Here is a 135,944-nt window from a genome sequence, read left to right as displayed (position 1 = left end):
CATCATGCACCACCACCACCCTCAGTGGGGAGAAACAGGCCCAGGACACAGAGAAAACCCATCCCAGTGGGGCAGGCGGATGCCCCTGAATCACTGCCCAGCTCTGCCCCTCCAGAAGATGGGAAGCAGCCATGCTCTGCTCTCCCAGCAACTCACCCTCAGGAAAGAGCTTCGCTTCCATGGGGTCGAGGTCGAGGTCACTTCCACCGGAGTCCTGGGAGTTGGGGCTGTGGGACATCACGGGCCCTGGGGGGCAGAGGGACAGGGCTCGGGTTGTGGCTCTTTGCTTCCTGCTGGCTCAGCCAGCTATGGAGCCACACTTGGTGCTCGCTCAGCTCTGTGTGAGCAAAGGGAGCTCTCAGCCAGGTAAAAGTCTACGATTCTGTGAAAGCACTGACCTGAGAGGTCGGAGCTGCCTGGGGACGTGGCTCCAGGCAAGCAGGTGAAGTCTGTGGCGAGGAAAGGGTTCGTGGGCTTCAGGTCCTCCAGGGAGTCCTTGGCACAGGGATTGTTCAGCTCTGGAGGGGACAGAGGGGTGAAGAAGAGTGTGAGCCCTTCCTGCACGGTTTGTGGCTCTGGGGGAAAAGCCCTTGGCCCCATTCGTACCCAGCTGGCTGCTGTCCAGGAAGGTCTCTTGGGAATTCGCATCCTCTTTCTCCAGCAGCTCGATGATCCAGCTCAGCTCATCTGAGGCTGCGGGGTTCCAGGGAGCCAGGATTAGTGATGCTCATTCAGCACGGTGGGGAGCAGAGCCCAACCCTGTCCAGACCTTTCTCTGTGCCCCCTTCCTTGGGCTGGCACGGGGGTTTTGGCCTCACCCTGTGAGCTGCCAGGCCTGGGGACCAAGGGGACATGGGGACACTCACCGATCTCGTGCAGGCGGTCGTACAGCTCGTCCCCCAGCGGCCCAAAGATGAGGCGCATCTGCTCCCGGGTGCAGTGGCAGAGCGCGTGCCCGTCCATGTTGCAGCAGGAGAAGTCGATGGAGCTGGCATCGTACTTGTTCTTCTCCACGTGGTAGCTGATCCACTCCAGCACCTGCACCTTGGTCCAGAAGTACGGGAGCTCACTGAACCATTCCGGCTTGTCTGCAAGGGATAGAGAACGGGGCTCAGTGTAGGGCTGGGCAGCAAGCAGCTGGGCACCTGGTCCTACAGGCATCGTGCAGTGCAAAGTGTGTGTTATATGGGGCTGAAATCACACCTTGTGCCAGCTCAGAGACCCTCCAGACAAAGCGCTCCTGGGGAAACTGAGGCACACTGAAAGCTTTGACATGCCCCAGTGGGACTGTGTCCTCGCAATGCTCTTCCAGCACTGCCCCATTTGTGCCCTCTGTGCTGGGCACCCCACCACCATCGCACCCCACCGCCGCTGTGCCCCATCCCACCTGAGCCCTCTGCCAGGGGCTGGCTGCTGGAGAGGCTCAGCCCCACACTGCCGTCCTCCCCAGGGCACCCCAGCACGTCCAGGGGCAGCTGCACCTCCTCGGGCTGGTACATGGCGCTGATGTAGTTGGAGAAGATGTTGCTGATCTCACAAGATGCCGCCATCAAGCTCTGTGATAAGAGGTGACAGTGAACCCCGGCACCGGGGACACAAACCCACAGCACCTGCTGTAACCCCACGATCTCTGTGCCTCCATCCGTCACTGCTGCTGCTGAGCCCCCCCCCAGCACCACATTCATCACTGCAGTGGGGCTGAGCCGGAGTATCCCCTCACCAAAGCCCCTTCCCCAGCGCCTAGCCCAGCTCGCAGCATGGGGACAGCAAGCAGCTGGCCCCACTGCCAGTCACACCGGGCCACCAATGCTCCCCAGCCCCACAGGTGCCCCACAGCAGGGCCATCCTCCGAGGTGGTACAAGAAGCAAATCCCATCCGCTGCAGGGCTGCGAGGCCACAGTGGAAGAGCTGCATCCTGCTGGTCGCCGGGAGCCCATCGCCTCGCTGCTCCCAAAAGGCAGCGATGGGAAAACCAGCGTACAGCCAGAAAGCACGAGGACGTCCCAGCACACACGGAGGGAGCAAAGCACATCCCCACCGGGGAGGAAAACCCTGGGTACCTTCTGCGATGGCAATCCCTGGGCAGGGGCTAATCCAGAGAGCAGCGAGCGAGCCCTGCCCGCCGCCACGCACGGCTGCGCCAATGGGCAGATCCTGCCCTGCCTTCTCCTCTTTTATAGCACGCGTGGCGTAACGCGATCTGGAGGCCGGAGGGGAATTCCAGCCCTGAAACGTTCATGCTCCCCGATCCAGGTGATTTGCATAATATGAACCACCGGCCCCAGCCCAGCGCTGCTTTGCCGGGAAATCTGGGTTGGCCAGTTTAATCATTGTCAGAGCCCTGGACGGCGGTGCCCAGAGTTTCACCCACATCGGCTTCGCGGGTGTTGCTCTTGGCTGCCACTCACGGTTGTTTGCTCACAGCAGCGGGTGAACCTCCGTCCTGCTGCCAAGAAACGTGCCCAGGAGGGACACACCAACTGCACATCCCACCCGGGGGCAATGCCTGGGAAATGTGTCCCCCCGCCCTGCAGCACCCCCGTGGGAACACCCACTGGTGACCACCAGAGCAGGCTGTCTGCACGGGAACAGAGTGCAGGGCTGGCAGCCGAGCATCACTGCTCTCCGTGCCATCATGGGTCCCTTTTTCCCCAGGGATACCTGGGATGAGTGGTACAGCTGTCCCAGCCCATTTGTTGTCATCTCACAAGCACACATTGCACACAGGGCACGGCTGAGGGATGTGTGTGGGGAATCACCTTCTGTCCATCCTTCTGGCAGCTGTATTCGGGACCCAGGCTGGACGTGTTCCTGCTGGGTTTAGTCCTGCGCTAGAAGTTGGGATCCGTCCCCTTGGCCCTGCCCAGGCCTGGCACCCATCCTCCCGGAGCTGTGCCCTGCCACGGGTGGGTGCTGGGACCAGGGGGACAGCAGCAGGGCTCGCTTCCAGCCGGTGTGCTACACGATGGCAACAGAGTGGTGTAAATCCGAGTGCCCTCCTCCAGCCCAACGAGGGCAGGCGGCTGTGTCACGTCACCCTGCCCTGCTGTGCCATGCCACGGCCCCGGGCAGCAGGGCCAGCGTGCGACCCAGGAGGCACAGGGCCATAGGAGCTGAGCACCTGCCCCAGCTTCATTCCTGCAGGCACAGTCACGAGTGCCGGGCGCTGGCAGTCCCCTTTGTTTCCCAGGCACAGCGTCCTGCTGCCTGGCAGCGGGCCCGGCATCGTGGCACCGATGGAACCTGAGCTGCAGCACTGATGGGCACAGAGCAGCCCGGCCCTGGGCCAGCCTGCTCCAAATCCCTGCTGCAAACGTTCTGAGCCCCAGCCCTGCTCTTCCCTCTATTCCTCCTTGCCTCGAGTGTTCACAAAGCCGTGGTTGGGGTCAGACGGGGCACCCCGCAGCGGGGACGCTGCTCGGAGAGGTCGTGCTCAGGGTGTCAGCCCGGCCTTGGTGTCACGCAGGGCTGACAAAGAAGTGGCCGCGACTTTGGGGTGAGCTGCTGTCACGGCTCGGGGGGCCCAGAACGGGTCGGGTTGGGACGGAGGGACCTCACATCTCCGCTAAGGGCTCCGCCGCCGCCCGCTGTCCCCGCACCGCGGCCGGCGCTGCCGCCTGGTGGCTGTCCCCGCTTTGCTCGCCGTGCCGTGCAGCCCTTACCGGCTCTGCTGCCTCCCCGGGATGCGGGGAGCAGCACCCGAGCACCCACAGCACCCACAGCACCCACATCCCCGCACATCCCAGAGCCACGGGGCCGTCCCCGCGGTCCCTGAGGACCCGGATCCCACACCGAGACAGCGCGCGCAGCTCAGCTGTGCTCTTCCCCACAGCAGCCATCACTGCTTCATCTCTTCCTTTCAGTACTCTTTATTTGTGATGAGGAGAGGAACAAACACATCCATTGGGAAACCAACCAACCAACCAACCACGTACGTCGTGACACTGAAATAAGTTACACTATTTACAGGAACACACCGAGGTATAAAATATTTGTACACACCTCTTGCAGACCCAGACTGCAGCGCTGGGCTGCGAGACCCAGCAGAGGAAAAAAGCCTTCACAGACACGAGCTGTCCTCTGCAGAGCAGCTCCGAGCACAGCCGGGCCGATGGATGGAGCAGGCACTGCAGGACGCGGAGCAGGGAGCAGAGCTGGGAATGGGGACAAAGGAACGTGTAGGGAGACGGTTTGCTGGGGGCAAGGCGTGGGGGGAGCGGGACTGTGCTGGGGGGTCCCTCCCAGAACGAGTGGGAGCACCGCAGGGTGTGATGGGACCCCTGGGGGCCGGGAGGGTGATGCTGACTGCGGATGGAGCAAAGCAGAGGTGCTCACTGCTGCGAGGCAAGGGGACAAGGGACAAGTGCTCTGCGGGATCGTACCTGGACCCCAGCCCACGTGGGATGGGAGGACACCGGGGGGTGGGCTGCAGAGAGACCAAAGCAGCTGTGCTTGGAGGTGCTGGGGAGGAACAACGTACCCTTGTGCTTCTCACAGCCAAACGGGGGCAGCCCTACAGCAATGCTTTTTGTGCCAGGAGAGATGCAGCTCTCTGGGTGGGCTCACAGTGGTTTGGGGGCCCAAAAATTTGGGCTCCTGAGTCAACTCCATCCCTTCTGTGCAAAGCTCAGCTCCAGGCAGTGCTGTGCCCTCAGCAGAGCTCGGTGCTGGCCCCTGTGTGCTGGGAGGAGGAGATCCAGGAGCACGAGGCAGAGCCCAGGAACGAGACCTTCCCCAGCTCTCAGTGAGGGAAGTTGCTCCTGGACAGCAGCTCTCATCCCCATGCTTGGCACAAACGAAGGCACCGAGGGAGAAGCAAAATGAGGTGCAGAGAGGCTCAGAGACCACAAAAAAGCAGTGCAAGTCCTGAGCCCCAAGGGAGCACCCAGCACAGTGCAAAAGGACGGACCTCACCTGCACCCCAGCCCTTCACCTTCACCCTCTGTATCCAAAGCCCCCAGCCCCAGCTGGGGCCTGCAGGCACTGTGCTCCGGGACCTGGAACTGGTGGCAAAACGGGCAAGTGCAGCCCCAGGGCCCCCTGGTGCCTGCCCACAGCCAGCAGCAAGGGAAGGAGCTGAAGGACCAGAGGCCGAGGGGTCACACTCACGGGACTGCAGGTGGGGAGGGACCTTGTGCTTTAGCATTGGGGGACCTGCCCCCCCAGCTGACAGCACGGCTCAGAGCTGCCCCCCACAGCCCCCTGTGCTGGGGAGCAGGGCAGAGCCCCGTGCCAGCCTCCAACCCCAGGAGGGGATAACCTCCAGGGCTGTCCTAGTCATGTTCAGTGCCTGGGACAGGATCAGGATTGAACTACATTTTGGGGACGAAAACTCAAACAGCACGCACAAGATGCAGTTTATCTCAGATAAACTGAGGTTGCCTCCACCTCAGGCAGAGGCTGTTACAGCACCAGCTGCTGCCACCACATCACAGCGGGCTCAGGGACACAGGGACGAGGACCAGCCCACCCCAACAGCTCCGAATGGCACTGCCCAGACACGAAGAGCTTCTCTGCACCCACAGCAGATATCTGTGGGAGCAGGGGTGGGAACGCAGGCTGAGCTCAGCCCTACAGAGGGACCTTCCGTCCTTCAAAGGAACCCCACCTCCAGGCCGCACCCCAACACACCCCGCAGCACAACCGCAGAGCCCTGCCCCGAGCATCCCCCAGCATCGGGAGGAAAACCTCAGCGCTGGGAAGCAGCGGGGGCTCAGAAACACAGCAACAGCAATGGCCAAAGGAATACAAACGAACAGAAAGCCCTCAAGCTTCCCAGCCCATCCCCCAAATGAAATCAATAACAGCACCCAGCTTGCACCATGAGGTAGCTAAACAAAACCAACACCCCCCCACCCCCCCCCAAAAAAAAAAAGTCACTCTCCCACATGGGAAATACCAACCCATCCAAGTACTTTGACACCGATGCCTATGGTACACCAGGCTACATCACACCAACGCAGACATGCACATCCCAAAGGAAAAGTGATGAGTGATGAGCAGGGAAGGTCCATCTGGAACAGGCTGAGACAGCAGCACTGCCCACAGCTCCTGGGGCTGTGTGCCATGGGGCAGCTGTGGGGCCCCGTGCCTTTCTGCTCACCCCCATCCCCGCAGTGCACACAGCACAGGGCCCAGCTGTGACCCAGCAGCAGTCACGGTCCTGTCCTGGGCAGGGTGGCTCACGCCATCGTGTCCTCTGCCAGGGTGTACCCACAGCATTTTCTCTTTTTTTTTCCCCAGAACGATAAAAGAAAGACTCCATCAGGTCAGTAGAGATGCTCCTGTTTCAAGGTGTGCAGAAATTCCCACCTGCAGTGGTTTGAATGAGGGCTGGTGACAAAAAAGCCAGGGCTGCAGAAAGCAGAGGGAAACTGGTCTGTGCTTTGCGGGGCACATCCTGGAGCTCCTCCAGGATCCTGGTTTAGCACCAGAGGGATCACACAGAGAAATCCTTAGGTCCGAGTTCAAATGCTGTTTCTTCAGTGACAAAAGTGAAGTGAGAGTGCACAAGAAGAGAACACCACTCCCAGGGTCAACGCAGCCATTCCCCCATGAGCCCAGCGTGGGGCAGGGCAGGACGGAGCCGGGGATGCTCCAAGGGACCACAGGAGAGGTAGAAGAAAGTTCCAGTGTGAGACCAGGGCCTCGTCGGCCCCTTGACCAGAGAAAAGCGAGCAGGACAGCTGGAGAGGCTGTGTCCTCAGCAATACGCTCCTGGGCTGAGCCTTCAGCCTTCTGAAGGGCTCCAGCTGTGCAAGTCCATTCTCTGTAGGATTGTCCTTCAGGTGTGTGGCCATGGGGGAAGTCGTGCAGCACCAGTGTGCAACCCCGCCCTCACCCATCTGCACCCATAGCTGAGGGCAAGAATGCCCTTCCCCATGTGCCCAACCCCACTGCAGAGCAAAGTGGGCACACGGGGAAGAGCAGAGGGTCAGCAGAGTGTGCAGCTGGGATTCAGAGATGGCTGCAGGGACGTGCAGCAGGTCGGGCTGGAAGCAGAGCAGAGCAGCTCAGGGTGAGCCAGGTCAGATGCACCGCTCCAGCTGCTGGAGCCAGGAGTGCTGAGGTGAGAATGAACAGAAGATCCTTCTGCAGATCCACCGCAGTGCAGAGGAATCCCACAAGTAATGTCTCCAAAGAAAAAAAACAACCCGACCTCTGGTCCCAGCCAGAAGACTTCAAATAGCCTTGAGACTGTGGAACGGAGGAGGACTCCTGCAGGAACCAGCCCTGGAGGCAGCGGGGACACAGCAGCGCGTCCAGGCAGGGGCTGCATGAAGCCACAGTGGCAGGAGGAACCCGGGTGTCTCTGAGAAGGAGCCAGGGAGCTCGCGTGGACTCCGGGCCCTGGCAGACCCGGCAGGCAGCACAGCAGGGTGGCTGAGCAGAGGGGTGAAGTCTTTTCTGGTCACTGGAAAACCACTGAGGAACTGCAGTGGGAGGGAAGGTGGAGCTGACGGTGCCTCATAGAGCCGCCCCTTCCCGGGATCTGTCAGTGCTCAAAGATGGGATGAGACGGATCTCATCCACCCTGTCGGGTCAGGCACAAAACTTCCCATCCCTGGGCTGAGCACCCATAGATGATGGGGTTTTGGAAGCAAGGCAGACGTAGCTCAGCCTTCACCCTCCTGCCACGCGTTCCCGTCGTTGTGCAGTTCCTAGTTGGAGGCAGTGGGCAACCTCCTCCCACTCCAGAGCTTCACTGTCAGGTCGCTGAGAAACAAAAGCGAGAGGGACGGCGTCAGCCAGAGCTCTGCTGACACATGAGCACCACGAGCAGAAGCACTGCCCACCCCCAGCCCATGGCAGCATGCAGCCCACAGGGCTCCCAGGCTCTGTCTGGGGAGCAGTGGGCCCTATGGGGCTCAGCCTCCAGCTCGCCCCACGGGCAGCAACAGAGGACAAAGGCAAGTGGTGACCTGCAGGACGCCCACAGCCCTTGCACGGGCTCTGCCTAGAGCTCAAAGCGGTGGTGTTGCAGAGAACTCGGTCTCCTTGGGGCATGGGTTGGTTGGCAGGGGGCTGCCGACTCCTGCCCCACCATCCATGCTGGGGTGAGGGCAGAGCACGGCTGCCACAGGAGGTGCGGGCACTGGGCAAGAGGGAGAAAAAAATAAAGAAACAAAACAAAACAAAACGACGCGGGGGCACGGCCGGGCCAAAGGGGCAGATCACCTCTGGGAAGGATTTATCAAGTGGGGAAAAACGCAAAAGAGTTTCATACCGTTAAGAAGCAGCTCAGACCAGAGAGGAAGAACGAAACAGAGAGAAGAGCAAAAGCAAGCAACAGCAAGAAAGACAGAGGGAGAAAGAGATGGAGGGAGAGAAAGGGAAAGAAAAGACAGAAGAGTGCATGTGCGAGAGTCAGAAAGAGCAGGAGGGTCAAGGCAGACTAGTAGCACGGCCCTTTATGGCAAGGACGCGTCGTGGAAGGCAAGGGGTGAGCCCAGGCACGTAATTCCATAACTTTACCCGGCAGTCACTGTGGCACAGATGGGAGGTGGGGAGGAGGAGAGTCAGAGAGAGACAGAAAAAGGAAGGGAGAAAAGGGACATGGTGGAAAAGAGGACATCAGAGTCTTGCTGCCAAATCGCTCCCTGCCCCGCTCAGTGCAAACCCACCCAGGCCCAGCGATGACAGGTCAGCGTCAGCCCAGGGGTCTCCCACCTCCCGGGGGCTCTGGGGAGCACTGAGCTGGAGGCCCACCTGGAGGCAGTGAAGATGTGCTTGGAGTTGGTGCAGATGGCGTTGATGGGGCTGTCGTGCCCCTTGATCTCCCCAACCGGGGTGAAGTTATCCACATTCCAGACTTTGATCACGCCTCCTCGGCAGGCACTCAGCACCATGGGGCGGCCAGGGATGAAGGCCAGGGCACAGACCCAGTCCTTGTGCGCATTTGGGATTTGCTGTAGGTGTGGGGGTAGAGCAGAGACCACAATCAGCCTCACGCATGCACGCGCAGCTTCAGGGCTTCAGATCACTGCTACTGCCCCGGAGCTGATGCGAAGCACCGAGCCAGACGCAACACTTAGGGCTTGAATGCTGTTTTCAGAGAGTAACGCAGCAACAGATGCTGCAAGCCTATGTCCCAGGGGAACTGGCAGTGCTGGGTGCCCTTCAGTATGCATCTAGAGACATCCAGAGGCACTTGGCACATGCACTACTGGATTCCCAGGAGCTGGTTGCCCTCCCAGGTGAGTCCCGGGCAGCACTGCCCCCAGGTCCCTCAGCCTTCCCCTAAACCCATGGCAGCAATGCTGCTCCACCCCACGCTCCCCTGGGGAGCCCACGTTACCCCACATGCTCCCCTCCTGACCTGGATAAGTTCCTGCTGCTCCAGATCCCACTTTTTAATGCCGTTGTCCCTGGAGCCGCTGAAGAGGACATCTCCTTGGATGGCCAGGCACTCGATGCCATCATAGTGAGGGGGCTCAAAGTTGTGCGTGGGGCCAACATTGCCCACCACACCCTCAGCAATCTCAAACACCTGGGGGGAAGACAGCAGGTGAGAGACCCCAGATGGCTCTGGACATAGAGGTCAGCCCTTCTCAAAGAGCTTGGCCACCTCCCTCCACTTCCAAGGCTCAGAGCACTGAGCACACAGAAAGCAGAGAGATTGGGTTCTGTTTGAACGGTGCTGCTCTAGTGGGTGGGTGCAGCGAGCTGTGTGTACCTGCTGTGCTCAAAGAGTTTGCACCACGGCTGAACACCGCTCTCCTGGGTTCCAGGTTCACATCTCAGGCACTTACTCCTTACATCTGCACTTTGCAATGGATCTATCACTTAATTCTACAAATGCCTAACATCTTCCTGCAGTCATGGAGAGCTCTGCTGCCACTGTTGCTCAAGGATGTCACAGAAGGGAAATCCCATTTGTCTGAGATGCCATCAGAACTCATGGCTGCCTTCCTCGTTTCTCCTGATGATGATTCCCTCCTGCCTTCTGCATGACTTGCACTCGAGCACCAGGCTGTGCTGGATGTATGTTCCAGTTGGATGGCAGCGTCTAACGCTAACATCCTACAGTGCCTGTGTCTAGCACTAGAACAAACCCTCTTTCTTCTTCCACAAGGGAGCATTTCAGGGCTGGAACACAGGGCACAGAATGCCAGAGAGGGGAGTAAGTGTTGGCAGTTTTGGGGACTGAGGTCTGCCACACATCCTGCCACCAGGGAGAGATGTGCCACCAGAGAGCCCTATTCTGCCCCATTTTACTCACTGTGAGCTTTCACACGTCTTCACAAGCCAAGCCACCCTCCCCACCTCGCATTTGCCCACAAATGAAATAAAAGGTAACATATGCAGAACTGGGAAAACCAGAAATCTGGGCAAGGGGGAGAGAAGAGGTCACAGGGAAGAGGGGGATGACATCTGGGCTCTACCCAGCAGCCTGAGGAGAATACCTTGACATAGTGATCCTTGGAGCCCGTCACCACCAGGTCATGGTTGCTCGCTGTCTGGTTTACGGTGAGACACATCACGGGCCCGATGTGGCCACTCAGCTTCCCAACAGGCTGCAGCCTGCAACCAGTGCCATGGGTCAGCCAGCCCCTTCCAGCAGCACCGCTCTTCCAGGGCCCCCTCCCAGCACAAACCCCACTGCCCTCAGGCACCCCACACCTGAGGAAGGTCCCTGCAGGGCCACCACCATCAGGAACAACCAGTTTCATAGTGGTGCCGAGGGATGAAGGCAGCTTTGAGGCCCGACAACAGCCAGCTGCCAAGCCCAGACTTCTTCCCTCTCCTCACAGATGAAACCCACATCTCGAGTAGCCCCATTGCTGCTTAACATCCCTTGGGTCCTAAAACAGGGACCTGAAAAGCCATACAGAACGGTTCTGAAAGCCCTCCTTCCAGGCAGCCTCCACAGCTAAGAAGATTTTCCCTTTCCCCAGGGGAGCCCTTTCAGATGGACACTGTCCACACAGGGTCAGCAAGCTGTCCTGCCTGCCCCCGTGCTGCCCCTCACCTGCTCAGCTCCCAGATGCGGACGGAGTTCCCAGTGGCAGCGTACAGCGTGGTGCCAGTGGGGTTGAGAGCGATCTGGTTGATCTGGTGCTCCCCCTGCACGCTGGTCACGGTGCGGGTGGTAGTCCCAGCACACGCATCCCCAGAGATCACCTGGCCAGAAGATCTAGAGGAGGGAGGGAGGGAGGAAAGGATGATCAGAGACCAGGCCAGAGCTTCCGAGGCCGCACTGAGGAACCCAGAGGGGCTGTTGGCTCTCAGCTGCTCCCACACTGCATTTGCTGCCAACTGGTGCTAAAGCAGTTGGGCTTTGTTTCCAGCCTGTGGGACCCCAGAAGTTTCTGAGACCAACTTCTGCAAAGCCAGAGATGCCCACAGTGCCCAGGGTCCCCCCCAGCCACTCTTCTTCCCACTACGTACGTGAGGGTGCGGATGCACCGGGCTGAGTCCCGGATGTCCCACACTTTGATGTACGACGTGGACACGGTGAACACCAGCCCCGTGTGGCTGCAGTACTTGATGGAAACTACGTTGTTTGGGTGACCCTTGAGGGAAGCGATTTCCTGACCTGTCACCAGGTTCCACATCTTACAGCTCCGGTCTGTAGGAAGAATATACCTGAGAGCATCGGGCTGGAGAGTTCCTCCACGGCAGGGAGGCATCCACCCCTTCCCAAGCAGTGCCTCCCACCACCCACAGCTCCTTTCCAAGGGAACAGAGCCAGCCTGCTCCAGCACCGGGACATCAGGCGGACAGGAGAGCAACCCAGGAGCCACCCCCGTGGTGCCCACTAATTCCCCATGCCAACCTGCTCTCATAGCACATGAAAACCCACCAACCCCCACATCTTCTCTGTGCACCACGTACCTTTGGAGCCAGTGAAAAGCAGTTCATCGGTGGCATCCAGGCAGAGCACAGGCTTGGTGTGTCCTTCTGCCACGGAGACGCACTGCAGCGGGGCTGTCCGGGCGTTCTTGGTGCCACCCACTGGATTAATGATACCCCTTGCATGGGAAAGAAAGAACAAGCGTGGTGGGGTAGGCGTGGGGAAAGGCACAGCACTGCGTGGTCCTAGGGGCACGGGAAAGCACGAGGTGCCTCACCCTGAGCATCCTGCACTGCCAGTAGGGCAATGGAGCCTGAACTCAGGCACATCTGAGCAAATATCTTCATGGAAAACCTGGGAATCTCCCCACGAGCAGCCCGTGCCTCATGCCTCTGCCCCGGTGTCACAGACTGTGAGACACTGTGGTCGTGGTCTCTGCTGCTGCTGAGCCACTCGAGCCTGGCCAGCACTGACCTGAACCAGGAGACCCAGCTCATCGGGCTTCAGCTCAGTTCAGGACAAACTGCACTGTCTCCATCCTGAAGCTCTGCCAGGAACAAATGCTTCCTCATCCTCACATCCCAGCAGTTCCTTTGAGCCTGCCAGCCTGTGGCTGGTAACGAATTGGACTCCTTTTAAGACCATAGGGATGACAGAGGGCAGCAGTGGCATTTGTACCCTCTCCCACTGTTGGTTGAGGGCAGGAGAGGATCTATCCCCACCAAAAGGCACATGTGGCTCAGCCCTCTGGGCACAGCGTCTGCCAATCACCTCCACATCAGAGTGCTCAGGGCACTGAGGTCCAACAGCCCCAATGCTGCAGTCCTGATATACGTGGCCATCAGCAGCCCTTCCCTGCTGACATCCCAAAGCACTGCCTGGGGCTCTGAGCTATGCTAAATCTTCTCTTATGAGTAGGGAAAATGAGGCACGAGGCGGGAGAAGGGCAGGCCCGGGGCCACATAAGGTTTGCATTAGTCAGGAGGATGAATGTCAGCTCGTTAATTTGGGTTTGGAAGTCGCACGCATGCGATCTCTTTCTCAATTAGCAGCCGCGCTCACAAATTAAACACTGACCCCTAGCGTTCCTACTGGTCCCGAGGTGGCACTGAGTCCAAACGGAAATCCCAGCTCCCCAGGGCGAGATGTTATCAGAGCAAACAGCTCAAGGTGACAAAGCACACAGTCTGTGCCAGATCTCCAGTGGGAGCTCAGGGCACGGCACCCATCTGCAGAGGATCGATGCTCCTAAAGGGCAGGGAGGTTGTCCTGGCACTGGGGACCCTCTCTGCTGCACTGGGTCAAGCACCTTCACCCCCAGGCCGAGCTACACACAGTGGTGACTTGATTTCTGGGGCAAAGAGCTCTGCCCACCCCAAACCCAACACTGCAGAGATACAGCCAAGCACGGGGAACACCTGCACACATTTCCCTGGAAGATGTTGCAGGAAGAACACACTGACAGTGCCCAGTGTTGCTCACCCCAGCATCACAGTCCTGCTGGAGAGCCAGGGGATGGGACAGGACATGCTGACAAGAGCCCACCAGGGATGGCACGGAGCATGCTGCCTCTGCAAACTGGCCCATGTCCACAGAAAAGCCCAGCTCATGCTTCCAGGGGCTGAGCAGAGCAGGAACGGTTCAAACTCACAACCGAGGGGACACTGTTGGTGGCATGCCAAGAGGGGACAGCACACGCAAGCTGGGAGATGGGCAAAGCAGCAAGGCACAGGTGGAGCATGCAGGGACGAGGGAGAGCAACCTCGTGAGACAGAGAAAAGAAGAGGAAGGGATAATAAATAGAAAGTTGTCTATACCTCAGCACCTCCGAGACAGAGGAATCGCTGTCATCAGACCTAGGGGCAGAAAATTAGCAGGATTATGGGAGAGAAAACCCAGACTAGAAGAGGCAGCAGAGGAGTCAGAGGTGGAGGATTGTTATTGCATCCAAGCCAGTGTAGGACATGGAGAAAGAGGAGAGGAGAGAGGGAAAAAGAGAAGCACACTCAGAGAACCAGAGGAAAGGGCAGAGGAGCAGGAAGGTACGTGAGGGTCAGACAGCAGATCTCCGTCAGGACACGTCCACACTGCCTGCAATGCTCCCACACGAGGACGGCTGCCCCGTGTGCTGCTGGAGCTGCCTTTGTGGGTTGGTGCCAGTCCTCTGGTTCCTGCAAACCCCCACCCTGCCTAACTCCATCCTGCTTCACGGCATTCTCCTGTGGTCCAGGCCTGGCAATGCAAGGCTTAGCCAAAGCCCAGGACTGCGAGCAGCCAGCTCAGAGGGGACACAGCAGACAGGACAAGGCATGAGCCCAGCAGGGCCCCTGCACAGCATCTAGCTGCTGTTGTAGAGGAGCACTAAGGAATAATGGTGCCAGGAGGGTGGCTGGGAACAACCCAGGTGCTGCACTCTGACACCCCTCTGCGGGACTCGATAGGTTTCTGCTGTTACTGCACAGGTGCCCCTCGCTCAGACCCTCCACCCCAACTCACTTGTCCAAGGCAGACCCCTGGCTCTGGTTGCTCGTGAGACGAGAGAAGACATTGCGGTCATTGCGCGGGCGCGTGGGTGGGGACGAGGGAGGTGTGAAGCCAACATCTGGAGGCCTGAGCCAGGAAGGATGAGAGGAACACGGCTTGGGAGCTACTCACCTGGCAGCCGCCGAACCCAGGCCGCCCAGCCTCCCCCTGCCCACGCTGCCAGGCTCACCTCGCAGGCTGCCCACGGTCATAGGATTTCCTCCTCGTGAGAGGCGACGTGTCTGAGACACGAGATTGTCTGGGACTTAAAAAAGAAACAGAGCACAGTGGATGCCTGCCCTCCTCCACCCAGAGACCTCAGTGCTGAACCCCCATGCCCTCCCCCAGCAGAGCAAATGGGGAAGGCGGGTTGCCTGGTGTCACAATCATGAGATCAGAGGATCATCCTCTGAGCACAGAAACCTTTGGCAACCCATGAAGGCTGATAAGCAAGGGCAGCAATAGGGCCCCTCGCACTGCCCCTTTTTCCCCTCCTCTTGGACCACTCTTCTCTCCACCCACACAGGGTGCCAACATAAACCTCATCATTCTCCAAAGCCTGCTCAAGAAACCCACCACTAATGGCTGCAGGTTAACCTGGATGCATGGCAGAATTTGGCTCATCCTCATTACTTTGCCCCTCCACATCCAGGGCACAGTGTCCCACCCAGGGAACCTCCCAGTGCCCAGTGAGCCATCTCCCTTTGCTCACAAAGTGCTTCCTCGCGTGGGCAGGCTGACAGTGCGTGACACCTTCTCCTTGTAATAAGGGTCTCGGATTGAGAAGCTGATCCCATCTTCTTTGATCTCCATGAGGGATGCCAAGGACTTGGTGATGTTCTTGGTGGACATGTCCAGCGTGGGTCCTAGACATTCAGCTGACACCGCCTTCATCTGCCCCGAGAGCTTGGGCTCTCCCTAGAGCAGGACACATGGCTCAGGCATGGGCAGAACAGGAGAAGTGGCACAGCCAGAGAGCTGCAGGATGAGCAGCTCGAGCTCTCTGGCCATGAGAAGTTCACTTCTCCCTGCATCATGCTGGGATGCCCACCACAGCACCAGAGAGCAACCCCAGAACGAAGCCTCAGAGCATTGCTAAACATGTCCCTCCACCCTTCTCCAACAACCCTATAACAGGGCCACAAAACGGCCAACTCACCTTGAACTTGAAGTCATCCTGGCTCGCTGAGCCCTTCATGCTGAAAGACTGAGAGACGCTGCAAGGAGAAGGTGGCAGAGCTGGATCTTCAGCACTGAACTCCTTTCACAGACTGCTACCAGTCCCTCGGGCTCCCTAGGTCACTCTCTGCACCCCAGCACCCTTTCTCCAAAGGACGATCAAGTCTGTTTGTGTCTAAGAGATGTCCGTGCTCCCCCCCAAGGGCTAGGCACCACGAGAAAGCGCAGATGGTGCCTTTTTCTTCAATATCTTCCTGGCAGCTCCCGCAGGTGGCATCCCGCCCCATCTCCAGCCACCGCTCGCTCGTGCACGGCATGCAGGCTGCTCACCTCCCATCCGAGGCCAAGCTGAATTCCGACACCTCCTCGTCTGTGCTGGTGTAGCCATTCTCTGCACACAAGAGAGAAGGCACATCAGCAGCGTGAAGGGAACCAAGCCCCCACCAGAGCACACAGCACTGGAGCTGAAGGCACGCTCCGGGCAGCTGTGGGGTGGCAGGTCTTCTTCTGCACCCTCCATGCAGCCCAAGGAGATGCTGATGCCAATGGTGGCACGTCCTGGTGCTTCCCGAGCACCCAGCACGGAAGGGCCAGCTCTACCCCACGGGGAAGAGGTGGAGGCCATACCCAGTGCAAGGAAGGGCGGTTTGGGCTCTGGCCCACCTTGCTGGACGTTGTGGATCAGCGCCTGGAGCTCGGGGTGCGACTCGGCCTTCTCCCGCAGGGCGTCCAGGATGAGGTGGTTCTGCGAGGAGCCGGTCACATCCGTCTGCCTCAGCCGTCCCTCCAGGAGGCGGATCTGGGCCTCCTTCTGTGCCACCTGCAGGCCCTGGCGGACGGAAGGGCACAGCAGCCTCAGCCGGGCACCGCGGGCTCCCCACCTCGGCAGCCCACGGGGGGGAAACCCCCACGCGCAGACGACGCAGAAGCAGCACCTTGTCGATGGATGCCTTCAGAAAGTTGTCCAGCAGGAGCCGGGCTTCAGCCAGGGAGCAGGAGCTAATCACCACCGAGGTGTCCGTGGAGTCCAGCTCCTCCTGGAAGGTGGAAGGAATTGGATGAGGCTGGGGGGCACGGGAACTGGGCAGGGCCGGGGGAGCGGGCACTGCAGCCAGCACAGATGCTCAGGGCTGGGGCTGCTCCACCACTGCCCCACTGTCACACGGCTGGTGGCACAACCACTGTCCCAGGGGCACAGCCCAGCTGAGGAGAGCAGAAAACCTCCTGACAACAGAGGGGGCAAGGAGCCGTGCATCTCCACATTGAGCCTGGTGTCAGAACCAGACACCAAAACATGTGGGGTTTGTGCTGACAGGCCCAGCTTTCTCCCCAGCCAGTTTCCAGTACAGGCCCCAGAAAAGCTTGCACAGACACCAGTGACGTGGGGAGCATGCGGCTTTCCCACAGCTCAGGAAGCACTGGGATGCCTGTGTTCCCTCCCAGGGATGCTCCTATCTCCCTGCCCACCTTGGTCTCCTCAATCTGCATGATGGTGGCCTGGCAGTCAGAGATGCTGTCGTTGATGTAGTCGATGTTGGCTCCCAGCACCTCAATCTCCTCGTTCAGCTCCTGCAGCCCCTTCTGCTCCTTAGGGCTCTCTGCCTGCAGTTTTGCCCTCTTGCCCAGCAGGGCCTCCTGCAGCAGTGCAAGCTCCTCTCGTTTCTGGGGGGAGAAGGGAGAAGGATTGGCACTGTGCCGGCATGGCCACCCCCTACCCCATGCCCACCACCCTCACCTTGATGAGCCTCTCCATGTCAGCCTCCAGGTTGACAATGGTCATCCTCTGCATCACGATATCAAAGATGCGCCGCTCCAGCGACTGCCACTTGAGGCGGGCAGCTTTACTGAAGGTCTGGCTCGATCCCTTCTTGGGGAACTTCTTCCTACAGCCCGAGGAGAGCAGAGGCACATGGGCACCCTCAGTGTCTGGGAAGCTGTGCTTTACCCAAAACGATGCCCAAGTGCTGGCTGCATCGGAGGAGTCCGTCTCGCTTTTGGATTACCCACCTCTGCCGTCACCCCTCCCTGCTCCAACAGCTCGCTCCTTGCAGAGCACTCTGAGCACAGCCTGTCCCCGTGCTGTTTATCTCCAGCCAAACACAGAAAGAAGAGCTGGCCTCCAGCCTCTGCCTCCAGCCAAAAGGCAGACCCACGAGCCCTGGGATTCCCCACCACTCCTTCACTCAGCCCCGCGGTGCCACCGCTGCCCTGACCTGACTGGCCGAGCCCCATTGGCAGAAGGGGAGGGGTCTCCCAGGAAGTTATTGATTTTCCTGTTCCACTGGCGCACGATGCTGGAGACGGAGCGGGCGCCGGACTCTGGCTCGGAGGAGGTGGTGCTGGCTGAGACCTCTGCACCAGAGTCCAGCATGGCTGGCTTCTGGCTCGTCCTGCCTGCAGCGCGGTCTGACATGGGCTTGGCGAGACGGCGCAGCGCTGAGACCTGCTCAGAAGACAGGCCGAGGGTGCTGCCATCAGACAGCTGTCCCCGAACAAACCCATCACCAACTTCAGCTCCCCAAGGGGCCGAGAGCAGAGCTCTGGGGACCCAAAGCCCTGGGGCCATTGCACAGCCCTGCAGACAGCATATGGTGCAACCACCTCCCACCTGGTTACTCTCACCCATGAATACCCTCCCACCCTTTTGGGAGACCCACGCCTAGTGGGCACTGCCAAGCGATTTGGTGTCTCTGAGCCACTGCTTGGGATCCCCCTCGGGGCTGAGGGCTGCTTGAATGTGGTCCCCCCTCACCTCCTGAGTTTTCCTCCGCAGCACAATTTCCTGCTGCCGCTTCTGAGACTCCAGAGCCCGGATCTGAAACTGCATAGGAAAGACAGACCATGGGATCCTGCTGGGGAGAGAAAAGCTGCCCAGACACCCTAACAATGGCAGCAGCACCAGCATTTCCACCACCAAAGACTAAAGCACTGGCACGAGTATCGCTTGTGATTTAACAGTGAGGAATCTTCCAGCCTCAAGGCTGCTTTTGATGGCCCTGTCCCCCTGAACACGGTGGGGAGCTCACAGAATCACACAACCACACTGCCAGACTCAGGAAGCCCACGGGAACGTGCTCTCATCGGGGATTTGCAGACCCTGGAGAGACCATGGGTGCAGCAGAGACTTGAGCTTCACAGCCTGATGTGAGAGCACCTTGGAGTGCCAGAGCAGGACAAATGCCCACCCCTGGCACGAGGTCGGGCAGCAGCAGCAGGGCAGGCCGGATTCTCACCTCCTGCCGGCGCTGCTCCTTCTTGAGCTGCGCTATCTCCCGGTTCCTCTTTGTCTCCGCCAGCCGTCTCCGCTGCTGCTCCTCTCGCATCTGCTTCATCAGCGCAACCTGCAGAGGAAAGGTGTCATGCCTGCGTGAGCACCTGGTGATCCCAGCAGCCAGGACATCCATCCACCACGCAGGCATCCTGCATTCACCAGCAGGAGCAGAAAACAGCTTCTTCCTCGAGTGGAGCAGAAAGCCAGGCCTGGCCAAGCCAGTCTCAGCCCTGCTGCTGATCCCAAGGGTTGCCCTTCCCACCCTGGGTACCTTTGCTTTCTTCATCTCAGCCACCTCTGCCTGCAGCTTCCTCAGCTCCCTCTCGTAGCGGGACTGGTTCTTGAGCAGGCGAGCGTGCTCCTTCTGGGCTGCCTGGAGCTTCTGCAGGTCCCTGTTCATCTCCTTCAGTCGTTTCTCATAATCTGCCTTGATCTTGTTGGCTTTCTCCTCTGTGTAGCACTCCATGGTGCCTGCAGGAGTATGGAGAGAGTTTGTAAGGGTCACTGTTCCTGTTTTGCCGGAGCCCTCTGTCATGCTGCTCAGGCCGGGCTCTGTCTGGGGCACCCAGTGGGATGACAAATCAGGACTCAGCAGAAAACAGGGACAGTGGGTTACACCAGTTGTTGGGCTCAAAGGAGTTGTGGACCTGGACCTACAGCCAAGTACAGCCTGCATGGCTGACGCTGGGCTTAGAGATCAGCTACACCTTGGGTCTCTCCATCTCCCACTCCCACAGCAATACGAGCACAGCCTTGGGATCCCAGCTGCTCCAGCAGAGCAGGGTGGATGGCAAAGCCTGCAGCTGCATGCAGGGGATGGATGTGCCAGCCCTTAGCCAGGTGGGCAGGAGGAGAACAGGGACCCAACGCTGCCGGGATGGGACCCCGTGGGTGAGGTGGCTCTCACTGAGGTTCTGCAGCACCCGGTCCCGCTCCAGCTGCGTGTCCCGGATCTTGTTCTGCAGCAGGATCAGCTTCTCCTCATACTGGTGCTTGAGCGTTTGCAGGCGCCGCTGGCTGTTCTCCAGCTCATCGATCAGCTTCTGCTTGATCTCTATCTCACAAGTCAAATCTGCAAGGTCAGCCTGGAAATTCACGGCTGGAGGCCAGAGAGGACAGTCAGGCCAGGAGATATGGGGACAGCATAGCTGCCATGGCCCCACTGAGCCACGGTGCAAGGAACTCTCCCTTCTCAGGACTGGAGCCCAGTCCAGCAAATGCTCCCCCATACTCTGGGCTCTGCACTTTACCCTTCTCCTCTGCATCTGAGTCTGAGTCCACCAGGCTCTCTTCACTGCCTGAGTCCTCGTCTTCATCCTCACGTCCATCCTCTTCCTCACAGCCACTCTCATCCTGGTCCTCCTCCTCCTCCTCCTAAAAGACAAGCGCCGTACCTCAACTTGCAGCATGGCTTTGCCCTTCTCTCTGCGGTCTCTCCCCTGCTCCAAAGCTGAGCTCATCCCAACCAGCTGCGGCCCTGCAGTGTGACTCAGCCTCAGGATGCCCATGGGCTGAAGCATCATACCTCTTCTGCTTCATTCTCATCCGTCTCCTCCCCGTTGTCCTGCTGCAGCTTTGGCCGCTTCTTAAATGCTTCCTTTTCTGGGCTGGAGGAGACAGTGGGGTGTAGGTGAGTCCTAGACTCAGAATGAGCCCTGCAGGGACCTGCCAGCCTCCTGCTCTTGGATTCTATGGGGAAAGCAACCTCCAGATATTTGGTGGGTGAAAAGACAATCAAGGCAGTGCCAGGAGAGGAACACATGCCCAGGCTTTGTCTGGGTGCTCTGGTTTTAGCAAGGATAGGGGGAAAAGTGAGATATCCAGCCCCCAGAGGACAAAGAGGGGCTCGTGTGTGGCACCCTCCTTCCCAGCATCACACAGCCTTCACCTTTTCCTCCGCTGCCTCCTCTCTTTCTTCTTCAGGCGCTCCAGGTCCTGCTTGGCACGCCGCAGGACGTCAGAGGCCTCAGTTTCCACGGGGCCAGCAGGGCTGCCCAGCCCAGGAGCTGGGGATGAGCCCACGGAGAACTGGGGACGGGCAGAGAGGCGCGAGAGGCTGCGGCGCAGGGACTCGTTCATGGATTCGCTCTCCAGGAGCTTTGTCCTGGGGAGCAGAGGCAAGAAGTGGTCCGTGAGGAGACACATCACTGCCCCTTGCAGAGTGGATGTGGTCTGAATTTAGGGTGGTGTGAAGTGGGGACAGTCACCACAAAGCCATGCTCAGACACCTTGGACTGGAGGGCCAGGTTGCTGCAGAGGAGTATACTGGGGTCACGTGAGGCAGAGCTGGACCCATATCTGTGGGTCAGCAGCCCCTGGGGGACAGCAGGGACTCCCACCAGGACCTCCCCATCCATCAGTAGCCACGCAAACACTGATGCTGGCACCCACCAGCCCAAAGAACCCAACAGACCTCACGCCTGGCTCACCTCAGCTCTTCAATCTCTCGGATGTAGTTCTGGATGAGGGCACCGATGGCCTCGTTACTGTCACCTGCAGAAGCAGAGGCTTAGGGGGCTCAAGGTATGACACCCACAGCGTTCAGCGCCTGTCCCTACCGCACAGGGTGGGTCAGCCCAACGCGTGTGTGCCCAGCCTCACCTGCCTTGGCCAGCATCAGGTTGGCCTCCTGGCTCATGAGCTGGGTGACCCTGTTGTTGATGGAGTCGATCGCCTCCTGCATGGCCTTCACCCGCATGCGCAGCGCGCTGTTCTCCTTCTGCAGCATGGCGTTCTCACGGAACAGGTCGCTGTAGCCCTCCGAGCCGTCCTCCCCTATGACCCGCTTGCCCTGTGGGACACAAGGGCAGGTGCTGAGCATGGGGCACTGCCAGGACACAGAGCCCCACCACTCCCTCTCTGAGGGCAACCCCGGCCTCCAAAGCAGGGGAATGAAAAACCGAAGGACCAGGAAAGCATGAACTCAACAGGCAGAGTCAGAGATACTGCAAGGCTTCTCTCTGCCCTAGCATCCCTGAGGTCTGTGACTGACGGGGCAGGAGCTGAACCCCTGCTCTGAGTCTCCTAAGCTTGATCCACCACTCCAATCTTCCACCCCATCGGAGCACTGGGCAGATGGCAGCTTAGCAGTTGGCAATGGCAAAGTGCCATCCTCACAGTGTCTTAGCTTCACTCACACCATCCCACCGTGATCAAAACACTCATCCCAGAGTGAAGCTCAGCTGGCCAGGCCACAGGACACCCTCCATAGGGGAAAGGGCCTCGCAACACAGCCAGAGATGACCACATGATCCACGGGAGGGAGAATCACGGAGGGAGGGTCCTGCTTGCTAAAACTGCCCCAACCCAAACACAAGAAGGGTTCCTGCTCCCAGCTCCACTCCACCTCCGCTGGGCACTCACTGCCTTGTACTCCATCAGCTCCATCTGCAGACGGGCGATCTCAGCCCGCAGGGCGCTGATCTGCTGACTTGTCTTGTCCTGGTTCACCACCACCTTGTTCTTGATGTTGCGAGCCCGGTTGGCATACTTGAGAGTGTTCAGGGTCTCCATGAAGTCGCGGTCAGATGGGCTCACGCAGGCGATCATGATGGTTTGGCTATGGAGGGTGAAGGGGGGTTCCCCCACTCAGCACACAGGACTCAGCTCAAGCCCTGTGCCTCGACAACCCATTCTATGGTTTATAACTGAGGCATAAACTGGGTTCGGTCCCTCCCAGTGACAGAGTGCCATCGGGAAAGGGCTCTACAGAAACGTGTCCTCACAGCAGGCAGAGGATTCTGGCTGTCATGCCATCACCAAATGCTGCATCCCAGATCTGAAAGAGCTCCAGAGTATTCATCACCATCTAACCCCATTGGAGCTGCCTCACTGCAGCTGGGACTCGTGAGTAACCAAGGTATTCACATCTGCAATGCCATGATGCCTGTCAGGAGGCGTCCACCTCACAGCAGGCAGCCCACGTGTCATCTGAGTCCTAAAACAGCTCCTGCACACTCCATATCCCCTCAGCCTAGGCAGGCTCCCCGTACCTGTTGCCACCAAGGGAATCCTGCAGCAGGCGGGTGAGCTTGGAGTCACGGTAGGGCACGTGCACAGCTTTCTTGCTCTGGTCTCCGAGGGCACTGATGACGTTCCCCAGCGCCAGCTGCCAACACAAAGGAAAGTCCCTGTCCTTCTAAGCTCAAATTAGCAGCCCTCAATCTTCTGGAGATTTCCACACTTGCGCTGCATCCCTCCTCCCCATGGTCCTGCCCTCAGCAGTAAAGCCATGCCTTCACCATAATCTTCCCTACAGGTCCTGGCATGTAACCCACAGCAACTCCAGCTGCACGGAGCAGCTCCAGGCAGGACCCAAAGGAACCCAGGTCCCCAGGCAGCCCCTGCCTTCCCCCTGCTGCCCCTCACACGCCCATGGCCGTACCAGCCCACAGTTGATGGAGATGCCTTCCTTCGCTCTCTCGCCAGTAGCGCCCGTTCTCTTCAGCCTCTCCGAGCCAGCCAGGTCCACAAAGTGAAACTTGGCAGTGAGGGTCTCGTACTCGGTGGGGGGCTGGGCCCCATCTGGGAGGCCAGTCACCTCCCCATTCACCTGCAGCCAGGCACACACAGAGGGGTCACTGCCGCAGACCCAGCAGGAGCCCCCTGAGCCCAAGGCTGAGCACTGACCCTCAGCACACAGCCCCCCACCATCAGGTGAGAGGAGCCCAGCAGCAACCTGCTGCGGGCCACCCCATCCCTGGGACAGGGCTGCTTTGGTGAATATCTTAGCTCCCAATAAAAGCTCATATTCTCTATGACTGCAGAAAAACAAGATGAAACCCTGCCTCTCTGTGAGACTTCAGACCCTCCCCCCTTCCCAGGGAACCCACACAGAGCCAGGAAGAGCTCAGCTAGGAAGCAGGAGGGGAGGGGCAGTCCCCTTCATCTCACCAGCTCTGGGCGGGCACACACTCTCATCTGGCACAGATGAATGGTGAAGATGGCATGGGACCGGGAGCTCTGCACGTTCATCTGCGTGCTGGCAGTGGTACGGGACAGAGCGCCCTGCTTCAGGCACTGGATGAGCTGCAGTGACACACAGCAGAGAAAGAAAACCTTTAAGTGCCCTTTTAAAGAGTCAGGACAGCGTCTCCTGGCAGCCCTGATCACTCCACACTGGGGCTGTCCTGTCCTGCTGTCCACATAGCAAATCTCTGGCTTCAATCCCCCTTCTGCACTCACTGATGCTGCCCCCACCTCATCCTGTGAGCTGATGAGCCGTGACGTGACCCCCGTGGTGTAGATGCTCCCGCTGGCATCCTCGTGGATTTTGATGTTGGATTTGCGGTGACGCGCGTCTGGGTCACGGGTGCTGTCAAACAGGTCCAGGATCTCTTCATTGTAGAGCTGCACGGGGCAAAAACGCACTTGAGTAACAGAGAACAGGAGGCTGCTACAGCCTGGCACGGCGGGACTGGTGGGAGCAGTCCTGGGAGCTGGGATGCACGTGTCTGCACATATGTGCACAGCAAAGAGTGACCACAGTGCGCTCGTGGACGTGGGAAGGATGCAGAGAGCGTCTGCATGTGTACAACAGGTGATGCTCAGGTGAGCTCTGATCTGTGTGCAGGGTACACGTGCAGAGGAAAACACTCATGAAGGATGGGGTGGAAAGCTTTTCAGACACCTGACTGGCAGATGGCACAGCTCAGAGCAATCCCGTTCCCTCTGCCTGGCACAGCACAACCACGAGCAGCTTCAGAACGTGCCAAGGAAACCCTCCTGCCATCCTTGCTAGGAGAGCTGTGCAGAGAACACAGGCCACGCTGCCACCCCCGACCCATCACCACTCACCTCCAGGAACTGGGCGCTGACTTTGAACTCGGGTGCTGCCACCCCTTGACTCTGTGCCGCCCGCTTGCGCTCCTCAATGCCGCTGAAGAGGTGCCCGATGGCCCTCGGGATGATGCCTTGCTCATCCTCAGAGATGTTCATGTCAAAGCCAGTGCCCATGGTGTATGTCTTTCCTGCACCAGTCTGCAAAGGGGGAGCTGGCTGGGTCCCACACCTGCCCGTACCACCCCACGCACCTCTGCTGGACCCCCAGCACCCAGCACACTGCCTCCCACGGTCACGCCCCAGCCCTGCCACCCCTTCCCCCCCTGCTCCAGCTGCCACCCAACCCTGAGACAACTCCGACCCCTCCGCACCCAGCGGCGTTATCTCCCTGCCTGCTCCTCACTTCTGCGATGCAGACTCAGGAAAGCCCCAAGCCCAGGACAGAGCAGAGCGGGCACCTGGCCGTACGCCAGCACGGTGGCATTGTAGCCCTCGAAGCAGCCTTCAATCAGCTTGCCCACGCACGTCGTGTAGATCTGCTCCTGCCACGTGTCCAAGTCAAAGACAAAGTCATAGGTGAAGGCTTTGTCCTTCCCCAGCAGCACTTGGGGCTCGCCGGGTGTCACGGAGGTGCAGATGTGACATCCCTCGATTTTCTCTTTGGACAGCTGGGGTCGGATCCTGCAGGAGGAGGAACGCACTGAGAGCGGCCTCAGACCACCCCACTGCCCAGCCCTGGGGATGCGCTCTGTGTTGGGACTGCAGCTGCTCCAGGCTGAGGCCCAACGCTGCCACTGCACGAAGCAAACAGCACAGAGTGCAGGCAGGAGGGGGTAACAGCCCGCACACTGCACAAAGCTCCCCTTGCACCAACCCACGCCGACAGCAGCTCATTTGCTGCGGTGGCCCCAGCCGGGCAGCGCGCTCTGAAGCAGCCCGGACTGCCAGGGCACACCCGCCCAGGAGGCAGCGAGATCAAAGTGCGTTTACACAAAGCCTGAAATGCAAAACGCACAACGCGACCGTGTGAAGCACAGCAGCGGGCGGGCCGGGGCTGCGGGCCCTGCACACGGAGCCGGGACAGCCCCGGGAGCGCCGGCAGCCACGATGCCCCCATCCGACGGCTCTGGAGCACCGAAGGAGCCGCGCGGACGCGGATCTGCACACGTCGGGGCCGCGCGGCTCCGGGTTTTGGGGACACGACGGCTGCGGGAAGCGGCGGGGTGCCCCGGGGAGCCGTGAAGAAAGGGATCGCAAAGCCAAACGCTCCGGCAAACAGCTCTCATTAGAGCTTAATGACTGCACATCTCCCCTCCCTTGGCGCTTCATAAACACAGCTATTAATTCCTCCGAAGCCGCACGGTTGGCGGCCACCGAGCGGAGGCAGCGCAGGTCGGGGCTCCCACGCCTCGCTGGGGGGACCACCGCCCCCTGCCCCCCCGGGATGCTGCACAGCAGACGCGTGGGAGCAGCTCTCTCCGTGTCGGCGGGGATATTTCGCACGGCAGACACAATAGAAAGCAGCTTCTGATGTGCTCAGCCCGAGACTCCCGCAGCCTTCCCAGGGTCCCACCCTCCCGCAGGAAAATGAACCCCAGCTTTAATCACTTTCTGACCAACTTCGCGCTCCCCCTCCCCAGACACGCAGAGCAGCTCCTGGGGAACAGACACAACAGCAAACGGGAACCGCTTATTTTTGGAAGATTCTTCCTCTCAAGAAAAATGAGGGCACGGTTTTCTGCAAAAGACTTTTTTTTTCCCTTCCGTCCCCAGAAGGCGGTGTAATATTCGCACGTGGGTTCGGAGGCACTGCAGCTGCACTGCGTGCACCTTCCACAGCACTTCTGGGGACCACAGCTGTGGGACCTGCAGGGGTTCGAGGGGGTCCCAGGTGTCAGTGCTGACCACTCCTTTGGAGAAGAAACTGTTCCTGATATCCAACCTGAGCCTCCCCAGTGCAACTTAAGGCCACTTGGGTACAGGGTGGGAGCTGCTGCAGACAGGGTGCAAATGTCAGCCCTCCCATCATGAGAGCAGTAGAAAAGGAGCCAGGGGAGGGGGGGGGGCTCTTCCAATTCAAATGATCCTGTGGTTCTCTCCCCTCCTGTCCCAGGAGGAACCATGCCAAGCACCAGGCCACGCAGGAGGGTGCTCACATCACATCAGCCTCCCCTTCTCTGGGCCAAACCAATGCACTTCAGCCACCCCTCACACATCTTGCTGCCCCTCCTGCACTTGGGCTGGGGCAAGGGACCCAGCAGGACCCTGCCTGCCCCGGCACCAGCACACAAACCCCGCAGCAGCAGCAGCCTCCGTGCCAGGCAGGGCCCACAGCCGAGCAGGGGACACAAAGAGGCACAGCATCTCTCTCCTCCCCTTTCCTGCCATGCTGGCAGGCTGTGAAAGCACTCATCTCCATGGCTCGGCTGCCAGGGCGACCGAGCATCCGAGAGGAAGCAGCGGAGCGGGGCTGCGCCCGCAGGGGCAGGGAGCACAGGGGCACACAAAGGCTGGGCTGTTGGGGCCAGGCTGGCAGCCAAGTGCCCACTGGGCACCACGGGGAGGCAGATCCCACAGGCAGCCCTCGGGGTCCCTCCTGCCTTGGGGTAGAGCCCACAGGGGGAACCCAGCAGCTCTGGCCTCGCCACCAACAGAATGGGCTTTTGGAGGGGTACAGCCCTCATCCCCGTGGCAGGGCTTCACCTGCAGCTTGGCCAGGAAAAGGGGCTGCACCATCTGGGACACCTCACACAGCCCCCAAAGCACAGGAAGGTTCAATTTGAGTGAAGTGGATGGCTGCAGTCACATCCTCACCAGCAGACTGTGGCTCCCAAAGCATCAATTCAGTATGGCCTGGTCCCATGGGGTCCTAACGAGGACAAGACCCCATCCCCACTCCACTGAGTCCTGGGAGAACGCTTGCTGCCCAGAGGCGGCTGTTGGCACACAGGTTGCTCTGGACCCAAATCAAGACAAAGTTAAGCATTTAATTACCGCAGCAGGGAAGCAGCTCAGCAATCAGAGAAAATTGAATAAGGCTCCCCTGGGATTGCCAGGTCTGGTCAGAAAACACTCAGATTAAGAGATATAGCAAGGCATTTCCCAGTAGGAGCAAGCACAGCATGGGAAGGGCTCAGCCTTCCTCCACAGCTGCGTGTGGCTGCACCAAGGACACAGCAGGGCTGGCTGCCAGGACCCACAGCCCTGCAGTGCCAAGGAGTCGATGGAGATCCACTGGACACAGCTCAGCAACAGGGACCTGCCACCACACTATATCCATCCCCAAAGTGACCCCAACAAAGACCCTCTGCTTGCCACAAGCATGGGGGTGCTGGCTGTGCCCAGCTCCATGGGGCAATCCCCACTGCTGTGAGCCCCAGAGGACCCTGGGCCCCCTAATCCTCAGGCTTAGGGAAACCTTTCAATCAGGCCCTGGCAGCCACCATGTGCTGCTCATTAGCTCTGGCAGGAGCACACCGGCCCTGAGCTGCACCATCTGCTCAGGACCAGGACCTGCAGTGGAACAGGGACACTGCCTGCACAGGAACCCCACACCTGGGGGACCCCAACCCAAGGCCACAGGAAAGGGCTGGGGAAGCCTGGGGGAAGAAGGGATTGAGCTTTACCCAGAGCATCACCTGGAGGGCATCAGGAGTGGGCCAGGTTTGCAAAGTCCCTGCACTCCTCCCCTGCCCCATAAGCTGATGAGCAGCAGCTGGTGATCCCATCAGCCCCACAGTGCACCTGGGAAGAAGGGGTGGTAATGCCACACGGACTCTGCAAACAGCAGACTCGGGACGGTCCCTCACAGAGGGATGCAGCTGGCGGAGCCTGGCAGCAGTTCCCCTGCAATCCAGCACATCCCAAACCTGCCGGCTGTTTAACCCCACACAGCGGGGACTGTTTTGACAGCAATGGGGAGGAAACACCCCCCTGGGACTCGGGGCAGTGGGAAGGGCACAAAAGACGAGGCTGGCTCCTCAATTAGCACGGGCTCGGTGGGAGTATCGCCTTCCCCCTGTGAGACCGGCAGCCGCGGTCCCGACGGCGTGGTTTGGAGCTTCGGCTGCTGGGATTTGCTCTCCTTTGGAGCTTTGTCTCCCGCAATTTGCTCTGCCCGCTCCCAGTTTCGCTCCTGGCGCAGGAATGCCGCAGCCGGTCCTGCCCTACGGCTTAGGGAGCCCCAAGTTCCTGGTACTCCGGGGCATTAAGGATTTAAATCCCCGCTGATGGGCACTGGGTGCAGGCACTAAAAGCTTCTTACAGCCGCTTTGCCCGGGGCAATGCTGCAGGCACCGCCGCCTCTGCACTGCACCGCACAGCAGAGCCTCGCTCCCCCCACACCAGCAATGTTTCCATCTCCTTTCTAACATTTCCGCTGTAAAAGCCAGCAAGCGTGCGCCTGATTGAAGCCAGGCGCAGAAAAAACCCTCTCGCCCACACACCTGGGCCCTGCATTTCCCCCAGGACAGAGCCTGAGGCTGAGCCGGGGGGAGGCGAAGGATGGGGAAGATGGTTCGGGGTCCCTGTGCCAGTGATGCTTATGGGTCTTGGGGTGCAGCTATGGGTCAGTGCCATTCACCAGGGAGCACTGCAGTGCCTACAGAAAGGGAATCCCACGGTAACCCCTGGAGCCAGGCACATCCCCTGCTTTCTCTCACCTCCACCTCTGCCCAAACGTCATAAGCTCACCCTACACAGCCCTGTGAGAGCTGAGCAACACTGATCTAACACCGCTCAGACCTGGAGGTGACACAGGATCACGAGAAAACTGTGTCCTATGGGTCACCCCAGGGGGTCATGTCAGCACAGTATAGCTTCGGTTGGAAGGAAAACTGAAACAACACACAGGTCCAACCCCTGCCACGAGCAGACACCTTCCATAGGTGGTCTGGCAATCACACAGCACCATGATGACAGTGAGTGCCGTGTCCCTCCCTGAGCCATCACCCTTGGGCAGCACCCACAGCTCAGAGTGATGACACCTCCCCACACCCACATCCAAAACTATCCTGAAATAGAGCTGGTCCCAGGGGCTTCATGTGTGAGAAACCAACCCAGCAAGCAGAGGAGCCCCAGCCACGCAGCAGCAGGATGCTTTACAGCCCGGTTCCCACGGGGCTGAGGCCCTCCAGGCCATGCTGCGATGGCTGCAGGAACATCCCATCACTGCTCCCAGGGAGACGGGATCAGTTCCCAGGACAGGAGGCAGCCAGGACTCGTGGTGCTGTGCAGGGGCACGCAGCATCTCAGCGGGAGTGTTTATGAGAGCAGCGGAGCGCTGGAGGTTGCAGGGTTTAAATAAACTTGAAACCCGACTCAACTTCCTTCCCCAATTTCACAAGCTCTGCTTCCTGAGTGGCTGCTGCCGGCCGGGCACACTCGGGTGCTGCGCTCCCCCCAATCAATGCTGCCCTGGGGGTCTGGGGGAGCATTTCTGCAGCCACCCTCTCTCCCCAGCCCTCTGTCCCTGAACACTCTCCAGGTTTACACACCCCAAGCCCTTCCTGACACAGCAAAGCCACACACCGTGGGGAGCAGGGCTCTGTCTGCCCACCAGCCCCAGAACACAGCTCTCTGCAGCCACTGGAGTTGCTTGCAAGCCCACACACCCAGCAGAGCAGTACCCCCAGCCCCCGGGTAACCAATGTGCTCCAGGATGGAGCAGGAGCTGCAGAGCGAGCTGCAGCACTCACTGTGAAGGTCACCAGCAGAAGGAAGCAGACGCTGTGCCTCCCCCGGTCTCCAAGTGAGCACCCAAAGCACGAGGGGCCCTGGGATCCCTGCACGGCCCCCGAATGTGGCACAGAGCACTTGGCTCAGCCCCTCCCGCTCCAGGCAGCCCCGAGGCACCCGCAAAGCAATGCATCGCACTGCTGGCAAAGGGAAGGCAGCCCTGCCTGCAGCCACCAGCTCGCCGCGAGGCCAGCAGCAGCCACTGGGCCTGCGTCCCTCCGTGCTGACGGCAGCGCTGCAGCAGCCACCAGCCATCTCACTGCAGGCACACAGGAAGCGTGAACACACCCCCCCGTGCCCTAAATAACCCCCCCCAGCATCCAGCTCTGCGGGACCCCAGTGCCTGCTGGGGATCTCAGAGGGGGAACAGAAGAGATTTAAGCCGCAACATCTCCCTGCCTCCTCGTGCCAGGGCAGGACAACAGCAGGAACCAGGGATCACCAGGGACAGGGCGGCTCTGGAGACACCAGAGTTGGGTCCCGGTGGCTGCAGCTCCTCCTGACGGCAGTGGGACCGTGCACATCACCCATGTAACCCCAGCAGCACACAGCACCTTCCTCCAAAATCCCAGCACCCACCATCATCCCCTTTCCCCACATCGGTGAGCCCACCTCGATCCCACCAACAGCAGTGATAGAGCACAGCTGCACCTTCACGTTATTGCAAAGGGACAAAAGAGAGATTCTGTCCCCATTCTGCCACACCCCAAAGGTATTAATCCTCCTCATCACTACCCCATCCCAGGAGCTGGGACTGCAGGGATTGCATGGCAGGTGGGGGTCTGGGGGCTCCTGCAGCTCCGCTGCTCCTGGGAGGGTGCCACACAAAGAGAAACCTCGCTGTGCTGGGGAGGGGACCCAGCTCCAGGCCCCCGGGGCTGCTCTGACACAAAAGCAGTGGGGCGAGAGGCTGTTTCTCGCCAGCCCCCGACCTGCCTGCTGCCTGCTTTGTCTCGCAGCATCCTCACTCTCAGCCCTCCTTTGTCTTCACCTCTGCTACGACATCGCCTCAGCCTCCCGGTGCCCAGCATGGCACCAAATGAGGATTGCTTCCCCAAGGAAAGGGTGGGGGAGGGACGGATCCTTCCCTTCTCACCCCAGCCCTCACCATGGTCATCCCAACCCCACCACAATACCGCAGGGGGAAGGCTGTGTATTTGCAACATCTCCTCCTCGTGATCCCCTCCTCGTGCACAGGACAGCCCGGACCCCGTGGCACACGAGGGCTAAAGGGATGAGGTGGGAACAGACCAACCAAAGCAGCCCCACAGCCACCATCCCTGACAGCACTGCTCCATCTCCCCAAGAAAGGGAATGGGCCCCGGGCCTTTGTTACAAAGCTCCATCCTGAGAAAATCACAGATGGAGGATGGGAAGAGTCCGTCCAGCAGGAAATCTCCACCCGCAGCCGCCAGCATTGCTCAGACCCCGGGTCAGTGTCCCGGCACGGACACCCCGTCCTGTCACCACGCAGGCACCACAGGAACCCCCACACGACAAGGATGCTGTCACCTCCCCACCACTCCCCAACCTCCGAGGCCGCAGCCCAGCTCCGTTCTCAGCCCCGTGAACAGAGGGGTGCAGAAAAGCCCTATGCCCTTTGCAGGGCAGCGGTGCTGGGAGGTGCCCGTGTGCACATACACCCACCCACCATTTCCCCTTCATCACTGACACTGCACCCAAAGCATCTTTTGTGCTCTTGCTCTACCCAGGGCAGCAAATCCTCCTTCAAGGACCAACACAGTCCCACCACAGCACCCCATGGTGCCACTGTGCCCACACCCATAGCAGGAACACAGCACCCTCTGTCCCCACACAGCTACCCCATCCCGCAGCCCCACGATGGGAAGCAATGAAACGGCAGCTGGACGGGGAAGGGCCCATCGTCCCCTTGCCCCGCACAGGGCTCGGTGCACCCAGGGCAACCAAAGGGCGAAGGGGAGGAACCCACACGTCCGGCCCACGCCACGCGGGATGGCAGCTCTGGGTCCGTCCCCGCCTTCCTCACTTGATGGGCTCTTGAACCCTTTTGCCGGGGGCGTGGGGGCTCCTTCCTCCTCTCCCAACAGAGAAGCAAAGAGAAGAGCACCGGGCTGCAGGACCCCAGCGGCAGCGCTCAGAATGCACTCAGCCTGGTCCAGTGCTAACAAAGAGCCCCCCACTTTCATCCCGCCTCCATCCCCCACCGTGCGGGTGTGCAGAAGGTTTGGGATGTGCCCGCTGCCCACACAACAGCTCAGGGCCCCAGCCCAGAGCCCCCCCCCCCAATTAGGTGCTGCCGGCAGCTCCTTTATTTAGGTGCAGGAGCCGTAAGGCGCATTGTTCCCAGCTCAGAGGCGGCACAAAGGACACGGAGATGCTGCATAGTCCCCCCCCACCCCCACACACACACGTTGCGGGGGACCCCCTCCTCAATGTGCCTTTGACTCCACCGAGGGGAGGGGGTCCAACTCCGCTGCATGGAGACGGCCCGAGGGGTCCCCCCGCACCGCGGGGTTCAGTGATGGAGCCCATGGAGTTTTGCGGGGTTGGAGCGGCCCCATGGCAGTACGGAGCGGGACCGGGGGGGCAGCGGGCACAGCTCGGGGGTCCCGGCGCAGAGGTGATGGGCACGGAGTCCCCAGGGCTGCACCGAGCTCCCTCCTCCCCCCGGAGGCCGCACCCGCCCCGGGACCCCCGAGCCCCGCAGCCCCGCGCTCACCTCACCGCCACCTTCACGCAGCTGTCCGGGGCCGCCATGCCCCCACCGCCCCGCACCGCGGCCACCGCTGCCCGAAAGCATCCGCGTCTGCAGGAGGAGGAGGGAGGGGAGGAAGGAGGGAGGGAGAGAGGAGGGAGAGAGGAGGGAGGGAGGGAGAGAGGAGGAGGAGGAGGAGGAGTAAAGGGGGAGGAGGGGGCGGCCCCAGGTGCCGCGGGGCGGGTCGGGCGCTGCCGCTGGGGTCGCTCCCGCAGTGGGGGCTCCGCCGCTCCTCGGCTGCAGAGAGCGGGGCCGGGGCGGGCGGGGTCGGGGGGCGGGGTCAAAATTGGGGCGTGGCCATACGGGATCCGCCCACGGGCAGCGCGGCCACGAGGCCGCCGAGAGCGGAGGTGTTGCGGGGGTGCGCGGTCCCGTGCGGATGCGCGTTCACACGCACACACAGACGGCCGTCGGTCCGTGCTGCCCTCTGCCGGGTCAGCGGCCCCGCTCCGGGCTGTGCCGGGCTGCACTGGGGTGTACCGGACTGCTTCGGGGTGTGCAGGGCTGCAGCAAGCCTCCGGCCTCGAAAAGGGACGCACAGCGTCCTGCACCTCGCCCGTAAACCATCCCTGTCCACCTCGTAGTCATGGGAGCACATCCTCCATATCCACTGAGCAGAGCAAATGCCCCACGGCACTCAGGGGGTGCCCGGGGGGGTCGAGGGGAGGTCCTGACCTGGGTCAGCACTGCGTCCCCCCCACAGGCACAGCCCTTGCTGCAGATGGAGCTCAGTAACAGCCATCTCCCTTTTAATAAGTTAACAAAACGCCCTGCTGGAGAGCAGACGTACTTTGTTGATTCAGTTCTTCTGGGACCAATCATTTTGCTGCGTTTTGATAGATATTGGGCAAGGAAGAGCCCAGCAGTGTTGGGTTTGGATGCGCTGGATGCTCTCTGAAGTGAGCACCCTGCCAAAAGATGACCCCGGGGGACAGGGCTGCCCCAGCATTGGGCAGACACGTTCCTCCTGGGGCACTGAAGTCCATAAAACTGAGCTCTCAGGCAGACCCCCTCCCACAGAGCAATGTCCCAAGTGGCAAAGTCCCCAGCCCCAGGCAGATCTGCTCCCAGCCATGCTCCTCCCATGGTGCCCATGTCCTCCCACAGGTCAAGTTGGGCTGCAAGCAGAAGGAACAGGGACAGAGGGACATGAGGGCCAAACAACCACTGCCCCCCCTCCCAAGCCCACTAACCACGTCCCTAATCAGTGCCAGCTCTTCTTGAATGTGGTCTTCCCTTTGCAGCCCCCTCCCCAGGTTGGGCTCAGGCAGGCAGCAGCCTGCAGCCAGGAGAGCAAAGGAAGGAGGGGACAAGGGGAACCCACAGAGTCACACAGCAGGGACACTTTAATGATCCATCCAGCTCCTGCAAGCCCCTTCTGTCCCAGCACCACCCTGTCCTGTCACCAGCATCCTGCAGACCCAGTCCGGAAAGCCTCCTGTGGGCAGAGCCCACCAGCCCCACAGGCAAAGATGAGAAGTGCAGCATTGCTCTGTTATCCCCCATAACGGGGTCGTACCCGTGGGGCTGCATGGCAGGCAGCTCACAGGCGGGCAGCAGAGCTGGTGTGATGGGATGTGGCCAAGCTGAGCCCTGGGGTGCTGACTGCTGATGCAGCCAAAGTGTCCTGGGGGGCAGAGCTGGTTTCTGTGTCCTGCGGTGCTTCTCTTCCCTTTAGCAATTCCACAGCTGCTTTCTCCACTTCGTCCATCTCCAGCTGACTGCTGGCTGCCATCTCGTCCCTGGTCACTGCAACGAAGGATGGGTCGTGGGCCAGGGCCACGAGGCCCCCGGAGATCAGAGCCTGCAGCAGAGGAAAGGGTCACAGCCCCGTGTGGAATTCGCCTGTAGCAGAAGGGCTCACGCTCGCTGCCCTTCCCTGCTGCCCACCCTCCTAGCTAAGCTCTTCCCCTCAGACTCCCACCAAGGAATCTCACAACCCCTTTTACCTCCTGGCTGCTCTGCCTTTCCCTCGGCCAGCCCATGCATTACCTCTTGAATAAGGAAGGTGATGGCAGGGGTGGAAGATGTGTTTGTGTCGATGCTTTCATGCCATCGGTGTTCTGAGCTGGATGCTGCTGCTGTCCCCGTGCTGTCCTGGATGAAAGGAGCAAGGGGCTGCAGCTCATGCTCGATGATAATCATGGAATATCTCTCCCGTGTTAATTTTTTTGGCTGCAACCCAGACTATGCAAGGATTCTCATCCTTCTGAATCCCCTGGGTCCAGGGCACCACCAGCAATGGGACCAGCAGGGAACCAGCCCTTACCACCCTACATGGGCACTGAGGCAGGAGCCAAGCACCGAGGTGATGGCATGGACAGCAAATGGCAGCAGAGGAGTGTAGGATCAACTCTGAGACCCTCTTTTTTTCTGACCTGTCTCCAGAAGCTTTGAGGGATTCTGCTCTGAGCTGCCCAGTGTGGATCAGCACTGGGGTGGGGGCTCCTTCCCCAGGCTGATGAGGGAAGGAGGCTCCAGCAAAGCCGGGCCCACAGCAGAGAGATGCTCCTTCCCAGGAGGTTCAGCCTATGACCCCACTTTGCTTCCCTTGGACTCGTGCTGTCCCCTTTACCTGCTGGGGATGGAGGCACTGCCCCGATGCTGGCTGATGCTCAGAGGCAGCTCCTCGCCTCCGTCGCAGCCTCTCCAAAGGGATGGGGAGGTCAGGCTCTAGAAGGAGAGGTGGGGATATCAGATGGGCACACGAGCAAGGCCACCACAGCCACCCAGAGGGGATCAGGACCAAGGGGACTGTATCTAGGGAATGGGGACCAATGGAAATCCCAGCACCTGCCCTCCACCCCACGTTTACTCCTCACTTTGAGCCAGGAAAGAGAAACAATCCATGATTCCCTATTCTTGGAAATGAACATGGCCTTATGGCCTCACTGCATGGGGTACCTGGTCCTGCCCCAGCCCAAGGCACTGCTCCATGCTCCATCACCATGCAGGGGGGGAAGGTGGGGAGGAAGAGATCTCTTGGAGTTCCCCAGACAGGTCTCACTGGTTGGCACTCCAAGCTGTTAGGGGTGGTATCTCCTCCTCCTGCCTCTGTCACCAACCCCTTCCCACCACCCCAGACAGGCTGACATGCCCCAGAACGGGAACAATGCTGACACTCACCCCGTGCTGGAGGCCTGGGTGCTGCCAGCACTGTTCTCCCCAGGACCTCGTTCTCATAATTCAACCTGGCAGGGGCACACAGAAGGGTCAGCTTAGCAGGGACCACCACTCAGAATTCAGTTCCATCCAAGGATGCAGCCCTCCCCACCTTCTCCACTCTGGGGTGGATGGTAACCCTTGTACTCGTGTTAGGTACTGGTGGCCCCCACCCAGGCCTTGGCACTCAGAGGTTGGTGGGAGAGGGAAAAGATCACCCCTTCATTTCCTGTGTCTACCTTGACCCTAATGGCCCTGAGATGAAGGAATGATGAGAAGGATGAGGAAGGCATTTGGGGCACATGATGTATGGAGCCACATATTAATTGGATGTATTACATTGAGGTTATTACATGAGGATATTTCTGGTGTTGCCTCACATCCCAGTGGCCAAATTTCTGCACAAAGCACCTATGTCTGCAGGGTCATTTCTGCATTGGCACCGAGCCCCTGACCCCCCCCTACCCCCCCCCAGCCTGCAGGGAGCTCGCCAGCCCTTACCCCTGAGGCCAATTGGCGTTGTTGACATTGGTGTTGCCTTCCTGGGGGAAGTCCTCGAGGAAGACAGGGGAATCAAGGTCTTCGCTGCCCACATCCGTGAACTGCAGGGGCCTCTGGCTGGCCACGTGGGGCTGCAGGGGGCTGCTGGGCTCCAGGAAGCTGTCCACCTGGCCAAACAAACCGCCTGTCCTCTGCGAGCAACGGGAGGGCATCAGGAGAGGATGCAGAGCTCTGGGGCCATTCCCGTGGAGGAAATGTGTTTGGGTGCCCATGGGAATGGCAGCCTCTCTGCTGGTGGAGTCCTAAGCCACACTGCCCAGGTGGGAAGCAGAGGGGATGTAGTACATGTGTGCTCACCCTGTATATTCCCTCCTCCATGGCAGCTTCCACCATCGCCCTCTCCAGCTCCTCCTCAGCAGTCAGGTCCCCAGAGATGGCTCGATGAATTTCAGGAGCAGCTTCTTCCTCAATGCTCCTCAGCCCAGCCTGGTGGGGACAGGAAGGCATGGCTGGATGTGGGCTGGTGCTGCAGCCCCTCTCACTTTGGGTTTTAGAGAGGGAAATGTGTTGGAGTTCGGTCTCCAGGCCTCAGCAAACCGTGCTGCTCTGCCAGCTGCCCCTCCCAGAGACCCTGGTTGGCTCTGTGCTTGGTGACCAGTTCAGCACTGATCCACTTGGGGCCACCTCATTTCCAGAACCTGAGGGACAGAGGTCCCCATGTCCCTTTTCAGCCCTGTCTCTCCCAGTCACTAAGTGTTTTCTAGAGCTGGGAGAGCCCCTTTCCACATCTGCAGGACACCCCATTGTGCCCTCCTGTCCTCAGATAGCATCACCCCTCCACCAGCACTCTACCCACCTGGATCTCCACGGGGTTCTTCTTGGGACGGTACCCATAGTACTCCTCCTGGCGCTTCATGAACTTCCTGAAATGCTCTTGGATGAGGAAAGTGGCATAGAATTTGCCCACTGTCACCTCATCATCTGGAGGGGAGGAAACCAACCTGATGACTTGGCCTACCATGAGGCCCTGAACTGCTGCAGCAGCTGAGCCCCCCGGGCAGGGGGAGCTCAGCCCCTTGGGGACGTTCCACGGGGTGATGTACCTCCAATAGGTGGGATGACCTGGTCCAGAAGCTTCATACTGGTTCTCTTCCAGATTTTTTTTATAATGGTTCTGAGCTCCTCGTTGGCCTGTTCGAAGTTACCTGTGGGAAGAGGGAGCAGGACAGAGAGGTTCATTCCCAGGGGAATGTGGACATGAACGAAGACAAAGCGTGTGGAAACCTGGCCAGGCTCCTGAGGGTGTGACAGCTCCTCGGCTGCCTCCCCACCCAGCAGACATGAGCTTTGTAGGAATTAGGCTTTGATTTTAGCAAAAAGTCTGCACTCATGCATGCTTTCAGATCTCCTGTGATCCTCCCAATGCTCCCTGCATTGTGCTGGATGCTGTGTCTCCCACCCCAGCTGAAGGGGAGGCACCATGCCCTGCCACTGGGAGATGCTGGCCTCAGATGGCCCCGCTGCCCAGCTCCACCTCCTGCTGTGCTGGCTTTTCATGTGCTGCTTCCTAACCCACAGGCATGGAAACAAGTTGGTGTGGTTTCTTACCAAAGCAGAGCTTTGCAAACCACGCTGCTGGCAAGGAAGAAAGCAACTCCTCCCCAGCACAGCTAAATTAAAAGAGGAGCCATCCTCTTCCACTTCAGTCTGAGGTTTATGCACACCTGGGGAGATGCAGAACTGGAACAACCAGCACTATGGCAGGTACAGGAGGATGGATCAGACTACGTTCAGCAGTGTGGGAAGGAGCCTGGCAGCTGAGCACTGAGGCAGGGACTGGAACTGGGTCAGAACTGCTCCCGAGCTGCACAGTGAAGTTACACAGCTGGGGTGGCATTGGTTTGCTCATCATGGTTGCAACACATAGCACTGCAACTGATCCCCATGCATGTGCCCATGGTCTGTGGTCCTACACTGGAATAAAGCTGAGGGTTGCAACAGGGTGCCTTTCCCCACCAGCAAGGCACCCTGAGGTCCTCAGACAGAGCAGGGAAGGGAATGTAACGTGCACCCTGCAGCACAAGGAGAGGGTTTCCCACGCCAGAGGAGCAGACACCAGCCTTCATACCTTCTGTCTTGATCTTGAGTGCTGTCCTCACCAGCGCAAAGAGAGTTGCATTGAAGGTGACAGTGCCATCGCTGTTCAGGGGCATGTTCATGCACACCAGGCGCTGCAAACCAACCAAGAGCTGTGTGCTGGGTGGCAGAGCAGGCTGCAAGCTCCCCACAAACATACAAGCTGCCCTCCCTGAGAGCCTCACACAGCCCCTGGCTTTGTGCAGAGCTAAGCCAGGTGCAGTGCATCGAGAGTGCAGAGCTGGAGCCTTCAGCCCCCCTGGTGGAGATGGGGATGCACAGATGGGGAGCACCCCAGCACAGCTTGGAAAGCTCTCTGCAATGAGGGTTTGGGGGGAGCAGCCACCCCAGTGCCATTCCCTGGGGGCAGGATGAGCTCAGGCAGGTCCTGAATCCCAGAACCCTGAAATGCAACAATTCCATGCAGGTTGCAGCATCACTCCTTTCCCTCACAGCTTCTCTCCAGTAAATAACAGAGGTCAGACTATAAGCGTGAATTATGACACTGGAAAGCCAGCTGAATTCTCCTCATCATCCTCCCAGGGGAGGATGCAGCCTGGGAAGCTGTCCTGCGCCCACACACCCTCCCACCTCCTACCTTACAAGCTACACGGTGAGGGCAGAACTTCCCGAAGCCCAGTGGAGGTTGGATACGTCTCAGCAGGGTCACCACATCCAAGTGTTTGATCCTGCCCCTGCACAGGAGACAAGCTGTGTCAGCAGGGCAGTGCCATGCAAGCAGGGACAGGGTTTTGAGCAAGGGTTGCATGGGATCATCTTCGTGGCCTGCACTGTGCTCCTATGGTGGGCAAATCCCTTCTCTGTGCTCCTTTTGGGGGAAATGACTGCTCCTCAAGGCATCATATGGTAGGTAGTGGTGAGCAGTGGCATGGAAAGAGTCAGCAGCAGCAGCTGAACTGGGTGAGGATGGGACTGGAGGTCTGGTGTCTCCAAACCTCCTGATGGCTTGTGTCAGCTCTTGGACAAGCTGGCAAGTCCACACACACCTCTACTGCAGGATCTAATGCCAGGCAGCACTACAGCTCACTGTGCCCTGGTTGCAGCAGAGGGCAGTCCCCAGCCCTGCCTGGCACTGCTCTCCACCTGCCATGCCACACGGTCACTCACTTGGCTTCAGGGTCGTACTCAGCCCAGATCCGCTTGAACTCGTCCAGGTGGTGGGGTCCCAGGATGGACCAGTCACGTGTGAGGTAGTCAAAGTTGTCCATGATGACAGCCACAAAGAGGTTAATGATCTGAGGGCAGAGGAGAGGGTTGAAGGTTGCTGTCCTGGGTCAGAAGGGGCTCAGGGTCCTCAGAATCAAAGATGCTTTTGGTGAGAGCTGAACCTCCCATTCAAGGATGTTATATGAAAGGCTGCAGCAGCTCAGGGCAGCTCTTCCCTCCCTACCCTCACAACAGGCAGCACAGACACTCAGTGCCCATTTGGACAGCAGCACGAGGGGCTGTGATGGGACTCAGAGGATTTGGGGCCTCACACTGCACAGCACCAGGTGTAACAGGGCCAAGGAGATGGGCTGGGGGATTCGTGCCTCTGGGGGGAAGGCACTGTGGGGTCAATCCCATGAGACTTCATCAGCCAGGAGCTGCTCCGAGCCATGACTGGGGTGTCAAAGGGAGTTCAGACTGCAGTAGCTGCCATACCAGAAAGGCACAGAGCATGTAGAAGCTGATGAAATAGAAGTAGGCAAAGCCCGTGCCGCAGGTATACTCCTCGCCCTCAGCGTAGTCGGACTCAGGGTCGCACCGCTTCCCATAGCTGCAGTCCAGCAGGATCTCCTGCCAGGCCTCCCCCGTGGCACACCTGGGGAGAGGGGATGCTGCTGCACCCGGCCCAGCACGGGCAGAGAAAGCAGCCTCGGGTCCCTGGGCTTGCTGTGCTGCTGGGGGACGGACAGGGCAGGTGTGGGATCTGCTATTGCATGCTCCAAAGCGAAGTGTTTGGAGTCAAAGGAAACCTTGGGCTGCTTTCTTGTTCTCCCCTGATTCTTCTGAAAATTCACTAATTAAAATCTCGTCTTGGAAGGAAATGTTCAGAACAGAAACCCCACAGTGCCCCGGGTCTGCAGCTCAGCCACATCAGGCAAAGGAAGATCCACTCCTTAATGCTTCCACTGCTGCAGGACATTCTTCTTGGAAGAGCAAATAAATGAGCTGCAGGAATGCTGGTGTCCCTTAGTCCAAGCTGGAGGGCTCCCACACTGACCTGCAGCCCAGCTCCCTCCTGCAGCTGCCTGCTCCCCCAGCTAGCACTGACCTGAAGAGCAGCAGCACGGCTTGTGGGAAGGTTTGGAAGTTGTTGTTTCGGTTGATCTGGGTTCCATCCACCATGGCAATCTTCCCAAACATCTGTAAACACACTGTCAGGTCTCCAGCACCCTTCTTTGGGCATCCTGCACCCTACAAAACACCCCTGTCCCCCAGTTCCCTTTCCTCTCAGTCACTTGGATTTGGGTGCTGAAGCTTTTGGGGTCATGGGGAACCTTGGAGACCAGGGGACTTCATGTGCAGACCCTGGGAGCGGGTGGCAGAGGAGCCAGTCTCTCTCCATCCCATCTCCCAGATGCCAGGGTTATCTGTTCAAGAGGGATCCCCCATGCCCCTCTCACCTGCATCCCAATCACAGCATAAATGAAGAACAGCATCACGATCAGCAGAGCAACATAGGGCAGAGCCTGTGACAAAAGGACCACAGCATGTGAGACACCAGCACAGCATCACGGTGACCTGGGAACAACGGGCTGGCTCTGGAGCTGCTCAGAGGGTCAGCACTTGGGCCTGGACATGAGAGGAGACAGCTTTCTTCCTCCCCCCAGCCCCACTCTCCAGTTCTCATGCTTGGGATGCCCAGCTCTCTGCAGCCTGAGGGGAGGAGTTCGCTGCCAGGCCGCAGTGGGTGCTCATCTACAGAGGGGAGCACTGCTCCTCACGGACCTGGAAGGATTTGATGAAGGTCCACAGGAGGGTCCTGACACCTTCTCCCCGGCTCAGCAGCTTCACCAACCGCATCACCCGGAACAGCCGGAAGAAAGTGATGGAGACACGGGAGTTGTCATCCGAGTCCTGCAGGCAGAGGAGGACAGCAGACAAGGGAACAGACCTGGGGGGGGATACGGGTCCCCAGCCCTCCAGGGATGGGGTGATCACAGCTTCTCTGTGCAGCCTCTTCCACTGCCCAGCACCCTGGCACCCCGAGGAGATTTGCTGGGGGCACAGGGGTGCACCAGCCTCCAGTGCTGCACATGGCACCCTGCCAGCCAACCTCTCCCCATTTTTGAAGCTTGGCATTTGGGCTTCCAGAGGGGAGATCCGCACATCAGGGGAGAGCAGCAGGGCTTGGTGTGTCTTCAAGACATGCAGAACACATGCACATGCTGGCCACAGGCAGGCTGGCAAAGGGGGGAGGGAACCACTGCAAGCACATGCAGCTGATATTTACAATGCTATCACAGCCTCCGCCAAGGCAGTACAATCCGCCACTGGATGCAAGAACAGTCTGTCAAGAGAACAAGAGAGTCAGCAGAAGGGAGGCAGGAATGAGAGACAGAGGGATGATTGCAAGAGATGGTGGCACAGACACAGAAGAAAGAGTAAGACAGAGACTGGGGACAGAAGGAGACAGAGAGGAACACGGGAAGGACGGGCAGAAAGCCAACGCTGGGGCTCATCAGACAAGGCACTGTCTTTTGTGGGGCTGAGGCAGCAGACAGATGGCCAAGGGAACACACTGACCACGAGGGATTTACCACCTCCACGCCCCACTGCACCTCACCCGCTGCAGCAGGTATCAGAGGCACATGGGCCAGGAAATCTGGGCAAAAGAAAGGATGGGGGGATTTAGCTGCCTCCCAGCAGTTACCCCCCAGGCCAGGCAGGGGTCTGGATGCCAGCCGACAGGTTTAAGCTAACCCGCAGCTCCCTGACCTGCAAGCTGTGCTGCTCCCACTCTGCCTCTTTGGAAACCCAGCACACAGCATTGGTTTGCAGGGGAGCCAGCTCTGAGATGGGCACGGACACCGCAGCCCCCTGTGCTCCACTGGGCAGCACTGCCAGGGGTGTCCCATCTCCACTTCCCTCTTCCTGAGACCTGATCTATGCCTGATTTAGTGGTTGGCAACTGCCCAGAGCAGGGAGGTTGGAACTAGACAATCTTTGAAGTCCCTTCCATCCCAAGCTATTCTGTGAATTTCCCATGGCGTCTGTGGGAACCTGGTGGTGGAACAATGGTGAGGACTTGGGATCTGGAGTGAGTAGAGGGCTCCTGATAGCACATTCTCATTTCCAACAGACAGAGACATGAAGGGAGAGAAAATAAGCAGGATGGAAAGAGAGGAAGAGAGGACAGACTTTGCAAACCAGAGCCTTGGAGCACTCAGGACTGGCTTGGCACTGAGAGGTGGGTGCAGACTTCTGTTGTGAAGGTCACACTTTTAAAAAAGCAGCAGCCACCAAGGACCCTGCAGCACTCTGTGAGCCCTGGAGTGTCCTCCAGAGAGGAAGGTGGACTGCAAACCAAGGGCCCCTAGGCACTCTCTCCCCAGCACCAAGGGCAGCTGGATGTCACTCAGCACCTGATCCTACAGCTGCTCCCACAGTCACCGTGGGATGTGCCATGCAGTGCATGATCTCCCTCCTTACACGTGGGGTGTGGAAGTCCCAGTGTTGTGACAGGCAGTGGCACACTGGCTTACCAGCACTGCTCTGAAAATGCTCCCAGCAAAGCATTCAGCAATTAGCCACTGCCTGCCCTCACCCCATCACTCAGTGCACACAGTACAGAGCTTCTGAATTGTGTATAGGGTATACACGTGCACACATACACGGCAAATGTATATGTACGCATGGATCGCTGTATACAATTACACACATGAGGCAATGCACTGAAATGTGATGTGTCTGATCCACCTATGGTTTGGGCCAGCAGTGAGCAGTGAGTGCAGGGAGCTGAGGGGAAGACTTTTTCTTCCCATGTGCACTGATCTGAGGATGGACACATGGGAGATTCCCATGGGTACAGTCCACTGTGTCCATGAAACACCCATGTCACAGTCTGATTCCAGCTTCTCCCTGCTCAGGACATGGCAGAGGGAGAAGAGAGGACACCAGTGTCCCACAGAGCTGGGGCATGACCAGCTCACCCTGGGGCAGGTGCTGCAGGTACGAGTGCTGATGCTCCCTGGGACACCCTCTGCCCCAGCAGCCTGACACTTACATCAATCTCGCTGAGGATGACGTCAATGATGCTGCCAATCACTATGAGGAAGTCAAAGACGTTCCAGGGGTCCCCAAAGTAGCCCTGTCAGAGAAGAGCCAGAGGAGATAAATGAACATCCAAGGAGGAGCCCAGCAGTGCACTGGCATCAAGGAACACCTGGAAGGTGAGCACCCCAAGCAGCAGTACCTGGGATGAGGAGGATCACCTCACTGCCAAATGCTGTGAGAGGCTATGCCCTGCTCTCACCTTGGCTTTAAAGGCCATGAGCTTGAGGAACATCTCCAGGGTGAAGAGGACGGTGAAGGCCACATTGAGGATGTCTGAGACATGGTTCATTTCTTCAGACTGGTTGTAATGCTGAGCAGAAGGCAGGAGAACCCCACTAGCCCACAGCGGTTCCAGGCTTCACTGTGAGCCCAGAGGAGTGGGCTGCACGAGGCCCAGCCTCTCCCAGACCTGTGGCTCAGGAGGGGTCAGCAAAAATGAAAGCCCACGCCCTGCAGCTCCCCTGATCCAACCTGCCCCACTTTGCCCCATACAAGCAGCATGGCCACGTGAGAAAGACCCCAGGAAGGATTTCTGGGAGCTGTGGACACCCCCCCACCCACCAAGCTCTGCATTCCATCCCTTACCTGCATGCCCAGGCAGATGGTGTTCAGCATGATCAGGAAGAACATGAGGTACTCAAAGTAGGAGGAGGTGACCACGTACCAGATCTGGTATTGGTAGGGATTCTTGGGGATGTAGCGCCGCAGGGGACGAGCCTTGAGTGCGTACTGCACACACTGGCGCTGGGGAGAGCAGGGCAGCGTGAGCCCATGGAGCTGCACGGGGCAGTGCCAGGGGCACAGGCACAGCACCAGCACTGCTGGTAACAGGACACAACCCCACTGATGCCAGCTGGATCCCCCGCCTGTAGCCCTGTGACACGGGGCAGGGACAGCAATGAGAGTTATCTGCCGTGCCTTCTGCAGACAGCCAGGTGGCACACGCAGGGACAGCCCTCCAGAGACCCCACCTGCCTCCACAGCAAGTCTGACTCCATCTCCTCTATGCCCTCCCATTTAAGATTCCTACAAGCCTTCCCTTCTCAACACCACATAGTTTCAGCTCTCAGACTCTCCTTGTATGACAGATGCTCCTGACAATTCAGCGTGTCAGTGTTCCTTTGCTGGACTCACCCCATGCCTACATCCCTTGTACTGGGGAGCCCAAACTGGGGCACAGCTCTGCTGCAGCTCAGTGTGAGCACCCCACCTGCACCAGAAATCCCATCCTTGATTCTGGTCGAGCTTGCCGTTCCCTGGGAATGCTGATACCTGCTGCAGGCTTGCTTTGTGCCAGCCAGGAGTGCAGCTGCACCTGCCCCAGCAGTGTGCTGAGACCTGGGGAAGGTTCACTTCATCCAAACTCAGAGCTGGTCCAGCTCACCCCATCCCAGCAGCTCCCGTACCTGGTTCTTGTCCAGCTCGCAGTTCTTGTACTCGCTCTCCCCCTGCTCCTGGAAGGTGACAATGACAAAGCCCACAAAGATATTCATCATGAAGAAGGCAATGAGGATGATGTAGATGATGAAGAACATTGCGATCTCCACCCGGTAGTTGTAGATAGGGCCTTTATTCTCATCATTAGTGTCAATGGCCCTGTACAGCAGCCTACAGGAGACAAAGCAAGGCAGTAGACTTTGATTAATGGGGGGAAGACCAACTGCCTTCTTGAAGGATATGGAGAGCTCTGGGGACATCCTAAATCCAACAGAGGTGGAACAGGAGATTATCCCATTGGCTCTGCAGCCCCCACGAGGATGGCTAGCCCTGCTCCTCAGCCCATGCAGCTCTTCCTTCCCTGGTAGAGGCTTCCAAGCTCAGGGAAGATCAGGCCCTTGGGCCCTGCACACACCAGACTCACTCTGGCCAGCCCTCGAAGGTGGAGACAGTGAAAAGTGACATCATGGCTGAGAAGACATTGTTGAAGTGAAAGGCATTGTGGAACCAGACCCGCTCCTTCAGCTCGATCTGCGTCGGGTCCCCATCCACGTAGTTGATGAAATACCCCCTGCAGCAGAAGAGATGCGGTACTCACCCAGCACAGCCACTGCCCACCCACTGCTTACCCCTGGGAGAGGATGTGGCCTTGTGCTACAATTGCCCCAGGATGAGGGGCAGCAGCACAGGACCCTCAGCCCCTTCTTTTTGCCTGCAAGATCCCCATGCAGGAACAAAAATGTCCCCATGCCCGCTGGCTGCTGCCCTGCTGGGCTGTGCTGTGGGGAGTTCTTACCTGCACTCCTTCTCTGTTAGCTTGGAGGGGTCTGAGCAGCTGTAAAACTTGCCCTGCATTTGTCAGAGATCAGAAAAAGCCGTGATTTTGCTGCAAGCTTCAACTTTGATACAGACCCATCAGTCCCCTCCCTGCCACCATGGCCTCTGCCACAGCCAGCATAACCCAGCCTGGAGCTCACAGGGTGCCCCAGGACCATGGCAGACTCTTTGGTCTCCTGCCCATCCAGGACATCTCTCACCTTGAAGAGCTGCACCCCGATGCACGCAAACATGAACTGCAGCAAGGTCGTGACGACCACAATGTTACCAATGGTCTTGATGGCCACAAACACACACTGGACCACGTGCTGCAGAGGTTGGAGACAGAGAAGGACACGTGAGTGCACCTGGGGCAAGGTCCCACTGCGTGCTTCTTGCCCACTGACAGCAGGGATGGCCCCAGAAAAAACAGATGTCTAAGCAGGAATCTGCCAAGAGCAGTGGGATGGGGCAAACTCCTTCCAAAAATGGCGTGTGGGAATTGCATTCCCAACCCTGCAAACCCTACAGGGTGTGAAGCCTGCCACGTAACCTCCCCATGGGTTGAGGACTCTGGCCTCCTTACCTTCAGCCCCTTTGCCCTGTTAATGGCTCTCAGAGGCCTCAGCACCCTCAGCACTCGGAGGATCTTCACCACTGAGATGGTGCTGGACCTGAGGAGGAAGGCAGGGCTGAGATGGGGCAATTCCCTCCGAGCTGGTACCCCAGCACAGCCCCACCATGGCTGCAGCAATGAGGGATGGCAAAGATGTCACTAAAGCCATCATCCACATCACGGTTAGGGGACACCATCACTTGGACAAAGTGACTCCAAACTGAATTCCCACCCAGAATTTCTCCTTTGTCACCCAAGGAGTTTGCTTTCCATCTTCCCTGTCACCCATACCCAGTTGCCACGATGCTACAGACAATTTCAGGGTGCTAACATGCAGCCTAGGGTTAGCTGCTCCTTTTCTACCCAACAGAACCAGTTGCAGCACTCCAGCTGCCCCACCAAGCTAAGCAGTCAGTGCCCACTCCACAAAGCATGGAGGTGCTTACTCAAATCCCATGGAGATGAGGGACACAGCAACCACCAGCAAGTCAAGGATGTTGAACGAGTTCCTGCAGAAGGAGCCTTTGTGCAGGAAAGCACCGTATGCTGTCATCTGGAGAGCAGAAGGGGTTAGCAGAGTGGCCAGGCAGGGCTCAGGGCAGTGTCCCAGGCAGGCAGGGCAAGGGGGAGCTTCTTGCAGCCCTGTGCTGCTCACACCCTGGCTCTGAAGCCAGGCAGGCAGCTGGCTGCAGCTGGAATCCTCTGCACTGCGCTGGCTGGAAGCAAAATCTTCCAGTTGTTCAGCAAATTGGAGAAGAGTAAATGTCTTACAGTGGGAGCAGTATGCAGCAGCTGCTTGAATTACTTCACAGATTGTCATTGCTTACTCTTTCTCGTCTCTTTTTCCTTAACAAAAATGCTGTTGCCATAGCCCATCTGTCACAGCATCACGGCACAGTTGACACAGCTGCCTGACCTCACTACACGAGGCCCCTGGGGCAGGTCACGCATTGCCAAGACATTATGAGCTCTGAGAACTTCATGCAGCTTCCCCTCGTGGGGCCTGGTACTTGTGCCCACAGCCAGAACACATCCAGACCCACGTGCTAGGGCTGGGATCACAGGAGCACAGAGAATTACCTTCAAGACGATCTCAACTGTGAAGACAGAAGTGAAACCGATGTCAAAGTATCCAAGAATCTGAGGGCATAAGCAACAGAATTAGATGAGATTTGGGTGACATATACAAATACATTACTTCCAAAAGTCCTGGCATTGTGGTCTGCTCTCATCTGTGTGCATGGAGGAGCACATCCCAACCCTCCAGAGCCCCCCTGGCACCTGGTTGCGGAACGACTCTGCTCGGATGGGATCCTCGGCCGCCAGGGAGATGCTGCTGAGCAAGATGAAGAGCAGGATGAAGTTGGTGAACCAAGTGGCATTGACAATTCTGTGGCACAGCATCCGAAACCTGCAGGGGACAAAGATTGTGTCAGACATTGCAAGAGGGACGTTAGATGGGGGCTATGCTAGCCTGGAAGAGGGTTCTGGCTAAGGCTTGAGGACAGAAAGGCTCCAAGCATGAAGGGATGTCTGTGCTGGCCTTCTCCCTGCTTACTTATTCGTTGGGCTGAAGATGAAGAAGGAGCTGGCTTCAGGCATCGGCACAGCCTTCTCTTTCAGCTGTAGCTCTGCCAGAGGACGTGGCCGAGGACTCAGGGGGATTTCAGGCTCATCCTCCTCATCATCACCTGCAGGATGGCCACAAGGAAGGAAAAGAGTCACCCAGAGAGAGAGAGGCAACGTGACCTCAGTGCCCCAGTGTCACAACCTTCACTTCACACAGCCAGGATGTGGCACCTTCCCTCTGCAATGTCCCCAGTTTTTCTGGGGACAAGTCTGACCTGGGAAGTCTGCAGATGGGTAGGGATCTTTGATCTCATTGACATTGGATTCAAATTCATCCACTTTTAACTGAAAGGAGAGACCGAGACACAGACATGCAGGTAAGCACGCCATATTCAGGTGTGCTCCAAGCCTTTGTCAGCCCTGGCTGGTGGCAGGAGGCACCTGCTCCTTCACCAAGGTCTCCCCAGAGCCCAGCCCCACCAGCACTGACCTTGGCTGTTGTGGGAATCCCTTCCCCCTTTGCTTTCTGCTCAAGCTTCTTTGCCAACATTTGCTTTTCATCTTCAGACTTTTCTGGGTAACCTCTGAGTGGAGGGCAGAGGAAAACAAGGTCAGAATTCAGGGCAGGGGCACAAGTGACACCGTCCTGCCTTGCTGCCCGAGGCTCCTGGCTGCGGAGCTCCCACTGCCATGCACTCACCTGGACATCTTCCGTCTCTTGCGTTCCTCTGCTTTGGCCTTCTGGGCTGAGGTCAGACTCTCAGCCTCAGCCAGATTATCAACTGCAATGGCCAGGAAGACATTGAGCAGGATATCTGGTGGGACAGCACTAAGGACACGAACTTGGTGCCATTTGGAGGATGTGGCCAGGGCTGCCCATGGTCTCTGGTTTGTTCTGAGAAACCTTCCTGGAGATGAGCCCTCGTTACAAGCCTGGATGGTGATCCCTGACCCTGAGTACTCAGGTGCTGAGCTCTGGGCTGATGGCCCCAACCTTCAGCTCAGTCCTTACACATACACACACACACAGAACAATCTGCACAGTGTACAGATGGAGCAGTCTAAGGGGCTGGGCAGAGGGAGCCTGGACACACTTTTGATATCAGAGGATACAGTTCCCGCAGACAAAGAGGATGATAAAGTAGATGCAGACCAGCATGCCAGGAAAGGATGGGCCCCCATAAGCCATTATCCCATTGTACATTATTGAATTCCAGTCCTCTCCAGTCAGAATCTGGGAGAAGAGCAGAGAATGTGAGGAGAAGCAGGACAGAACCACAAGCTCGGTCCTGCTCCAGTGTCACTGCCAGATCTCACACCCTGCTGCACTCCTGAACCTACACTGTTCATGATCCCATTCCTATCTGCCTGTTTCAGCCCCAAAGCCAGACCACCTCCCAAGAACCCATACCTCTCCTAACCCCAAGAAGTCTCACAGCCCAGGAGAAAGCCAGGCACCCCATCTTACATCCCCCTTGCCCTGCTTGCTGCAGCCCCATACCTGGAAGACACTGATGAGGGCCTGGGGGAAGTTGTCGAATGTGCTGCGTCGTACTTCCATGTCCTCGAAATCATACATGCCTCCAAAGAGCTGCATGCCCAACAGGGCAAAGACAATGATGAAGAGGAAGAGGAGGAGGAGCAGAGAGGCGATGGAGCGCACCGAGTTGAGCAGGGAGGCCACCAGGTTGCTCAGTGATGTCCAGTACCTGGGGAGAGGAGTGTGAAAGAGGTGGAATGAGGCATCATTGAATGGGCTCTGAGCACTGGGACTCCTCCAGCCAGGCCCCAGGACATGGAAATGGAGCTCTGGGAGTGGTGTGACAGGTAAGACAGACTGAAGCCACAGGTCCTGGCCCCCAGCACTCCCATTTATATAAGCTGTGCACTCAGAGCTCCCTTGAGACTTCCAGTAAGCCCTGCTCAGTCTTCTTCCCCACTCCCACACCATGTCTTGGGGACAAAGGGATCACTAGCATGGCCTCACTCACCACCCCATGAGTCAGGGACACCTGGGGGGCAGCCAGCTCTGCTTCCCAGCCCCCACACCAACCTGGTGATCTTGAAGATGCGGAGCAGCCGGATGCAGCGCAGCACAGAGATGCCCAGGGGTGACAAGGTGCTGAGCTCCACCAGGATGGTCTCCAGGATCCCCGCACACACGACAAAGCAGTCAAAGCGGTTGAAGAGGGACATGAAGTACTGGCGCAGGCCCAGAGCATACATCTTCAGCAGCATCTCGGCCACAAAGAGCGCAAGCAGCACCCGGTTGGCATTGTCTGGGGGGGGGGGGGAGATTTGGCCCATCAGAGCATGGACCTCTTCATCTCAGCATGGCACAGCAGGAGGAAGGAGGACAGGGCTGCCACGTCCTGCTCTGCCACCACTGCAGCAAATGCAGCTTTCCAGGGAGGAACCAGGAAAGAAGGATGAGGAGAAGGTGACACGTGCAACCACGTTCGAGTCCACAGAGTGCGTCTGGATTCATTGTGTGTGTATGCATGGCTGAGTTGTGTACGTGTGCTGTACTCTGTGAGCACATGTAGTGTGATAACACATGGATATGTGCACGTCCGCACTGTGTGAGTGCATGCAGTGTGTGTTTATGTGAACTACACATGGACACTTGTAAATGATACACTCTGCCTGTTCACTGCGTCAAGGAATACATGCTATACAACATGTGTACGCAATGTGTGACTGTACTACACAGTACTGTGGACGGTGCACACATACTTGTGTGCATGAGCACGTCTGCATGTGTCTGACAGGCGCAGTGCTATGCCAGTGGCTGTGCATGCACAGCAAGAATCCATGCATGTCTACATGGTAGCAAGGTGACCTGGGCCCTCCCTCTCCCTGGGCCTTACCTTGTACAGTTGTCAGCCATTCGGGCTGGAAATGGTGCTCAGAGGCGATGGAGAGCGTGTTCAGTGCCACCAGCAGGATGACCAGCCAGTAGAAGAACTTGGACTTCACCACATCCCTGCACTTCCTACGAAACATTCGGTTCCAACGCCTCCACTGCCGGCTGCAGAGAAAGCCACAGGGTCCGCAGGGCCATCAGTGCCAGCAGAACACACAGACACCTCTGCTCCCTTCTCCTGGGCCCCTCCTGCTTGCTGAACCCCATGATAACATCTCTTCCTACACCCCTGGCTTTCCCCACAAAACTGTTGGCTGACAGAAACCTGACCAGCCAGGTCTGCCAACCAAACCCAGGAGACGGTTCAGCCTGTGCATACTCACAAGTAGAGAATCCATTTGTTCATGCCCTCGATTTCATACAAGCTCTCTGTCTCCGACCCTCCTTCATCCAACGGCATCATACCTATGGAGGGAACAACACCCCAGGCTGTCCTTGGGGCCCTTGGGAAGAACATGCAGGAGGGGATCTCTCCCAGGAGCACACCTGGAAGAGCGTCCCCACCAGAAGTGAAAGTGTCCCAGTGAGACAGCAGAGAAGGGCCGAGCAGGAGGTCTTAACCGCCAGATGCAGTGCACCCAGCAGACCCCAGGAACACCCCGCAGAAGAGCAGCAGTATCACCAGCACAGAGAAAACTGGGCTTAACTGGGATGTGAGCAAACACAGAACAGAAGGAGGCAGTAAGAGCACTGGGCGCAGGTGTGGGAGATGTGTTTGATCTTTCCCCAGCCCCTCTTGGGAAACTCATGCAGTGGGACAGCTGGTAACCCTGCAGTCTGTTAAGGACAGTGGCTGAGGTGGAGCTTCTGCAAAAGCATTTTGTTTCTTAGGTTTTTAGACAAAACGAGTCCATGACTTCTCCAATGCTCACCCAGGAACCCAACCCTCACAGAGAGCTGGTACCTTCTCCTCTGGCCCGGTCACTGTCCATCACCTCAGCATGGGTGATCCAGTCCATGTAGCCCTTCAGATCCTCCTCCAGCTGCTGCTTCTCCCGCAGCTTCTGAAACGTGCCTCGAGATTTGGCCTTCTCACGCTCTTTGGTGAACTCCCTGGGACAAGGCAAGCAGCAGAGAGCAGAGCTGTGCAGAGGCTGTGTGCCACAGCCCTGCACCATTTCTTCATATACAGGCAACGTCCACGCTCTGCTCACCGAGCTGGTGGCAAAGAGAAAGCGGCACTTACCCACTGAGCACCCCCAGCACCAGGTTGAGAACAAAGAAGGAACCAAGCAATATAAGGCTGACAAAGTAGATCCAAGGCCATTCATTCCCAATGGCATCATTGACCTGGCGAGGAGAGAGGCAGACGATGTATCCTCAACATGCTCATCCAGCTGTCTTTCCCAGGAGCCCCCAACAGCATTGTGGTGCCTGATGGGATGTGCACCACAATACAAAGCTTGCTGGGGGCTTGGCTGACCTAACCCTACCAAAAGGTCCCCCGTCCTGCCAGGCAGAACCAGCAGCCACCAGCACTGAGCTGGGCACCAAGCCCAGGCCACTGGAGCTCACCCAGTAGAGCACTTCGGTCCAGCCCTCCATGGTGATGCACTGGTAGACAGTCAGCATGGCAAAGCCAAAGTTATCGAAGTGAGTGATGCCGTTGTTGGGTCCTGGCCAGCCACTACGGCACTCGGTGCCATTGATGGAGCAGTGACGCCCATGGCCAGAGGTTGTGCAGGGGGCTGGCTTCTCTGACCCCACCGTGGCGATCACATCTGTGGGAAAAGCCATAACAAGTGGCAGGTTGGGCAAGACAAGCAGGTCCCACCACCCCCAGATCTCCTGCAGAAGATTTCACCACCTCCTCACGCCATCCATGCCCTGTACCACATGCCTTTCCGCCCTGCCACACCACACTCCCAGGCATTTCTGCTGTCCACAGAGGTTCTGTGATCCCCGCAGTCACACAGAGGCATCTCTGACCTCTTACACCCCTGCTACATCCCCACCTGTCCCGAGGTAGTAGCAGGTCTTGTGCATCTTGCCCTTGAAAAGCTCTTGCCCCACGATGGCATAGATGATGATCATGAAGAGGACGAGCAGCGCGATGTGGAGCAGAGGCACCATGGCCTTGATAATGGAGTTCAGGACAACCTGCAGACCTGCACCAGGGACGAGGGAGAGGTGCTCAGCCACATCCCAGACAGCTTTGGGTGCACCCTGCATTCATGGCCCAGCAGCAAAGGGAACCTGCCCTATGGCCAACCCACCCCACAGCCCCTCCTGTTAACATGGGCCCCGCACCCACTTGGCACTCCGGACACCAAGCGCAGAGGTCTCAGCACACGAAACGCCCGCAGCGCCTTCACATCAAAGCCACCTTTCCCTCCCAGAGATCCCTCCTCTGCATTGATCTGCTCCAAGGTCATGGTGACAAGCCTGAAAGAGTCAGGGCGCAGAGCAGGGAAGGAAAAGGGGAGAAGGAGAAGGAAGGATGGGGAGGAAGATAAGTGCATGAGGATGGAGACCAGGAATCTCTGCTGGAGCAGCCACGTGCTGGGGTGCAACCAGCTCTTCTGAGCACCCAGGGGCCCTCCCATCCTATCCCCAGTGGGCCCATTCCCTGTGTCAAACACGAGAGGACACCATGCCCTCCTGCTACCCATGGCAAGGAAATCTGACAGGCACTGAGAGGACAGGCAAGAGGAAACAGGAGTTACAGAGGGTTCCAGGGCAAGAAAATGGAGCCCTTGGGAGAAGGCTGGGAGCTGGCTCTTCAACTTGAGGCTCAGGGCAAAGTTTATTGCTCTCTACAACTACCTGAAAGGAGGTTGGAGCAAGGTGGGATTGGTTTCTGCTCCCAGGTAACAGTGATGAGAGGTGATGGCCTCACATTGCACCAGGGGAGGGACAGGTGGGACATTAGGAGCCATTTCTTCCCCAAAAGAGCAGTGAGGCACTGGCACAGACTGCCCGGGGCGGTGCTGGAGTCGCTGTCCCTGGAGATGTTCAGGAAATGTGGAGATGTGGCACTGGGGGACATGGACATGGTGGGGACGGACTGAGGTTGAACTTGGGCATCTCAGAGGTCTTTTCCAATCCTAATGGCTCTATGGTTCTAAATTGCCCTAAAACCCACTACAGTCATCAGAAAAAACACCATGGTCAACAGGCTATGGAGCAGGCAAGCAGAGTGCCAGCAGCTTCCCCTCCTTCATTACCCCAGGGACACGATGGAGAAGTCGAGCACGTTCCAGCCATTTCGGAGATAGGCGTCCGTGTGGAACAGGAACCCATAAGCTATTATCTTGAGCATGGCCTCGATGGCAAAGAAGATCAGGAAGGCATATTCAAACTTCTCCTGGGGATTGCAAGCAGCAGAGGGTGCTCTGTTAGATCAGCATCCCCACCCTCAGCCTCACACCACGCACAGCCACCCCTCCAGCATCGCTGGACCACCGCTGCCCCACGGCCTTCCTCCACAGCCCCTCCTGCTGAGGCCACGCAGTCCTGAGCCCCCATGATGTCAGCTGGCTGCGTCGTGGTTCCTCGAGGGCCCCTGCCCAGCTCCAGACACCACTATGGCAGATTGAGCTGCTGGAAGGAAACCAGCCCTGGGGCTTCACCAGGCAGAGCTGTGCCTGCTGCCAGCTGGGCCCTGGCACCCCGCACAGCCACCGGGCCCAGAATAGCATCCATGGGAGCGTGGCCAAGAGCTGTGTGCCCACCTGGCTCTGCCTGTCACTGCCATTGCGGCCAGCCCTGCTGATGGCTCTTTCCAGGCCAGGATTAAAATGCCTCTGAAGCAGTCAAATGAACGGGGATATTTATATTTCTGCTTTTCCATGGCCCCTCTCCTCTCTGCACCCCATGGAGGGCACGGAACAGCTCTGGCCTCTGCAGGGAATGGCACCCAGAAGGCAGAGAGAGGCAGCACACTGCCATGGCTCTGCATCCTTCCAGGGCCCCCTGCATTGCCAAAAGGAAAACACTGCCCATTTACAAGCAACTGAGGCCAAAGCTCAGATAGACATTGCTCAGTTACCACGTCCACAAGCAGTGGGCACGCCAAGTGTCTCTGTCTGACTGCCATCATACAGTGCCAGCTCCTCATTAGGTCTGAGAGAAGCAGTGGTGAGAGCAGAGACGTAAGCACTGCACTAATGGGTGTTATCAGGGCTTCGCCTTCACAGGTTTAGCATCTTCAAGGTGCTATGCAGGGTTTCATCAGTGCTGGCTGGAGAGAATCCCCATAACCTGTCCTACTGCCATGGGTCTGGCTTCCCCTTCCTCATCTGGCTGTAATCTGTAGGCACATGCCAATGTCAGCAATTCAAGAGGAAAAGAGGACTCAGGTGGGACAGCCTCTCACCCAGGCAGGTCACAGCAAACCTCCTGGATTCCCCAGATTATGAGGGTAGCTGCTGGACATGCTGAGCATGAGACTCATGTGGCCACAGAGCAATGTCTTGGGCCAGGACAGACTTAATGCTGCCTCTGGATTGCAGCAGAAAGCAGTCAGGGGACTTCTGTCCTGGCAGGGATGATACCTGTGCTGGCACTGCCCCAGGGCTGGATGCACAACGAGCCCAGCCTTTAAAAAGTACTATAAAAAGCTGCAGATGTTGATAGCACGCTGGGCTGTTGCACAGACACACGCTTCAACAATGTTAGGGGACATGGAGTAACCTGACCTGAGGGCTCTGAATGAGACAGCAGCAGGAATAACACTGCACCACACCGATGCAATGCAACATGACACAGCTCCAGCCTGCAGAACAACAGCAGCTCCCAGCCCCTAAGGCCACGCAGGACCCTCCAATTGAGCCCGTTCCCCTGCAGCCCCCAGCCATTGCAGCATCTCAGTGCTGCTGGAAGCAATGCCTCCAACGAGGCACCGCCTGCAGCCCCACGCAGAGCACAGCATCACCCGCAGCAATGGGCATCTGGCTCCGCTCACAGCAGGGACTGCTCATTGGGAGGCACCAGAATGCGAAGACAAAGAAATGTGCAGAGCAGGGCTGAAAGAGCAGAGGCCTGGGGCTGCCAGGCTGCTGATACACCAGGCTGTTGGTATGGCAACGGGCTGAGAAAAATAGAATTGGGTACAGTATAAAAAAATAATGTGTCATAAATACAAGCAGATGAAATTCCTTTGTGCAATTAGCTCAGTGAGGGCCTGCCACGTGGCCACGTCCCACGGCTCTGTCCTCACCTGCATCCTGGCCTCAGCCAAACCCCATCCACCACTGCCACCCAGACCTCTTGCTTCGCCCCCATCACTGCCATCCCCATCTCTTTGGCCCACACCTCTTCATCACTGTAACCTCTCTGCATCTTTCAAACCCTGACGTGTCCCCATGGCCAGAGAAGAAATTGCTCAAATGAAATCCCTTCTTTCTATTCCATATCTCAAACTTCCGGACCGCCTTAAGATTTTTCCCTAAGGGAAAGACAGAAAACAGAGGTGTTTTTAAGCTGCAAGTTGCCAGCACGACCTGCACACAACATCCACCAGCACTGAGGAGTCCCGAAATCAGCAAAGAGAACATTTTGGTGTAAACAACACATTTGGATGCTTTGATTCAGTGCCCAAACTCAGATTCACAATAGAAATCAATACGGATTGAACTACAGTTGGGATCTAAGAGGGGGAAGAGGCAGTGAACTAAAAATAATGCAAGCTATTGATTTGGATCACACCAAAACATCTTATTCCAGGCAAGACAGAGTGACTGGAAACAATGGGATAATGGATTGGGAAGGAGTGATCTCTCCATTAGCGAGGTTTGAGTGGTTTATTTTTTCCTCTTGAAAAAAAAAAAATGTTCCAGAATTAAAATTCAGTTTAGGAATGAATGGCCAGGTAATATAGACCCAAATACACTAAAACAAAACATTTCATCCTTTCTGGAACAGGAAGTTTCCTTTTGGAAGCACTGAGATTTAAAAGAAAAATGAAGATCCTTCCTTCCTGTGTACTTCCCACACTTTGGCCTCGATATAGGAATATTTCCAGTCCCACTCCAGACCCATTTTGCAGTGGTTGCTCTCTGTTTTGTGGCATTTCTCGTGGACTGACACGTGATGCCACCCCACAGAGCAGCAGCCCTACAGAGGCCATCACTGTGTACCCAGACACTCTGAGGATGAGCTCTATGGAGCTCTGTGGCTTACTGCTGCTTTGCAGGGAGGAGGATGGTGGAAGGGCTGAATCTCACCAGGCTGGAGTTGGCCACATTGGTGTCATCCTCTGGCATGGGCAGGTAGATGGCCAGGGCTACACAGTTGGCAAAGATGGTCAGGAGGATGATGATCTCGAAAGGTCTGAAACAGCGCTAAGGAGCAGAGAAAGAGATGGGAAAGCAGTCCCTGCCTAAAGCCTGTTCGGTGTACGTGAGGAAAGCACGGGGAAACAGCCACCCTCTGGGGCAGGGAGCCAGCCAGCAGCCAGACCTCACCCTCTGCACGTCCTCAGCATCCGCCCATTCCTGGGGTCCTGGGAGAGGGGAGGGAGTTCAGGCAGGGTGAGACACAGGACCCCGAGAGCAGCAGCACCCACACAGGACATGAGGGGACAAAGCACAAAGTGAAAGGCTGCAGCTGAGGACTAAGCAGGGGGTTGGAAATCAGGGAGTTCCCCCTACACATCCTTCAGCGAGCCACCCTGAAGGCTCAAGATCCTCTCCCACAAAGCAGGGATCACAGAGCATTGCACCCCAGAGCATGGTGGCCCTGGCTCCCGTTGCTGTGCTCAGCTGCCAGGAGGGAGATGCTGCAGAACAGCCGACTTCAGGTGCACCGTGCCACCCCGAGCCAGCAGCTCAGCCTGCAGACACCCAGCCCACACCTCAGTGTGCCACAGCCCACACAGGCAGCAACTCATGGCTGTCCTGCTGAGTGCCAAAGTCTCCCTCCCTCCCCAGAACAGAGAATGGGGTCATCCCGGCCCTGGGGCATCTGGAACAAAGGGGGTGGCTTGTTCACCTCCAGCTGCAGGTGCTTCTGACCTGAGCAGGACAAAGAATCCTGGGCAGTGGACTTCAGCAGCTTTGCTCTTGTGCCTGGCTGTATTTATACCCCAGTGTGCCTGACTGCCCTCATTTCAGGTCAGGACGTACGAGCCCTGATGGGAAAGTTAGGGACGTCAGACCAAGCGAGCTGCCAAGTGGGGATTAGCTGCGACCATGTTCTGCAGAGATGCCTCGTGTACTGGTTTGGTATCACCGCACACATTCTTGTTCCTGGGGCTCATCTCTGCTCTCTAGCATCTGCTGTCAGAGCCACAGAGCCGAGGCACTGACGTGGGACAGGGTCTTTTCCTGGCAGCTGAAGAGCGGGCAGCATCGCTGCTCTCAGCCTAGGGTGGTAGAAAGGCTGAATAGAGGCTGTGCTTCTTTTCCACACCAAAACATCCCAGTAAAGAGATGGTCCATCAGTGAGCAATCCCCAAAACCCCATCCCTGGATTAAACCAGGGGCACTGAAAGATCATGCCCCCTTGGAAAACATAACTCACAAAAGCCTTCACCTGTGATATCAGTACCGGGGGAGGATGGGAAAAGGGGACAAAAGCATTGTCAAGGATTTGGGGGATGATGCCAGATCCCGAGCATGGCACACAGTGGATGCAGGACAAGGCAAGAGGCGATGCACACAAAGAGCTATCTCAAGCTGCTCACTGTGGTCTCACTGCTTAACCCCAAGCCCTTCTCACGGCAGCCTCCAGCTCCATCCCCAGCTCTGGCTCTCCTTCTCTGCTTGCTCCTATCTCCACCCCAGGACCGGCACCACACTCTGCCACACCTCTCCCATCCAGATCCTCCCAGCACAGTTCCTTCAAGCACAAAATACATTTGTACCCAGCAGCCCCTTGCCACCCAGGCTGCTCCTTCAACGCACTGCCAGAGATCCCCACAGCTTCACAGCCCATTCCTCCCATAGAAGCCCACCTGACCCCAGCCGGTACAACCGTTGCCTTTAACACATCCTCCAGGTGTCCCCAATTGCTTTTCTTGCTCCCCCACCGGCTCAGTGGGTCAGCCAAGCACTAAGCCCCACCGTGGCACCGCAGCACTGTACTATGAGCTCTCCTGCAGACCAAGGGTGTGCTCCCCAGCACCCCTGCCCGCAGGGGCTCCCGAAGGATACTTCCACTCCACGATGCTGATGCACGCCTTCCGCAGCGGGTTCTGTAGGGTTAAGCAGAACAGAGCCCTGGGGGGCCGAGGGGCTACGGGTGGCACCGGCTTCTTGGACTTCTCCTTCTGTTGCCTCTTCTTCGTGTCATCCTGGTGGGACACGGGCTCCATGGTGGTTCTCCCCAAGCTGTTTCTCCCCCTCTCACCCCACGGCCGAGCCCCCAGTCCCAGGCAGCCAGAGCTCCTCCAGGTCCCCCTTCTTGAGGAGCCTGGCGCTGGGGGCTGGAGACTGCGTTCGCGTGCACAGCACACAAAGCACAGATTTAAATTTAGATCCCTGGCTGCTGGGTGCTGTCGCAGCTCCTGAGGCAGCAAAAGGACCCCAGCAGCTGTTGCTTCCTTACCCGGCGCATTGCGAGGCGGGCGAGTGCTTCGCATGCCTCCGAGCGGGCTGGGGGTGGGGACCGACTGCCTGGCACCGCGCTCATCTTCTCCAAAGGAAAAGTACTTTTGTGCCTTGTCACCTCTTTCCCCAGTGCCCCCACCAGGAAGGAAAGCCAGACAGCCAGGAGAACACTTGCAGTCCTGTTCATCAAATCACATTCTTGGGGTGAGATGGACAACAGGACTCTGGCCAGCAGGGCACTAACCCAAAGAAATATCCACACACTCTTCCTGTTAGCATCTTTAATAAGTAGTTATGCAGATACATCTGCCTTTCAAAAATTATTAAAAATATGTATTTATTATATTTAATTATACTTGCTGTGGGCCCCCAACCTCAGACTCCACACTGAGTCCGAAGCGTGTTCTGCTTTGCTGTTCCTGGGGATGAACAACAGTCACAAGGAATGCAGCAGTGCAGGCAGAGCTGGGCTGTCAGCACCTCGCTGCAGCAGGGGAAACCGAGGCACAAGGAAGCACAGCTCTGTGTGCTTTGGCTGCAGCAGTCAACAGCGGCACTGACCGCGTTCCCGTCCCACTGAGATGCTCTGCCCCAACACAGCTGTGTACCAACACCCTGCACAGCACTGCCCCCAGTTTCCTCGCCTTCACTTCGCAGGGTTCACTTCGCCCTCTGCTCCGCTGCTCACGGGGAGGATCCCTCGTCTCATTCCGTCCCCGTTCCTCCCCCCCCCGCCCCGATCCCTTTGAAAGCCACAGCTCAGCATCAGCTACCGCGTCCAGCAGAGCCGCGAGGACTCGGGGCCCACCTAGCGGCGGGACGGCCGTACGGGATCACAGCATCCCGAGCTGCAGCGGACACAGCGGGACCGCCGCGCCCGACCCGCGGCCCCGACACCCAAACCCACGGCTGAGAGACCCCCGCACGGCTCCACGCACGACGCGGCGGACCCACGCACAACGTGGAGGGGCGGGCGAGACCATGTGTGGGAGAGGAGGGGGGACCGGCGGGACCATTAGCGGAGAGGAGGGGGAGCGAGGGCGGAACCATTGCGCGAGCGCGGGGGGAGGGGGTGACGCCTGCGAGGGACAGCGGCGGCCCCGCAGTGCCGACAGCGGCCGCCCGAGGGCAGCAGCGCTCCGCAGCGCTCCGCACCGCTCCCATCCCGGCGGGGGTGCGGGACGCCGGGTACCGGGAACCGCCGCACAGCGATCCGCAGTCCCGCGCGTCCCCGATGTTCCATGCCCCGCGACCCCTTACCCCCCCCCCCCCGTTCCTCTCCTGATCTCCCGACTCCGGGGGTGCGATGCTCCGGGAGGGGGCCGGCCCCACACGCAGCCACGCGTGGGCAGTGACATTGCCACTCGGGGGACGTCGGGGGCCCTGTGCTGTTCCCAAGCTCAGCCCATCCCAAGCACGGGAAAATCATGACGGCTTTGCGTCCTCCAGAGCAGAACGTGTCATTGGAGCTGTGGGCACCGCCGTCCCGTGACACTTACACCCATGGTGCCACCCAGCACGGGGCCAACAGTCCTCAGAGACATCACCGAGCCACCACAGAATCATAGAAGGGTTGAGGTTGGAAAAGACCTTCGAGGTCATCGAGTCTGACCGCAGCCCATCCCCGCCGTGCGCACTCGTAGGATCCGTAAGGTTGGAAAAGACCTCTGGGATCACCCAACCAACCACCAGCCCACCCCCACCATGCCCATTCATAGCACCATAGAGTCGTCAAGGCTGGAAAAGACCTCTGAGGTCACCCAACCAACCACCAGCCCCGGCCCTCCATGCCCACTGACCGCGTCCCTGGGACGCAGCGCTTCCCCATACCCTCACCCACACCTCCCACCCCTGGAAACCCCACTGCCGGAGGGCCCGGGGCGGCTCGGGGGACGCGGTGCCAAGGGGAAGCCCTGGGGGCCGGAACATGGCGGGGCCGCCTCCCGCCCTGGCGTCACCGCGTGCCGGCGCGGAACAAAACAAGCCTGGAGCAGGGAGCTGCCATCAGCGCAGGGCTCGTGAATGGGGCTAAGAATAGATTTCCTGTTTACTGAGCTGCTGGGGCAGAGGGCACCCGGTGCTATTTTTGCCACTCCTGCCCTCCCCGCTCCCTGCAGGGGCACCGAGCATCCCTGGACACGGGGGGCTGTGAGCATCCCCCATACGGACATCAGAGGGCCAGTGCTGTGATTCCCCAACGTGTTTTCCCAGAGGAAAGAGAGCTTTTCACTCAGGGCACGACCCTTGCTCTGCAAAGTGCTGCAGATTACAGCACCTTCTGTCCGCTCCTCTTGGCTCCTCGCAGGAGCAGTGCAGCAAAACCCCGAGCAGAAGTTGTGCTGTTTCCTATTCTCAAGAATGAGGAAGGCCAGGGGCCATTTACTGGAATCCCCAGCCACAGCCCTCACCGCGGCCTTTTCTTGTAAGCACTGACCAAAATACATTGTGAAACCCGCGCGGCTGCTACACTGGGGGCTGGGCTGCCCAGCACTGAGAAACGCGTGGCAAAGAGGAATGGCTGTGAGCAGCAGCATCCCTGCAGGGGCTGCATCACCTGCGCTTGCCCTGAGCTGCAGCCAGGGACCCCAACCCCAAATCCCACACCCCAGGGGAATGCAGGAAGGTGCTGCTGTCACCTGCCCAATGCTATCCCAGCATTACACAGACATCCCTGGGAGCCTGCTCTGTGGTGTGGGGGCTCAACAGGGACAGGCTCCATGGGATTTTTCCTCAACATAGGAACTACTCTGCTGGGGACGCTCTCTTGCTTGGTAATTGCAGGTGCTGCACTTTGCTGTACAAAATGGGTGTTTTTTTGATCTGTGAGTTCTTCAGCAGACTGCATCACTAGGGCAGCATTGCTGTGCTGGTTGGGATGGCAGTGTATTGAAGCTGGGCTCCGTAGGGGCTTGCTGTATAGGTGCTGTGCTCATAGATGCATCCCTGCTGGAGCAGAGCTGGGGAATCAGGAATGTATGGAGCTGAGCTGCTGCTCCACACTGCCCTATGGGTCTGCAACCCTCTGCTTGATGCTGCTCACACAGACCCCTTTCAAATGCACAGCCAAAAAGATTGGAGCCTCTAGTAATTGCACCCCACAAATCCCCCCCAGGGAGCCACGCAGAGCTGAGGATTCCCAGCACCGATTTAGCTGCACCCCCCGTGCATTGCACGGCACCCCTTTTGCATTGCTCTGCTTGCTGCAGGCTCTCCCCAGGCTCAGGGGAGCTTTGGGAGGGTGCAGTTTCCACCTCCTTTCCAGGGCCTCCAGCAAAGGGCGTCTCACGCAGTGGAAGCAGTGGAAGCAGGTCGCACACTGCGGCGTCTGGCGAAGGCGCAGGAGGTGTTTCCCATTGGCGCAGGAATTCACTGTTTGCGCGTGTGTTGGGGAACGGGGGAGGCGGGAGGGAGGGGGGGAGGTTGTTATTATTTCATTTTATTTTCCTGCCTCCATCCAGGAATCTCTGCAATGTGCCGGCTGCTCCCAGGGAGGCTGGGGCAGCCGTGAGTCACTGGAACGTGACTCAGTGCCACCGCTCTCACACGGGACACGAGCAGAATGCAGAATGCCAAGGGAGGGGAGCAGCCCTGCAGTGCTGCACGTTTCCCACGGGGGGATCTCCAGTGCAACGGGGCCGAGCTCCACATGGGATCAAAGCACAGCATAGGGTCAGAGCACTGCACGGGGGATCCAGCGCTGAACCCCAGCACGCTCCCTGCATCCCTTGGCCACGTGCTGCCCCTCCTTTTCCTCACAGCGGTGGTTTCTGGGGATCCGGGGACAGTGCTGAGCTCTGTGACTCTCATCACACCCCAGGTGTGGCCTCAGCTGCCTCTGTCAGCCGTGATGGAAAGCCAAGCCGGGCTGGCAGGCCCTTCTCTGTGATCTTGTTAATTAAGAAATACATTTAATTAGCGGCACCCCAGCTGTGACTCAGCTCATCATCATGATCGAAACAAGAGCTGGCGCCATGAACCCCCAACCCCAGCAGGACCCCACTGGGGTTTTGGGCTGGGTTCCCATGGGATGGGGCGAATCGGGGCCATCCCCGGGCAGTGCCACTGTCACCACCTCCCAGGGGCAGTTCCCCATTGTCACGCTGAGAATAATCACATTAATAACCCATTTACTGCACTATAAATAGCCCTGATAACGACACCCAGAGCTTTCCAGGAATAGATCTTCAGCAACACGGGGAAAGCTGCTCCCCCAACAACACGGTGTGCAGATGGGGAAACTGAGGCAGGCCACACCGTGTCCCCGGGCACGGAGTCTCTTCCGGGCGGCTGCGGAGCACACTCCTGAATAAACCACCGTGGAAATGAGCCCCCTCTGGATGCTTATAGGCGCCGTCCCGGAGCGCGGGGGCTTCGCTCCGCACACGGCCCCGCGCTGGGGTGGGGGCCCCGGGGACGGGCTGCGGTGTGGGTTTGAGGAGCTGGGACGTGTGGGGCTGCGCGGGGTAACGCTGCCGGGCAGCACTGTGCATGGGGCGGGGGGTGGCAGAGGAGTATTTCCCCCCCCCCACCCTCACTGCAGGGCCATCGCCTCCAGCCCCATCCGCGGCGGCCAAAACGGGGGCAGTTCCCCTCCCGCTAAATTCATCCCCGTGTGAGATTCTCCGCATCTGCAGCACGGCTCCCGGTACCACCTCCACCCCATCACGCACACACCCCGCCCTGCACCACCACGTGCAAGGTGTGTGTGTGGGGTGGGGGGAGCTGCACGCACACGCGGGGCTGCACCGGGCAGGACCGCCCTCGCTCGGGTTTCCCGCAGCCCCCGCGGCGGTGCTGCCCCCCCCGGAGCGGGAGGAGCCGCCGGAGCACTCCATTAGCGATGCAGACAGTGCCGCTTCCCCGTCTGGAGCAGCCGCAGCCCCCGCAGAGCCCCCGCCCGGCTGCGGGGCTGCATCCTCGGAGGTGCCATTCTGAGGGTCCCCCGCCCGTGGATGGATGCTAAAGGCGGTGGGGGGGGGGGGGGGGCGTGGGGACTGCATGGAGGGGGTTTCCTCCCCAAAAGGGTGGGCGATGATGGGAGAGAGGTGACCGCCGTGATTCCCCACAGGCGGCTGAAAACACCGCCGCGCACCGCTGTTGGGGGGAGGGGGAGAGGTTATCAGTAGCCTGGGGGGGGGCTCGTGCTGTCCCCCCGGCCGCTCCGGTAGAGCCCCCGCCCCGCTGTGCCTCTGGAGGAGCGGATGGGAAGATGAGGACGGAGCCGCTGCCCTCGTGCGGGGTGGGGAGGAAAGGGGTGGGGGCAGCGGGGGGACAAAGCCGCCACCGAGTGCCGCCCGCCCCAACTGCAGCCCTGAGCAGAGCCGTCCCCTTGCAGCAGCTCCAGCCCCTGCAGCGGGTCCAGCCTCTGCGATGGGTCCGTCCCTTTGCACCACTGCCAGCCCCGTCCCTCTGTATCACACCCAGCCCTCCGCACCGCATCTGTCCCTCTGCATTGCATTTGTTCCTCCGCACCGCGTTCAACCTTCTGCATCCATCCCCAGATCATCCAAAGGCACCGGGAGCTCGGGGGATAAGCAGCTATGGGGCTGTAGAGGGGACTGCAGAGGGGGTCCCCCCCCGTCCCTCCTCTCCCGTTACCGGCGCGTCCCATTGGAGCTGCGGAGCGCGGGGCAATCGGGGACACGCACGGGAGGGAGCGGCTGCGCTTATTTTCCTCCATCAGAATCCACCCACCGCAGAGAGAATCGGGGTGGGGAGGAGGGGATGAGGAAACCCATTCGGATCTGCAGAGGGGATGCTGCCACCCAAGCCGTAGCGTTAGATTTATTATTATTATTTATTCATTTATTTGGTCTGTTATTTTAGCGTCTCGTCTCGCCTCGTGGCGGAGCTGGGTCATAAATACCGGCGTTCTGGTAAGCGGTGAATCACCGCCTGCTGACACGGGTGCTCCCGGCACCCCCAGCCCCACACTGCCCCACCGCGGGGCCGCGTTGCCTGCAGCAGACATGTTTGGCCGTGTTCCCCTGGCTCCCGCCCCAGGACGGTGCCGGGAATCGGCTCCAAATCATGTTTTGTGGGCAGGCAGACACTAGGTAATGATGGAGATGCTGCAGGGACATGGGGATGCTCCTGTCCTCTGGGATGAATCCCCGCTGCAGACCCCACAGTCACCCCATTGCTGCTGGGGGATGCAGGCCCCTCCCCCCCCCCCCAATAGCCGGTGCATCCCCAGCGCTCATTCCTGTGCTGCTGGTGCTTGTGCCGAGTGGATGTCCCGAAGTGGTACCGCTATGTGCATCCATCGGTACCACTGCTGCTGAGACCCCAAATCCCAAATCCACCCTGGGTTCTGTTACTGCAATGGGGCTGGCACAACCAGAGGAGGCACATCTGGGGCACCAAGCGTGCGGTGTCACTTGGTGCCATGTGGCACATCCTGACCCCACTGGGCCCAGGGGTGGCACCGCAGCAGAATCCGGGCTTTAAAGACACATCCCCCCCCAGCAGCGGCTGATCCCCTCCACAAGTTACAGAAGGTCCTTGGACCTCGTGAGCAGCTGGTGTGAAGCTGTAATTACCTTAATTAGCTCTGGGATTGCATTCCCTCCCTGTGCTAATTTCGTTTCTACAGTAACCAGCCCGAGAGGTGTGCATGCACCCGGTCCCATGGCACAAAGCAAAGCAGAGAGCAAAGCCCTGAAATCACCCCAAAACCAGGGAACCCCCCCGAATCCTTTGGCCGCCACCAAACCACAATACCCCGTGCACTCAGATACCCCATTGAGGAGGTTTGAGGGGGTCCTGGGTGCTCCCCGCTGTCCCAGTGTGGTAACACACCCTGCCCAACCCTGGGCACAGTGGGTTTGGGATCACTCAGATCTCGGGCTCTTTGCTCGCTGCTGTAACTCAATATCCCCCTGATGTAAGAGCCATTTGGGAGGAAACCATAAAAGCTTCAGGAAATGGGTATTAATTCACATCGAGGCAATAAAGGGGAAGGAGGGCTCCCAGGCAGAGCGCCGGACCCTGGGGAGCCAGGCCGAGTCCTGCTGCAGCAAAACCCCCCGGATAGGAAATCATCCCGAGAGTTTTGGGGCTCAGACCTGAGGGGGTTTGTAGTGGGAGCACTCGGCTGCGGGCAGAGCACCGCTGCCCCCGGAGCCGGGCAGCACCGGCCACCAGAAGGCAGCGGGAGCGGGGCCGCCTCCACGCCCGGCGGATTCCACGTGGGTCCGGCGGTTGCCCTGGAAATGCAGGGGAAAAAAAAAAAAAAGGACTCGTCTGAGAAATTAAACAAAAAGGGCCGCGAGGCTGAGCGGGATGCAGCGCTGCGCAGGGAGCGGGTGATGCTCCGGGGGCTGCGTGCAGGGCCCCCCCCACCTCGCCGCACCCTGGGCTATAAATAGCGAAGGAAAGCAGGTTGCGGTGCTGCCACGAGGCTTTGGCAGCCCCCAAAAAGCCATCGGGGGGGGGGGGGAGGGGGGCTGGCAGGGTGCGGAGCAGCGACTGCACTCCCATCCCCGTTTTCCCGGCGTGGATTGATCCCCTCGGCGGGCAGCGGCCGCAGGACACGGCGGAGGTGCGTTTTGCTGAGTGGCTGCTTTTTAAAAATAACTCTGCCTTTGTCAGCAGGTCAGGGCTGCTCCAGATTGAAGGATCGCAGCCGCCCGTCCCTCCCCTGCTCCCCTCTGTAGGATGCTCCGGGGGATGCTGGACCGCACCATCCCGCTTTATTGCTCCCGCATCCTTCGTGCATCACTATCCCCAGGGGCTGAGTGGAGGATGCGTGGGTCCATGTCCCCCCTCCGAAGCCCACTGGAAGCAGCCCCCCAGCCCCCCCCCCGCCCGTGGGGTTGGGGAGGAATGGGGGCACACAGGCGCAGAGCTGCCGGCGTCCGCTAAGCTGAGTCACGCGGTGATTACGCCCTAAATGTGAACGCGTTCGTGCAGGGATGAGAGATGCTCACATGAGGCAGCACGGGGAGCTCCTTGTTCCAGCCCCCCCCCCCCCCCCCCGACAGCTGAAGGCTGTGCCCCATCCACCACTGCGGCAGAAAAGGAGTAGATTCAGCCAGATTTGGTCGGGAATAGGGAAAATGCACAAACACAGGGACTGCAGTGGAGTGATGGATACAGAGAGGACAAACCGGACAGGCAGAGGGGGGGCTCTGAGGGGAATGGACAGCACATTTAAATGCCACCCTCATGTCACCTCCTACAGCACCCCCAGGACACTTATGCCATCCCCATGCCATCCCTATGCTGTCCCCACTGTGGTACCCAACTGAACCATACAAATCCTTTCCACTCTCTGAACCCTTTAAAATCACTCCCTTTCGTTGGGTGGTCAACACCAGGGACAAGTTAAGTGTCTCCCTAATTCTGCCATAAAACAGACCCGTGTCAGCTCGTCCTGCTGTGCCAATGCTCTTCTGCTCCTGGGCTGAGGGCTGGAAATGCTGGGGGTGCTGCAGGATAGGGTCAGATGTGCAAATGGGGCCTATGAGTGGTGGCAGAGGATCTCAGCTGTGTGTTATAAGTGGAGGGGAGAGCATGGCAAACCCTGCAGAAAACCCACAGCGATGCTGCAGTGTTCCTGAAGGAAAGTGGAAAGGAGAAGTGAGAATGTGAGCAGCAGTGACCTGAGCACCTAGGGCAAGCATTGGGTGAGCACCTGGCTGTAGGAATGGCTCAGCATCGCTGAGTGCTGAGTCCCACAGGGTGGGGACATGGGGCCAGTGCTGATGGCCCCATCCTGATAAGCCCATCCTGAGCTGCAGCAGCTGCAGATAACAGCTCCATGCCTGCAGTGCACTGATACCGACCCCAGTGCTGACCTCTCCCTTGGGGCTCACCCCCACCGCCTCCATGTCTCACCCCAAAATTCCCCCTGGAGAATCAGGACGCGTTGCCCTCACCATTGGGGACATTGGCCCATCACGCCTTCCCCACTCTGTTCTTTTCAGGTTTGAGTGAGAATCCGCTTTGCCTTGCCTCAAAACCCTTGTTCTGGGGGGGAGGGGGGTGGGAATCATCATTTTGTGAAGCTGAGATCTCCAAACCGGGACGAAATCCACCCAGAAGCACTGCGAGAGCCATCGGCATCGGGGGTCGAGGGGGAAGCAGCTGCTTTGGGGATTATTAACGAGCAGCGAATGATGGGAAAGGCGAGGATCAATCGGAACAAAGGAGTTCAATGGCAAAAAGAAACGTTTGCAGAGTAATGGGAGTCCATTTCTGCTGCTGACTGTCGGAAGTGCATCCTGTTAAACATCCATCAATTATCCCAGCTTGAAAATGCATTAAAGTAATGAGGAATTATCCATCAGATACACTTAAAGGCAGTGCCCCTCTCTGCCCACTGCCCTGCAAAGAGCCTCTCCAGGAAGGGAAGCAGCCAGTTGGCAGTGAGGAACAGCATTTTCCCAACCTCCTCCAGTACCCCTACACCTGCCCCGTGCCTCAGTTTCCCACCATGTTCCATCTGCACGGTGTCTGTGCTGGAGCTGAGATAAATGCTGGGCTGGATCTGCCCGGGGGACAGCAGCGTCCTCTCCCCTGGAGCAGATCTCTCATTTTCCCAAACCTTTCTGGTTTAGGCTCGCTGATAACAGCCTGCAGCTTGGTCAGGGCAGCGGGTGCTGCAGGTGGCGATGGTCAGTCACTACCATTAGGTGTCACAAGAGCATCGGGTCTCTGCTCCTCCTGCAAAGAGGAGCGGTGGCTGGGAGGAGAGGGGTGGGGTGGCAGAGGTGGCACCTCTGAGACCCCCAGGAAGGGGGACACGCACTGGTCTCACAGTGTTGCCATCGTCCCCTCCCTTGGTGGCTGTACGTCTCCCCCAGCCCCATGGTTGAGCTGTCCCTGTGAAATTGGGCTCCCGATGCTCCCCAGGGAGAGATGCGCTGGGGTTTCACATGGAGGGGTTCCCCCTCTGGTGGGCTTCGTGCCCTGTGCCCACCCTGTGCCCACCCTGCACAGCCTCAGCTCTGGGGGCAGCTGCAGCACTCTGATAACCTTCCAGGAATTTGTGATTGTTCACCCAAACGCCGTTTTTCCATCTTTCTTTTAATGCTGAGCTGAAACAAAGCACCGTCCAGGGCTCGGTGCCTCGATAAGGCTCCACTGGGAAAAAACCTTTCTCCCCAGGGCTGGGCACAAAGCTGCACTGAGCTGATAAAGCCGAGAGCACCAGGAGCATCTCTGCCCCTTCCATGCCTCCAAATGGAGGTGGCCATGTGGGAGATCCATGGGGACAGCCCTGGGTGGCCTCCAGCCTCGAGTCACCTCCACAGCCAAACAGGGACGGCCACCTCTCGGTCGGGTGCTTGCTTCTCTGTGGGATGGGGTCCTGGAAGCATCACTCCCCCAAGCACAAACAAACCCATGCTCTGAGCACTGTGCACAGCAGGGATGCTTTCCCCACAGTTCACAGCTCTGGGGATCCTTGAATAAGGAGGGTAATGTGGGCAGTTAGTGGGAAATGCACCTCCTCCCCAGGGCCTGAAGGGTTCCTCTTCAGGCAATTCTGTAGAATCACAAAGAGGAAGGACCCCCCACAACACCCCCATGTGCCAGCGCTGGGCGATGCCACGTGTGATGCTGTGTGTGAGGATCCGGGCATCGCTGCTTCTGCCCTGCACAGTTTTTGGGCACACACTGTGCTCAGAGCTGCCCCCAACCTGAATGTTTGCCCTTCACTTTCCAGTTTGAGTCCTTTGAACCCAACCCTGGGGGATCCCATTCTGCCCTTTTGCTCAGAAAAAAATCTTTTTTTTTTTATTCCCTGAAATAACCCAGTACCCTCCCTGCCTGCCCCACGATGCCATTTCTCCCCTGCATCCCTCCCCTCCACCCACCCCACCTCATTTCCACTCATGTCACGAGCGGGTCAGTTCTGTGCACTGCAGTGGGCTCAGCGCACAGGAATGCTGTGAGTTTGCAAAGTGGTTTCAGCGAGACGTTATCTAATGAGGGAGGAGGAGGAGGGCGGATTAAGCCAAACCCACAGCAGCAGCTTTCAATTAAAGCGGGCAACTTGACGTCTTTCCCTTCTGACACAGTCAACACATGCCCCGAGCAGCTGCCGTGCTCTCCCCGACCCACCAGTCCCCTCCAGGTCCCATCAGTGAATGGAGTGTGTTAGGAAATGGGTGCACCAGCAGCTGGGTGCATTAGGAAATGGGTGCAGCATTACATGTGCCAGGGAACTCCTGGTGTCAGCTGCCAGCTCATAAAACAACAGAGCCAAGGAGTCTACGGGGCCAGGACCCTACATCCTGCCCTCTGTGCATCCCCAGCCCTGAGCATCCCAAATCCTTTTGGCTGTGACATGGGTATCCTCTATGGAGGATGCAGCACTTCGAGCGGGGGCACGCAGGGCTGCAATGCTGCACAGCACCCACGGTGCCATGGCAATGCCTGCACCCCGGATGCAGGCACAGAGCCACGGAGGTGATGGAGGAGCCCGTGGGACAGCCCCAGTGACGTCCCAGCACCGCTGCTGACGTTCGATAGAGGGAAAAGCCGTCCCTAGAGCAAATAATCGGCTGGGCTGTGCAAACCCAGCTTGGCGGGTGTCTCGGGGCAGAGCTCTGGGGCCCATCTGGCCGCTGTTTACCTGCCTGCTGGAATCCACCCTGCAAACTTCCTCCCAGCTCAGCCCCGATAAGGCTCTGGTGGATGCTGCCCTCCACTCCCAGCACCCTGCGAGCAGCAGGTGCCCTGCAGATGTGTGCCACCCCACGCCTCTCAAAGGTCCTGCGTCAGCTTTCCTCTGGCAATAAGGTGGAAAAAAAGGGGAAACTGAGGCACGGAGTGGGGCCCCGTGTTGTGAAAGCAGACGGTTATCGGCGTGCCGGCGTCACGCTCAGCTTCCAGGAAAGGAAGGAAGTGTGGGGTGACCCGGCCCCCGCTGCCGCCCTTTTCCAGCAAACAGCCCGTGCTGCTGATAATGGGGCCGTGCTGCTGCTGCCGCGCAGGAATTCGGGGCCGCCGCTGCCACACGGCCCGAAATGAGAGATTTTCCCATTTCCTCTGCTCTAAAGAGCCACCGTGACACTGAGGAGGCAGCAGTGGGGTGTGCAGCGGCACTGAGCGCTGCCCCCTTCCAGCCTTGTTGCCTCGTACTGGTGGAAACTGGGAGGCTGTGGGAGTGCTCCTGCTCGGCACCGGGGCTGCCGCCTGCCTGCACCCAGCGCTGCTGCGGTGCCCCAGGAGCGAGCAGGGAGCGGGCCTTGCTCCACCCCGATACCAAGAATAATTGCACGATTATGCGATTTGGAAGCAAAGCGCAGATTAATCTCTGATCTCGTTAGACCGTGTTTCACCATCTGCTTTGTGCCTGCAGGAGAATCCTCTGCCGTGTGGCAGAGCCAGGGCCGGGAGAGGGGAATCCCCGGGTGCACCGGGACGTGGGTGCTTTAGGAAATGGGTGCACCAGGAGCTGGGGGCATTAGGAAGCGGAGCGCGTTTGGAAGTGGGTGCAGCAGGACTTGGGTGCATTAGGAAATGGGTGCATTGAATTTCGTGTGCATTAGGAAATGGGTGCACCAAGAGCTGGGTGGAGTGTTAGGAAATGGGAGCATCCGTAGCCGGGTACACTCGGAGAAGCGGATGCCACCCCAGGCACCAGCTGTCACCCACAGCCGATTCCTGGAAGCCAGGCAGGATCCGGCTCCGTGCGGAGCAGAGCTGCGCTGGGACTCCTCCTTTGGCCAACAAGGGCGGGAGGCAGCACAGACGGCCACGGACACCCCGGGGTTGCACCGGGCCCAGCCCTTGTGCCAGGGCTGCTCCCAACCTCTGCTGCCAACCTCGTGGCCGCAGGAATGAGCTTCCAATGGGATTTCCAGCTCCCAGAGCTGCGCAAAGGGACAAAGCCCAAAGCCAATTGCCCATCACCTATGGAGTGCTCTTGTACCGGAGTCCTTCCCAGAGCCGCTCCATCGGCCCCACGTGGCAGCGCAGCCTCCCCTCGCCCCCCCGGCCTCAGCCGCAGACAAAACCCTTTCGCTCCCGCACCGCCAAAACCCGCGAAAAGATGAAAGGGATCTCCCGGCCGCCCCCGTCCCCCCCGCGCTGTGCGCTGCCGCCCCGCGCGCCGAGCAGCATTTTTCCCATGCTCGGAGGGTCAGCCCCCCCTGCACTCCCGGCCAAAGCAATGCCAGGAATGTACCTGGGAAGGGCGGCGGGGAAGTGGGAGATGGGCAAACACGTCGCTATCGTCTTTTAAAAGGTACTTTGCTCATGTCAAAGCTCTGCAGAAGGGACCAAAGCTCCAGGGACACACTGAGCCTTGGCTGGGGCTGGGGTTTGTGTCCTTTCCCCCGTGGGACGCCACGCGGGTGCCAGCCTGCAGTGCTGTTTGCTGGAATGCATCCTGACTCTCCGGGCACAGCGCGGGGTCCCACAGAGCCCCTACCCTGCGTGTGGGTCTGAGCTGCACCACATTCCCACCCGGCCGTCAGGACCCGGCGTGGAAGCTAAGCGGGGAAAATCCAGGAGAAATGCACTTCCGTCCCCACTCCTCCACCTTGACCTTGCATCACCCAAAATAATAACAAAGGGGAAATACGATGAAAGTGAATGGAGACGGGACCTGGGGAGCTCCGGGTGTTGTGGGATGACACCAGGAGCTGTGAGGCTGCTGCTGTGCCCCCTACAACTCAGACCCTACACCCGGCGCTGCCCCATCCCGTACAAGGACCTTCCCCACCAGAGGGGACACGCGGCCTCGGCTCCGTGGCAGCACGTGGGCCCGTGCCCCGATGAGCCCCCCCTTTCCTCTCTGCTCCGCAAGAGGGTTTCGCTTGTAAACAGCGATCCCCGGGTAACACTTCTAATCCGTCGCCTCTCGGCTATTATTCCTCCCCGCTAACCTTAAAGCCTCCCCCCTTTCTCTTCGAGGCACCCCCAGAGCAGAGGAAATTCCTCAGCCCTGACGTGATGTGAAACACGAGCGGTTCGGCCCCAACCTCGCCGGGGCCATTTCCCAACCCAGGTTTCCCTATAGCATCCCCCCCGACCCCCCTCCCCAGCCACCCCTTTAGACATTGTAACCCGAGAGGCTGGAAATGCAGCGCCTTTCATCTTCCATTTCCCACATCCTGAGAGTCTGGGGAGAAGGAGCCCACCCAGATGAAGGAATCCCAACTATGCGGCTCTCTCAACCTCCCGGTCCCCCCCGCCGCCCCCCGCGCGGCTCCATTCACGGGCCGGATTAGCCACGCTGCCGCTCCACGCGCACCTCCGCGCCCCGAGAAACCCGCGCTGAACGCCGACAAAAAGGAGCAGGCCGAAAAACGGACGGTACGGGAAGAGCCCGTTCCCGTTCCCAGCTCCGCTCCTTTGGCCCCATTCGCTGTAGGGCCGAAGCCCGGCACCGGGGAGCGGCGCCCGAAAACACAGGAGCGGGCGCTGCTCGGGGCGATGCCAACCCCACGAAGGGACACGCGTGTCCCGAGCTGTCACCGCTGTTCATCGACCCCCAGGATGGGGGGAGGGGTCCAACCCAACCATCCGACGGGCCCATTGTTTTCTGCTCCTCGCACAGCCCGGCACGTTGCCCCTTTCTCACCCGGGTATCGCCCTGGCCCTCCCCATCGTCACCTATTTGCTAATTGTGCCAGCGGGGAAGGGCGGGGGGCAGAGGAGGAAACAAAAAGTAAACTGAGAAAGCAAGACTGCAGCTCCAAGGGCCCGGCACAGCAATCAAGTGATAAAGCAGTAATTAAGCCTGATTATCATGCAAGACAGCCCTGGTTAGACTGGAATGCCACTGAAGAGCCCAAATGCTGCCAGGATTGTTTGCAGCGCTGAGAGCCGATCTGATATCTGCTGGGAGCTGCTCTCCTGCAGGATGTCCCCAGCACCACGTGCACCCCCGGTCCTGCTTCACCCCTTTGGGTTTTCCTCCTGGCAGCCCCGCAATTCTCCCCCCCTCCCCGCAAAAGCATTGCCTCTCCCAACTCTTGGGTTTGACTCAGGGGTAGAAAGAGCAGCCTGGGGAATTGCAAAGGGCCATCCCAGCTGGGGGGGGGGGCACCCCTGGAGATGCCAAAAGCGATGGATGGGGCAGCTCGATCTGAGGGGCGGGGGGGCAGGGTTGAGGCTGGGGGCTGTAACCAACACAACCATTCTATGAGTGTATGACCCACATATCCATGTGAGTGCAAAGCATGGCAGAGGATGTGGGCTGCTGTGCTGCACCCTCATTCCTGACAGCTTTCATTATGCGGAAGCACGCTGGGGAAAGAGGCGATTCCTGCAGGATGAGGTTTGGTTCACGTTAGCCTGAGTGCTGACACATCCCAATTGCATCGGCCTGGCTGGCGTGAGGGAAAAGTGAGTATATAGGTCAGGCCCCGGGGTAACAGGTGGCTCCCAGCACGGGTTGGGGTCATTTGGGATGCAGCTAGGTGGGTTATTCAGGGATCAGAGGGGATACGGTTGGGAAATAGGGCAGCATGTGCCCATCTCCCTGTTCCACGCAGGGAAATGCCTTCCCATCACCTCTGGCACAGAGCTGCCAGCCCTGCACAGCCCCAGGAAGAGGCGGCACTGACTCAGACCCTGAGAACTCCGTGCTTGGGCACAGCGATGAGCTGGCCCCAAATCATCCAGACTGCAAGACAGGCTGCTCCCCTTGATGCCAAGGAGCAGTTTGGGCAGGGCGAGGCTGGAGGAGGTCAGGGGAAGGCAGCCCCCAGGAAAGCCCTGCTGCTCCCTGCGTGAGCCTTGTTTGTAAATAAGGAGCCTCCGTTTCCAGGGCAGCCCGAGTGGCACCTTTCATCGTCAGGAATCCGGTAATGAGTTTGGGGCCGGGTGCTGAGTCACTCGGCCCCATGGTGGACTCGCAGAACCGGTCATCCCGAACCTGCCCAGGCTCCGGGTGGGGAATAGGGCAGGAGAAACGCACCCCTGCTCCACCCCGAGCTTGCATCACCCCCAAATGACAGCAACAACAATAAGAAACAACAAAAGGGAGAGAGGCCGCCGCTCCGCGTTTCTCCACGGTTTATCAAAATGAAAACATCGGCAGTTGAGGTGCTCTCAGCCCCGGGGGGGATGCACTGCATCCTGTGCCAGTCCGAGCATCCCTCGTGCTGCCGTGGGATGGGGTGGGCGACGCGTCCTGCTGCGTTTTCCTTTTAAAGGGAACACCATAAGAGCGCGGGGCTCACCAGCACTTCCAGTAAAACCCACTCAATATCGGCAATTCATCCCACAAATATGCGCGGGATGCTGGGAACTCCCCGGCACCGCGCGGAGCAGCGCCAGGAACCAGAAACCCCCGTCCGTCCGTTATTTATCTCTGGAACTCGGCGAAGCACTTCGGGCAGTGACTTCTGCGGGGGAAAAAAGGGAAAGGAGAAAAGAAGGGCTGCCAGGAGCCGCAGCGGGAGCCCCCGCGGTTAGCGGAGAAGGGAACGGACCGGGCGCTGTTTTGGCCGCGGGCGGCGTCGGAAGCGACGCAGCAAAGGCCGCGACGGCGCGGGGAGAGCCAAAATCACGTGGAGAAAGAAAGAGCTGCGGTGGCTCTGCGGGATTTTCCCCGGATCTGAGGACGGGAAGAACGGGATCGCCCGCCCCGCACCGCTCCGGGGGGGGGGGTGCTGTCCTCGCGCGGTGCGGTGCGATCGGAGCGGGCAGAGCTGTGCGCGGCGCGGGGGGGCGGTGTTGGGTGACCCGCTGCCGGTGGGGGCACGGGGGGGTGTGGGGGGGCGGAGCTGCCTCCTCCCGCTGCAGCCGCGTGTCCGTGTCCTCACGGTGCGGCTTCAGCCCTCGCACGCCCCGCTGCCCCCCGCGATACCCCACTCTTCGTGAGCCCCCGCTCCCCTCACTCCCACCGCCCCCCTCCCGGTGCGTGTGTGTGACCGCACGGTGCCCCGTAACACCCGCCCCCACCCCCGGAACCCCCGCAGGGCCGCTCCCCACGTTCCCGCCACCCGCGTCCCCCCCGACTCCCCCCCCACGGCTCCTTTGGCGCCTTTTCCTTCCCGCCACGTCGTTGCCCGCCGCCGTCGCTCCGCCGCGCGGGCCGCGCCCTATTGGCTGAGGAGCAGCTGAGTGGGCGGGGCGTCCCCTCGGCGCGCCCAGCCGAGGCCACGCCCCCCGGCTCTCCCCGGCCACGCCTCCGCCTCTCGCTACTCCCGCGGCCGGCGCGGGGCCGGCGCGCCACACGGGAGCCCGGCAGCGCGGGGAGCAGTCGCGCTGTGCCCGCCCCGCGGCGCTCCCCCACCCCTCAGCCCCCCCCTCCTCCTCCTCGCGGCTCTCCGTCCCCCACCCGCCTCCAGCCGGGCTGCCCGAGCCGCTCGAGTCCGGGTTGTTCGGGCGGGGCTGGGGCCGGAGCACGGCGGCGGGGATGCTGCTTTCCAAAATCAACTCGTTGGCCCATCTCCGTTCCGGGCCCGGCGCGGAGCTGCACGCCGCCAAGCTGCCCGCAGGTGAGGCGGCGCGGGGCGGTGCGAGGCGGCGCGGTGCGGGGCTCGGTTTGGGGAAGCGCTGACGCCGCGCTCCTCCCGCAGGGAAGGAGAAGGAGCCGCTGGAGAAGCTGTACCAGGTGGGCCCGCTGCTGGGCAGCGGGGGGTTCGGCTCCGTCTATTCGGGGATCCGCCTCTCCGACAGCGCCCCGGTAAGTGCGGGGTGAGCTGCGGGCGGCGGGCGGCGGGGTCCGGCCCGGCTCAGCCCCGCTCAGCGCCGCGCATCGCCCCGCAGGTGGCCATCAAGCACGTGGCGAGGGACCGCATCTCCGAGTGGGGAGAGCTGGTGAGCACCGGGAGGCGGTACGGGGGGGGGGGAGGGAGGGCGGCGTGGGTGGGGGGACGAGACAACGGAGTATCCCTGGTAGTACGGTGCGGGGGGGACGATGGAGTATCCCTGGATTTTTGGGCGTTGGGGGAAGGATGGGTCGGGAGCATCCCTGGTTTTGGAGAGTTTGTGGGGGGGGCTGTCCGGAGCATCCCTCGTTGTAAGGCACTGGGGGGGTGTCCGGACCATCCGCACTGGGGGGCACGGGAGGAGGGAATCCGGAGCATCCTTGGTTTTAGGGTCAGTAGGAGTAGGGCGATCCAGAGCATCCCTTGGTCTGATGCCGAGGGGGAGCCACCGCAATATCCCTGATCTGGGGGCACTGGATCATCCCAGCCCAGGGGGAACTGGCATATCCAGATGGGGGATGGGGCAGGGAGCTTTTGGGGGACGCACCGAGGGTCCCGGTGCTGACAGCTCCGGTGTCCCCACAGCCCAGCGGCACGCGCGTGCCGATGGAGATCCTACTGCTGAAGAAGGTGGGCACGGATTTCCGCGGCATTATCCGCCTCCTCGATTGGTTTGAACGCCCCGACAGCTTCGTGCTGGTGCTGGAGCGGCCGGAACCGGTGCAGGATCTCTTCGACTTCATCACGGAACGGGGGGCCCTGGCGGAGGAGCTGGCGCGGGAGCTGTTCCGCCAGGTGCTGGAGGCCGTGCGGCACTGCCACGACCGCGGCGTGCTGCACCGCGACATCAAGGACGAGAACATCCTCATTGACCTCGCCACCGGCGAGCTCAAGCTCATCGACTTCGGCTCTGGTGCCCTCCTCAAGGACACAGTCTACACCGATTTTGATGGTGAGACATTGCCATGCACCGGAGGCATCCTCCCTTGTATGCAGCAAAATGGGAAAGGGGGGGGGGGGGAGGTGGGCGAAGCGAATGTGGTGTTATTCAGCTGCCCGCAAAGTGTTTGGCACCACTTGGGTGTTGTGAAATGGGAGCCTGCTCCGGGCGTTAGCACCCAACCAATGCTCTCTGGGCTGGGGTGGGGGGGAGGGCACCCTTCAAAAACAAACAGCTCCTGGGGGGATTATGGGGGACAGGTTGCAAAGCCTGGTGTGCAGCGTGGAAGGGTCGCTCTGTTCCCCTTGTTTGCTTTTTTTTTAATTTTTTTTTTTAATTTTTCTTAAAAATGGTGGGGGAAAGAAGGTGTGGTTCCCCCCTCCCTCGGGAGTTTTATTTTTTGCATGTAACGGTTGGCTCCCGGCCTTCCCCGACCCCGTGCTGCCACCTTCCGGCCCCACTGGCTTTATTTTACAACCCAAAGTTTGTAAACAAGAGTCACGTGCTGGCGGGGGTGGCATGACGCCCAGTGACCCCCCCTGCCACCCCCGTCCTCACGCGCCCCCACCATGGACTGCACGGCGCTGCGTCACCGTGATCCCCGGAAGGATTTGGGGGCCTCCAGGTGACGCATGCCCCCGTTCTCCCGCAGGCACGCGGGTGTACAGCCCTCCGGAGTGGATCCGCTACCACCGATACCACGGGCGCTCCGCAACAGTGTGGTCCCTGGGCGTCCTGCTGTACGACATGGTGTGCGGGGACATCCCCTTCGAGCACGACGAGGACATCCTGCGTGGACAGGTGTACTTCAGGCAGAGGGTCTCTCCAGGTGGGCACTGCACAGCGCTGATGTCACCCACTGTGGGGCTGGAGGAGGTGGCACGTGTCCCAGTGACCCCCAGCATATGTTGGATGGGGAGGTTTGGGTTGGTGTTGCTCGCTGGGAGCTCAAGAGGGTGGCACGGGTCTTGGTGCCCTGTAGTCCTCCACCACGTGGTGAGTGGATGGATGGGGGGGGTGGGTGCAGTGCTGAGTGCCCCCTGCCCGCGCTGACCGCTGCTTTGTGTCTGCAGAGTGCGAACACCTCATCCGGTGGTGCCTGTCCCAGCGTCCCTCAGACAGACCGTCCTTTGAGGACATCGCCAACCACTCCTGGATGCAGAGCGTCCACCTATCCCAGGAGGCAGCAGAGATCCACCTGCACAGCTTGCTTCAGGAGACGGGCAAATAACACCTGGCCTCTCCCGTGGGGAATGGACTGTTGCTTTGGGACTGTGGGATTGAGTTGAGGTCATTGCTGGGCACCACGCAGTTCTCTGAAGCCGGATTCACCCACAGGTTGGATCCCAGTGTGCCATCCCACCCAGCTGGACTTGGACTCAGTGGTCCTATCTCACTTGATGTTTTTTTTTTCAGTAAACTTTGGGGGTTTGGTTCTGTCTCTGGGGGCTCCCACGAGTCTTCCTGGCCTGCTGAAATCGGGACTATGAGTGGACTGGAACTCTGAAAAGCTTCAACTGGGGGAAGGCTGCGTGGGGAGGGCAGGGCAGGTGCTGTGGTTTCTGTGCCGTCACCATCTTTGAGTGCCTTCAGTCGTGACGTGGGCTGTGCTGGAGGAAATACTTGAATTTTCCTACACTGCTGCTTTTCCATGCCTCACCTGGGTGTAGAGCTACTTTTTCCTTCCCAGAAGGAAGCAGGTCAGGAGGAGCTCGAAGCCCCACGGCAATGCCTTCCCTGAGCCCTCTGCTTCCCAATGCACAAACAATGCAACCCAACAGAGCTGTAAATGTGTGTACAGTTACTATACAGGTGCAAAGCTTGGTGTACAGTTGTTAATAATGGAAACGTTTTTGCCCTTTTTTATTCCCCCAAGTTTTTAATTTATTTTTGTGGATTTTTTTTAATGTGTTTTTTTGCGAGGAGGAGGAGCCTGAGCCAGGAGGATAACTTATTTATTTATTTATAGCCCACGTGGTTCCCTGGCCCCATGCCTTGCTTCTACAGCTGCTGACCCCCAGTGCCCACCGGGTTTCCCTCTGTCCATGTGTCTGTCCCATGCCACGGATGGGTTTAGGGGTTTTGGGGCCGGGGGGGTGGTCCTGTGTGTGCCCGTGCACTCTTTGGGCTGAGCTTGCAGAGAGCGCCGTTGTCTGTACATGCAAAACCAGTGTGTCGCCGGTGGGTTTTTGTTAATAGCTAATATTGTACAGGGGAATTCAGAAATCTTATTTTTTTTATACAATGCGGTTTTAAATAAAAACGTGGAATGGAGGAATCCCTTTATTATTGTGGGATGGAATGGAGGGAAGCGGGATCGAGTGGGAAACCGACACACCACGGGGCTGGAGAGTCCCAGCAGACAGAGGACACGGCCCAGCCCCAAAGGCTCCGGTCCAGAGTAGCCCCGTGGGGCAGCAGCTCATTCCTCTTCAGCCCCGACCATTCCCCCTCAGGTCTGGGAGAGATCAAAGCAGTGCAGAGCCCTCCTGTCTCCTCACCGCTGCGGAGCATGTGCTGGGGATGGTGAGTAAACAGACATCAAAGCCAGCTTGCGAAACGCCGGATGTTGTCAGCCCAATTACATCGGGCACTGCTGAGCCTGTTGCTCTGGCTCTGTTAGTGCGTGGTTGGTGGTGGTGTTGCATGGGGTGCAGGAAGCCGGCGTGCTGTCCCCACCTCCAGCCCCAGAGGAAGCCCGTGGCCGGGTTACGAGAAGTCGGTTGCCATCGGTCAGCAGCGGTGACGCTTTGCTTGTGTTACACTCTGAGCTGTCAAACCCCACTTCCCAGCTCTGCAACACTTTGGCTTTGGAGCTGTTGGTCTGGTTTGGTTTTGTTTCATTTGATGTCATGAGAATGTCAGTGCTCTGTGCCTACTGTCTGAGCTGTTGGCACCGTGCTGCTTTTTGGAGAGTGCCTCCGTTGGGGATTAGGCCTGATCCTGCCCCAAGGAAGGGCACTGAGCAGTCTGCAAAGCTACTTTGCAAGACCCCCAGTTCAACCCAATGCGGCCATTCCTTGGTTAATTCCACGTTTCATGCTTCAAAACTCCTTCCTGTCCTATTCCCTACGCTCCTCCAAGCAGAGCTGCTTTATGGGAACGAGGTCCCAGCTCTGTGTGCTCTCACGTTGCGTTGCTGCTGCACCTCTGCACAAAGCGTTAACTCTGTTTTGCTTTTTTTTTTTACCACTCTCAGCTGCATCTTTCATCTCCTCGAGGCCGCCCGGAGCAGGAAGCACTGCTCCAAACGCCTTCAAAGTTCAGCCCTATTTAGAGATGCGGTTTGCATTGAACCTCCTCGCTCGCTTTTCCCCCGGACCATCCGGGAAGCACTCTTACACGAAAGCAGAGCAGCTCAGACCCCCTGTGCCGCGTCCTCCCCTGCGCTATCGCGGCTGCCCGGGCTGAGCACGGCCCGCCCTTCCCGTAAACGCTCACAACTGCTGCGGCGTTTCTTAGAAAAGGGCCGAGTGTGTCCGGCGCCGCACGGAGCGCTGACAGTTGCGGTGTTTCCGTCTGTCGCTGGTGATCTCATCCACCATCGCTGCAGCTTTCCCTTCGTGCAGCCAAGAGCCATCCGTGTCCTGCACCTCTGCGGGCATGGGGATCGGATGGGAGACCCGAAGTAATATCACAGAATAGCTGGGTTATAAGGGACCTTAATGGTCATCCAGTTGCAATAGACAAGAAATGTATCCTAATATCCAACCTCAAAAGAGCAAAAGCCAAAAAGGATGAAGCAGGGCCAGGACAAGACTTCATGCCATCCAACCCCCGAGATCTAGGGCCGAGCAGATAGCTGTGGACTTGCAGAGGATCAGCACTCATCACACCTTTGCCTTCCCGTGTCCCACCACGGTGCTCAGCCACAGCAAAGGCAACAAATTCTCTGTATCACATCGCTTTCTGGGAATGGGAGGTGAGCAGCAGCCAGACATGCTGGGAATGTACACACGGGCTCAGAGGTGGCACCTCTGGGCCCTTCTGGGCACAGTGAGTCACAGGAGCTATTTTAAACCCCTGCCTCAGGATGAGAGGAATGAGCAGCGAGTCCCATAGCTCCCTGGTAATGAAGCACTGCGGACATGGGTCTCCCAGTGCTTTGTCAATGTCCTGTGTGGCAACAGCATCATTTCCATGGGGCGTGTGGGAAAACTGAGGCACGGAGCACTGACTTCCTGGAGACATTCTGCGGCAGAGCCTCAGAGCAGGGCTCAGCCTTTCCCTGCCCTATCACTCCCACAAGTGAAATGCCAGTGGGAGAAAGTGTGCAGCAAGAGGCTCCTGGGTTTATTTATGGGCACTGATTGCTTGCAGCCAAGGAGCAAGACGAGACCACAGGCAGAACTGTCCCAGCAGCATATGCTCCCTTCTTCAGGTGGGACTGGCCACCAAGGGATGTCCCCACATCCCCTGGGTAAGGGAACTGAGGGCAAAGCACTCTACTCATCTCAACCCTGGCAAAAATGAACAAAGCGTAGGAGAAATGTCCCTTCCTGCACTTCTGGGAAAAAAACCCGTGCTGTGACCCCAGGTGCAGCTTTCAGGCACCTGAAGCCTTGTGGGGTTTGCACCGACCTCACCAACACGGAGCCTGAGCTGCCTCCATGACACACTGAAACTGCATCACCGGGCTGAGAGTTGGTGGGGGTTTTTTGCAAGGAAGAAACACTTTATTCACCACAAAAAAAAACCAAACAACAACAACAAAAAAAAAAACCAACCAGAAACCAACCACACACCGCAAAACCTTTCCAGTGTGTAAAGCTGAGTCAAATTTAGCAACTTCAGCTAAAGAAAAAACATTTGTAAAGGGGTAATCAGAATGTTTTTCATCCTTTTCCAAGCTTTCCCCTTCCTCCGGGGTAATTTCTCGTGTTTTTAATCACTGTGTTTGTTACAGTTAGGAGGGTGTTAAGCGACCCGAAAAATGAAACAGCTCTAGTTTCAAACCCAAGCAGCCACTTCAGTTAACCTGAAATGACACACAGGCACACATCAGCATTTGAAGGGAGAGCAGGTTGCAGGAACAGAGCTCTCACCCCACTGAGAAAGCTGTGAGAAAAACAGAAGCAGTAAAATGTCATTTCAGGTCAACCCACGCTGAAATTCTGCAGATTTTCCCCCCAGAAGAGTGAGGCAGGGCCTGCACACACCAATGCTGACCCCGATGGAAACCGCCCCGTGCCTGCAGCCTGCCCCAGGCTGCTGCTCGTAACCTATTGCTTGCTGCACGTGTGCATGGGTGCAGGAAGGCACATGTGTGTTTGAGTGTACGTAATCCTACTTAAGCACACAGATCTGAATGGGTTCGGCTCAGGTTGGCTGTCCTTGCCAGCAAAGTGCAGCCACAAATGCCCGGATTTTGTCCCTGGCATCCCTTCTACTCCCATCCCTTCTTTTGAGTTGGAATGGAGGTGATGTGCACCCTCCCAGGGCGGAGGGGTCATGCTTTCTCCACCAGGGTGTTTCCAAACAGTCTTTGATAAAGTCAGGGAATGAATGAATCACACGAAGATGATCTGTGAATTGCCATTGAAAAGCGGGAGGGAGATTTCTGAGAACGACTGCTCCCTCAGGGTGGGGAGGGACAGCAAAGTGAACCCATCCTGCATAGGTGGGGGTTGCAGGCACCCGGAGGAGGCTTTGCAGCAGCAGCAGTGCCTCTAGGACAGAGGGACACGCTCTGCCATGCTCAGCCTCTTGCTGACACGCTTTCCATTTCTGGGTGTATGAAAACTGAGCTGTCAGACTTCCACCACCGGCTTGTGTGACCTCATGGACATCACCCCTGTTGTGTACATGTCTCAAATCAGAAAATCCCACGCTAGATCCCCACACACCACCACCCAAATCCAAACCCCACGGCTGAGAGCGGAGTCCCAGCCCTGCATTGCGGTAACACCGCTCGGCCTGGTGACCGAGAGCAGCGATCTCCTGCAGCTGGGAGTCTCAGCACACGCTCTTATTTTTCACCAGCCCTAAGTTTCCTTTCCCTGCTTCAGCCTCGGGATGGGAAAAGGAACCGATTCTTCAGCTTTCGTTCTCGCTCAGAACCGAAAGCTGCTGCGCTGCTGGGCCCGAAGCCCTGAGCACCTGATGGGGAAAGAGCAATCGCAGCTGCAGCAAAGAGCAGTTAACAGTTATGGCAAAGAGGGATCGCACGGCTGCAGCAAAGAGCAGAGCGCTGCAGCAGCGCCGGGGCCGTGCCGCCCTCTGCTGTCCAACCAGAAATTAACTTTGTGCAGAGCACGGCTGCTTGGCACAGGAACGCGTGGTTTTTTGAATAGAAACGCGCGGTTTTGTTCAGAAATACACGTTTTTCTCCCCGTTTTGGAGCACACGCGGCCCTCCGTCACGCGCAGAACCGCCGCGGGGTTCCCGGGATGGGGACTGCGGAGCTGGCGGTGGCACAGCGGTCCCTGCCGCGCCGGGAGGGACCGCCCGGGGTCGGGGGCACTGCGGCCGTTTCCCGGTGTTTAACCCTCCTCGCCCCTCTCCTTCGCGAGGTGGGTGGGGTTTCCCGTCCTCCCCACCCCCCAGCGCTGATGGTGCGCTCCGCCTCCCCCCCCGCGCACGAGGCGGAATGGTTTCTCCCCGACCCACAGCCCCACCCCAACCGTCCTCCACCGTGACGTCACACCACACTCACTTCCCATTGGCTGGGCCTCCGGGCCTGGAGCAAACTGACCAATGGCGACGTTCTCCCCGCCCTCACCCAAGATGGCGCCGCCAGGAGCCGCGGGCGGGCGGCGGTGAGGCGCTGTGGGTGTGGGGGGCGGCCGGCCGGCCCGGTGTGCCCGCTGCCTGGCTGGCCGCCGGGCCCGGCCCCGCGTAGCTCCGCTATGGCGGCTGAGAGCGGGCGGCAGTTCTGGAAGCGGAGCGCCAAGCTGCCGGGCAGGTGAGCGCGGCCTGGTCCGGGCGGGTAACGACCCCCCGGGGTTGGGGGATTGCGAGGGGGAGTTGGGCTTCGTTGCGGGGGGGCCGCACGCGCGCCCCACGCGCGGCCTCAGCCCCGTGGGGTGCAGTGGAGGAGGGGGTCCGAGGCTTCGGGGGTTCGCCCCTCGTGGAGTCTTTGGGGTCCCCGCTCCTGGTTGAGGCCTTCGTGGCGGCGGCGGAGGGGAAGAAGCGCTGCACGGGGCCGGGGCGGCGTGGGGGAAATGTTGCTGAGCGGCCTTTGGGGGCTCCCGCAGCTCTGGTGCTCCTTCCTCATCTGAACCTTTCCTTCCCCTCGTGGTGCGCAGGCTCTTAGCTGGCTGCTGGGGGAGTTAGATTTGGGATAAGCCATGAAAAATTCCTTCCCAGATCAGCCTGTAGCGTACCCATGGGGCTCTGCTGTGGCTTTGGGACTTCTTCGAAGCAGGTGGAGGGAACAAATGAGTGGTCCCAACTCAGCAGATTCCCCGTAGGCTCCTCCCTTGTTGTTTAGTGGTCACTGTACTGAGGGGCTGACAGTTGGACTTGATAATCAGAGGTCTTTTCCAACCTTAATGACTTTGCATTGTCCCTTGGACTAACGAAGCAGCCTAAATTTGTGTCAGCTGAAAGAAAAGCACTGAGTGCTGTGCGTCCCTCCTCTCCCTCTCCCATGGGAGGATGGTGCTGTGCTCTCCCCAGATTGTTCCATGTCCCTGTGGTCACATCTCCGGATGTTGTGTTGTGCTGGGTTCTGTTGCCAGCATCTCTATTCCACAGCTGATAGAGCACAACTTGGAAAGCTCAAACCAGGTGAACCGGTCTGGGAGGCAGCCAGTCCTGCACAGACAATGCGCTCTGACATCAAAGTTTGGCAGAGTTTTCCCTTCCTAACAGACAAGCTTGCAAATACCTTGTCCTATGGTGCTGAGAAAGCTTGTTACCAGTTCCACACGCTCTGTGTGCCCGTCCTTTCCAGGGATACTTACTGACAGATCTCAGGCCTTGATCCCAAAGGCCAGCACAGCTGAAAGGTGGAGGTGGGACAGGCTACATCCACCAGGCACGAAGCTGTCCTTCGTGTTCTTGGTCTGTGCTTGGACAGATCTTCCCCTGCAGATTGTTGGCTCTCCCCCTCCTTTGTCCTGACAAGCTGCTGAAGGTTTGTGACAATTTGGAGGCCACACTAGGTTTGTTTTCCGTGATACTTTGTGAATGTGGTCACTTGGTCTTACTGACTTCTAGTTGGTGCATTTTGCCTGTAAATATGGGGTCTTGTGGCAGGACTAGTAAATGGTGCTTTATGTCTCCAGTGCTGCCCTGTATCATTTGCACTGGGAGTTCTCAACCTTGTAATTCTTTCGGGGTGTGCTGGCAGGTTGGTCTGGTGTGTTGTCCTGTGTGATGCATTGTTTATTTCCTGCCCTACAGAGAGCTGAGTAGTGAGGCATCAGTTTATGCGCTGTTTAAATGTTCTTTTCAAAAAGGGAGGAGAGTCTGCTGGGAATAAAACATTTTTGGTCTCTGTGGTTGCCCCAACGTGCTGAAGATGTGCTCTCTGCTGCAGTGCCCATAACCCAAGCCTTGCCACGATCTGCCCATGAACAGTGTAACACAGCAGAACTCAGGTGCAGATTGCATCAGGCACTGTGCAGGGAGGTAATGGGAAATACCTGGTCCCACTGAGCTCTAAAGCAGGACAGAGGACTCACGCTGTTGGTCTCAGGGCACAGTGTCAGCACAGGTCCCAGCTCCTGACTCGGTGGTATTTGCTAACACACAGTGCCTGCCCTGAGCTTCCCACTGGTGCCAAAGTCGGAGTTAAACTTGAAGACAGCCAGTTCATCTAACTGCTGCACTAGGGAGAGCCAGATGAGCGAGTAAATGAAGAGTTTACTGATTGCCACTTGCTGCCCTGCCTCTGTTTTCTGTGCTGTAGCAGCGGGATGTGCTGATGCAGCTTTGTGAGGCTTTTTAGGACGTGCTGAGGGGCAGTAGTGGGCTGAGCTGGAGGAGCAGGACCAGGCACGGAGTGTGCTGAAGGCTCTGTTGTGCCAAGTTGCCATCTGGCAGCTGTGGAGATGTGTGCAGGTCTCAGGTCACCTGTTGTGTGTCTCAGAGCATTTGCTCTGCTTCCTCTCCAGCTTGCTTTGTATATACGTGTATATTTTTATATACAAATATATGTGGGGTGGTGGTACTCAGCTCTGCTTGTCACCTTCAGCTGGCCGTGGGGGCTCCAGCTGATGTGCTGTGCAGTAGATCAGCCTGGGGTGCTTTGTTTGTGGGGGCCCAGGCTCTTCACAGAAGATCTGCCTGGGAGATGGAGTGCTGCCATTAGCAGCAACAGCATCATCCGATTGCTTCAGAGCACCAGCGAAGGGTTTCTTCATGCACTACTGGCTCCCACATCCCCTCTTCTGTCTGTTCGTTTTGCTGATAAGTGTCACATGGGCCCACGTGTGGTTTTCCTCCCGCTGTGTGGGAATCAGACCATAATACCCATTGGTAGCATGTGGATTTTCCTGGGCAAATCCTGTCACGGGGAAGAGCGACCGCAGCTGGGAGATGGTGTGAGCGTGGTGCTGAGCTTCGGAAGGGCTCTGCAAGCTCCTCTCCTGTGGGGAGCTGCCATGAGTCATTTGGAAACAGGTCTTTTTTGTTTTTGTTCTTTGTTTTTTTTGTAACTCCAGTTGTCTTTTTGCTCTGCCCACCTCAGGCTCCCTGTACCCTGGAGCACTCATCCAGCTCCGCAGGGGCTGAGTTGTGGCTCATTCCAGACCACATAGGAAGTGGTTGGTTAAGCTGGGATTTGGACCTGTTGGCTGCAGGCCTGGATGCCAACAAAGGGATCAAACCCTCAGTGCTGAGGATCCAGTGTCTTTGGAAGGAGTCCTTCCCTGTTCTGGAGGGCTGAGAGGTGTGAATCCTCAAACCCAGACAGTTTTTGGATGCAAAAGAGAATGAATGTCTGTGCTTGTGGCAGGCAGCTGAGGTGTGGTTGCTGGGAGCAGCGGGGCAGGAAAGAGCAGATAGAGATTTCGGTCCTGCTCGAGGAGGCAAATCCCATTTCATGCTGGAAAGAGCCTAAGCTCAACAAAAAGCTCAAACAAAGCTTCTGTTTGCTGCTGCAAAGAACAAGAACAAATCTTCAGCTGATTGTGGCTCTTTGGATCTAAGGCTTTGAAGGCAGAAGCTTACTGAGGTTGATTTTTGGGTCTGTATTTGGCTCCCAACAGTGTACAAGGAGTGTTATCCCAGTCCAGGCTGAGCAGACTATCCATGGTGCCCTGAGATATTTTGCACTGTCTCTTTCCTTTTCCCTCCCTGCAGCATTCAGCCTGTCTATGGAGCACAGCATCCTCCCCTGGATCCCCGCCTCACCAAAAAGTAAGTGCACTTTTTCTCCTGGAGACATGGCCTGTATGCTTAGCCTTTTTTTTTTTTACTGGCTCAGTGTTGTGGAGGTCTCCAGCATCCCCAGCACTGATATTCCAGTTCCTCCTGATTGGACTGGTCCATGTTGCTGGGAATGTAAAAAATGATGTAGCAACTTCATTCACATTTCCTGAGCAAACTCAGATGGTTTCTGGTGTTCCTGTCTTGGTACCAGGACAGCCCCAGTGTTCATCCCCTCTGCTTTGTGCAGTCTGAGCTCTCTGGTGCAGCTTCAATTCAGGCATGTGCAAGAAGGGCTGGAGAGAGGAGTATGGTGCTGTCCTGGGCTCTGTGAAAGCTCACAGGAAAGCTTATCTGCTGCTGCCTTTGTAGCCAGAAATCTGCATTAGGCAGATCAGAGGAGAAGGTGCATTCTTTAGCAGTGATGTCTGCACCCATGGATAGGGAAGAGCTGAGGGAAGGGTGAGGTAAAGCAGCCTGGCAGCAGGGAGGGTCAGCAGTACAACCACTGCACCTTCCCAGCAGGAAGAGGCAGCACTGATCTGCACGGCCTCCTTGTCCCTATCTCGTGCTGTGCAGCAATGAGCGTTCCTGGTGCTGACGCTTCAGCTGGTGGACTTTGACTCCTGCAGCTTAAGGGTAAATGGAAACGCTCCTCCTGCACCTGAGGAAAGGAACAGTTTGGTCTGTCTGCTGGGAGCGACTGCAGCTGTGCCAGGAGTGTCCAAGAGCATAGACTGGTTCTGGCATGCCTCTCCCCAGGTCACAAGACTTCTTTTTCCATTCATCTACCAGTTTTCTGTGGGTTGGGGGGAAGAAGAGATGGAGGAATTGTATGTCTGTCTCATTTGCCCTTCTGAGCCAAGGAGGCTGGCACCTCTCCAGTTGCTAGCAGGCACAGTGGCTTTCCATGCCCTGAGATCACACTGGCTCGGGCAGCCTTGAGGAGCTTAACACTTGCCCTGAGTTTGGGAGGTGGAAACTTGGAAACTGGGGAAAGCCAGGGACTGACTGTATGGGGCTAGGACAGGGGGAAGGAAAGAGCATGGGTTATCTATCAGTGCTACTCTGACATCGTTTGTCTCTGTCTTACAGCTTCATCAAGGACCGCTCCAAAGCCAATGCACTGCCTATGAAAAGTAAGAAGGCCTCCAGCTTTCATGAGTTTGCCCGCAACACTAGTGATGCCTGGGACATCGGTGATGATGAAGATGAAGACTTCTCTTCCTCTTCCTCCTCTTTGCAAACTTTGAACTCTAAAGTGGCCAAGGCCACGGCAGTGCAGGTCCTGGAGAACCACAGCAAGCTGAGGGTGAAACCTGAGAGGGCCCAGCCTGCTCTCGGTGATGTGCCCACCAACTGCAAGGTCAACAAATCCAGCAGTGAGGCCCAGCTCTCCAGGATGTCTGGTAAGAGATATCTTCAGGAGTAGCTTCTGCAGCTCGATATCCTGAGTACAGGCATTACATACAGTCTTAGAGGATCCTGTTTTCTGGGCTCTGAGGAGTTTTGGAAGTCTGTAAATTCTTGGTCAGCATGTGCTGCACTTTATCAAGGTCGATGAGACCTTGTAGGGGACCTTGCAGTTAGCTTGTTCACTTTTAGGATTGGAGATGAGTGGGGCAGATCTGCAAGTTGGTTCTTTGGGGGTTCCCTGAGTTTCATTCTGCTTTGTCTTGTCTTTCCCATGTATCGTGTGGGAAGTCTAACCCACTGGCAGGCAGATGTCTTGATGCAGAAGGGTGGAAGGGAGAAGAAATGAGGGGAAGTGATGGAAAAGCAGCAACAAATCTCTGTGGACTGATTGATCCAAGTGGGCCAGCAGTGCTCTGTATGCAGGGGTTGGGCAAGAGAAGAGAATAATGTCTGTCTGTAGTCAGCAGAGCACCGTGGGGTTGAAGTGCACGGTGGTCCCCTTTCCAGCCTCACTGCAGTGTCTGCTCTCTGCAGAGGAGGCCTGTGTGCGGACCCCCCTCCAGAAGCAGCAGTCCCTCCCCCTGCGGCCTGTCATTCCACTTGTTGCCCGAATCTCTGACCAGAATGCTTCGGGTGCTCCCCCCATGACAGTGAGGGAGAAAACTCGCCTGGAGAAGTTTCGGCAGCTCCTTTCCAGCCACAACACAGACCTGGGTGAGTGGCAAAGTGGATGCCTGTGGGTGGGGAGGCAGAGAGAAGTCTGCTGCCTCGGTGAAACATGGTTCAGTATCTGAGGCAGGAAAAAGATGACTGACTTGCATGTTGGCAGATGATAACCCCTTCCAGCAGCTGCCTGTTTCTGGTCTGTTTCTGATCACAAGTGATGGTTGTGGTTGCAGGGCTTTGCATGAGAACTGAGCCCTGCTGAGAAGGGACCAGCGGTCATCACCCCAGCATCCAGTACTCCTGTCCCACTTCAGAGCCAAGTGTCCCCACTCCCCAGCCACAGACCCCCATCCCCAGTCACTGCTAATGTGGAGCCTTCCTGGAGGCTCAGTGTCTCCAGAGCCTGCAGGAGCAGACTGGGCTTTCCTCTCCTTTTAGGTGTAGTGGTGCCTGGACGTGCCTAGGATCTAATCCATTGCCACCACTGTCCGTTTGCAGATGAGCTGAGGAAATGCAGCTGGCCTGGCGTGCCCAGAGAGGTCCGGCCCGTGACGTGGCGCCTCCTCTCAGTGAGTACTCGGAGCTGGGGTGCAGGAGGCTGGGGGCACTCTGGCACATGCACTCCTATACCTTCATGGGAGCAAGTCCACGTCCAGTTTTGTTCATGTTGTATCTGTGCCCAGCCTAACAATGAGCTGTGGGGTTTTTCTGATTGGGTTGTAATTGCTACATCTCCTGAGCACAAACCCCAGACAGGTGCTGGGAATGTGGCTTGTTGTTTCAAGAAACTGAATCCTGTAAAATTGGATTATACCAGATCAGAAAAGGCATCAGGGTATGGGAGAGCCAAAGCCCACAAATACCCCTCCCCTGCTCCAGTTTCCCTGTATCTGCTGTGTCTGTGTGCACAGCTGCCAGGCAGGATTTCAGGGCTTGGTTTATGGTGAGGGAATACAGGGGCTGCCCTGACCTGGGCTTTCCTCATGCAGGGTTATCTCCCTGCAAACATGGAGCGTCGGAAGTTAACCTTACAGCGCAAGCGAGAGGAGTACTTCGGCTTCATCCAGCAGTATTACGATTCCCGGAACGAGGAGCACCATCAGGACACTTACCGACAGGTACCTGCCATCTGCCTGGCTCTCTGGCCCCTTGTCACTGCATGCTCTTGAGTTAGGGTCATAGTAGGACTTCTACCTGTTAGCTGTTAGGAATCTTCTCCTTGGGGATGGAGCACTCTGCTTCTGTCTGTCTCTTTATGAGTACTGGATTAAGCCTTCCCTAAATTGGCCAAATAAGTGGATTTCCCAGCCCACCTCTTGTCACCAGCCCAGCCCTGAGTCAAGGAGGCTGAAGGTAGAACTGTAGGTGACTTTTTCTACATGGCTGCAATCTGTAGAGCTCACAGTGCTTGTCAGCAAGTGCAGCTCTCACCTGAAGGGCACTGAAGGGTGGGTTTTCTTCTGTTGTGTTGAATTACTGTGAGCCTTAAAAGCATGGCTGATGTATGTGACCCACACTCTCTTCCAGATCCACATCGACATTCCAAGAACCAACCCACTCATCCCCCTCTTCCAGCAGCCACTTGTCCAGGAGGTAAGGGGACAGAGTTAGACCACCAGTGCCATTAGACTGAGTTAACTGCAGACTGAATGTCCTGGATGACAGCTCCCAGTTCCTTGTCCTTGTCCAGTACATGCTCATGCTTCCTGGTCTAGTCCTCAACTTTCTGAAACATGTCAGTGTAAGAAACCAGGGGCTATGAGGTCAGCATTTTTTTCTGACAAGAATTGGTAATAGTCCTGAAACTTTTGTTCTGAAACAAATTCAATGAATTTAAATCAGAGCAGGACATCAGTTGTGTTTTGCTACACACGTGCCTCTGTGCAAAGCAGTGTGTGAGAAAATCACAGAGGGCTGTTGGAGAGGTGGCCAGGAAGTGTGAGCATCTGTTGTCTTTGGAAACAATCTCAGTGTGTGTGTGGTATGTCTCAGTGTGATGTCCTGGGGCTGGGCTGGGAGTAACGCATCTGTAGGTTATGGAGGCTGCTCTCTTGGGAGCCATAATGATCTGTGATGTTTTGCTGGGAGTGCTGTGCTGACAGCTGATGGATAAAGAGCACAGGTAACAGCCTTAGCTGTCCACAGGGTGTTCAACAAGGTGTGCAGCTCCAGGAGCACTGGCGTTTGCGTTTCTTCAAGCAGCAGCTTTGATGGGGAGTCTGAGTTGTCTTCTTCTGGGAAGAGTGGGCTGGCCTTTGTGGGGATTTGTGGATCATGCAGGAGTCTCTTAGGACTGGTATTCTTATCTTAATCATATTGCTGCAGAAGAGCCTGTCAGTGCATGATCTTTGCTCCCTGAGCTCAGCAGTTATGCTTTTCTGCCTCTCCTTTGTGCACGGCTAATGCAGGTTCCTGCTTTCCTTCAATTCTTCCCTAGATCTTTGAAAGAATCCTTTTTATATGGGCCATTCGACACCCAGCCAGTGGCTATGTGCAGGGAATCAATGACCTGGTCACTCCATTCTTTGTTGTGTTCCTCTCTGAATATGTTGGTAAGTGACACTCACTGCCTCTTGACTGCAATGGTGTGAAGTGCTGGCATTGCCTTGCTGGAGGGGATGTGTTTTCCTTTAGCTCCTGTGCTATGCCAGAGATGCATCTTGACCTCGTGGTGCATCTTTGCTGCCTGGATGAATTGACTTCAGTTTCATAACCTTGTTGAGCTCGGCAGAAGTTGAAGCAGTAACGGTGGATTTACATTTGAGTGTACTTAGATTGGAGGAGGATGGGAACTTCTGAGAGAAGAAACTGAGAGAGTTTAGGTAAAGCTTTGATGCCCTGAACTTGGGGTGGTGGGAAGGATCTTGTTCTCACTGCTTGAATTTGGAGCTCATTCTTGTTCTAGGAGGATGGACTGAAGTACAAAGACACCCTGCTGAGAATATACAATAAACTGTTTAAATAATGATTCCTGTCCTGTGCTGCTAGTACAGGTGTATCTGTCAAGCTGAGAGTTTCAGAAACTTAATTGACTTTTCCCAGCTGCCTTTAGCTTTCTTGTCAGCCAGTTGCTTTTAGCTGGAGAGCAAGTCCTTTTCCCCCATGGGATTTTTATTCTTTCTCCAGCTCTTGCTGTGTTTTGGGGTTGGCATAAATGTTCTTATGGCATCCCAGTGTTCAAGCATAGGGATTATTTTTTCACTGTAAAGAGAAAGGAAAAGGATTTCCTAAGACAATGACAGAGAAATCCTCTTGGACAAATGCTTTAGGATCTGATTCGCAGCTTGTTGAATTCACCTTCCATTATCTACCTGAAAGTTTGTAAAACTAGTAGTGGTCTTTGTCTTTTGAGGACATTGTGAAGAGGTAATCCACCTCAGTTTGCACTGCGATAGCCATGTGGTCAGGACTAATCTTCAAGCCAAACTGTTGCACTTTACATTTCTGAAGGAGAAAGCACAGTGTGGGGCTCTTCTGCTACCTGGAGTGAATTCCCTTTTCTGGGAAGAGTGAGTCAGTTGAACCAGAAAAGAGCTGGTATGAATGTTGGAGCTGCCTGTGGATACCTTGTATAACTTCATACAGTCATGTACCATGTTGGATATCAGGTCTCTACTCTCTGTGCATGGCTGCAACCTGTCTGATTGGGGCTGTACTTCTTGCCATCTTTCAGGCCCCTTTTATCCTCTGCATGTGGCCTTCTGACTGTCATTGAGAGGTGTGTTGAAGGAAAAAAACCTCTGCATGTGACCACTGAGTTGTAGTTACTCAAGCACTACCACACATCCCCTTCTGTCTCTGGAGCTCAGGAGTTAAAGCCAACCTTCAGGCCAGAAGCATGATGCACTCGTGTCTCAGCAGCCACCTAAACCCCACTGAAGTGTCACTCACTGGAGCTCTGCCTCCCCCAGGCCCTCGGGCAACTGTGACACTGGTGGCAGTGTCCTGGCTGCCTTGAGTGGCTGTCACTGTGCCACCAGCTCCCTTTCAGTTCCTGCCAGAGCCATATGTTGAGTGTCTTGCTCCTTTCTGCAGGGCCTCTTAATGATGCTGCTGAACAGATGTTCAAGCTGAGCCGTGCCCTCCAGAGACTATTTTTATGTTTAGTTTTCTTTTCCCTCAAAGCTTCTTGCAGCATGCCCAGGATCTCCTAGCAGTCTTTCTTTGCTGGCAGAGTTTCTGCTCTTGTCCCTGTGCCAGTGCAAGCAGCAAGCTGTTCCCTGTCACCTAGGCTTATCACCCCCTCCCTTTCTTCATCACACTTCTTGTGCCATGCCTGGAGCTGTGCAGGGAGCTCTTCTGCACGAGGTGACAGCTGTGTGGCTGAGCCACCAATACCGGCTGAACGCACGTGGCCATGTCCTGCTCCTTAACCTTGCCCATATTCCTGCTAGGGGGAAGTGATCGAGGAAAGGAGAATGGATATCTATTAAACAGAGGTTATGCCTGCCTTTCTAATTACCTGGAAACTTGAGGATGGCTGTGGAGGAGCCAGCAGAAGAGTGACCGGTAATTTTGGATGATGATCTACAGCTGGAAAATAGCTTTGCTCCTCTTCCTGCTGCATGAGATTGCCCGATTGCCACAGGCTTAAGCCCATGCCCTTCCTAAAGCCCAGTGTGCTGCAGGCAAAGGGGGCAGAGGTGGGAGCAGCATTGGACACGCTGCTCCATCCCATCCCCCTGCAGCCAGGATCTGTTGGCACTGGTTTTCATGGTGGAACCACCTGGGATCACATCTGAGCCAGCAGAGTGGCCCAGCTCCAGCCCTGACCTCAGCCGCTCCATCTCCGCTCCTTTCCAAGCAAGATCAAAGACATCTGTTCAGATTTCCGAGCCTCTGGGTTTGGAGATAGGCCAGTTCAGCCCTGGCATCTGTTGATTCAGTGTAGTGCAACAGCTTTCACAGAGGACTCTGCCAGCAGTGCAGCTGATGCTCTCCTGTGAGACGCATGGAGAAGACAACAGGGATGGAGCTGCTGTGTTGGTTGAGCCAGGAAGGCTGAACCTGTGTCTCCTGGCCCAGAGCTGTTCCCTAACCCCTGCCTTCCTCTGCCTGCCCACACACACTGCCCTGTGCAGTATCCAGGTCAATGTGAGGCTGGTCTGGAGGAGGGCATCTCTGCTCCGAATGCAGTCAGCATTGCCACCGTGCCATCCTCAAGGGACTTCTTGCCCTCTCCTGGGGGATTGTGATCCCATTTGCATTTAGTGAGTGCCCTTTAGGGACAGAGCTTTAGTTAGCACTTGTGCTTAGACCCCAGTGCACTGGGTTTCAAAAACAAACTTCCACAAATCTCTGCTGCCCTCACATCAAAGCTTTTCCATGCACAGGGCTGCTTCTGTTTGATGGAGCTCTCAGCCCAGTGGGAGGAGGTGTTCTGCAAAGCTGAGCAGTCCTTCTGATAAGTGGCACGGCTGTCAGGCTCTGTGCTGAAATTAACTTGGAAACTTGCACTGTCCAAGGAGATGTTTGAGCACTTTAGGGTCGGTCCTTTCAACTGTGCCAGAAAGTCCTACTCTCCTGTGAAGGTTTCTGAGGCTTTGGCAAGTTCTTCCTGAGAGCCTCTTCTTCCTTGGAGTTGGCAGCTGCCTTTTGAGTTTCTTCCTGTACTGCTGCCTCACCCATTCTCATCCAGCTTGCTGGAGGGGACTGCAGGCTGAGCCCTGAGGTGCTCAGGTGCCCAGGGAAGGTGAGCATGACTGCTTCTCTCTGTTGTGCTTCACTCCCGGGCTGATAAATCCTCTTTACCAGGGTTGGGGGAGCTGCAGCTCAGCCCCCTCATTCAGCTCTGGGCCCAGGGCAGCCTTTGCTTCCCTGGTTTCTGTCAGCAGTGCTGGATTTGCCTCTCCTGCTTGTTCCTGTGGTGCTGGCAGAGCTGCCCTCACCCATGCAGGGATGTGCCCTATCAGCAGAGGTCACCCATGTCAGGGCCTTCATGCATGCACTGCTGTGGCCTCAGAGAGGTGACAACAGCAGCAGGGACTCTCTCCTGGTCCCCTGAGGAGCTGGGCTGGGTTCAGATCATGGTTGCTGAATATTTTGGGTGCTTCTCCTGGCCTGGAGAAGTAGGTCGATGCACAGGTGTCCTGCTCTGTACTGGGAAGGCTGCTCATTTCAGCTGTGCTGGCAGCTGCATGCAAGGAGCATTAAAGCCTCTTGGCGTTCCTGTGAGCCACCTGGCTCCCCCTTATTCTCCTCCCTGTCTGTTTTGCAGAAGAGGACGTGGAGAACTTTGATGTGACAAACTTGTCACAGGATGTTTTACGGAGCATCGAAGCTGATAGTTTCTGGTGCATGAGCAAGCTGCTGGATGGGATACAGGTGAGCTGCTGGGGCGACAGAGATCCTTCCCCTTTCCTGACGCAGCAGCACCACTGTTTTCTCTCTGTATCTGGGGGAGAGCTCGTAATCCCCTTGGCACTAGTGAGTACCTAGCTAGACCTTCAGCACTCCTGGTATTTAAAATTGGCATTGAGCCTATGTTTGTTCTCTGACAGTATATCCCAGCATTAATGGACATTTCTGCTTCTTTGGCTGCAGTTGTGCAGCCAGCACTGTCCCAACTTCCCAACTACTAGGGACTTCACAGCAGACACCTGATCGTGGCACTCAGGAGCCATATCTCCTTGGCTGGTGCAGAGCTGGGGATCTGATTTTGGCCATTTCCAATCGTTGGAGCTTCTGCTTCTGACTGATGGCCTTTCCCTGCAGGATAACTACACCTTTGCACAGCCAGGGATCCAGAAGAAAGTCAAAGCTCTGGAGGAGCTTGTGAGTCGGATTGATGGTAGGTGACAAGGGAATTTGAGAGGGGGGGGGGGACTTGTATCACAACAGTGAGAGGCTTCCTTTGCAAGTAGTAGCAAGGACCCTCAGTGCAAGGGGTATATGCCTGCCTACAGTGCAGGGGGGCAGAGCAAGGTTGGCCAAAAAGCTCCTGGGGATGGGATTTTGTTGTCAAGGCAGCATGAGGTGAGTGATGGAGGTGTTTAGAGAGCTCCTCAGCCTTGAAGTACATGGAAGCCAGCATGATTCGGGCAGTGCCTTGTGCAGGAGCTTGAGTGCCGTGTTGCCCAGGTATGTAAGTGAATTGTGCTGTTTCAGAGCAGGTACATAATCACTTCAGGAAGTATGAAGTCGAATACCTGCAGTTTGCCTTTCGTTGGATGAACAATCTGCTTATGAGGGAGCTGCCTCTTCGCTGCACAATCCGCCTCTGGGACACCTACCAGGTACGTGGGCTCTTGCTGCTGTCCCTCCTTGGCTGCTCATTGTAGGGCCAACTCCCCACGCAGGGTGGGGAGGGATTCCTCTGTGGCATCGTGCAGCTGGAAGACATGAGAGGAACGAAGTGTGGCCTCTGGGGTGTTTGTAGACAGCTGAAGATGACACGTGGACATGTGTCTGGGGGAGCTGTGCTCCAGCAGAGCCGCAGGAGCTGACCCAGAGTTTTGTTGCCTGCAGTCGGAGCCGGAGGGGTTCTCACATTTCCACCTCTACGTCTGTGCCGCCTTCTTGATCAAGTGGCGCAAGGAGATCCTAGATGAGGAAGACTTCCAAGTAAGTCACTGGTGTGTGGGGCTAATTCTTCTGGGCAAAAGGGGAGAGAACTGCCCCGGGTGGGAACACAGCAGTGGATATACTCAGCTGTCATCTCAGAACTGGCTCTAAGATCATCCAGTCTCGGGATTTTTGCTCAGCACAGAGAACTGAACAGTTGGACAGACACCAGCTCTTCCTCGGGCTTGAGCTTCGGTCACGTTGTGGCTGCCTTTTGCTGTCTGGCTGTAGCACTGGATGGTAGAACCTTTTCTTGCAAGAGCTTTGAGGGCATCTGAGGCGCTTCACTCGTTCAGAGTTGGACACAGGCACATCTTGATGCTCTCCTGAGCCTTTCAGACCTGCCAGTGTGATGAGCCAAAGCTCCTCAACACTGCTGCTTGTTCGTACCATCCCTCAGCTTGCTCTGGGACTGTGTTTTGCCATCAGCTGTCCCAGAGTAAGCATTTTCTCCTCTTCCAGGGCCTTCTAATGTTGTTACAAAACCTGCCAACGATACACTGGGGCAATGAAGAAATCGGGCTCCTCCTTGCTGAAGCCTACAGACTCAAGTACATGTTTGCAGATGCTCCCAATCATTACCGCCGATAGGTGCCAGGACTCAACTCCCTCCTCTGCCCGCCTCCTCCTCCTGGCCATTCTCATCACTGTGGCATTGTGTCGTCCAAGTCCTCGGACGCTGTGGCCGGGAGCTGCTCTTTGCTGTACAAAGCTCACATTGACTTGTCTTAACTCTTCTGCGTGCCTGTCTGCCACTCCACACGCCTGGATGTGCCACTCCAATCACCGTCAGTATTTCACACTGTGCTGGTGGTCTGAGCCAGGGAGAGAGGCTTGGAGGGGCAGGGGACAGCTTTACAGATAACTGAGCTCTCCCAGCCCTGCCCTGGGCTTGTCCGGCTGCTGGTTGCCTTGGCTGCGCTGTGACGTGTTTGCCCACTGCTGCACACATGTACACACGACGCTCACTGCCCCATACGTGTGTGCTGCCCCATCTGCTCCCTTCTCTCTTCAGCTGCAGTTTGATCCAGCTCTCAGACAAAAATGCCTTATCCGTGATGGCGTGGCTGGAGACCTTCCCTGGGGCTGCAGGGCGAGAAGTTTCTCAGGGCCCAGCTTCATTCCTCAAGCCTTGTGGTTCACGAGGGAGCTGCTCGCACCTGCCCTCTCCCTCCTCTTTGCCTTCTTCCAGGTGTGAGACAGTGTGGTGGGCACGGTGGGGGTCTGCATGATGCACACGGCTGTGATGAGACGCTCTGATGTGCCACTGGTGCAGCCCCTCGCAGTGTGAGGGCACAGGGGAACCTCTGAAAGCCCCGGGCAGAGCCCCCGCTCCTCTGAGGCATTCTGTGTATATTGTGTTCTTGTGTATATGGGTCAAAGATGTACAGTATATGTCCTCTGTTTGTAGCAGATATGATTTTATATTTATAACGTGTGTCCCTTGTTCTCCCTGTCCTCTCCACACCTGTACGGCGGCGTAGGGCTTTGGGCTCCTCCGGAGGTGGGGGGTATTTCTGCCCTGACGTGTGCTCGGAGCGTGGAGATTGTCAGGAAGGTGTGCATCAGAAATGTGTATCCCGAGGCTTCCCATGCAAAGAGGAGTACAGGAGTTGGAAGGGGATGGGAGCTGAGAGCGGATCGAGGAGATACAGGGTAGGGGGCTCGTGGTGCCCGGGGCTGCTGCTGCAGGGCACTGCGGTGCCAGTGCCACCAGTGGGCTCTTGGGCACCAGTGGTTCCCAGTCCAGTACTGGTTGTTCCCACTGCTCTCCACAGTGTGGAGTTTCTCCAGTATCCTCCTGGAGACAGCACAGCCAGAAACCACCCTGGGTTCTTAAACGAAGTTGTGAATGTTTTATTGGGCTGGGTTCCTGCTGTCCCCCTCCTGCCAAGGGCTGTGTGTGGGGGGTGGATGCAGGCCCCCAGGTTTCTTGGGGCAGGACATGGAGGTGCCATGGGTGAAGGGGCCATGAGGCCGGGGCTGAGCATGCGAAAGGCAGAGCCTTGTTGCCAATAAAACTCCAGTGTCTCAAGAAATGGCTTGTTCCTCCTTTGGGCCTTATTTTTTCAGTTCACTAAACCTTTCTGTACCATGCCTGGGAAAGCTTTTACTGGGAGAGAACTGAAGTCACATCGTGGCCTCATCCCTTCCCCCCCCCTCAAAAACAAAACCAAAAACCTGTGACACCACAAACTCACTTTAAGGTCTCTGCACTTGAGTGCTGCTGGTTTGTAGATCCGCATTCTCCCCAGCTTCTTGCAACAGGTGGAAAACATTAACAAAGATCTTAATAACTCACCTTCTAATGCATTCAAATGCCTCACATACATCTGCAGTTCTCCCTGGGTCAGGCACCTGTGCACCAGAGACCCCAGCGCCTGTCTCCATCTGCTGGCAACTACCAGCAGCGGTGCTGCAGGAGCCCCCATGAGCAGTGCCCGGAGATGGGATCTGTGTTCCCATTTCCCACCCTCCGGGGCTCCACCCCAGGCTGAGGGCTGCCAGATGTTGCAGCAGGAAACAAACTCACTTGCAGGAGATGCTGGAGGCAATGCAAGGCTGCATTCATCCGAGCCCTCTGTCCCCTTCGTTCCTCTTCACAGCCACTTCGTGCCTGCGTGGGCCCCTTTGGCTGCAGCAGCTGAGCAATTTCTGCTGAAGGAGGAAGAAAAGAATGGGTGGGAACGAGCACTGACTCAGCAGGAAGCATGGAGAGCCTCGCTATGCCTCCAGCTCCCCTTCAGCAGGGACACAGCCCTGAGCAGAGCCTTGGCAGCACCTGCTGCCATCGCTGCACACCCGAGAAGTGCAACACCAGCAAGAACTCTTTTCATACTTCAGAACATTTATTTCTCAGAGAGAAAATATAGTCTCAGACAGTCAGATTATAGTAGGTAAAATTAGCCTTTTTTTCTTTACAAGCATAGATTTTCTTATTACCTCTCTTATACCATCTGATATAAACAATTCTAGAAAGCAAATAAACTCACTTTCTACAATAAATAGAGCAATCTGTGCTTTACAGCAGTGACGGTCACTCTGGGTCCTGTAGCAAACAGCAGGATATCAGCCAATTCCCATCCTAAAATGTCATGTACAAACAAAACACCAACCAAAAAAAATAACATCCCAAATTCTTAAAACATGTACACAGGTCACACGTCCACAGCTGAGCTACCACCCAGAAAAGTGTATGTTCCTTTAAATAAATCTCACCGTGTGCATATAAAAGACCCAGCAACACAACTGAGGACTTCAAGAATGGTGACAATAGGTCTAAATAATTTAGAACAGCATTTAGAACAGCATTGTACACTATATACACAACGTCCTTCCCTAGCCACACTCCGTAGGCATCATTATTATTACTAATTTTACAAAATCCTATGCCCCATCTCTATACGTTAAAGGAATCTTCCTCAAAGTGGTTCTGTGTCCCAATGTATAAGAAGTGGTATTTTTAAAAAAGTAGACCACGTAGAAATGGCAGTGATTACTCCCCCTATTCATCATTATTATTGTTTTGACCCCACATTCTCTTCAGTATGAAAAAGTTAAAATAATAAAAAAATACCGAGTTAAAAAGCAAAATGGTGATATTCAATCTACAATCTTGCTCTGCACCTTTGGTTTTTAAAATGGGAAAGCAAAAAAAAAGGGGACACACAACAGAAGAGATCAGAGAAATGAGTCCTTGGCTAATAGAAAAGGTTTTGTCACGTTTCCAAACATCAGCTGCCCCTGTTGTTGCAGCACAAACCCAGAAGTGAAGGGCTGGCAGCAGAGCCAGGCTGGTTTGTTCCTTAATGGATGACAGTGCCAGAGACCCACACCCCAGGAAGGGATACACGTGTGTGAGAGAAGGCAAAAAGGCAAAATGGTCATGTGCTCTACTTAGCGCCTGGTTTCAACCCAAACCAAGCCAGAGGAGAACTGGAGAGAGACAGAAAAGAAGGAAGAAAGGAAGAGGAGCCTGACACCAAATGTGCATCCGGCAACACAAGCGATGCGTCTCCTTCCAACCCTGATCGACCTCAGTGCCTGCAGAGCTGCTCAGCACATCAGGCACTGCCACAGTTAGCTTTGTTTCTTCAGAAAAGGAAGTTATCTTTGCTTAGACTTGAGGCTGTACTGAACCATATATGAACTGCTACTGCACAAGCACAGTCACAGAAATCAGAATTTAGATGTGAAAATACCAAATAATGTCTAGGACATAAATGCACACACACACAAAAAAAAAGGTAATTTGCTTTTCATATTTCAGTCTCTGTGCATCTGCATGTGTGTATGCAGCAGAGGGGAAAGTTACCAAAACATCTCAGTCATTTCTAAATGCAACACAAGAAATCTAATGTGAAAACACTACGTATGTAGGCAGGAAAATCATGACACTACCTATCTCCCAGCTACAAGTTTCTTAGCATGATAGGACAATCAATGTCATTAAAAAAAAAAAGAAAACAAGAAGGCCAATGACTGTCAGGGTACATTTGGCACAAGAAAGCCCAGCTGGGGTTCCTGTACAGGATCCTGGTTTGCTTATGGGGGTGACGGGTTTGGTGAATGACTCAGGGCTGCCTGACACCCATCACCCAGCAGCACGGGGGAGGCAGCGGCGACAGAGGGTGCATGAGGTCTGGATGTCCAAGCACTGAGCTCTGCTCACCACAGCTCCCGTCACCCAGCAGCTTTTCCTAACACCTTACTCCTGGCCCTGCAGACTATACATTTCATCTCCTGCCAGCTCTTCAGCAAGACACATTCAGAAAGAAGCTGGACAGGCTTTTTGGCACATAGCAGGGACTTCAAGGAGTGCTGCCAGCTGCTGGGATCACAGCGTGCTTCTTGGCCGCTCGGTGCCAGGGACAGTTCCCTCTGCTGATGCAGACAGGAAGGTCTGGAGAAGGAGGACCATCCGCCCCAACCCATTACAGATAATGAGAGGGAACAAAGGGATGATCGCCCCGCACGCGGCTCATGTGAACCATGGCTCGGTCATATGCCACCTGCACGGACTTGCGGATGCTGGATTTTCGTCCTTCCATCATCTTTAGCTTGTCCACAGTGTCATCCGTGCCCAGGGGGTACACTTTGTCACGCGGAAGCCACTGCCTGCAGCAAAAAGGAGAGCACAAAACCCCATCATCAGGGGCATCAGGACAGGGACGGGGGAAAGAAGAGCAAATACCAGCAGGCCGCTTGTCCTTGCAGTGTTATCACAGCATCACAGAATTGTAGGGCCTGGAAGGGACCTCTAGAGAGCATCGAGTCCAACCCCTCTGCCAAAGCAGCTCCCAGCCCAGGGAGCAGCCTGTCCCAGTGCTCCATCACTGCACTGTGAAGAAGTTCCCACGCACATCTGTGTGGAACTTCCTATGCTTCAGTTTGTGGCCATTTCCCCTCGTCTGATCGTCTGTGGATCAAATCCCCTCCGAGTCTCCTTTTCTCAAGGCTGAACAGCCCCAGGTCTCTCAGCCTGTCCTCATAAGGGAGATGTTCCACACCCTTTATTATCTTTGTGGCCCTCCGATGGACTCTTTCCAGGAGATCCCTGTCCATTCCTCTCTGCCATAGCACTCACTCCAACCTGTCTGCGTCCACTCACCAGGTTCTCTTGTTGTCAAAGAAAAGGACAAGGAAGAGCTTTTCTCCTGCCTCTGCCTGCCTCTGCTCCCCCAGCTTCAGCACATCCATGGGTGGGACTGGGATGGGGACTCCATTGTGGAGCAACCCCTCACGTGGCATCTTGGGATCAATTATCTGGTGACATAGGAAAGGATATTTAAGCACGAACCCTTTCAAGTACTGCAGAAAATACAATCTTTTTCCTGTTCTTTCATCTTATCCAAGCTAGATTATTAAAATCTACTTAAGATGGGTAAGAAAAATTGTTTGTTGTGCCTCAGCATCTCTCTTTAAACAATTTCCCTATTCCATGGCTTCCTCTATGGAAGGGAAAAAAACAAGCACCTGAACTTAAAAAACAGAAAGGATGTAAGTACGCAGTTCTGTGTGGATTTAGGTGCATATATCCTAAATGGTAATTTAGTACAAACTCAGCATTGTTGTGTTAAGCAAAGGATTTTCCTCCCTCTCTCCAAACTTGCACAATACATTTAATATGATTTTGTAAGAGAGCTGACAAGCAATGCCAGCTTCATCAGACCAGGGGATCACACACTGTAGGCATTTCAGTGAGAAACGACAACAGATGCATCAATTCTCCCCACAGAAAGCAGAAACATATTGCACGATTTTGGGAAGTTTTCCTTTTATGTCCAGCTACACTGCACACTAGCACCATGTTCTGCACTGCTGCTACAGACTGCAGGACAGCAGGGGGTACTCACCAAGGCAGGGTAGGAGGGATACCCACGGCACTTGGCCCACACGAGCTCCAAGGGCTCCAGCTCAGCCTGACTCTCAAAGGACATCAGGAGAGTTCTGCCTAAGAGACAGAAGGGCACATGGCTTAGGAAGGGCCAAGCAGCAGCCGGGGAGGGGTTATAATAACACAAAAACCAACACTGTCATATAGTCACAGTGGCCTGTGCTGTCTTGTTAGCAATTGGTCAAAATAGCTGAAATGCTAACGTACTTAAAACACTCTGGCAGTGTTTATCTTTTGGCATATTTGGTTAGGCAGTAAGCAGAGAGCTGGATTTTCACTTTTGTTCAGAACAAACTTACTGTCCACCTATTTGTACTGGTTTCCAACATGCACTGAGACCCACTTTCCCTGGTTTGGGTAGGGTGTCAACCCCACTGTGCTGTGGGACATGATTGAGCTGTTCCCCAAAGCAGAGTTCCTGTGAGCCATTCTCACCTGAGCTGCTGTAATCAGAGTCTCCATTTACACCTTCCAAGAAGGGCACCCGAGAAAGAGCTGGCTTCCCTCGACTTCGCTTAGGAGGCATCAAACCACTGTTAGAATAGGAAAAATCAGATTACCCTTAAAAACACAGCCAGGTAAATTGAATCCCCAGCTCTGTTCATAGTATTGGAAATTTACTGCACTACTGCATCCCTGATGTGAAAAGAACACTGAATGCCTGAGCACAGCATCTCTCCTGGTGCAGGCACACAGGGCATCAAGTCAGCCTTCCCTCGAGCAGTGAAGGAGGCCAACAAAAACCTTGCTGTCAACACAAAGAAGGAACCCAACAAAGGCTTCAAGCTGCACAGCTGATGCAGTGATGTTTGGAGCTCACGTGAGCTCACTCAGCTGTACACAGAGAGGACAGAGTAACACTAACATGTTGGTAATCTATCAGCAATTGAACTCCGTGAGTCCATAGTGTAAACATGCTTCTACTTCATTACTACAAACATTTCAGAAAATGGACTATCTCCATCTCAAGCAATCAAATTTTTTCCACTTACTGTCATTATTTTTTACAATTTTCTAAAAGCCACCCCATTCTGAGTGCATTTGGTGCTCAAAAAGAGCAGAGAAAAAGCAGTAAACAGAGCTGCTCATAAAGGAATAATTGTACAAGTTATCCATGAGACATAAGCTTGTTTTTAATTCCTTGTTTTGTGAGTGTAACATAGCTCTAATGTAATTTTTGCTAGGTGAATTGCTTGCAATTATTGTAATAAGCACTTACATAACACTTTTCATCTTCAAAGTACTTCATGAACACCAACTAAGAAGCCCCCACACCCCCCAGTGAATTCAGATTTTCCTCTCTCATTTCCATATGGGGAAACTGAGGTAAAAATGGTGGATCCATGAGGCCAAGACATGGTTTGAAAATGAGCTTCTGGCTCCTGATCCTGTTTGGAGTTCACCCTCACTCCATAAAAGATTTCAAGGGCCCCCATAACACTACCCCTATGCATGAATCCACGTCTCTCCTTTTTGTTCCCATTGATGCAGCTCCCTGCCTAACAATACTGTACTGAAATCATTCTGTGGGAGACCCACACCTCATAGAAGAGCAATGATGACTCATCTGAATGTTTGGGCACAAAGCACATAGAAATGAGGAGAGACCAGAGGATGTTCAGTTTCACCTATGGTGCTGGGCTGGACATTTGAGATCAAAGGGTTCTGCAGTTTCAGCTCTCAAGAAGAATGGGAAAATATGCATCAGCAAACAGGACATATTCAAACTGAAAAGCAGAAGTGTAACAGGTAGTTTTGTTTGTTTTTTTTTAAATCAAGCTCTGTTTTGAGATCTATAGCATAACAGGATAGGATGGAGCATGAAAAGCTAGGTTTTAAGCAAAGTCAAGAGAAAATCAGACCAAATAAAACAGAAACAAGGTATTCTGTGGAAGAGCTCAGCACAGGGTCTTACCTGCAGCTTTCAAACATCAGCCCACTGCCCAGGCTAGGGCTGTGCTCAGAGTCTGAGCTGCTCTCTGTGTGCTTCACAAAGCCGTTGGTCATTCCTGCCACGGAGACAAATGGGAACCAGCTCAAAGAACAACCAACAACACACAGATACCACCAAGGCTCTGTCAGCATTGCTGCCTGATGACCTGCTTCCAGAAAGGCAGGATCGGCCACAAGGATGCTGAGTACTCCAAAAGAGGGGGGGAAATCCTGCACAGAGTTCTCCAGACTCAGCTGGAGAAGAAGGTGACTAATGAAAGGTATTTCTACTCCTCACTCACAGAAAATTAGGCAGTTTTTGAAGGAGCAAGTGCTGGAGAAGTGCTTGGGGATGGCAAAGGAGCTCACAGGTTCATCAAGTGCCAAACAGCCACACAAAGGGGAAATGCATGCCAAGACTGCTATTATTTTTCCAGCTTTAACAAAGTACAGGGAGCACACTGCTGGAAAACACCTTGTTCTGACAACCCTGATCACACTGACCTGCTTCTGCAGTAACACAGATTTGACATACCAGACACTCCTTCAGTTAGGAAATACCAATTGTGTCTGAAACAGTGGAAGGAGCTGAATCACAAAAGCAGTGCCACAATTCAGGAAAAAAACACTGCTTCTTCAGCAGAGGAAAAACATCACTGTCTAATTATCAGTGATTTTCCAGTACCCTGCCTGTCTTATTCCAGTTTTGAACCAGGTTAAGTGCTCAATCACTGCTTCAAGCCATGACAGAATTTTCACTAGTCCCTCAACCAGCAGCATCTCTTTGGAAAAGACATTTGCATCTTCTTTAACCTGTTCAGGTGAGTCATTCCCAATGTTCAATTGCTTTCCTCCCACCCTACTTACTAACAACATTCTGACAGCCAAATAACTTTAAGACAATATTTGAAGTATGGGCTAATTCAGGTGTTCTGTATGGCAACTGTCCCACAACAGCAGTTAACACAAAAGTGAAAAGCAATCATGCTGTTGTCATTCAAACATTTCTTTTTACCTCATGTTTTTCTAAATTTGATCTCAGCTGCTTGCAGGTCAAATTTGAAAAAGAAAATTATTGGGAAGGCTGAACGTGTTATCTCAGTCTCAGAACTGAGGGTTACAGCTGGTTTTAAAGCAATGTTTACCATCTCATCACTGTATTGGTCCATTGCACACTTTCAACCAAAGGCACCATTTCTGCAGCAAGAAACTCTCACTCCTAAGTGGCCTACCCAATGCAAAGCTTCCCATCAGTGCAGGAATGCCAACATTTCTCATCCCTGACTGGAAATGCCAGAGCCTCCAGCCAGGCCATTCAACATCTTCACAGGCAGCTGGGCAGGATGGCTTGCCCTACCTAAGGTGGAAAACTTTCCTATAGTAACTGTGCTAACTGGCAAAAGGAAGAATGAATTGTGACCCAGCCTGGGTTTCATCTTGTTATTTAATGTCTAAACCAGAGGTGCCTAGAGCTGAACTAAGTTACCACAAACTCCATGAACAGTCAGTGGACAATAAAGGTGCAATTCATTACAGACATATCTTGTCAGGCCTTTGTTAGGAATCTGTGGAGGAGAACGGGCTTTCCTCAGGCACCTCTGGTTATGGCAACTGTGTCTCCTCCACACACAAAGAGAGCTTCACGTAAGCAGTTCAGACACAGTATTCCTCCTCTCTCAGCCCTAGATAAATCTAGCAGTTTCCAAACGGACAAAGAGAAGATAAATCCCATGGAATCACCTCTGTGTCCTGCCTTCCTGGGTGACTTCTCTCCATCGCTCTCACTGTAATTCCTGCTTTGTGTCCGCTTCCGGGTCTGTCGCTCCCCATGGGCACAGGAGGGCAAAAGCTGCTCACCCTGCTCGTGGTCCTCCCCATTCTCCAGGGAGCAGTCCAAGCCTTTTTGCAGCTTCACCCCATTTTTAGCTTTTTTAAAAAGAACAGATGTCCGTCGGCCTACGCCACTGAAGGGGGGGCTCGTGAGGGTGTCTGCAGGTGGCAAGGCGAGTCCGTTCAGGCTGCTGTCGCTGAGCAGGCGCTGGAAAGCTTGGCTCTCCCGCTGCAGCGCCTTCTTGTCAAAGAACTCCCTGTCTGACACCACCACCTTCTGCAAAGACTTGCTGTCATGGATGGGTTTGAGCGTTGGAGGGTCCTGCAGAGAGTCCAGCTCTGAGAATGAGGGTGCAGGACCTGTGGGCTCTAGGGTGGGAGGATGCGGGAGCTTGGTATCATCTGCAAAAGAATAAAGAATATGCTTGAACATTTTAGAACAAGTTGCTCCTAAAGCTACCAAGACCACTCCCGTCCCTGTAGTAAGAACAGCAAGTGCTGGCTGCTGAAATGCACTAGGAGAGCTGGAGGTAGTACCCTGCTACAATCTCTCACCTCTGTCCCCTTCCTCGTCCCCTTCTCTCCATGTTCTCTCCAGCCCCTCTTCCCACAGAGCAGGTTCCCCATTGGCCATGGTCCTGTTCTGCTGCTGGGCCAACTTCTGCCGGACAGAGTTGATCTCCCGTCTCAGGAGCCGCATGCGTCGCGTACGGGCACCGCTGGATCGCATAGGACTCACTATGTCCAGCTTCTCAAGCAACTCCTTCAGCTGGGCCTCCAAGGAGAGGTGAGCCCTGTTCTCTGGCAGGAGGATGTTATCCACTGCATCAAAAGAAATTGCGACAGTGAAAGAGCAAGGCTTTTTGGAGAAGGGAACTCACTCATGCTATTTGGGACCGCAGCCATGCCTCATTACCATCAGTGCTACTTATGAACCAATTGCTTTAGTTTGAGTATTTAGGAATTCTTAACTTTAGAGCTCAGCTAACTTAACTTGCACTGTCTTCCAGTTCCCATTACTGTCCCAGACACAGCAGTTGAAGAAGTGCCTGCAACCTACACAAGACAGCCTGAAATTCAGGTCCTTCGCAAAAATGAATGGGAATGGGAAGTCTGCCCTAGAAGTGCTTGGGTCCTAGTACCATAATCCCATATCATCACCTTCCAGCCCATAGTAACCCATGTAATCTAGTTGGCCTACACACTGTCATTTGCTGCCTATACTGAAATGTTTGTACCATCTGTGCAATCCTAGAATAGGGGTAAAATCATACCCATTTTTCCACTGGGTTCTGATTATCTGTCACATTTGTAGCCAAGAGAATCATAGAAATGGAGAAGGAAAACAGTCTCACCTCAGCCCCTGACCAACACAGCACAGTCTTTGTAATAAACGCCCACAAGAACGTAATTATTATTGCTCTGAAACAGAGCAAAAAATTCTAGACCCACATTTTCACTCTTCTTCAAAATAATAAGTTTATAATACATCCAAGGCGTATATCAAATAGCACAGGCAGTTACAAAACTTTTCTGAGGCAAACATGCACTAGAAGAGCTGGAGCTAAACTGCACCTAGCTACAAGTGCTCAGCTTGCCTGAAATCCTGGAAAATAAAGGTTAATGAACACTCACCATCCTCCCAGGAAAAGCGGTAAAAGTCCTCAGTTTTGGGTGACTCGGGCAGGTGAATCCCCACATCAGTGTCAAAGCCGATGCTCTCGGCCTGCCGCCGCACATGGCGCAATATCGCTCCCCCGAGGTCTCTGAGCCGGACAGCTGCTCGGTGGAAAATCGTGTCTTTAGCATTATACCTCATGCAGTTGGTAACTATAAGGTTAAAGTCTTCCTCAAACTCATCCAATGTTCGGTACAGGTGGGACTCCAGCTTCCGCCTCATGGTGGAAAAATCCATTGGGTTGGAAATGAATTCCAGGTAATCTGGAACCTAAACATATAAAACCTGTACAATTACAAAAACCATTTACTAGCCAACTAGAGCGCACCCATCATAAGCACTCCGAATGCCCCTTCCACCTGCAAGGGACAGCGCCAGCACTTTATTTCTGTGTCATCCAGGCAAAGCAGACACATCTTGTCTCTGCAAAACATTACTTGTCTGAGATGCGCTGAAGCTTCCAGAAAACAACACCTTATTTTGGCCTGGAAAGATACCCACACTGTGAGTCCTCCGAGATATTCTTTAGTCCAGCAGCAGCTTGGGGTAAGGTGATCCGTGCTACCCAAATTATGACAGTACAACAATTTCTGCCCAGCAATACCTCATCTCCAACCCATTAGACATCCCTAGGAAAGAGACTTGCCTCGTTTAAGTTAACAGGCTCTGCAAAGATCTGGGCAGCATCCTTCTCCTGCAGCAGGTCCAGTGCTGTGCGCAGAAGTACATTGAACGGCGTCAGCTGCAGCTCCATAGCAGCCTGCTGAACCTTCACCTAGGAACAGGGAAACGGCAATGAGCACAGTTATCAAGCACAGGACAAGCAAACAGTGCTTCTTCCTGGTTTCTCCTGAATCTCCAATTCAGCTCCACTCAGAGGTGGAAACCCCAGGTCATCACACCGCTGGCCTGCAGACACACCGCTGAAAGATTTCTGGCTAGCAGCTTGCCCTCTCCCTGTGCAGGATTCACATCAGTAGACAGCGGAGTAGGCTCTAAACTTTTTGTATGAGGAACTCCTTTTTATTCAATCTTGTAAAGCCAGAACAAGAAGAAACACTATAAAATTAGAAGATGATACAACAGAAAATGAAGACAGGAAGAAGCTTTTTGTGCTGGTAAATTATCCTGTAGCGCTCCCTGACCTGAGATATTATTATGCCAATTTGCAACATTATAATAAAGTTAAAACTATTCAGGCATTTACACAAACAACAACATCCATAATTAGAACAGTGAGTATAGATGAAGTTTAAGATATAAGCTCTCACATGTCCAGGCAGAGCCAAACAACAGTGGTTCAGAGTATGCAAGCTTCCCAATAGAGTTTTTTACACTCTATGGATTTTCTAATACTGTTTTGATTTCAAGGAAACAATCTGTAGCGCTGGTTTGATCTCTTACACTGTGACTACCCAAAGAAGACTAGAACAGAATAAAATTATTTATTTCTCCTTTAACATTTTAGTTTCTTTGATCTTATAATCCCTCATTATGTCATTATATCAACCACTTCAATAGCAAAGGGAAGCAAGTCAGTTTACACAAAGGAAAGTGTATTTGATGTGCTCAGCAACAAGGCAGCATCAATAAGAGAAAAACTGCTGCTTCTCAAGATGGGATGATAGAAGTCAGGAATATAATTTACCATTAGTTATGCAAATACATTTTCCCAGCACTCTACAGCCCAGCACTGATTCTGAGGGCTGCAGCTGGGCAGCATGAGCCTGTGACTGTGGGACAGTCAGCTGCTCTGCACATCCAGGAGTTAGGAAAAGAGAAAGAGGCTCAAGAGAAACTGCCGTGCTCCACAACACACGTTGCCTGCATGGCACTGAAGCAGCCAACACCACCTACCTGCTCCCGTTTGAGTTTTTCCCTCTTACGGATGAGCTCAATGAGCAGCCGGGCCCTCTCCAAGTCATGCCGTAGTTTCTGCCAGTACTTCAGCTCTTCCTTCACTGCACTGGTCTTCTCATCCTGCTCCTTCTGTAACACATAACAGTGGGACAAGATGAGGACACAATTGGCTCCTTCTGTTTTCTCCTCTTTCCTAGGTGTCCTCCATGCATCGCTCTCGTAGTCTTCCTCTTTACTTGTCTTACTCAGATAATGTCACCTCCTCACAGTGTTTAGCTGTAGAACACACAACATCAGCCTTTCTGGATTTTACACTATCTCAGAAGTTAGGCCTGAGTCATACTGCAGCCACATTTCAGGAACACACTATACTCTCCCTGCCTTTATATCTAAGTTCATTACAGAGGCTGGAAATTCTTTTTGTTGGCTGCTAGATACTGAAGAGGCAGCCCAGAGGGTTTACAGTACAAAGGCAAGGCAAGTGAAAGTATGGGACAAAAAAAGCTATTTCTGTCCTCCAGGAAACTGAACCGCAGAGAGATTCACCAAAATACAAAAGAACAGCTAACTCTGGGAGATGAGTTAACAGCTTCTGAGACGCAGCTCATTGGTTTTACAATGCAGTTCACCCTTCCCTTCCTCAATTTGTAGCTTTTCAAATGATTTTGAGGATATAGCTGAAGTGCATCCACATTTGCATGACTGCCAAGGGAAGGATGAAAAATGCTTCATATGATCTAGATGGCTTATATTTATAGAACATTTATTTTTATGAACTTACTTGTGGTAAGTACTTAACTTAATGCACCGAGGAAATGTCAAACTTCCCCAAGCTTCAAACTGATGAGTGTGAAATATTTTCTTTATTATTCATCCAGAGCAGTCTTTACACAAACCAAAAACCTATAAATTCCTCCAGCTGCAGTAAAAATATAGGTACACAAGACACAGTAGCTACTAACTGGCTGTGTCACAGGGTCGAGTCTTACTATTTCATTATTTCACCAGCTACTCATGCCAAACACAGTGCTGTCTTACAGCATCAAGTGCTCTGGATGCCAGCGCAGAGGAGGAAGGAAAGAAGGCCAGAGCTGATGATTATGTCTAAACTTGCTTATGAGTGTCCAAGGAAGGGTCAGAAATTTAAGATGCAGAAAGAATGATCCAAACTGGAATCTGGCCAGGACTCTGGTGCTAACACCCATTTTCTTGAGAAGAGGATCTTATATCACTGGTGAGGAACGTGGTTCTTTGACTCATCTGATAGGTCAGGACACCAGGGGCCCATCACGCCTTTGCACAATCCCAAGTCTCCTGACTCAGGCAGAAAACTCTTACCTGCTGGCTCATCATCACCAATTCTGGTGACACAGTGACATCCCACCAATACACTGACTCAGCTATTCAGGTATTAGCATACCAACAGGAGAACAAAAGTGACTCAAGAAGAGCTATTGCTCCATGCAGTTAAAACTCTTAAAGGGTTTTCCCATTCCTAACTCCTGATGCTTGCCATCCTCTATAGAGCCAGCTGACACACAGGCAGAGCTGTACCTGCTCCGCATTCCTCTGGGACTGGAGATGCGAGTGCAGACGTCGGATCAGGGGCACCCCGTTCCTCGCCTGCCGCTTCAGCAGCCAGAAGCTGTGGAGCCTCTGCATGAACTGGTTCTTCCGCTGGAGAGAGATGCCACTGCAGATTTTGTTCAGCCTAAAGGAGGCAAAGAGGTGTGATGGAAACAACTGCAAAGCAATTAGAATCCTGGTGATACCATCTGGCTTCCAATGATGCTTTATGGTGTGCAGCTTTGTGGTGGTATGTCAGTGCGTACTCTGAACCACACCCGCAACTGGTACAACCTTAATAATGAGGATGTATGTGCTTACTTTTCAGAATATAACCCTACTTCAGCAGCAAGTAGGCTGGAGGCTCTAACCAAACTTGTCACAGCTAAGTATGCAATCACCAATTCAGCTCCAAGCATTAACTTCAAACTATTTTCACTGCCAGAAGAACTTGACCAGGGTCACTGCAATGTTCTTAACCTGGAGTCTTGGACAGGAGTCTAACAATAATACAGTACCTATTTTAATCTTTTCAAACCATTCATTAGATTATACGTGATGCCTTCTCAGCACTTTTCCACATTGAAATACTGGCAACACATCACCACACTCCTTCAGACAAAAACTCAGCATTCCCTAATTCTCTTTGAGAGAGAGCCTGGAGAAAAAACAACACAGCCAGATTCAAATCTGCTTGCAACACTTACACGTTTAACATGTTCTGCAATAAAAGAAACAATTAAGATGCTATGAAATGAGGAGATTAAAAAAACCCACATCAACAGGAGGACAACTCGCATTCACCTGCCAACTTGTAATGCCTGATGTATTTTAAAAACACCTTCATAGCCATCTATGTAAATTTGGATGCTAGATGCACGTTTGTCTGTTAGGTACCACCAAAGATCTGTACTACATGACATTCTGGTGCTGTTGCTTGGCAAAGTAGGGAAACCAGTGCACAACTGGCACTTGCATGGAAGAATGCTGGTGAGGAATGTTTCTGCAGAGCACAATCTGAACACAGTTACTGCTAGGTGTGGACTGAAGAGAGTGCTTCCAAGTTCAACAATGAAAGGGATCAAGTCCTCACAACAGACCCTGTTGATCTTCTGCTGTCCAGCTCCAACACTCACCTGTAAGAGGGAATTTGTGCAACTGTCACCATGGGCATGGAAGAACACCCATCAGCCCCATCGCTAGGCTCCTTTTTGATCTTATGCTTCAATTTCACTTGGTTCTTCTTCAGGGACGCTTTGGGAGGGCTGGAATTGCCTTCCTCCTCTCTCTCCTCCTTCACAATGCGCTCCCGCTTCTCACTGGTAGCAGCTGAATGCCCTTTTTTCACTGTTCCAGGTGGAGAGTGGCTCTCACAATAGGCAGTCTTGCGCACAGTGAATGTTGTGCCATTGATGCTGGTCTCCCTCATGGGTTCAATTTTCATGAAGAGACCAGCCCGCTGGGCACAGGTGACATGGAAGGCAGTGTAACAGTTCACCTTGTGGCACTGGATAGCAGCCCCCATGCCCTTCTGCTTGCAGATACAGCACGTGAGCTTCCATCGAGCTGGGGGAATGTTATTTATCCCTTCAATGGGCTCCAGGAACACAGTGTTTGCAAAGCAGACCTCTGGAATCCAAATGGCACAGACCACATGAGCCCAGCGGCCATCACTGGTCTGCTTGAAGGCTCCACCTTTGTTTGGGCAGAGGACACAATCAATGGGGCGAGAAGGGGACTGTAAGCAGCAGCGGCAAAGCCACTGCCCCTCAGGAATATAGGGCACACCGTAACACTCCTGGTGCACAGCCAGATTGCAGATATCACAGAACAGGATGACATTGCTGTTGTGACACTCATCATCCATGCAGACACAGCAGAAGGCATCCTCATCGATGACAGACTGCTGAGTCCCGTTGTTCCGACTCTCAAGGTATGACTCCTTTTCCAAGCGGTCCACCAGCAGCTCAAAAGTCTCAGCAGAAACCAACCCATAACCATCATCCCTTCTCTTCTCATTCACCATTTCCAGCCAAGCCAGGTCCTCCTCATCCATGTCATACTCCACCTCTGCATCAAGGTCCTCGGGAGGCTTTTCAATGTATCGGTAGTAGGAGGCAGGGAGAGGAGGGGCATCTGACTGTTTGAAGGAGTCCACCACACGGAAGTTGGGCTGCGGTAAGTGTAAAGATGTTCCTGATGTGTGTTTGGAGCAGGATTCCTTCTTCTTGCCTTTGGAAGGTGTTTTCTTGGATTTGGAAGGGAAAAGGGGTTGCTCGCTGTTTTCCTTATTGCTGTTGCACTCTGTGATGTCCTGGGCAGTCAGTTCATCCTCTGTGATGATTTTCAAGGGATCGTAGATGCTGATGCGGTGAAGCCGCCCGTCAATGTCTACTTCCACGATGCGCTGGGCTTGAGCATATGTCAGCGTCTCCCGAGTGGGTGAGCACTTGAGGCTGTAGGGTGAGGGAGAACGCCGGCCCTCCAGGTTCTGCCGTGTCTTCCTCCGAGGCTTCCTCATCGCTGCAGTCCACCAGAGACCCTGCAACAAACCAGGACCAGCGTGAGCCAAGGAGACAAGCAAACAAGGAGCAGCAGGCCCCTGAACTGGGTCTGCATGCAGGATCCACAGGGGTACAAGCAGGAAAGCAGCAAGACACCGTACAGACCAAGCTGTACTGGGAACTGTGCAATGGTACACAGAGCCTTAACTCAAAGCTCAAGCCAGCTCTGCTCTCACAAACTGCTAATTAGCAACAAAGATAATCATTCCAGAGTCAGCTCCGGACATTAAGGAGGTAACCACCAAGGAGAGGTGAAGCAGAAGCCCTGAGCTGGCAAGAAGAGCTGGAGAAGAATGGAAAGGCAGCAGCAGGATCCCAGAGATCCAAGGGCAAAAGAGGGAAAGTGGAGAGGAGGCCAAGTGAGTAATGCAAGGGAGAAGGGCAGTGTCAAGAATGAGAGTGCGAATCATGGGAATAATCAGGGAAGGGAACAAAATAGGCCAGGGAAAGAGGGAGATGAGAAAAAGAAAAGTAAATGTAAAATCTCCCCAAAATGGTAAGTCAGCCCAGAGCTTATCAGCTGCTATGCAGGGGCCTGAACCAGCACCTCACCCTCAGTTACAGCACAGCACCTTTGTCCCCTTTCTGTGGGACCTGGAGACAAGAAAAAGTATCTGTGTTCAGCTGGTGCATTATTTCTGCTCCATGCTGGACTTAACCTCACAAAACCTCGAGTCAGGGCAAGCAGCACCTCAAGGACCACTGCCTGCAAGAATTCATGAAGTTATTCCAGAAAGGAGTAGCAAATTTCTGGACCTAAAAGCACTGCCACTGTTAACCACGAGTCTGCCACAATCCACTTATCCTAAGAAACAAACCAGCTTTGGAAGAAGTGTCCAAACTTTCATTTGCACCCCCAGAAACATGCTGCAGGTGCCATTTTCAGTAAGCACACCCACAATGATAGTCTGAAAGTATCGTTTGTTTTCAGACGTAAAATATGAGATGACAATTTCCACCTGCAAATACAGATATTGTAATTTCAAGAATCTTAGCTTTAAAACTCCAATCAGCAGCTGCACTGGTCCCAGATAAGCTCGAGACGCTTCAAATAGTTAGAAAAAAAAGAGTTCTGCAATCAGTGTGTAAAGGCAGCGTGGTCAACAAAGAAAACCCTGCCAGTGTACAGCTCAGGTGTAACCTGAGTCAGTCTGGCATAACTGAAGATACTGGATGCAAGAAGTTACATGAGCATAAAGACAGCAGAGGATAAAGTAATCAGAATGACTTGACCACAGCCATTATTAATATTGTGTTCAGGAAAAACAAGATATTAGCTGATTGCTGGCAGTGCTGAGAGATGAGCAAATTTGAGCCAAACAAGCATCCCAAGGAAGGGTTATTTTACTTGCTGACAGGAGAAACAAGAACACAGTGTTCTTGTAGCACCTTTAGAGAAACAGTCATTTTACTGTCTGGAGAAATGACCCCAAGTGGGCTTTCTACCACAGCAACTGACTGCTATAAGCCAACCCATTTGTAAAACACACAATTACTTAACACTACATAGAAGCATCTAAAACGGTACCAAAATTGCTGGCAGCCAGAATTCAGCATCCGGAATAAGAAATGTCAGCTCTTTTCTAAAAGGCATTTGGATATCAGGAGAGACACAACTACCCACCTCCCAAAAACCTTGATAGCAGCAATGAAACAAATTCAGGCACACCAAGATGGAACACTGTGACCTTGACTGCAACACAGCAACTTCTAAGAAGCAGTCTAGGAATGTTTTGATCTTGGCACACTTGAAAACACCTCCCCAGCCACACATAAAAAATAATCCCTCTGCAAACAGCATCTGTGCCTGCTGAAATGCTAAACTGCCTTGACTTCAGCAGGGTTAAACATTCCTTCAGCCTATGCTGCTCCTGTCCTACCATGGATAAATGTTGATATAAAAGCAGAAAGTTCAAAGAGTTGTCCTCTCGCTGTCACCAATGTGCTCAAAGCCTTCCAAAAACACCCCATAATCCACTTCCACTGGGTATTATGCCAGAAACAGAGGGATAGATTCCTAGAGAGCACAACTGAACAAGCAAAGGGACTGTAATGCACAAAGCTGCCAGAGCCAAATTTAATTCTATCCCACAAGTTTGCTCTGAAATGGTTCAGTCCTTGTGAGCTGCAGTTTTCACACCTGTGGCCCAGGGATGCTTGCGATTTGCAAAAGGGAGCTAAGAAAAACAAGCCCCATCAGGAGCCTGAAATTTACTACAGATAGCTTCATAGGAAAAAAAATGTGAGAGATCCACATATCAAATAACACTGCAACAGAGGAAAAACCCAGCACAAGCAGATCTTCCCAAAGGAAGGCTAACTGCTGCTGGGATCCACACTCATGCAGCACTGCACTGAGAACCAGAGGCACTCAGTCACACCTCAGAGGAGCTCAGACTCCTTCCACCTCTCTCCTTCCCACACTGACAGCCAAGGATTTTCTCTCCCCAGGAGTCTTTGCAGTGCCTGGAGGACACAGGGCTGCAGTTAAAGGCAGCGATGCCGGGGGAGCTTTCATCACTGTGTGGAGATGTGGCGCTGATGGGGTTGGACTTGGGGATCTCAAGAGTCTTTTCCAGCCCAAATGATTCTATGTGGATCTCAGAAAAAAAGCAACGACGAACATCTCATCAGTTCACAGGGGGAAGGGACCCAGGTTCCTCTGCCCCCGACCACAGGCGCGGGGCTGCACTCCCCACGCGAGGTCTGCGCTTCCCCCAGGCCCCACCACCAACACACGCTGCAGGGCTGCTGAGGGCCCACTCTCTCTGATGCCCACACACACTTTATCAATCCCTTCACATTTCTGCCGTCGAATGGAGACGTGGCACACAGCGGGCCGCAGGAGGGGAGCAACGGCCTGGGTTTTAGCAGCTCTCTGAGAGAGCCTGTGGCGGGCTGTGTCCCACAGCTCCTCTCAGGAGTGCTGCCAGGGCCGCAGAACCCATCCCGGCAGCGACGTGAGCACAGCACGGAGAAGGCACAAACAGCAGCGAGAGCGCCGGCGAGCGATCCTCAACACCGCGGCCCACCATCCTCCGGGGAGCGAAAAAAGTCCCCGAGCCGCCCGGCCCCAGCCGGAAAGAGCGAGAAAGCGCGCACAGCAAAGCCAGGGTGCTACTGGATGCCGCCAACGCCCGTCCCAGCCCCGCCACCAATAGCAACGCACAGCCCCGCGGGACCAAGGCGGGGCGCATTCGGCCAATAGCGTGGGAGAGGGTGGGCGGGGCCACCTCCACCGCCGCGGTGCGGGGCAGCCAAGATGGCGGTCGGGGGGGGGCCCGGCGAACGCGGTGCTGCGCGATCCCCGTCCCCGCGCTCAGCGCCGCCGCGCCCCGCCCGGTGAGGGCCCCGAGCCGCCCCCTCCGCGCGGCGCTTCCTCTCACCGCGGCACAGCGGCCGCCCGCCCGGTCACCTTCCCGCGGCCGCGGCGCAGCGCTGCGTGACGGAGCCCTGTGGGCACGGAGCCGCGGCCCGCGCAGCGCGTTACCTCAGCGTCTCCGCGCGCGGTCTCTGCCGTCACCGCCGCCTCCTTTCGGTGTTTTTGGTTTTTTGGGGCTTTTGTTTTGTTTTTTGGGGTTTTTTTTTGTGTGTTGGGGGGGAGGGGATGCTTTTTTTTTTTTTTCCTCTTTAAATCCGCCTCCCCTCCCCTCCCCCCTGGGGCTCACCCACCGGCGGCGGGAGGGGAGGGCACGAGATGTGGGTCCGGCTGCTCCGTCCGCCGCCGCTCCTCAGCGCCGCCTCCTCGCGCCGCTCCGCCGCCGCTTCGCCCCCCACCACCCCCAGTTCCCCCCCCCCCTCCCCCGGGCCCCGCTGCCTCCAGCGCCGCTCCCGCGCTGTGTGAGGACGGGCGGGGATGAGGAGCGGGGACACACGCACAAAATGGAGGCGGCGGCGGTGCGGCCCCGGCCGAGCGCTGAGGGAACAGGGAAGGCGGCGGGGGAGGGGGCTGCCGCGCTGCGCTCCCCCTCACCCGCGGGCAGAGACCGCCCGCCCCTCCCGGTGCCTTCCCACCCCCGGGCGCTGAGCGGCGGGACGGCCCCGGGGCTGCCGGAGCGGGGAGGCGGCCGCCGAGCGGCCGGGAGGGGCCTGGGGGGGAGGACGACGGGACGCAAATTCCTTATCGGAGAAGCGGTCGGGTATCGGGACAGGCGGCCCGGGGGGGGGTCACCGTCCCTGGAGGTGTTCGGAACCGCGGGGACGTGGTCAGTGGGGCGCGGTGGGGTGGGGCTGCGTTCGGGGTGTCCGGGATAGCCCCTGGGCTTGGGATTTTCCTGCAGCTCAGGTGCAGCTGTGACGGACTTGTCATTTGCTCCTGTATTTCCCCCTGGGATTCGCCTGATTCCTGCCCTAATAGTAGAGTGCTTCATCCTACACACAGTATTTCTTTTTGCAGGAAGCATGGAAACATCAAAACCACATGAGAGTATCACCAGGCACCAGTTAGCATGACTCCCGGCGCATGAAGCCTTCTCCCTGCTGCTCTGCACCCAAACGACACCGTCAGACAAATAATGGGATTAACAAGAGTCTGTATTATTTTCTAGCGGGATACACTGGGTTCAGATGGCCTCCGGATGTGCAGAGGTGTGTGACAGGGTGGAAGGGCAGAGAGGGACAGAGAGCAACGCATGAGGAAGCAGTTGTGTTTGTAACTGAGATAAGAACTCCACAGTCACCTGTGCTTACGCAGCATAGCACATACGTGTGCATACACACCTCCCACTCAGTCAGAGTATTACATAATGTCACCTGAATATAGAGAATTAACTGTTTTCAAAGATAAAAATGTATTTTTCCCTCATTTACAACAATAGGATCTTTTTGATATGTTAGCTGTGGAATATGAGAGCAGCCAAGCAATCTGTGACAACTTTTTTTGCTAAATATTCCGATTGGACCGGAATGTGAAGCTTAAAGAACATGAGAAAACATTTTACTTAATGCAGAACAGTAATTTTGTGACGGATTTTACATGTCAAAACCTCTCAGTACTCATTTCAATGTTTACTTCTTAAAGAAGCTGTTTAACACATCAGAGCTCTGGGATATTAAATATATTCTTTATTCTGCCTACAGAGATAAATAAGGCATATCGCTTTACAGAAGATTTCATCTCACCCCCAAAATACAGCTGTGCAAAAGCATAATCCTATCCATAGAGAACAACAACAACAAATCTATAAAATAGATGTTTCAGCAAATGAGTTGAGTTTCACAATAAGTGAAATTATTTCATTTACTGCAATGAGCAGTTTGAGGCTCATTTTCCTTCTTTATGTGAGAACACACTCTGGATTTTATCAGAATGTTTTAGTGTGCATTTTCTTCCCCAGCATTTTGGTATTCTTTTAGCATGACAGACTTGTGCAAGTTCTTTTATTTTGACCTCAGTTTTGAAGCTCTTTATACTTAGATTTGCACTGAAATTGGCTTATTATAATCACATTAGGTTCCAGTCTTACAAAGATTTGCATACATGCTTAATGTCAACTGTGTGAATAGTCCTATTAAGCTCAGTAGGATGACTCTTGCACAACATGAAGTGTGCACAGACATCTCAGAAGACTGAGGGCCATGTGTCAGAACATCAAAACAAGTTATCCATCATTTAATTTTAAAATAGAGCTGTGGAACTAATGTGTTATTTGAAAAAACATTCTGGACTTATCTGAAATCCCAGAGGCACAGCTTAATTCAATTTCTTGGCTCTCACAGTTTTTGAACGGTACAAGTTCAAAACCAGAGATGCCATTTCAAATGAAAATAGCAGCTAAGGTTAAATATGAGAACAGTTTTTTTTCCTATGGGATAAAATAAGTGTGGGGTTATCTAAGAAGCTGTAGATATTTTCGAAGCTCTGCATGGAAAGGTTTCTAGATGATGTCCAAAATGTGAATATTGTGTCTCTGTTTTAGAAAGATAAATCCTTTTAACTTTATACTGTCTTCATCCACTTCTCACCCACTCTCAGCTATAATTACCTAATAAATAAGATCTTTCCCATGAAGTTGTAACTTGCAGAGCTTCGCTGCCAAAGAACTTGCACACAAAGATTGTTTATGATGAAGATTTCAAATGATAATAAAAAATAGTAATGCTTCCCACATTCAGAAATATATGCAGGACTACAGTATCAAAAGTATATCAGGATGGGCATCTGCATATGATGTGAGGTGGGCACAAAAAATTTATATCAACACCATTTTTATTGCACTTCAATATAAATAGCAAGCATATTTCCTTATGGCCTGGTTTATGGAGTTTTGGACATTTGCTAAATGGTTGAATGATTTTTATCACTGGATTTTGTTAATGTTAATGTAAATTTCACAAGGAGAAAAAAGAACAACTAGCAAAACAAATGTACATGAACTATTTCCTCCTTAGGGGGTGTGTGGCAGAACAGTGTGTGAAGGAACACTGTATGTTGTCAGCGGGTGAATGAATGATTCCTCCAGTGTGGAGTGCACACGTGTAACTGCTGAGGTTGTTCTCACGTTAAACTGTGGTTCTTTCAGACATCTGCAGGACCCCTCTGCATGCTGTCCAGCCCAGCTTTCTGGAGCACTCTGCAGCAAAAGCATTGAATTGAAGGGAATTGAGGGGAGGTCACAACAGTGCTGTGCTCACTGTCCTTAACAAAGGGTGCGGCGATGCACGACGACTCTACGCGGCCCAGAGAGATATAAGCCAAGAGAAACTGCATCAGTGCAGAGCAACTGTGCTGCCACTGCGAGATAACGTCAGTGCAGTCCTATCTAAAAGCTGCAGTTGTAGGGCTCTCCTGAGCAGTACACAGCATGAACTGCAACAGAGCCAAGAAACATGACAGCACTGTGTCTGACTGAACTCAGAAAATTCTTGCAGTGCTGCTGCTTTCCCAGACTTGAGGTCTGTACAGCAAAACCAGAAATCATTCACAGGTGAAGATCAGAGAGAAGGGTACTGAAAATGTACGTTCTAACTAACCCAACTAAAGAGACTCATCAGCTGCAAACAGCCCTGAAAGAGGACTGCAGAGAACCCGTGGTAAAACAGATCGCTCAGAGCAGAGGGAATGAGAATTTAAGAGGTCGCATCACCAAACCGTGTAACAAGATGCCAGATCTGCTGAGAGATAAAGGCAGCCCATAGGGGCAGGGCAGCTCCATAGAGAGGGTGCCCAGCAAGAGATAAGCCCAGCTAAGGGAACTGGGAAACCAAACTGAGCATAAAGGAAGAGGCTGCTGTGAGGGCAGCAGGACTGCTCGCTGGTAACCCAGCTCCTTGCGATAACAAATTCATGAATGTGGTCCTTAACTCCCAGGGCTGTGTTTGCAGCTGGCCATGAGGAAGAGAGAGCATCCACCAAAACCTAGGGCTGAGAGAAGTAGAGCAAAAGGGAGGAACAAGCAGCTGCCCAAGAGGAGCAGCACCCCAGCAGGGAGTTTTGTGCAGAGCAAGAAGCCAGGGCAGCAGGTGACCTGAACGTAGCCTGTGTCCATGAAGAACTCAATTCCCATGATATCCTGGGTGCTGACATCATATCAGCAACCTGTCTGTGCTGGGTGCTCTTCAAGTGCTCAGGGAAAGGGAACATGGGTAAAGTCTTGTAATGCTAAATTTCACAACTTCATTATTTTCCTTGGGACTCAGTCCCCAGACAATTTTACCATTTTATTTACCTTATACATAATTTAGGTTTGAAAACCTGTGCTTAGAAAGAAAGGAGAAACAAAATCCCAGCAATATGGCTGGGGGAGGGGGGGGGGAACAGAAATATCAGGTATTTCTCCCAAAGTTTCAGTGAAAGTACATTTATCTTTAGAGTTGAAAACTGTTTAGATTACTTCCCCCCATCAGTAGAAGAAAGTCCAATGCCCACAGTCACGGCGATGACATTGTGTTCACACACCAAGGAGTCCCATAGGCCAAGTGATGGCTGCAAACAAGGCAGTATGGAACAAGTCCTGTCTGCCATCCAGCACCAATCCTGGTCACAGCCATTCCTCTCACTACAGTGACATTCCACTTCGCTTCTTTGAGTCCTTCCGTGCAATAGGACTGAAGGATAAGATCTCCTTGTAGATATGTTCTTGAAAAACAGAAGAAAAAAAAAGTGACTAGCATGTTATCTCCCATTGCAGAGGACACAAGTGAAACTTTGACCACTAACCATGTGCAGAGAGAAGTACAGCAGGTGCAAGCTGGGAGGAAAAGGCAAAGTATAGATGGGGGAAAAAAAAAGAATTCTGAAAAGATGAAGGGAGAAGGAATCTCTGCTGAGTACGTGGCAGCAAGAGCAAGGAAAGGGAGACGTATGCCAGCATCGAGGCATTACTGAGTGGTTGCAGCTTAGCTGGCCTTACTCAGCATGCTCACAGGAAACAGGAGGAGGCAGGAAAGTCTCTGCTACACGACGTCAAATAAAGTAAACTTCTTACTTTTCCATTCTTCTATTGAAAGCTTTTCATGCTCCAGAGAATCATCGTAGGACTGTTGTGCCTCTGTCTCCTCCTCAATGTCTCGGAATTGATCGAAGTACGGGTGGGCCAACGCTTCTGTGGCTGTAAGGCGCTTCTCCACATCCAGCTGCAGCATCTTGTCCAGCAGGTCCACTGCTGTGGGAGGAGATGGGAACATGCTAAGTGGGTGCAGTGCAGAATGGCCATGCTGTGCACAAACCCTGAAAGCCACAAGGCTAGTGCTTCCACTAAGATGTTTCCATACCTAAAAAAACAAACAAACTCCTCAATCTGGCCAAGGCAGCACAGAGATCCCATCAGCAAAGATGCAGAATCTGCCAAGCAGTGGCCTCAGGTAACTTTTACTAAGGGAATGTGTAAATTGTGCGGAGGTAACAAATCAGCCTCAGACAGGCATTGGATAGTCTGCAGGAATGTGAACAATTAAAAAAACAATTGCTTTTAATTCATGTGTATTTGCCCTGGGAGGGGCAACCTCCTGCTGGGGTGCAGTCTGCAAGGAAGGAAGCAATGAGAAGTTACAAAAAAGAAGAGCAACAAAATCGCAGCCGTGGCAGTCAGCCCAGCTCCTTTCCAGTTGTGAGAACTTGTGAGCAATGCTCAAACTTACTTACCCTGAGGATTGGCTTTGGGGAAAAGCACAGACAAATCCTTCTTGGGCATTTTTGGAAGAGACTTGATATAATTTTTAGCCTGAAAGAGAAAGAAAAGAGCACATGCATTTACTGCAACTGGACAATTGTGAGGGGGCTGTAAAATAGAGCTCTTGGGCCACATTATTTAGGAGAACAGCAAATGATCTCAGATGTCATGTTTTAGTGACCAGCTTGTGAGGGACTGTTTTTATCACCTGGAATACAGAAATGCTGGTGCTTTAAGAACAGCTGAGCTGCAGAACAGTGGCAGGAGGTATTTGCTGCAGCATCAACCCCTCACCCAGCAGCCCCTATGATCCACACCAGATCTCAGTGACAAGTGTTGAGGTCAAATGTATCAGGGGTGTCACTGACAAAAATGTCTTCCACGATGGGAAAGACTGCCATCTCTCCTGTTTGTGGCTGCTGTAACAGCAGCACACAGCTCATCTCACTGTGAGTTAATCTCTCCCCACCATGCCTCTGACAGCAAGACCTGAACAGCCACAGAGCTTCCTTACCGCCTTGTCCTCAAGCTTCTCCGCAAAGTCATCTCCCGGATGCCCTGTTACTTTCAGGATCTGAGTCAGCTGATCAAGGTCTGGCAGGCTGTGTTAAAGATTGTCCACCTGGCAGCAAGCCCTGGGCTCCACCCAGCAGCTCAACCTATGGGCTGTGTGCAGGAGCATCCCAGGAGCAGCAGCAGCTCTGAGCAGGTTATAATGCAAACCCACAAAGCCACACAAGCAGAGGCTCATTACACTCTGTGCATCCTCTCTTCCTAGGATGCAGTTCTCATCAACACTGAGTTTTACTTGCACAGTTCTACCCACACGTATGTCCGTGGGTTTGATAGTATGCAAGGGCTTGGGTGTAAAGCTAGGGGAATACAAGGTTAGGCTGCTGACACAGAGAGTATGTAGCCAACAGAGAGGCACATCTCTAAGGGTGCCTTGGCTCCCTGCTATATTCTCTGTTCTGCTCATCAAAAAGATCCCCTGTGATTGTCTCCTAGTGCACTAGAACTGATGCTGATTTCCCTGTGTAGCCTCATTCCTAAAGGCTCTTACACACGTGCCAAGAATTTTTACCCCTCTGAGGGAAAAGGTTTCATTTGAAAGGATACAGTCTTTTCCTTTAAACAGTGTTTTCCCAGTCAGCATTTCTGCCATGATGCAACCGATAGACCAGATGTCCACTGTTAGGGAAGAAAGAAGGAAAAATTTAGAGTAGCTTCTAGGAGAAAAGGTTTGCAAGAGCTGCTGTCTGCTTTTTCAGTCTGCAGCAGGCACCCATTTCAATCCCAGTCCCATTTTCTGCCCTCCCCAGTTCTTTCTACACTGCTAAAATCTTTGCTTTCACTGTTTCCCACAGGCACCAGCTGTGTCTTACTCCACATCAGGGGACACTGGTTATAAAGAGCAAAAACATCTGGCAGATTAGGTGAGATATGACCCAGGCATGACAGTGAGGTCTTTGGTTTGTCACCAGACAGTCACACAGCTGAAGCAATGCAACTCACCTGTCTGGTTGTAATGCATCCAGTTCAGGATGACTTCTGGAGCTCTGTACCAGCGCGTGACCACGTAGCCTGTCATTTCAGCATCAGCATGTCTTGCCAAACCAAAGTCCAAGATCTGCAGATCACCAAAGTAGGAGGGAGACGAAGGGCAGGAAAGAATAAATCAATCAATCCTACAGCAAGATTCTGCTTCTAAGAGGAAATGCAGCAGAGCCATTCAGATGGGCTCAAAGCACCGTCTGCACCAAAGCCACCTACGGGACGGCTCCAGGAACTACAGGCTCGTCTTAATTCCACTGTGAATCGCAAACCAGCTGCCGAGCCAGCTGTCCTGCAGGGACCGCGGGGAAAGGATCTGAGTCGTGCGCTGCCACCTGGAAGGTGACTTCCTTTGAAGCTTAAGTTTAAACTCCGTGCGATTTTTTTAACGGACTTCTAGAAGCTGGAGGCCAAGGCTGCAGTGACTCACGTTTCCTATAACACCCTGCAGCTGACAGGAGATGACCTCTCCTTCCCAACTGGAGATGAACACAGCTCGACCCAACCTTTACAGGCAGCAGAGCCACTCCCAGCAATGCACATGACAGAAAACACATGGGAGACTGTCACCCCACCGAGCAACCTTCAACCTCTGAAGCAATCTCTGCAGAGCAATACCAAAAATAACTCTGTCTAGAATCACAGCCACTGTGTCTCAGGGCCTAGTCAACAAGAAGCAAAGGGTAACTGGGGCTGTATCCAGTTATCCTACAGGGATCATCCACCTAACGCCAGTATGGCTCAGCAGTATTGTATGAATTTAGGAAGTCGTTATGAACTTCAGTGCAGCCAGAATGACAGTGGCAGGATGTTCATTCCAAAGCTTGGGCCCTGATTCAGCAAGTTGCATAAGCAGGTGAGTATTTCCTGCTGACTGCAACTGCTGCGTAACGCAGCGCCTCGAGCCGAGCTGCGGGATGTCAGGGGAAGCGTGATGGATTCCTGCTCGCAGAGCAGCTCATCCGCACCCGCACCTGCTACCTGTGTTTTTCCTACCTTTAGCTGGCAGTCTTCATTCACAGCCAAGTTGCCTGGCTTCAGGTCCTAAGACAGAGGAGACCAGAATAAATGGGATGTTTGGATTTGCAGCTCATCAACACAAGCCTGAGTCAAGCCTCAGCTCGCCTGGGATGCTTTCCCATAACATTCTGAGCCCAGTGCCAATATAGCTATACTGTACAGCTTTAAATTGCAGTGGCTTTTTTTTCCTTAAACAGTTTTCACTCAAAAATCATAAAGTACTTCACAGCTTGCCAGCAAATAGAGCATTTCTGCTAAATCTGAATAAGCATTGGAGAGCAGCAGAGCCAGAGAATTCAGAGCAGACAGGGCCATCAGCAAAATGATGTTAGACATTTGCTAATTTTATGACCAAGCTGCATTTCTCCTAAACAGATAAAATCAGAGGATTGGTGCACATGAACTTACCCTGTGGACGATTCCAGCAGAATGAATATACTGCAATAAAAAGAGAAGCCACAATTCACCAGCAGATAAAACTGTTTTCTCAGCAGAGAAGTGAGAGTTCCAAAGAGGAACAAGATGGGAACGCAGCGCTGGCACCCAGAGCATGTCCCAGACCATGACCCCACAGGAAAACCCACAACCACAGGAGAAGCAGTGGCTGATGGGGGAAAGCCACCCAGGAGCAACTTGAAGTCTCCAACTGTAACTGCAAACACTGTCAGAAACGCGCTGCTGCTCTGAAGAAGCAGCATTGAGCAGAACAGGGAATAGCAGGCAGCAGTGCCTTAGAACAAGCTGCCTAGTATCTTAAAACTATCAAAACAGTGACCTCCAGATTACAGACAGAGCTGTGGTCAGTTGGATGACGTGAAAACTTTTTTTCATCTTTTTCCCCCATGGTTTATCATCTGAAACAACGATTTCATCATTAAACCAAAACTGGAAATCATATTAGAGTTGCAAACAAAAACTGGAGCTTTTGTCACACCAGTTAGACCTCTGGCATTATTCTCCCCTTGCTTTATTTAAACCCAAGGCAGCAGTGATGTGGGGAAAGGTGTTATTAGAGTGAACATATAAACCATAGCTCTGACTCCAGGTGGAGGGTGTTACAGAGGGCAATGTTAAGGCATTTCAGTACATTTCAAGGTTCTGAGTGATAGCTTTTTTCTCCCAAAGGCAGTTAGAGAAGAACATTTCTTGCTCATTGTATTGGACAGAAAATCATTCCCTCCATCTTCTTCACTGACAGCCCAGGTGAGAAATTCACCAGGAGCCCCATTCACTCCTGGTCTTGCAGAGTTTTGCTCAGGGTTCTGGCAAGTCAGCAGATCAGCAGCTGTCATCAAGCGCTACACTGATGGAAGCTTCAATGCCTGATTGAGCAGCGTGAAAGGACAATCATTTGGACTGATGTGTGCTAGAACAAGAGTCGTTCAATAGCAAATACCTATTTCTCAGTGCATGCCATTAAACAAACAAACCAACCAACCAACCAACAGATCTCCCCAGACAGGGGTTGTTGCTGTGGTCAGCCCAGAGATGACAAAGCAAGATCAACTGGTGAGGAGTCACTAAGTCCAGCCGTGTCATTTCTCCAGCCCCACCTACCTTCAGCCCTTTCAGCATCTGGTAGACCAGGTACTGGATCTTTTCATCACTGAATTCATGTCCCATGATCTTTTGTAAATCTGTACGCATGTATGGCATCACCAGGTAGCTAAAAGGCAGTAAGACAAGGCCCTGAGTCTAGAAGAAAAGCACAAGGAACCAGGCTAGCCTTGTTCTCAGTGGTGTTGTTTGGGTGGTTTGTTTTTCTGTAGCTGTTTAAATCAGTGCAACTGGGTCTGGTGGCTATGTCTGTCCCCAGCCAACCAGCATGGCCTGCAGCATCGCTGGGGATTCTGACAAGAACTTGTGTGACCTGACCACCAACATGGAGGTGACTGAACAGCCAGAATCAAAGTGAAAAGCAAATCAGATCTCTGATGCACTGTGGAACATAATGCCTCACGTACTTATGTTGGTCTGTCTGTTCTCCAAGCTGTAAACAAGGGCATGCCAAATGTTCACATGGGTCTTTTCAGCCATAGGAACTGCCCTATGCTTCTGATTCTCCTTGTTATATGTGGATAGCTGGCTTTAGTCTGTCCTTTTTACAATTAGTCTGTTGAACCACACCTCAGCACAATCCATCGTGCTGCTGCTAAGCCTGTGTGTGCAGTGGGCAGCAATCGAGCCCAGTCAGGGTGAACACAAACTTCACACTTACAAGTCTTGGAATCCGTGGTAGGAAGGGGCAGAGGTGAAGACATCGAGCAGCCCAATGACCTGATGGACAAGAGAAGCCTAAATGTAAACCTAAAAAGCATTTGCTTTGCATGAGTGACTCAGGTAACAGCTCTCCATCAGCACACCTGTGAGCACTGAGAGCTCTGTCAGGAACATGAGGATTCCTCACTGTGCTCTGCAGCTAACTAAGGCTCAGAAACACCCATTACACATCTGCCTGAGCCTGGTGCCAGCTGGGCAGCAGTCAGACCCTGAGACTGCTCCACATGGCAGATGTTGAGACCTCTCAAAGCTAAGGCGCTGCTGCCTGAGAGGGCTTGTACCTAGGGGAGTTCTCCCTGAATTAGCAGGAACGATCAGAAATGCCAACTTACATTCTCATGCTGCATTTGCTTCAAGAGCATGAGCTCTCTGTATGCTCTCTTGGCAAAGATCTCTGACTGGAACGGGCGGCACAGCTTCTTGATGGCCACTTTCTCTCCCGTCTTCTTGTCTATGGCGGAACTGTGACAGACAAATACAAACCAGTTTTCATCTTGCAAATGTGTTATAACAAACTTTGCAGTTTGGAGCACACAGATTTTCCCTCTGTATGACTTGGGTTGTCAGAGCACTACCCATGATTTCTCAGGGACTAGACAGGACAGAAAGCAAAGCACCAGTGTCAGTCTTTACTCCGTTTAACACTTTCTTTAACCTGCAGCAATGAGCTGGAGCCAACAGAGCAGCATTACACAAACGGTTAAATGTCAAGACGAGTTGTAATTCTGCCTTCTCCTTCTTTAAGTCATGGAGAGTAAAGCAGTTTCCTCTTTGCCACCTGCTTGCAAGTTGTTGTCATCAAGGGTATGTTAGCATTCTTTGGTGTACTCCAGAATGAAGATAGGATGTCACATTGAAAACAGAAGGGTCGTTGCAAATTGGTGCAAATCTCAGGAGCCTGTTTACATCTTTCTCTGATTTCCAGCCACCAGTAATTCATCGTGGTATGGCTGCCACAGCTCTCACCGAGCGAGCAGAAACAGCTCTGATGCCATCAGGCAATCGATCTTCCCCCTCATAGCTACCCAGGTCCCTTCTGGTTGCTCTGAGCTATCAGTAATGAGAGCAGACATCCTTTGAAAGCTTTGATTTGACTGCGACTTTGTAATGCATTCAGCTGGAAAAAGCAAAGGCAGTGCTGGGACAGCCAGGCCAGGCTGTGTCAGCACTGAAAGTGACACTGAAGGACATCTTGAGAGGAATGGAAAGGTCTCTCTCAGTTTCATTAGTCCTTTAGCAGCTGCTGTCACTACTTTTGCCTTCATCATACGGCACAGCACAGAGGTAACTCAGCTGCCACAGCCGAGAGAGCCCACGGTGTTCTTCCCAATGGAGATTTAGGAGCAGCTGGAACTCAGGATGATACCAAGGCTGACCTCGAGGAGGGGTTATGCATGCACCATTAGGTTCCACGGATAATTGTGGCACATCACACTCGTGGGATGGGGCTGGGGGCAGCATAAAACTTCCCCAGTTACCAAGTTACTGCAGAATTAACAGGGAAAGAAACAAGCCTATGCTGGCTTCCCAGAATTTGTTTCTCAGCCCCTCTTTTCTGATTGCTCAAAGATGTGCAAAAGCTGTCAGCTCCAAATAGTGCTGTGATAGAAAAGCTTCCCAGCGATTCCCAGCAGAGGACAACAAATCCCAACTCCACAGCATTCCTCGTGTGCTGTGTACAGGAACCACCTCAACCCCACCCTGCCAAGCACTGTCCGTCCCATAACAAAGCCCCTTCTCCCCTCAGTCCATTCTAACCCACACCTCCCACTGCAGAGCAGCTGAGACTCCCATAATAAAGCACTGGTCCAAGTACTGGCATTTTGCTGGGATTTCTCTTCCCTTTTTCTGTACAGATATGAAAAATATAAAGTGCAGTTTTACCCGACTCACAGAGGCAACTCAGGACCCCACCTTGCACATGAGCAGCGAAGTGGGGAAGGAAACCTCTGGTCCCCCTTTGCATCCTGGTGCCAGTGGGCAGAGTGCAGACAGAACCCCAGCTTCAGGCACAGGGCCTGGGGATTCCTCCAGGACAGCGAAAGGTGCTTTGCTCAACATCCAGGAAAGTGGACAAATTTCTTTCCTTTTCCTTTCCTTTCTTCTCACCCTGTTACGCAGCTGGCTCTATTTGGGTGCTGACAATGGGCTAATTCAGATGTGCCCTTGCTGAAAGTCACCAGCCTCCTCCTACTCACTAGTGTAAACAAAGCGAGATCCAACTTTTCTGCTCGCTTTCACTGTGGGTACCTTTGCCCAAGTAACTCATTAACAGCAGCTCTGCTAGCTCCCTTGTCAGCTGGGGATTGCCACCAGCTGGGAAGTCCCGGCCCGCTGCTGCCTCACAGCACTCCTGTTTTATGACACAGAGATGGAAGCAGTGCTTATGGCCATACCTCCATTGCTTCTGGCCGTACCACCCATCTCCATTCCCCCATGAGACAGCATTAGCTGCTTCAGCTCTGTCAGAGCTCAGTGCTTTGTTGCAGCAGCACCCAACTCTACAGCACTCGGATATTCAGGCGCTTCCCTCTTTCTTCCAACCGGGAATCCCTGACCCCGAGCTCTGACCCGCAGGGCTGAGCCAGAGATGGACTCTCCCCACTGCCTATGGGGGTGACCGCAGGAGGCACAGGACCATTCAAGCAAACCATCGCAGCGACCGGAGCAGGAGAGGAACTGCCTTCACCACATAAAGTCCCTTCATCACGGGGTGCTGACGCACCTCTCACCCCCAGCCCTCGCTGCCCCCTCTGGGCCCCACTCACCACACAGAGCCGTAGGCCCCAGAGCCCACGGGGTGCAGGGAGGTGTACCTCCTGGGCAGCTCCCACACGGTTCTGTTCAGCTCCTGTCTGTAAAAGCCTCTTCTCCTTGCGACGTTCATCGCCCGGCGGCCGCGGGACTGCCACCCACCCAGAGTCCCGGCGTACGGCGGTGCCCCTGGGGTGCGACAGGGACGCCCAGCAATGCTGAGAAGGGCTCAAGAGAACTGCCTCGTCTGCTTTCAGCTGTCGTGAGCGAGAAGGGACATGTCTCACAGCCCTCCTCCCTCCGCCTCCACATCGCGGAGATGAGGCATCAGGTTTCCAGACACGCCTCGGCTGCGTGCAGGTATTTCTGGGCGCTCGGACGGGCGCCCCAACGCAGACGCACCTGCAGCTCCGTGTGGGGCTTCAAGGAAAGGGCGGCACCGCTCCCAGAAGCGCCGTCACGGCACTCACGGGGGCCTCATGAGATCGCCAATAGGGTGAGTAAGGGCACAGTAGGAATCCGAGGTCACGGAGGACGGTCCCCGTGCCACAGCGCCGAGTCAGCTCCGCAGGAACCTCCTACGGGAGGAGAGCTCCAGGACGGGCACCAGGGCGTTAAATCCACCGAAGAGCGGCGGGGATTTCCTCCTCGGTTTCCCAGATGTGCGCGGAGAAGGCTGCCCGCGCTTCGCGTCGTCACGTGACCGCGGTGAGCCCAACCCCCGCCCCCTTCGGGAGCTGCTCGGGGTGGGACCGTCCGAGGAGCAGCGGGGCCGGGGGGGTCCGCTCTGTTTCTGCAGCCGTTGTCACATCGCTGAGCGCCCGAGCAGCGCACACAGCCCGCCCTGCAGAGCAGAGACCTCAGCGGAGCTCTGAGGGCTCCCTGTGTCCGGAGAAGTGAGTGAGCTACGGCCGAGGAGCCGCGCTCCGCTCCATCCTCTGCCCTATGAGCGGGACTTAGGAAAACGCACCGCTGCAGTTTTGGGGAGGATCCCTTTTACCCGGCCACACGCAACCACCGCGGCGTCCTGGAATCGTCACACGCCTTCTCCAGACGGCAGCAGCGAGGGCTGCAGTTCTATGAAACAGCGGGGAACGGATGTTGGCAGCATTTTAACTTCGCTTACGCACACACGTGCAAACAGATCCTAGCTCTAGCAACAGCATAGCAAGGAAACAAAGCAGAATGGGCTGGGTTCTATAAATACATCAGTGAGCAAGAGGAGCGACAGCCAGCACGGCTGGGGCAGCAGCAAATGAAAGTCATCTGTCAGCTCAGAGCACAGAGAACTGCTGCTCAGCAGTGCACGCAGATGATGGGCACACGGTTCTGAGGGTTTGGGACAGGTAGTGAGATGAACTCATTTAAGGTTTCCTATTTTCTTTGAAATGTTCTAAGTCACTTTTCCTTAATTCACTTCTCTGCAATTTCTGCATCTTTTGCGAAGTGGGAGATACGAACTGCAGGAGCAGTTACCTGACCCAGGTCAGCACAGACTGCACTGCTCCATTACAGCCACACTGCAGCACTGAGGCTTTTGTTCATATGAAGAACACAGCTTTATTCAATTATTCCTCTAATCGTCCTTCTGATTGAATAGTGCTGGCACACAACAGCAGTCAGAAAATCCACATTATGGAGAGGCACAACACTCCTGCTCCCACCAGACTAGATGACAGCTGAACACAAAAACAAACCCACCCATTTCTAAACGGCAGAAATCCGCAAATCACTCATGTCAGGGCGAAGTCCCAGGTCCAGGCAGGTAGCACAATGCTCATTTATTGTGCTGAATAAAAAAAAAACTTCGCTAAGCGAAACAAAAAAATACACATGCTTTCACTGTGCAGCACTCATGCAGGATTAGGGCTAGGTCTGCACTAGGGGAGCCACTCAGGGGGCCCAAGGACATGAGAACTCCCCCACTGCAGTGGGGCAGCCTCGCCCAGCCCTCCACCACACGGGATCCTGTACAACGAGGAACGAGTTCATTCCATGCCAAAACAGACTGTTCAGAAGAACCATCAGCACAGTAAATCTGAAAAATAGGTTTTATTTTGAACCAGTGGTATCGTGACATCTTATCCAGCATAACCAATTACAACAAAACGCATGGATAGAAATGAAATAGCAGATCTCTTTGAAGTGCCCTGTCCTGCTCGGGCTCCGTGCGGCCGCGCAGCACTGAGCACAGAGCGGCTCCGTCCGAGCAGGGGCTGTGAGGCAGTGCTCCCACACTCAGACACACTCACACAATGTCTATATTTTTAAAAATCTTTAGCAATATTTCCGCATGGAATCACACTGTAGCATCTACACATAAAATGGCTGATAAAAATAATCTTGCTGTAGGTTTACAGAGTCTATCTACATTTTTCATTTGAATACCTGGACTGCTCGTCCAGCAGGGAGGTTGTATCTGTTTTACTGGTCTGAGGAGAGTGTTATCACAGAGCACCAACTCCTTCATCTCACCCCAGATTTCATAAAACATTTGACCTGAAGAGATCACTGGAAAGTAGGCTAGCAAGAATCAATGGCTTCATCTTTTGTGCCCCATCCCTTTGTGTTGCCTCTTCAGACACGAAGTAAAAATACTACAAACAGTTCTTCTCCATCCCATAGGTAATCAGAATGCAAAATACTGCAAAAGCCCTTCTTCTCCTCACATACACAGCTGCTATGTTGCACACACAGGACATCTGCAACAGGTAAATGTCTGAAAACATCTCCTCCCCCCCAAGTCCTACAATCAGGCTCCTGAGATCCCTACTATAGTTCTAGCACAGAAAAACACAAGAAGAGCTCCCTCCTGCCAGTACCCCTGACTTTGGGCATGAAATTCATGCAGAGTGCTGTAAAATAAAATATTTCTGTCATGTCTGTATCCAAACATACTCCCTTCTCCCA

General features: G+C 55.3%; 7 protein-coding genes across 21 annotated transcripts in view; 2 read left to right on the top strand and 5 right to left on the bottom strand.

Moving 5' to 3' along the window:
* The window catches only part of ELF3 (E74 like ETS transcription factor 3), a 3,818-nt gene extending 1,665 nt beyond the window's left edge, over positions 1 to 2,153 (bottom strand). Inside the window, exons 1-6 of one of the 2 annotated variants that reach the window (XM_065747535.1) lie at positions 2,062 to 2,153; positions 1,388 to 1,556; positions 867 to 1,088; positions 607 to 693; positions 399 to 518; positions 157 to 246 (exon numbers count right to left, since the gene is read on the bottom strand). In XM_065747535.1, the coding sequence (XP_065603607.1) occupies positions 157 to 246; positions 399 to 518; positions 607 to 693; positions 867 to 1,088; positions 1,388 to 1,550 (682 nt within the window). In that variant the 5' untranslated portion in view covers positions 1,551 to 1,556; positions 2,062 to 2,153. Of the gene's footprint in view, positions 1 to 156; positions 247 to 398; positions 519 to 606; positions 694 to 866; positions 1,089 to 1,387; positions 1,823 to 2,061 lie in introns of those variants that run through there. The other variant, XM_065747533.1, reaches the window with a different exon arrangement.
* Positions 2,154 to 7,005: 4,852 nt separating this feature from the next.
* KIF21B (kinesin family member 21B) lies at positions 7,006 to 33,062 on the bottom strand. Of its 2 annotated transcripts, XM_065747531.1 has the most exons (35): positions 32,990 to 33,062; positions 25,011 to 25,233; positions 24,568 to 24,750; positions 23,971 to 24,120; positions 23,665 to 23,799; positions 23,156 to 23,323; positions 22,764 to 22,879; positions 22,135 to 22,330; positions 21,373 to 21,562; positions 21,201 to 21,264; positions 20,660 to 20,875; positions 20,297 to 20,378; positions 20,022 to 20,145; positions 19,679 to 19,870; positions 19,043 to 19,242; positions 18,734 to 18,841; positions 18,253 to 18,321; positions 17,714 to 17,943; positions 17,236 to 17,383; positions 16,968 to 17,162; positions 16,436 to 16,537; positions 16,164 to 16,329; positions 15,831 to 15,891; positions 15,481 to 15,538; positions 15,034 to 15,239; positions 14,512 to 14,586; positions 14,295 to 14,408; positions 13,616 to 13,654; positions 11,840 to 11,976; positions 11,393 to 11,573; positions 10,974 to 11,138; positions 10,408 to 10,525; positions 9,321 to 9,491; positions 8,711 to 8,910; positions 7,006 to 7,717 (listed from the first exon to the last, which is right to left on the bottom strand). In XM_065747531.1, exons 1-35 carry the CDS (start codon positions 33,025 to 33,027, stop codon positions 7,663 to 7,665), a joined length of 4,875 nt encoding a protein of 1,624 aa, XP_065603603.1. In that variant the 5' UTR covers positions 33,028 to 33,062; the 3' UTR covers positions 7,006 to 7,662. The 2 variants fall into 2 exon arrangements, with proteins under 2 accessions (XP_065603603.1, XP_065603604.1); XM_065747532.1 differs by lacking the exon at positions 13,616 to 13,654.
* A 1,291-nt stretch (positions 33,063 to 34,353) lies between these two features.
* Positions 34,354 to 59,872, bottom strand: CACNA1S (calcium voltage-gated channel subunit alpha1 S). Of its 3 annotated transcripts, none has more exons than XM_065747528.1 (44): positions 59,568 to 59,871; positions 57,639 to 57,744; positions 54,639 to 54,778; positions 53,726 to 53,856; positions 53,427 to 53,579; positions 52,987 to 53,192; positions 52,658 to 52,761; positions 52,376 to 52,524; positions 51,795 to 51,876; positions 51,416 to 51,576; positions 50,599 to 50,824; positions 50,047 to 50,254; positions 49,659 to 49,779; positions 49,246 to 49,360; positions 49,036 to 49,129; positions 48,821 to 48,890; positions 48,535 to 48,667; positions 48,258 to 48,387; positions 48,057 to 48,116; positions 47,423 to 47,529; positions 46,947 to 47,034; positions 46,582 to 46,689; positions 46,341 to 46,393; positions 45,969 to 46,115; positions 45,514 to 45,715; positions 44,693 to 44,851; positions 44,307 to 44,417; positions 44,058 to 44,141; positions 42,285 to 42,341; positions 41,780 to 41,908; positions 41,455 to 41,520; positions 41,103 to 41,194; positions 40,490 to 40,649; positions 39,953 to 40,080; positions 39,423 to 39,519; positions 38,817 to 38,919; positions 37,792 to 37,893; positions 37,545 to 37,669; positions 37,046 to 37,174; positions 36,689 to 36,879; positions 36,152 to 36,216; positions 35,601 to 35,698; positions 35,018 to 35,122; positions 34,354 to 34,829 (listed from the first exon to the last, which is right to left on the bottom strand). In XM_065747528.1, the coding sequence occupies exons 1-44, from the start codon at positions 59,726 to 59,728 to the stop codon at positions 34,569 to 34,571; spliced, it is 5,517 nt and encodes a 1,838-aa protein (XP_065603600.1). In that variant the 5' UTR covers positions 59,729 to 59,871; the 3' UTR covers positions 34,354 to 34,568. The 3 variants fall into 3 exon arrangements, with proteins under 3 accessions (XP_065603600.1, XP_065603601.1, XP_065603602.1); XM_065747530.1 differs by having other exon boundaries at positions 34,688 to 34,774; positions 59,568 to 59,872; XM_065747529.1 differs by lacking the exon at positions 42,285 to 42,341.
* Positions 59,873 to 77,197: 17,325 nt separating this feature from the next.
* PIM1 (Pim-1 proto-oncogene, serine/threonine kinase) lies at positions 77,198 to 80,801 on the top strand. The gene is made up of 6 exons (XM_065747549.1): positions 77,198 to 77,374; positions 77,456 to 77,562; positions 77,646 to 77,696; positions 78,173 to 78,539; positions 79,180 to 79,356; positions 79,601 to 80,801. Exons 1-6 carry the CDS (start codon positions 77,293 to 77,295, stop codon positions 79,756 to 79,758), a joined length of 942 nt encoding a protein of 313 aa, XP_065603621.1. The 5' UTR covers positions 77,198 to 77,292; the 3' UTR covers positions 79,759 to 80,801.
* A 4,556-nt stretch (positions 80,802 to 85,357) lies between these two features.
* Positions 85,358 to 99,098, top strand: TBC1D22B (TBC1 domain family member 22B). Of its 4 annotated transcripts, XM_065747538.1 has the most exons (13): positions 85,358 to 85,431; positions 88,779 to 88,835; positions 89,940 to 90,253; positions 90,795 to 90,974; positions 91,425 to 91,495; positions 91,916 to 92,044; positions 92,454 to 92,519; positions 93,364 to 93,478; positions 97,144 to 97,250; positions 97,641 to 97,716; positions 98,034 to 98,161; positions 98,394 to 98,489; positions 98,952 to 99,098. In XM_065747538.1, exons 1-13 carry the CDS (start codon positions 85,376 to 85,378, stop codon positions 99,078 to 99,080), a joined length of 1,524 nt encoding a protein of 507 aa, XP_065603610.1. In that variant the 5' UTR covers positions 85,358 to 85,375; the 3' UTR covers positions 99,081 to 99,098. The 4 variants fall into 4 exon arrangements, with proteins under 4 accessions (XP_065603610.1, XP_065603611.1, XP_065603613.1 ...); XM_065747539.1 differs by lacking the exon at positions 88,779 to 88,835; XM_065747541.1 differs by lacking the exon at positions 90,795 to 90,974.
* A 4,060-nt stretch (positions 99,099 to 103,158) lies between these two features.
* BRPF3 (bromodomain and PHD finger containing 3) lies at positions 103,159 to 120,112 on the bottom strand. Of its 5 annotated transcripts, none has more exons than XM_065747447.1 (14): positions 119,807 to 120,112; positions 116,869 to 116,910; positions 114,889 to 116,294; positions 113,741 to 113,897; positions 112,184 to 112,315; positions 110,973 to 111,101; positions 110,284 to 110,596; positions 109,204 to 109,470; positions 108,559 to 109,050; positions 106,802 to 106,895; positions 105,322 to 105,419; positions 104,846 to 104,943; positions 104,101 to 104,255; positions 103,159 to 103,607 (listed from the first exon to the last, which is right to left on the bottom strand). In XM_065747447.1, exons 3-14 carry the CDS (start codon positions 116,271 to 116,273, stop codon positions 103,424 to 103,426), a joined length of 3,504 nt encoding a protein of 1,167 aa, XP_065603519.1. In that variant the 5' UTR covers positions 116,274 to 116,294; positions 116,869 to 116,910; positions 119,807 to 120,112; the 3' UTR covers positions 103,159 to 103,423. The 5 variants fall into 5 exon arrangements, with proteins under 5 accessions (XP_065603519.1, XP_065603521.1, XP_065603520.1 ...); XM_065747449.1 differs by lacking the exon at positions 119,807 to 120,112 and adding an exon at positions 119,732 to 119,783; XM_065747448.1 differs by lacking the exon at positions 119,807 to 120,112 and adding an exon at positions 117,941 to 118,600.
* Positions 120,113 to 124,250: 4,138 nt separating this feature from the next.
* On the bottom strand, positions 124,251 to 133,410 carry MAPK13 (mitogen-activated protein kinase 13). 4 transcript variants are annotated; one of them, XM_065747453.1, is made up of 12 exons: positions 133,049 to 133,410; positions 130,613 to 130,742; positions 130,219 to 130,277; positions 129,558 to 129,666; positions 128,409 to 128,438; positions 127,977 to 128,024; positions 126,942 to 127,056; positions 126,546 to 126,617; positions 125,941 to 126,020; positions 125,399 to 125,477; positions 124,743 to 124,916; positions 124,251 to 124,393 (listed from the first exon to the last, which is right to left on the bottom strand). In XM_065747453.1, the coding sequence occupies exons 1-12, from the start codon at positions 133,165 to 133,167 to the stop codon at positions 124,314 to 124,316; spliced, it is 1,095 nt and encodes a 364-aa protein (XP_065603525.1). In that variant the 5' UTR covers positions 133,168 to 133,410; the 3' UTR covers positions 124,251 to 124,313. The 4 variants fall into 4 exon arrangements, with proteins under 4 accessions (XP_065603525.1, XP_065603524.1, XP_065603526.1 ...); XM_065747452.1 differs by having other exon boundaries at positions 124,743 to 124,919; positions 133,049 to 133,406; XM_065747454.1 differs by having other exon boundaries at positions 124,743 to 124,919; positions 133,097 to 133,405.
* Between the last annotated feature and the right edge of the window lie 2,534 nt (positions 133,411 to 135,944).

The sequence above is a fragment of the Cyrtonyx montezumae genome, unplaced genomic scaffold (assembly GCF_038088225.1).
Source record: "Cyrtonyx montezumae isolate F1298 unplaced genomic scaffold, pur_monq_1.0 scaffold_45, whole genome shotgun sequence".
NCBI lineage: Eukaryota > Metazoa > Chordata > Aves > Galliformes > Odontophoridae > Cyrtonyx > Cyrtonyx montezumae.
Note: the sequence above shows the minus strand (reverse complement) of the source record. Positions and strands in the feature narration are given on the sequence as shown.

What these genes read in the sequence shown, in the direction of transcription:
- KIF21B (XM_065747531.1), bottom strand. Translation starts at nt 33,027, where the DNA reads ATGGCGGCCCCGGACAGCTGCGTGAAGGTGGCGGTGAG. An exon ending in TGAAGGCATCCATCGACAAG is followed by an intron (nt 16,330 to 16,435) that starts GTGCTGCTTCTG and finishes TCCGTCCGCCAG; the next exon opens with GGCCTGCAGGTGGCACAGAA. An exon ending in TCTGTCTCGGAGGTGCTGAG is followed by an intron (nt 11,977 to 13,615) that starts GTATAGACAACT and finishes TTCCCATGCAAG; the next exon opens with GGGTATCATTAATCCAGTGG.
- CACNA1S (XM_065747528.1), bottom strand. Translation starts at nt 59,728, where the DNA reads ATGGAGCCCGTGTCCCACCAGGATGACACGAAGAAGAGGCAACAGAAG. An exon ending in CCCATCTGCAGACTTCCCAG is followed by an intron (nt 48,668 to 48,820) that starts GTCAGACTTGTC and finishes GCCATCCTGCAG; the next exon opens with GTGATGATGAGGAGGATGAG. An exon ending in CTAACAGAGAAGGAGTGCAG is followed by an intron (nt 46,116 to 46,340) that starts GTAAGAACTCCC and finishes CTTCTGCTGCAG; the next exon opens with GGGGTATTTCATCAACTACG.
- PIM1 (XM_065747549.1), top strand. Translation starts at nt 77,293, where the DNA reads ATGCTGCTTTCCAAAATCAACTCGTTGGCCCATCTCCGTTCCGGGCCC. An exon ending in GCCTCTCCGACAGCGCCCCG is followed by an intron (nt 77,563 to 77,645) that starts GTAAGTGCGGGG and finishes ATCGCCCCGCAG; the next exon opens with GTGGCCATCAAGCACGTGGC. An exon ending in CAGGCAGAGGGTCTCTCCAG is followed by an intron (nt 79,357 to 79,600) that starts GTGGGCACTGCA and finishes TTGTGTCTGCAG; the next exon opens with AGTGCGAACACCTCATCCGG.
- TBC1D22B (XM_065747538.1), top strand. Translation starts at nt 85,376, where the DNA reads ATGGCGGCTGAGAGCGGGCGGCAGTTCTGGAAGCGGAGCGCCAAGCTG. An exon ending in CCAGCTCTCCAGGATGTCTG is followed by an intron (nt 90,254 to 90,794) that starts GTAAGAGATATC and finishes TGCTCTCTGCAG; the next exon opens with AGGAGGCCTGTGTGCGGACC. An exon ending in ATCAGGACACTTACCGACAG is followed by an intron (nt 92,045 to 92,453) that starts GTACCTGCCATC and finishes ACTCTCTTCCAG; the next exon opens with ATCCACATCGACATTCCAAG.
- BRPF3 (XM_065747447.1), bottom strand. Translation starts at nt 116,273, where the DNA reads ATGAGGAAGCCTCGGAGGAAGACACGGCAGAACCTGGAGGGCCGGCGT. An exon ending in CAGGAAGGCAGGACACAGAG is followed by an intron (nt 106,896 to 108,558) that starts GTGATTCCATGG and finishes TCTCCGTGGCAG; the next exon opens with GAATGACCAACGGCTTTGTG. An exon ending in CTCTGATTACAGCAGCTCAG is followed by an intron (nt 104,944 to 105,321) that starts GTGAGAATGGCT and finishes TCTGTCTCTTAG; the next exon opens with GCAGAACTCTCCTGATGTCC.
- MAPK13 (XM_065747452.1), bottom strand. Translation starts at nt 133,167, where the DNA reads ATGAACGTCGCAAGGAGAAGAGGCTTTTACAGACAGGAGCTGAACAGA. An exon ending in AGCAAATGCAGCATGAGAAT is followed by an intron (nt 130,278 to 130,612) that starts GTAAGTTGGCAT and finishes CTTGTCCATCAG; the next exon opens with GTCATTGGGCTGCTCGATGT. An exon ending in AGATGCTGAAAGGGCTGAAG is followed by an intron (nt 128,439 to 129,557) that starts GTAGGTGGGGCT and finishes TTTTTATTGCAG; the next exon opens with TATATTCATTCTGCTGGAAT.